Genomic DNA, 144,179 nt, shown 5'->3' on the forward strand with positions numbered 1-144,179 from the left:
TCTCAGGAGCAGAATTTGCATTGAAGCTCTCAATATATTTTGGATGTGTTTGATGAAAGATCTGTTGGTCCATGACAGAGCTATAGCAATGCCTCTTCTAACTTCAGTTTGGGGCAGTCATTCCCTATGAAAGATGTCAGCAAGGCATAATTCTGCATTGCAGAATGGTGTCTTTTCTAGGGACACCTAGATCATACCTGATTTCTAATGTTTTCCACTTCCAAGAATGCCAGAATTCCCTAAAAGACTTAGTTAAAGGGGGTTTATTTTTTCTGGTTCTACAGAGATCTTAAGATCCCCATAGTCCTTACAAAGAATAGGGGAAGAGCTGTGCATATTTGTGGCAATACCCCCAAAATCAGTGAAGTTGACCTGTGTGTTAGACCATGTGTTCCTTTTGTTTTATAGTATCTCAAATTAAAACCCCTTGGCTAAACTTACTGTCTTTCTTGATTCTAGAAATACAAGACTTAACTGACTCAGGGAAAAAATATCAGGAAGAATACTATTTTACAACAGAATCTTTAATGCTTCTATAATAAGCATATTTATTGCAGTTTGTGGTTTTCATTTCCTTACAAGAACCCCAGCAGCACAGATCTTCTCAATCAAATGCATTATTGGCCCTGCTCCACCTTCCTATTAACTGTAAAACAAAAGCTGGCACTAAAAAATAAACCTAATTTTTATGACTCTAAGTAGAAAGAGAAGAGAAAATAAAAGTAGCTCAAATACTTCAGGTGCTGAGAAAAAAGGCTGCAAAGTTGAATTTTAATCTTGAGTGAGTGATCTGGAGCACAGCTAGTGCATGTTCCTAAATACTACGGTGCTTGCTGTGCAAAGGCTTTCTGCTCTCAGCTTAATGCATGTGACAGCTTTACTGATGGGCCCTCCTAGGTCTTTAATGCTGTGCTTTGGATTTAATGCTCCAAACAGTTTGAAGGAAAATGCCTTTCCCTAAGAGCGTTAATTATAAGGCTCTAAGAAGTTAATTGATTACAATCTCCCATTATTCATTATCTAAAGCATTGCACCTGTAGCTCCAACTGAAGTATTTATCACTCTATCCAACAGATAGTTGTCTGTGCCATACTCCAGGCAAGATCTGCCTGTACCAAAAGGTACTAATGTAATGCACTCTAAACCTAGCAGAAGCAGACAGCTAGCTTCTCATTGAGCTGAGGACAAACAGAGCCTGAAGGACAGCAAAGTCCAGGTTGTGCAGAGGGATGAGGAGATAATTTCAAGGGTGCAGACCTGGAAAGGCTATGGCAAGCCAGGCACACTCACTTCCCTACCAATGGGTTAAAGCTCTGTGGAAACAACCAGGGTGTAAGGAAAAGAGGAAAACAAGTTTACGCAACATATTATTCTAGGTGGACACAGCATGCATGCTACATGCTGAAAAACAGCCTTATGTTTTTGCATATTGAAGAGATACATCTAAGAAACCCCTCTGAGATGCTGGGTGTATCAGGTTGGCCATGACAGGGGCATGAAATTTAGTCAACGTGTTTTTTTCCATGACTGACTGCAGACAATGCACTGCCCCTTTATAAAGTGTACACGTATCTTAAAAGATAACCTCTCCTCTTTGCTCTTCTGACACTGCTACAGGCACTGGAGGTGCCAGATTAGTAACCACAAGGAAACAGGAGATAAATGAATTTTCCTGAGCCACTTATAGAACATATGCTTAGACTTTATTTAGGGCTTTGAAGTCCTAAAATGAACATCCAAATCAAAGACAGCGAGTACAGGCAGAGGAGCAGAAGGTTACTGACTCAGACAATTCGTACTTGACAAGCAGGAGGCTGAATGATGCAGCAGCTGCTGTTTAAAATGGGTTTTATCAGAACTTTACCAGATCAGATTCACCCTGGGCAGGCAGTAAGGGTGTACAGGAGAGAGACGCATGCTTTTGGGATAAGATATTTGAGTTAACATGGCATTTTCCACTTTTGGGGAGAGCTGATACAAACAGGAAGCAGAAGCGATAACACCTCTTCCATCCTGATGAGTCTTAGTGAAGCCCACTGAAGTCAACAGAAAACAGAGGGGAGCAAGGCATCTCCATGGCCTTTGCTATCCCACAAACTTCAGCTTTCCTCAGCTCTGGCACTACAGCTAGCAAAACATGGGCAATAGCAACACAGTCTGAACCACTGGGAATTTCTGTGGTTTTCTGGCTCTTATTATTTTTGTTACCCTGTGGCTGTTTTCATGTATCCTTAAAGACAACATGGAGGTTTGCCCAATTACTAGTAGCCAAAATTTCATTGACTCAAAAAGGGGCAAGTTCCAACCTGAGACAGAAAAACAACCAAAATATGAGGGGAGAAGATATAAATGTGGCAGATAAAAGTCCTAATTTTAAGCTGCAGCTTTTACCATGTCCACTACTCCTCCTTCCTGCCAGTGCTTGTTGATCAATGCAACTAAATCTTTCAAGCTTATAGAAATCCCTTCCTACAGTAAATAGAGTGGTAACTATGCAAGTTAAGAGTGAACAATTTAAAAGATACTTCAGATGATATTTGTAATAGGAATGTTCATAGGAAAAATTAACACCATTTTAAAGGAAAAAGATTAGTAATTTGTGGTAGCCTGAGGGCAGGAAGAACTGACACAATGTTATTGCACACTTTATGCCCATGCAATATTAATGCAATTGCCATGCCAACTGTGACATCCTCTGAAATTATATACCTTTACAATTGCAGAATGTCTTCTGGAATAAAAACAAGTCTGCAGCTTGCAGGGAGGCTGCTGTAATTTAAAAACTACCTCCTCTTTTTATGAGCATTCCAACACTTCTCCAACAACTCTTTCTTCTAAAAGCTGTTATGATAAATTAGTTTCTAATTTGTTTCAGACCTGAGCTTAGCCATGTCTGTCTTTTTTTACTACATACTGAAAAACAAATGTGTACTTTAAATTTACAGGATTATTGTTTAAATGCAATAAATCATATGAGAAAAAGCACAAATTTGCACAAAGCAGCTAACCAAAGACTTACGGAAACTGAAAGGTTCAACATGTCAAAACCAGCCATGGCTACATTCACCAGCCCCCTTGCTCAATCAGGAGCTATGGCAGGATGAATCATTTACATTTCTATAGTGTTAATACAGTGTTTTCTGAATCATATTAAGAATAATATGGGAAAGTGTATAATCCGGGGGCCTGAATAGCAGGATAAAGTAATTGCTCAGTAAAGTAATACAAAGGCACCAGACACTGTGTCATGGTAATGTTATCCCTTTTATAATGTATTCAGAAAAATAAAAATGACATAAGCAGGTTTTAGTAACGATGTCTCACTTCTAGCAAAATGCCTCATGTGGATTACATACACTGCAGTCCTTTTTATAGTCTCATTACAATTCCTTTCAAATTGAAACCAGGCTGTGATTCAAATTCCACTCTTCTACTCATTTCAATACAAAGTGAAAGCACCCAGTACCTCAGGGTTATTAGGAAGAAAACAAGTCTTAAGAAACAAGAAATAGTGAAAACAAAGTGCTAAGTAAGTGTCCTGCCCCCAGCAGAAACTGGAGTGGAGGTTCAAGGTAGCAGCTACTTAACTTTCATTGTCCTGTTACCAAGGGAGGATGCACTGGATGGTGTCAGAGGGATTTCAGACTCACTTTCTCACTGGTTGGAAGTTCTCATCCAACAAAAATACCTAAAAAGCATTTAAGAGTTTCAATGTCCCTGTTTATCTTCATGAAAAGGTGCAGATACAGATGGAATTAAAACAAAGAGGGGACTCTCTGATCCACTAAAATCAAGTTCAAAAGTCCAACTCCTACCACGGGGTGAGAGACTGGTTTTAGACTTTGCTCTAGTATTTAGCTATCATTACCATGTCCTGGTTGGACACACTCATGGATCTTCAACTTTATTCCCACCTGTTTAGCCTTATAAACTACTCCAGCATAAACACAGAGTACTCAGAACTTACACTGAAACATGCTGATGTCAGTCATACAATATCCAACCTAATACATTGGCAGAATAATCCTGCCCTGGTTTCTCTTCCTTACGGTCCAAGCAGGCAGTGAGCAGGAGCTTGGCTACTGCAGTCAGGGGATTCTCTGCCTCCAGAGCCATTTCCAGACCAAGGAGTAGAAAGATGCTCTGGTGCCAGAAAGAAGAAGGGTGTCTGGTCCTGACCAAGGCATTCAGCAATTAGAAAGCTAGGACACTGATCCCAGCCATGGACACAGCTCGAATATAAACTACCCAGCATCCTCACTGTTCTACCCAACTGAAATACTGGCTCCATCACATGGCTGTCTTGCGAACAAAGTTAAAACCATGTGCAATGGGCTCTGTGCAACTATGTGACCCAAGTTAGGGGAGTACAGAAAACACTGTTTCAGTTAATTCCTACTGTCATCAGGTTTATAGCAGATGTGAAACTGGCTCAGTGACACAAATTCTTGAACATAACTTTGGTCTTCTCCTCACAGTGGCTGAGTAATGCAATATGGGGTGAGAGATGCTGAGGAGAGAGTCTTAGTGAGAGATGCTTGCTGTATTGCCCAAATCTCTGTATGCTTTGCCACACCAAGAATAACACCATGGTATGGGTGATAAAATATGGTCTGAGTATAAGGATAGACAACAGTCTTACACTTCATGATATAAAATTATAAAGCTAGCGTAGCTAACCAAGAAATGTAGAACAGACCAAACCAAATGCTTCTCACTACAACTCTCCCCACCAAAGATGAGAAAAAAATCCAACCATCCAACTAAATTAAACTTGAAAATCCCTAGAACATATTTTATCCTACATTTGGTTAAACTATGATATATGTGTATATGTTAAAAGGACCTGGAGAGGTTTTTAACAGCTTTCTTTGGAAAACACTAGTCAGTCAAACATCAGACTTGCGCAAAGCACAGTTCCAGTGACACTATGGTTTTATTTATGACACTAATTTCTGTGGTTATGCTGGCAGGAATCATTGAACCACCCACTTTAGTAAGTATTAGACCATTTTGTTTCATAGCTATTTCTTGGATATGCATTTATGTACTTTTCACTAAAATGAAACCACTTCTGAAACAGAGAAGCAGCACAAGGTACTTCTAGGTCAAACTTCAGCAAAACCTGATCAAACTGGTGGGAACATTTAAGGCAAACACTGATAAATCTTTACCTTGGTATGGAGCAAATCAGGTTACAGCTCATCTGAAGGACTGAGAGATCTCAGCAGGAGACTCCCTAACTCACAGCTCCCCGGCAGAGCTCAAATCCCCTTCCTGGAAGCCTGACAAACCCCAGGCTTCAATCACCACAACATGCCTCTCCGACTTGCCATTTACTTTGGAACTTTTATTATTATTATTTTTATTATTTAGATTATCATAACACCAAGAAACACCATGAAGAACACTGCCTTGAAAACATACAACAAGATGCACCATAACCTTGAATAAATTCTATAGCCTCAGCACAAAGCAAGAATCAAGAGATTACACACATGCTGGTGTAAAAGAGCAGTGAAACAAAATTGGTCAGCATGACTAGGAAGGATCCCAGCACACCAGTGGGCTAACTGTTATAAATTAAGCCAATGGAATTGCGTTGATTTACTGAGAAAACATCCTGTCGAGTTTGTATTATACTTAACTGCTGCTTCATATTTAATTATAAGAATGTTAAAGCAACACAAAAGCCTACAGCAACAAAGTCGGCGCCTGCTGTGCACCAGCTGTCTGCAGTGACAGCGCATGATGGATAGCCCCAGCCTTTGGGGGGTCTATGGACTAAAGCAGTCCCTCAGCAACCAAAACCACTGGTTTCTTCACGCATTACAATCTTTGTTGCAAGAGTACTTTCCCACTGTGCCCATTTCCATCACTGGAAAATAATTATTGTTGTCGGAGCTGATCCTGTTTTCATTTACTTCAGTGGGAGGGAAAAAAAAGAAATCCATGAGACAGAAATTACAGGGCTGGAATTTTAATCCTAATGCATCTTTTTGGAAGAATGAAGCACAAACTCCCCTGAGCTTCCAAGTGATGCCCATCGGATGGGTAGAGCTCAGTACCACAGCCCAGAGGTTTGCTCCAGGATGTTGCCATGGCTCAAACAGCAGCATGCACCAGTGCCAGGACATGCACAGCCAAGCTCCCTGGGGCCCAGGCAGCACTGCGACATGCACATCGTGTCCTTGCAACACAGATAGTGAGGAAGCAGACACAAACAGCAGGCAGAAATCCATCCTTTTGAGGGAAAGCAAAGTGCGATGACAACCTGATGTACAAGCAAGGGCCCATGGTTGGCTGGGGAGGGAAGGTGGATGCTTTCTTCAAGGAATGAGATTCACCTCTGGATTTGTGTTGTGGAAGCATAGAAAAAGAATCTAGAATGCTATTTTTGTCTCCTAAACAAATTCAGTGAGTCTATTTCAGGAAATTACTGTCATTAAACACATCTGAAAGCAGCTGTAAGTAGGGGAAAAAAAAACGATAGTCATACAGAGACTCACACTGCCAGGACTGCAGCAGGAGTAATTAATATTTTAGAGAAGATTGGAAGAAACTTATAATAATGTTAAATTATGAAACAACCAAGTCAAAAGAGATTTTTATTTCTGTTTTCCACTACTGAAGATGAATTCCTGGTAAGTCCCAAAGGGTGTTCCCTCCCCTCTTCAGTCCCCACCTCCTCCCAGAAAGGAAAAGGGAAAAAAGGCTTCAAGTTTTCTGTGCAGAAAGAATCTGAGATCAAAGGAGCTAATAGAAGGGTCCAACATAGAATATCACTCATAACTTATCTATTTTATTTCCAGCCCCCTTTTCAGGTGTTTATTGCTTTTCCCATCTGTTTCAGGAGATGCTTTCTATGATTTTTGACAATCAAATGTACTAAAATCATGCTAAAAATATTCCAGTTGCAAAATATGATGCTTCATAGAATACCAGAAAGCCAGAAATAATTCACAGGGAAGCTTTCAAAATGCTTCAAGAACGATATAAAATTGCATTCTGAATTATAAAAACCCTATGAGAGAAAGGGCTCCCTAAAGACTTTTAAAGGTAACTGAAACTTTTTGTACATTAACATTTAGAAATTTGGAGGAAAAGGAGGAAAACGTCAAAGACATTTTAAAATACGCTTTCCCAATACACAGAGGTCCCTGAGTGGATGTTCACAGATCCAGCTCATATCTTTTATTTATAAATTGTCAGATGAAAGTGAGAAATTTCAGGTAGGTTTCTAAGGAACCTGTAGCACCTGCTACTGGAGCAAACACTTTAATAACAGGGTGCTAATGTGTCACCACTTGCTTGCAGAGCCAGGTAAGATGACTGTGCTATTCCAATGCCATTTGAAAGTAAAGCATATTAATTGAAAACACCCTGACAGTTGACTTTACATTTACTCTTGACTGGGAGCACACAGATAGTTAATCGCACAGCTCAGCTGACAGCGGTAACGTGTTAGTTAAGCTGCTCCACTGACTACATGTGGATGTGTGAAAGGGCAGCTTCTATTCTGACTCATTGTTATTTTGCACCCAGTAGTTCTGCTTCTGACTAATTCACTAAATCATAATCTCTCTATATGCTTTAACGTGTTAATTCCTCTGTGCTTTTAGAGTGGGCTGCATTTTTCACCTGAGACAAAGACTGGAATGCAGAAGTAGATTTTCAGCTATCAGCAGTCATGCATATTTTGCAGCATCATTTGACAAAGCCATGCAGAGGTCTAGTGTTCCTCCTCCTGAAGCAGGGCAGTAAGGTGACATTACAAATGATCTTGTAAAACACACTTCAGTGTGTAATGTTTAAACTGCTCCAGAGACAGCTCTGGTAGATACAGCAAATCCAAGAAAATCATATGTCAAGAAAGATTTCTAACAGGCAAGAAACTAAAAGCCATTAAGCCCTCTATAGATTGCATCATTTTCAGCCATTTATTCATATCTTAGTGACAATACCCTCTCCACTGCCTTTTCTTTACTACGTGTTACTTTAAATGACAACACATGGACTCAACATGATAACTGCAAGACTCAACGTGATAACAGATTTTTAGCCAAATTCTCAGTTTACAGGACCCAATAGATGTACAATTATTTAATGTAATCAAACCAAATTATCTGGCTGAGCAACTTGGCTGTCCATGCTTTTGAAAGACCCAGAATGATGAGCATAAAGTTTAAATTTGTAACTTCAATCCCTTGATACAATATACACCATCAATTCTGCACAGTTGTATATACCTCCCAAGGAAGCAAGCTGTCAGCATCGTGACCCCATTTAAATAGTGTTTCTGAGATCAGATTGGTTTAAGCCAAATTAAAATATAACGACTCCCTACAGTTCACTACCTGCTACTTGTGCTTTAGCACTGTGGTATAACTTCATTTAAGCCTTCCTAAACTCCAAATTTCCCCCTCCAAACTTTCTATGTGCAGCCTGTAACAGGTATTACAATGCCAAGCAGATGTGCAACACCCGGAAACTTCTCAGTACTTGCTTCTGGTAACTACTACTGTCCATGCTGTTATTCAGCTAAAGTAGCCACGCTAAGCTTCTGTAATTCATAACAAATCATAACAATAACAGGATTATCTGTGGATAACCATCTGTGAGAACTGCTGACAGAGTGGCAGGAGAAAAGACTGTCCATTATATTAAATCCAGCTTGGAGGAGCCCAAAAGGAAGGGGAAGTGCAGACCCATGGCCCTGGGGTGCTTTCAAAGCAGCCTACTATGCTCCAGGCAACATCCTCCCTCAGCTTTCTAAACCTCTGATTTGGCCAGGTAGGGCTACCCAGCAGGGCTAAGGGCAGTCTGTTGTCCACTAATAGCAGGCATGTTTGTTGAAGACTCAACATAGTAAAAAGCCTAAAAAGTCAGAGAAGGCTGGATTCCACTCCATGGTCCACCAGACTCTCCTTTCCACAACACAAAGGATGAGGGCAAAAACTGTTTCCATCTCCCACATTACAGAGATAGCTTAGTTTATCACAAGAGCCCGTGTTGTCCCAAGAACATGAGTAGGAACAGCATGGTTAGATTTGCAGGACAACCTTTGTTGCTTGTAACTCGCTCACCTTCAGTGCCATTTCTCTAACCTCCAGTAAAGCAAGCGGCTCCATATTCCACACTGTTACTTCTAAGAAGTTTTAAAACAGATGTTCTACAGATTCATGGAGTACTCAGAGCAGAAAGCAAGTCTGCCATGAAGAAAAAAGAGGTCAGTTTCCTTTGTTGCATTCATTGGTGCAGTTGTGCCATTTTGCTTCTGCCACACATTTGTTGTTGTGAAATAGAATATTGACTGGAGAAAGTAGAAGGGGGGCAGTCACAAAAGCCTGAAACATCAAAACTGGTAAGTATGCCCATTTTAGGGAAATGTCTGATCTAGAATGCACCAAATAGCATTTGATTTTTGTGTTCCCCCCCAACCCACAGATATAAGCAGCTGCAAATCTAGATTTGAAAAAAACAAATGATCAGTTGCACAAAGAAAAGATGTTATCTCTAGAAGCTGGGTTATGTCTCTTATTGCTGATTGCCAGGCATGGTAAATATTTGCCTAGAGTATTTACTTTTACTTTGTTAAAGTAAAGGTCCAGATTCATAAACATACCCTACCTGCTTTATACTATCCCAAAGATGAAAAGCAGCCATAAACTCTGCTGAAAAATCCTGATTACACTTGCTTTGTATGGGCAGAATGAAATAAGCCAGCAAGAATATACCATCAGTGTGGACATAAAATCTGTCTCCACTGCTAACAGACAATTTACCTTCCTAAAATGTTACGCTTTAAATGGAAAACGTGTCGCTTTCTTTGCTACTGACGTAGTTTTCACCTTTCCTATAACATTGAGATATGTCTTTAAAATTGCATGTTCTGATATTAGTTCATGTTTTTCAAAGGTCACTTGTATTTCCAAATCTGTTGATGATAAAGCTTAGACACCAGGGAAATGATTCTTGTAATGGCTTTGTCTGTTCAGTGTCTATTTCTATTTCCTGAAGGAAATCAAATCATAAGAAATATTAAAGTCCCTGGTCACATATGTGAAAGTTTCATAAGTGACTTCTGTATTTATTTTCCTAAAAGGGATTCATGACCTCTGAATTACTCTGCTTATAAAGTGTTACATCCAAAGCATACAAAAGTCAATTCAAGTCTTCTGAATAACATTTAGTAGGCTTAACACCAAGCTTTAAAGTTGAAGAACAAATGTATCCCTGTATGCCTGGGTTTTTAGATTGAAAGCCATTGAACTTGGCCATTAAGAATAATTTAATGATATGAACATTATTTGTTGTACTTTTAATTCCAGATACATGTCAAAGTCTTGGGAGGCCATTTCCTCATTTTATCCTCACTCCCCTTACCGTTACACACTGCAGCCTAAAGAGGCTGTCAAGTACATACACAGCAAACCCAGTTAATGCACACAAAACCTGTATGTTATTCAGCTCTTTTCTTTATAGCTTGCAGCACTTTGCTTGAGCTGTGAATGGAACTGTCTGTGCATGAACTCAGCCAGATCGAAACGCATCAGCAGATACAAGAGCCGTCTACTGGTTGTCTTTCCCCCTCTGCTAGACCATCTCTATTTTCTCAGGAAATAAAAGATGAAAAGTTCTCAAAACTCTGTGATTTCATATACTCATCTTCAAAACCATGTAACACCTCACAGATCTCAGTCATAATTAGCAACACAATTTTGAGGTTGTTTAGCAAGAATCCCTCTCTACTGAAAGTCCTGCAACATATTACAAGGGTTTGGAGGTTTTTATTACTCCTGAGATGAAAAAAAAAAAAAAAGAGATTTATTCCTCTCCCAACAGATTAAATGGCTTCACATTGCTTTCAACACAGTGTTGTCTTTAGCTTGAGTCAGAGCACTCCACAAGAAAGCTTTCATCTGCTGAAACCATTATCATTGTTTTCTACAAAACAGGAGAGTACTCAGATGAACAGACCCTGCACTTCCTTTATTGCGATAATAGAGTAATTCTTTTTGTTGTTTGTTTTAGCCATTTTTAAGCAACAAATAAGAATTCTGGCAGCCCAAATTAAGTGCTGTCATTCACATTATCAAGTGATTTCATTAACTGGAGAAATGAAAGGAATAAGGATCTGCAAGAACACAATTTTATTAACTGTAGTGGCATAAGTAACAAAATATTAAATACATGAGTATTATCACTGGCTTTTTCACTTTAGGAAAAAGCATATATGAATATATATGTTTTTTTCCCCAAGACAACAATAGGTGCCCCAGAAGTAAGCTCAAATAACCCTACTCTGAACTGCACATTGGCTCAGCCAGACAGCTAACCAGAGATCATTTCATTCAAGCATAGGGTTCTGGAACAAAGACAATTACTACTTTTGTTCTCAAGAACTAACCCTTCTTTTAGAAAGGTGACATCATTACCAAGCATTAGTCAACTGAAAGAAGACTAAGCTGATTCCCTGCTACTGTGCTTACCCCCGTTAAAGATGCATTTTACAGCCTGTGCTCACAGGAAGACAATGCTTATTTTTAGCAACATCCTTGAACGTTTCTACCAGTGAACAGATCTATAAGCAAACAGTACAATTGCTAAATCTCATTGATCCAAGCGGGTTTTGTTACTGAAGAACAAAGTTAAACAGACTGCAGTGATGGGTTTATATAAAGAAATCAAGCACCAAAGACTGGAAAGAACACCAAAATCATCTTATGTTTGCTTTTATTAACATTTTAATTAAAAGAAAAATAAGTAAGAGAACAAGTGGAGGTCACAGCTTATGTTTCCAAGCAGAATAATTCACATCTACAGTTCTGAAAACATTACAAAATTCAGACCATGCAATCGAGTCCTGTGATAGAGATACAAACCTGCTCCAGATGATTTGACTTCAGAAGCCTCCAGCAGCAAACCTGCCTTTTTTACCTTCTCTTCCCATGCCAACAGCACCTGTTCTGTCATATTATACACTATAAAATTCCTGACAGGAATCCTGTGCTACTTCACAGGATTTTAATTCACCCCAGACAGTTCTAAAACAATATTTCTTGAATCAAGACAAGGACAGAAATTGCAGATCCTCAGGTTTGCCGTTTTGGCATTGCAGAGTACCAGAATCCACATCTCCATGGTAGCTTTCATTGGATCTTAAGTACTCCATATTCTATGACTGCATGGACTTAACACCCTTGAGGGCACTAAGGCCACAGAAGGCCTTAAATATGTCTTCATCACCCATCCTTCTGCTTCAGTCATAAACAATGTACCCACAGATCATTTATGGAAAGGTAAAATGCAGATGAAGCACTGCTGCAGTGCTTTGCTTTGGCTGTGCTTGCTTGGGACATGAGGAAGTGCCAAAACTAGGTGACCCTGGGGACACGTGGGATGGTTTGAAAGCAAGTAGCTGTTAGCACCTAGGAGATAGACATCACAAAATATATATCATCTGGTACAGAAGAAGTACCAATTACTATCCATTCCAATCTTCCTGCCCTCCACACTCCACCTTCTCCCATAGAAGACTACTCCAAGCTCCTAAGGCTTCGTATCTTTTTTCAGGACAGCCTGTCCATAGTACAGATCTCAAATGTTGAGCTCCTTAGTAGAGGGAACATCAGCAGATTTTCCTGCAGTGGCCACCCCAGGTATTTTACCACCAGAAAGAGCAGCAAATCACATAGCCTCAGTCCCAGATCTGGCTGAGAAGCAGCAAGACTAAGGGCAATGCCTAGCAGAAGATGTCTCCCCAAAGGATGATGTAGCTATTACAGTTAATGATGGAGCACTACTTGCAACAGCACAAAGGAATCAATCCAATCCTTCCAGAGCAGGCAATAAACTAAAACCAGGGATGGACCATTAGCATCAAATCCTTCCTCCAGCAGACTCAGACCACCTCAACTACTGTTTCCCACAGTTGCAGGAAAGCTCATTCCAGGTTCTCATCTCTGAGTCACTACCAAAACAGAGAGATCATCCAGAGTGAACACAGAGTGCTGCCATCCACACCCTCCCCACACTGAAGGATGTTTAGAAGTACTTAGTAAGTCAACTCAGTAAAAGCTCTTCTCCAAGAAATCTTTCTTTGGTATGATCATCAAACTGAAGATTCTTACTAAAAACTCTGGTGTTGAGGTTCCACTAAGATAGGTGCAGATATGGGCAACAGTGTGTGTCTTTAGACTAAAGCATTTCCTCACCACAAACACATCTGAGAATTTAGCCACACCAGGCTGGCACATGAGATTCAGTGTGGGTCATCCAGCAGCAGGCTGAATACCAAAATATTGCATATAAAAGAAGGAACAACAGAAAACCAGGTTGTCTCATTGGCTGCATTTGAAAGATGGTCATGGGTAGCAAGAATAGAGCAGCTCCTTGGCTGTGTTTTCTAATCAAAGTCTCCCACCCCAGAAGACCCCATGGCAGGACACTTGTCTGGCCTCAGCGGAGCAGCAGGGGCCCTGGCAGAGGCTGACTAGGCTGCCATCAAAGCTGCTGGCAATCTCTTCACAGTGTCCTCCCCACACACACAGGCTGGCTGGATCCTTACCAAAACTGTAAAAATAAACCTTAAAAGATTATTTGCTTCAATGTTTTGTTGGGAATCTTTTTTGCTCCTACTCCTCTCCCAAACAGTGAGCTTATTGCCAAGAAGGCAGCCCACATAGAAGGGTTGATACAGGCTGCTAGACAGGAGAGATATTATGGAAGAACACTTTATCTCCACAGATAAAAGGCTGGCAGCAGTAAGGAGGAAGGCCCAGAAGCTTGTAAAGATTTGGTGGAGGCTAAAGAGGAGCCTTCATGCAGACACACACACAGAGTTTTTCACAAAGATTTTCCTAGTACTGTAGAACAGGGATGACCTTTACGAGGATTAAATGGTCTGAATAAAAAGCAACATACTGCTTATGCCTTGTACTATACAAGGGTCCTTCTAAGTGCCATTGTATGGTATAGGGTATTTTGTGCATATAGCATGCTTCTGCTGTGGAGAAAAGAGCACTGCTTTAGGCAGGGAAACAGAAACAATACAGGTGAGCACAATGCCTAGTTGTGCTAGAAGGGAAGTAGGCAGGTTTGGAGAAAGGCAGCCTGGAACAAGGCTGAGCCTGTTAACCCCTGTCCTGTGAACAATTCACTGCAGCTCACAGCTCTCTGTTCCCTGCACTAAGCACTTTGCCCTGTTGGCAGAACGGCTGTCCCAGTGGCATCCTCCTCCTTAGTGAGACGACAGAAAACATTCTGTGTGTCAACACTGAGGAGTTAGGACCCTCTCAGGGCAAGTGCATGAGCCTCTTGGTCTCCTGGTACAGCTGAATGGTGACAAAGAGTGCGGACTAATATACTGGTACCGTGGAGGATGAGGTTTTCTTGGAGGATAAGAAATGCATCCTCAGTGGAAGAGGGCTGAGGTATAAAAGCCAATTTGCTGCAGAGACTCACAGAAACCACTTGTCTTCCATGATGGTTCACAGGGCCTGTAAAATGACAGTAAATGAGAGTTATTAGTTAACACAGCCATAAGCTGCACACAGGGATGTGTGCTCCTTTTCAGCTGAGAGATCCCTGATAACACTACCAGTATGATTAACCTTGGGTACACAACCGTTATGGGCCAAACTACATGGAAAGTGATACACAGTGGCTGAGCATCCATGCATAGACTCTTACATAGAGTGAATAGTATAAGGTGTGTCCACATTAGATTTAACTTTCATCAGGAATGGGCTTCCAAAGCAAATTTCCTAGTCATCCTTACTGGCTCCCACTGTGGCCAAGTTCTGCAATATCTGAACCGAGAGTGCACTTACCAAGTTCCAGCTGCTAAGGGCACTTGGCGTTGCAGCAGTAACTCAGAGTTTGGGCACTGCATCCTTAGTGATAGGCATTGTACTTGAACAGATCTGCCCCACTTGGCCTCCACTGCTTGCTGACAGGTATAGACAAGGTGAGCATGAGACAAGCGATCCATAAGCATAGGCAACACTAGACACACATCGAAGAAGCAGCAAGTTTGTGCTGCAGGTGAACCATAGCACAGCCCAGGCAATCCACTGTAGAGCACAGCAAGACAGAACAGTATGGTCACAAGACAGACTGCAACACTTGGAAGAAAGACTTACATGTACCCCTGATAATGCCTATTAAAGTTAGCAAAAACACGACTTTCTTCAGCTTCTTTCTATACTCAAGGTGTATTTTCAGTGTTCTGTTTTTCTCTAATGGATACAAAAAGCACACCAGGCTGGAACAGGCCTGGCAATTTCAGTTTCAGCTACAAACTGGTTTTAGTATCAGTTTTTATGAATCCTTGAAAAGAGGCTCAGTTTTACTTTAACAGGACTGCTGACAGATCACATTGTAAACAGTGATAGTACATAACATTTACAACCTTACAACTGGATTTAGCAGCTGGCAAAATGTGAAGAGAAGCTACGGAATATGTTTCCGAGAAGTTAATCCCACTCTGAAGTCAGCTCTTTTTTATGGCAGAGAAAACACGATAAAACAGACTAAGGTAAGGTTCAGCTAAACATGCTTTCTGAAAGGACATAAATATACATTTTCCAAGAAAAAGGTTGTACACGTAATTAAAAATTACAGTGGTTTACTGTGTCTCTGTGGAAAACTGTGGAAAAGACTACTTTTTAACCTATGGCTTTAAAGAGAAGCTCAGTGCTTTTCCAGGCCAGATGGATAATTACATAGTAAATAAATTGTCTGTTTTACATCACTGCAGCCCAGAGAACCAGATCTCAGAAATGGCTGAGGGATAATGGCACAGTTTGAGAGACATCCTGAAGAGTAAAGCTGAATATGATTATCTCATATTCACTTGCTCTGCACAGACTTCACATTCAACTTAAGAGCAAGAAATTTAGTGTAATGAATTAGGTATGCCAGGAAATGGGTTTTGAGAGATTCTACTGAAGTCACTTTTGGCCTTTGTTTTCAGTAAGAGTAATACCCCATGTAATTTCCATCAGTGAAAAAGAACTTCCAGTTTATTCTTACAGAAAATATCTTAAACACAAGACAGCACATTACAATGTGCAGAGTGTTTTACAGGTACAAGAACCATCCTAGCCTGTACTGAATTCAGAATAAAAGTATATTTAAAGTGGGAGTATTTAGATTCATTAAAACACAGTAGTAATACAGTAAGTCTTGCTGCTAAGTATTGTATGATGCTACTGTTTCTGAAAACATTTGGGTCCAATTCATTGATCAAACAGAGGCCATCTTAAATGCCCACTGGACACCACTAAACCACTGTGCATCAGACCACTGATGTGAAAGTGAAAGTACTGCCATGTTAGGAGGTGATCGTTCACCTCACTTGCTAGCCTGCATGGGGCTTTGTGGCCATCTCAGGTAAGCCTGCATTGCTAGCTGATCATCCTCTAACCTTAGCGGGAGCAGAATTCAGTTGTATGAGACAGACAATGCTGAACACAAAACTCCCATCTGTGTTGGCAGCAATGAGCAGCACTGCCTGGTACATTTTACTGTTGCACTCTAGAACCAGTGGGTTTTGTTAGAGTCTTGAGAGAAACTCCCTACCTCTGATGGTGTTTTCTCATGGATGAAGTGTGGCAACGTGTTCTGATGGTTGCAGATTTTTTTTCTAAAGAGGATTCGTATCCCTCTCAAGACCAGGCTAATCTCTCAATCTTATTTACTGCAGTACAATCCTATCCAACTGGTAAATCATGATGTCATCTGCACATGCTGCAGACTCCTTCAGCTGCAATTCACTTTGTGGAACAACTTCTTATGTATCTTATCTCAGTTAACTGTGGGGAACTGAACCCTACTCATGTCTTATTTCCATGAAAGTTATTCCAGCTAGTTCACTTCAAATAGTCATCTATGGAAACAAATCCAAAAGGATTTTGCATTCTTGGTTACAGTGGGCAATTTGTCTAAGAAATGAGGCAACTTTCAGTTCAGAAGGAGTTTGCTCACTGTAAATGGGAAATATTTAGGAAGTCTGGTTTAGAGTCCTCCAAATCCTCTTGTACCATCACTGCTTCATCTCTAATTCAGCATGGTTTCATACTTAGCACTCCACTGCCTTGGATCAGACAGACCAGCTGTGACTACCACCATTAAAACAGCAGCATCAGGAGCCCTCTTTTTTTCATGAGCAGGGTAACAGTGACTGAGACCTGCACTTTAAGAAGTACCAACCCCAATAAAGACACATGATATAGCTGATAGTTGTAAACAAAGCACTTAAAGCTACAACACAGCAAGTGCTCAGAAACACATGTCAAAACTTCCTTTGATCATACACAAAGAGCAGAGTTCAGAGGCCGTATGGAAAACAGCCAGAGGCTGCATGTATGTCCATATGGAGACCGTTACAGAAGAGAGATCCACCCATAAAGATTAGGTATTGCTTTAAATGGGCTTATTCTTTATCTTTCCATGTTGTGCAGATCTGAGTCTCTTTCCATCTGCTTCCTCTCCAGAACATTAAAAATAGCATTCACAACAGAGACGTTAAAAGTCTTATTTTTGAGCTCTAACAAATCCCGCAGCCACCAGCAACCCCAGCTGCTTCCTCTTCCCCAGGATCACTGCCTTTCCTGCTACCTCCCTCTGCTAATAAAATTCCTCTTAAATCAACACATTACTTGGAAAGTGCATTTATTGCAGCCATAGATAAATAACTAGAGGGAAAAAAAACCCTGTAAGTAAGTAGAAAGGCACAGGGGCTCACAGCTTCATTAAACTACTCAACTTTTACCAAAGTCTGTTTCATGAGCTAATGGCCCAAGTTAGCCTACATGCAGATTTCAGGCAGCATACACTAAAAAATAATTTGAAAAACACACTCAAACCTTCAAGTGGAGTCTCAGAACAGAAAAAGAAAACATGCACAACATTTCTAAACTGTCAGAGACATTTAATCATTGTGGTCCACAATGATCATTGTACCAGCAAGACCGTAGTACCTGTGTTGTTTCATTCTCAGTATCTTCAGCACAGCTGTAGTGCTACAGAAAACAGAACAAGAAAGCAACAATAGAGAATAATAATTAAAACCCCAAACCCTCTAAATTCAATCAATGAAATATTTAAGCCCACAACAGGGCAATGAAAACAGAACTGTAGAAGGATGGTTGAGGCATTTTCCATATACTGCAAAAGACAGCTCTTGAAGAGGCAGTTATGATGGGACATTTTGCAACGAAGAGAGTATGAAATTTTTTCAAAGCATTCCAAACTCCCACAAAACTAACCACCTGCCTCTTGAGCTGAAGAGCCTCCAACGAGTAGCAGCCAGCTGAGATCTAAAGCCAAGACCATTGAGCAAAACTATTCACATACCCCACAAAAGTATTAAGTTCTGTCATTTGGCTCTTACTCCTCCATTATCTACAGTCTTAGACATTAGAAGCCAATTCATCTTTCTGACTCAAAATACATTTTGATTACACTGCTTCATGATTATCATGCTCCATGGCATGCCCTCTGTGTTGTTTGACACCAATAAAAACAACAGATTTTAAAGATATAGGAAGGTAAGTGATGGTAGCTTCTCACCATACTTCTTTTGCGATCTCTAACAGAATCAAGCACAGAGGCAGAATGCAGCACCATTGGGCGCCTACTTCGAATACAAGTGAAGTGCTGTGCTGATACAACGGCTAACAAAGTACCTTATTTTGGTATAATGGAATGCTATAAACTTCAATTTGCTGTGTTTAAAGCACAGAAGCTTGTAGAGATACTTTAACTCCATTATACCATTTGCCTTCCAGAATACATCTTATAAGAAAGATATGCATTAAAAGTGCAGCTTGTACCTCTTGGGCCATTGCCTACCTAGAAACATGAAATTCCTCTGAGGAGAATTAAGGCAAAGACAACAACTGACTTCTTAGGAATCTCTTTCTGAATCAAAAACTAACGGGTCTAGAGCAGAATTCTGGTTGGCAATGAGGCTTAGAAATGCTTTAGTAGCAGTCTTTGGTCAAAATCAGATCAGAAAAGGGACCAATACCTCACAAGAAAGCTGCATGCATTCACTCAGAAATGTAAAGTGTTCTGCTGTCCAGTTAAACCCCGACAGTCCTGTTTCATTGAAGGCATTTCCTCAGTATGCTACCCGAATTCTTCCAGAATGAATACAATATTATATGCCTGTCTTTCCATTGTCTAATAACATCACGACTTAATGGAAGTCATCAATTACTTATTCTAGTTTGACCACAGGCAGCATGCAGACAGAAAGAGGGCTTGGTATTTCAGCCTATGATAATATATTTTTCTGCCTTTCAATCTGCATTTTTATTTTAAAACTGTATAGTTTACTAATCTGCAAATCTCCCAAGTAACAGTTAAGCTTTGAGAATGGAAAATTTTGAAGCTTGTTGAGATTATTCAAACTGATATTTTTTAGTAAAACACTCATTTTGTATTCCTTCCCCATTCATCCTACCAAAAGGAAAACAATACAAAAAAAAGCTTTCCACTTTTAAACCCTTTTCACTTATAAATAGCTTTGCAAATCAAGATTCACAAGGAGAAATGGAAATTGATGGTGAAAAGAACTGCAAGAATGAATGGACAGACTAAGAAATCCCACGCATTGTACATAAAAGTCTCACCAGGCCGCATCCATCCAGCTCAAACAGCTAAAAGCTGGCTAGATCAGGCTTAAGTGAGCTGCAAGCTTTTCCTGTTTGCTGGCAGCTCAGAAAATAATTGACAAGTTAATTTCAAATTGAATTGGACATTGTAACTATTGTAAATAAGATGGTATCTGGAAAAGAGATCTGAAAAGATGAATTTGTTACCATTCAAAGGTAAAGAGGAGGGACACAGCTATAGTCTCACAGAACACAATAGGGGTACTCCCTCAGGATACAGGCAAATGAGTTCAGCACCTGCTTTGGTTCAGAGCAAGGACCTAAGTGAAGGTTTAACTGAGATTATAGCATGGTTTGGGTTGGAAGGAATCTTAAAGATCATCTAGTTCCCCCTGGCCATGTGCAGGGACACCTTCTGCTAGACCAGGTTGCTTCAAGCCCCCTCCAACCTGGCCTTGAACACTGCCAGGGATGGGGCAGCCACAACTTCTCTAGGCAACATGTGCCAGTGTCTCACCATCTTCACAGTGAAGATTTTTTTCCTAATAGCTAATCGAAATCTCCATCAGTTTAAAGCCATTCCCCCTTGTCTGTCACTACATGTCCTTGTCAAAAAGTCGCTCTCCAGATTTCTTGTAGATCTTCTACTGGACTTCATACAAAATACAAACATGCAAAAGAATGAATTATTAGGATCGGAAACTGTGATAGAAAGATTCTAGCCCTTGCAGAAATGAGCATTATGTAAAATGAAGTCAGTGTAACAAGCCGAGGTAGAAATAACCATTTCAGTGTTTACTAACTGATTCGTCAGGGCACTTCCCTCAGATTTGCGCAGGCCACATCTATTTAAAAAAGCAGATCAAGTTTGAACCTTTATGTCCCAGGTGCCAGCTAAATAGCCTTTCAACTGGACTATGGAAAACATGGGTGGTCACCAACCCCTCAGTTCTGTCCATAGTATGACAATGAGAAGTGTTACCTCCAAAACCTGGCTTACATCTGCTTCATAAACGAGTTCCTGAAATACTGGCATACCGTGATTATGTGTGTGTTATCAAGAGAATACAAGCCTGGGCTACCTAACATGCAATTTTATTTCCTCATTGGCCCCGTGATCCTTACTTCTAAATGTACAAGTTTCATTGTGTTTTAAATGAACTGAACTACACTACACTTGTCAAAGGCTAAGAAAACATACCCATTACCACATGCGAGCTGCTAGGTGATCACTTCACAAACTGTTTTAACTTGAAATGCTGAACATTAAAGTGAGGAAAATTACCCCATTTCTAAGAGAACTGCTCACTGCTTTCTGAAATCCTTTTGAAAGTGATGAAACAGCTAACTCCTTTTAAAGCTGTCAATGAAAGTCAGTTTATCTAAAGAGCCCTTCTACAGCAGTCACCACAGGTTGGCCTCAAAGGACCTTGACACTTGTACTCCGGTAGTTTAGGGCTCTGTATCATTGATACAATTTTAATATTTCTTTTCTCTCTGTCAAGGATGTCAACTGTTAATGTACCACATTAAAACACTAGAGCTATCAGGAAGTGCTATCAGTTCTTTGCTGCAATTCCACAGAATATAGAAATGCTTCATTCTGCCTCTCTTACAGCACTGTATACAGTCCCTGCAGTGCTGTCTCAGGAAGGCTCACAAAGAGCAGTCTGCTCTATTAATCTTCCTTTCACAGATCTACCGGGGAGAAAAAAAATTAAGTGAAATGAAATAGCTTGTCCATATTTCTGCTCTTTTAATATTTAAAGCACTATAAAACTTATTTAACAGCCTCAGGATTTAAATTTTAGATCATCTTTGAGACACTACAATACTAAAAATTCTAGTTTTGAAGAGAAAGCTCATTCAAGACAAGGAAACTATTACTCTGCAGCTGCATCAGCATTTTAGTCTTTCAGGCACAGCAACTAGAGGAATACAGATCTTCAAAGGCTGAGAATCTGGATAGGACAAGAGGTTTCGAGGTTTCAAGGTTAAGTGCACAATATACCAACAGAAGCATCCAAATACATAATCTCTCCTTGTAAAACTGTATTAAACCCTCAGAGCATTCAAACACAAAGTTAACAGACATCAGAAAAGCAGCCACCTCTCTCCCTCTCCATCTCTCTGGGGAGTCCCACTCTCTCTGGAAGCTGGAGGCGTTTTGCATGTTTCTTTTTGCTGAATAGCTCACAACCCTTTGCCTTAAGCATTTGTAAGTTCAGGCTGCCTGGGCCTACAATACACTGACACCTAACAGCCTCACCTGGGAAAGAAAGGGGTAAAGGGCTAAGCAACTGCACGTACCTCACTGTATCTCCTCACAGTCAGAGTTCCAAAACACAGAAACATACAAGAATCTGCCAAAACACAACTCTATGTCATGTGACTCTCCTAAAGCTGCTTCTTCAAATGTTGGACACAGCTGTGAAGTTCAGAGTATTTTCTTTAAAGCCTTCCCAGAACATCAGTCTCGTATGCCTGAGTGACTACAAATGTCTTGAAAACGTTCTTTTTGCCTCAGTAGGTGATACAGTTTATGACTTCTTTCCATCCCTTACATAGAAGGACAAAGACCAAGAACTGTATAAGGAATTAATTTACAAGCAGAAAACCAAGGCAAACTAACAACTTGTAAGCCAAGCCAACGTAACTTGGCTATGAAAGATACTGGCAGAATCTATAAGCAACTTCAGAATTTGATCACATGCACTCATCTCCATGTGCAGCACCTAATAAATTACCTTTTTTACAGTAACATTTCCGGAAGTATGAAGGATTAAACCAGTGTTTTTTGTTAACAATTAAAAATAGCAAAAAGATCATCAACAAAAACTAGATGTGATGAACTATCCTTGCTGACTTACAGGTATCTTAAAGTGTAATACACAGGAAAAAAAACAAAACAAAACACATCCTGGACATGTGTTCAAGTAACACTGCTACAATAAGCCACTGACTGTAATTTGGATATGCTTTTTCTGTTTCTTGGTGTCCAGCTTTACAGTCTAAATTATGGAACTGATGACTTCTGATTTTTATTTAATAAATACACCAATAATTCTTATTAAGAAAATGTAAGTTTTAGCAATTGACACCAAGTGAAGGTTAATATTGTTCTCATTGAAAAATTGTCTTTGTTCTAGTAACAAAAGTTAGACAAAGTATTTTAAGTTTCTAATTTACATAATCAAAACAGGAATAGCTGCATCTTTGTTTTAAACTAAGAAAAAAAAGTCATGACCAACAGGACAAATGCATCTCCAAATACTGGACAAGCATTTTCAATCAAAACTATACAACTGTCAAGATGCCTTAGTTTCACAGGGTTTTTAGAAGAGATTGCACGGGGGGGTTATCACACTATTTACTGGAAGAGAAGAAGAGTTAAGAATTTGTGACTATACCTCAGCATATTTTTGTCACACTAAGACATTTTGGTTCCTGAGGTAAATTATTACACCGTTGAGTTTTTGCGCAAACTGATAAATTATTAATTTGGTTTAGTTGAGATAACCACTACTTTAACAAGTGCCCAAATCCTCCTGGAAATATTCTGATATCTATTTGAAATGCGTTTCCCTCTCAGCCATTTGTACTGTACGGTGCCAAAGTATTTTGTAGAAACGAGGACACTTATTTGCAAGAGGTATTTGAGATGTTCTCTGTGTCATACTGTAAGGACTTCTGATAGGACTGAATCACTTGAACTATAAGCTACGTAACTGAAAAGCTTTACCTGCTCAAGTTCCTGGTTTCCTAGATTTTTCTTCATGCTTGTCAATATAAACACATGAAGTTTTAAGTACACTTATTTATTATCAGCCTGCATATTCTTACATTACCATAATAACATTATATAGACACATCTGTATGCTCTTTATTTGCAAAACTAATTAAAGATCAGCATATTCCACAGGATTCAAACCACCCATTCCTTGGATGCCTATACAACAATATAACCTGAGAGCGAGAAAGCTCAATGACAACACCACTTCCCAAACTTCTCTATCAGTGGACAGACAGAAAAGGAGGGAGAATAAAGAAGGGTAGCTGGTAACAGCTAATTCTGTGAACCTGCCAATGCATTTGGTCTTACACTCTTGTTCCATTGCAATTAAAAACAAAGTCAAACAGCACATTCAGCTCAGTACATTCTTGCATATATACATCTTTCTTTTGTAACAGCTGCTGTGAAATTCCTTTCAGAAGTGAGGCACTGCACTACAGAAACACAGTTCTACTACAGGCCTCTATTTCCACACTGCAGGCTCAACTCTTTCACTTCCTAAAATCCAGAAGGGAATGAGACCAAGAATGGTATAGCATTATACTATCCCATTTGGAGCTCAGCCCATTGACTGCACTTTAAAAAATAATCCAAATTATGCCTTAGTCCAAGCAAATTATTACCAAAATAGAACTGCTCAATAACCCCAATCTCTGCATCTATAAAGAAACATATCTGCTGTCTGCTCAAGTCAAAAAACACAAGCTTATTTATTTGCCTGGACTAGCAAGCTAAAGTATTTCACAATTTTGTTCCGTGTTAAGAGGTAAATACTTCAGAAAACACCATGTATGAAATTTAAAATATTCTCCAGTTGAAGGTGTTAGGAACAATGCTCAAGGGAAAATATTTAGGAATTAATCAAAAATTTATGCTCATTTTCACTGTTTCCTGCATAGTTTTTGAATTTACTCTGGACTTATCTTCTCTTTTTTTCTACCTAGTTACCTCCACAGGATGGATGAAAAAAGATTTCCATCAGCATATTTAATGAAAAACATTTCTTTCAAGCAAGGCACAAAATTTAGATTTATTTGATTAATCCCAATTCTAGTTTTACATTTAGTACAAAAACCAACTTGAACGTAGGTGTAAATACAATTTCCACAAAGTAGTTCAATGAGATTTAAAATCAGTTATGTATCCAGAATCGTAAAGCACAACTAAAAGCAGCTCAGGATATACAGATTGTTTACCATAACTGGTGAAAGAGCTCATAATGCATGAATATATTTAACAAACTCCAGTAATAAGTTATCTCCTTTCTAATCTTTCATTTGAAACATATTTAGCAATTCTGTACCTAACAAAGAAAGCATTAAAGAATGAGAAGTGCAGATAAGTTTTACTCAAGCTGAGGCCTAAATGAAACACACAATCAAAAATTAAATAACAGAACAATGACTTAAATAGTTCGGCTGAACATTAAGAACATAAATGTTAAATATAGAAAAATAGCAAGAAGTTAAAAGACTTAATTTACTTCTCAAAGAGCCTATGGTGTACTGTAGCTGCCTGAAATATTTTAACAATTATAGAAAACCATATTTCCAAGTTTGGTACATTTGTACTTTCTAGATGACATACATTTAAGACAACCATCCATGAACTTATTTACAAACAGGAGCTTATTCATTTTAAAACTTGTATAAAAAAAATCAGTTTTGGCACTACCCATAAGGCAATGGATGATATGTACCTAAGATAGCAGAACACATAATGAAAGCAAAATCAGAAGAAAATCATACATTTTAGCTTATTAAAGAAACTGTGAGACTTTAATTAAAATTAAAGAAATTAAACAGCACTTGCAAGTCAATAAAACACCCTATTCAAAATACTGATGATTCTTTCTATACGGAACAGGATATAGCTTTAATCTGTGATGCCACTGTGCCATGTCTTGTAGGAGAATCTGATGTTTCTATGGTTATTAAATTATCAAACTAGCTTATTACCAGAAAATAGCAAAATGTTTAAGGAGAACATGATGTGACTTTTAAGCTAAGCATAAAAAAAGCATTACTCTGAAGTCCAGCCTTTGTTAACTATGTAAAAAAGTAATTTTGCCATTCATGTCACTGAGTAAAGACCACAGTTTCAAACTTTATTGATATGAATGGTTTTAACAACTTTCTTTTTGCATTTCCAACAGCTTCAATGACAGTGGAACCTTAAAATTCAATTTCAGTGTTGCCATATTTGTACTGCAAAGACTGAAAATGTCCAGATTTCATAAACTATGGATTTCATTTAAATTTAAAAAATAATCCTTGCATTTATCTTAAATTTATAAAAAGATTTTTTTCCCCCTGAAACTTAAGGCAAACATAAGTTTTATTGGTTATGTTTCTTTAAGTCTGAGCAGGTGTATGAGGCTGTTTAAATATCAAAAAAGCTAACGCCATATACAGTATTACCAACAAAAGTAAAGAATAAGGCAGCATGCACCCTTAAGATGAAAAGAAAATTTAATTTTACAAGATGTTTAAATAATCCAAAGGCAAAAAGGTCTGTCTCCCCTAAGAGTATCTTCATAAAACATGGAAAGTTTAGAGGACATCAAGTTACTAAAATATTCCATTCAATGTTTATACAAATACATTACTACAATTATAAGTATACATACAATCAACTGACATCTCAGTGTTAACTAATTACTTAAATTTACAAGACAAACATAAATAAAGCTGTTAAAACAGGCAAGTACAGTACTGATCTATCATTCAGCACAATGCATTTTTCATTTCTTTTGCCTTGAAAAGAATCAGATTAGAATTGTGCGAAGTCGTTCTCCAAACCTAGAAATAAAATGAAAGAGATTTAAGTATATCTATGCAGGTATTACAACAGCATGGGCATATTCTAAATGCTTAAGTCCTGTTTCCAGAAATGTAATTTACCATTTAGCAATCTTCTGTCTGCTCTCAGAAGAGGCCACAGTCTTTAAGGTTATTTTTAATAATGACATCGGTTACAGCATCGAAAACAAATTGCACATTTTTTGTGTCTGTGGCACATGTGAAGTGAGTGTAGATTTCCTTCGTGTCTTTTCTCTTGTTAAGATCTTCAAACTGACACTGAATGTAAGCAGCTGCTTCTTCGTAAGTGTTTGACCCTAGAAGGATAAAAATTGCTCAGTAAGCAAACTGAGAAAGAACAAGATGCACAGTGTACCTTTGAAGGAAATGGTTCTTTGGAAATAGTTAACCTAAACCTGAAAGGGAATAGTTCCACAGCCATTGCTTTAAGATACCACAAATAAATTATGAAGGAAACCTTTCCGAAACATTCTTAAGAATAAAAACTAAGGAGACAATTCCAGCTGCAGAAACAGTCTTTCCATTTACTTCAGCAGAAGACAGAACAAATCATTAATGACCCATCACTGCTCCCTAGATTAGGATATTTTGTTTCCTTCATTCAAGTTACTTGCTATTTGATTTTTATGTTTTTAAAAGCTTTGGGGTTTTTTGCAAAAATGCATACGCATTCCCCCTAATTTTTACCTCCAATCTGCTATTTTCAGTCTGAAGTTACAAGGAAATGATACATAAAAAACCTAAGACTTGTTGCATGAAATAATCCTCTTTTGCTATGTATTTCCTGAACAAGCTACCTCCTTCTAACATACATGTACACTCCCTGTTCAAATACACTCTCATGTATCCTAAGGGATTCCTGCTAGCAAAAAAAAAATTACATCCAAGTACATAAATAGGAGGACATCAGAAAAAAGAATGGACTAAATAAATTAAGCTGAAGAGTTGCAGCAGTTTCATGTAAATGCTTTCAGTGGACCAGCATTATTTCACTCAGTTGAAAATATGCCTCTGACTTAGCACCATTTTATTTGTGATCATAAAAACAACCTCCCCCTTCTTAATTAAAGTATTTTTGATACCTAAAGTTTAGAGTTATCAAGCTCCCCCTGATTTGTGCATCAAAACAGAGGCATTTTAGCCAAAATTACTTGACTCCTGCACCCCCCCTCTAATACCTGCATATTCAGGGTAGCAAATAGTGAGAGGACTCCTTTTGATTTTTTCTTCAAAAAGATCTTTCTTGTTCAGGAAGAGAATAATAGAAGTGTCTGTGAACCACTTATTGTTGCAGATACTGTCAAACAATTTCATGCTTTCGTGCATCCGATTCTGTAATTGGAAAAAACACCTCACTGTATTTCAGACTTCAGTAGTAAGATCAGGATACACATTACTGAATAGATACAAATGAGCCAAGTAAGTTACAGAACTACGTTTCTAGCCTACAGAATCACATTTTACCACAGGGAAACACCAAGAAGCCAAGATCACTACAAAGAACACTTCCACAGGCAGGGTTTAGTCAATCTTCTTTCTTTCTTCTCTTTTCCAGGTTTAAGCTGTTCAATATCTTAGGAATTTTTGGTGTGTTTTGACATTTTCCAGTATAGATATTCTACAAGAGTTGCTGAGTTACCTGAATTGTCCTACACCGATTAGATGTTCTGGATACTGAAATTTAAATTCTGCACCTAGCAGAGATTCCAGCATAAGAAAAAAAAAAGAAAAAAAAATGGTTCTACAGGACTAGAGAATCAAGTGAGCATGTTTTTTTATCTCTTAGCATAATTTTTTAACTGCACAAAAACAGACCAACGCGTAAGTTCTTTGGCCAAGATCCAGTTATTAAGTAGAAAGGTCCTAGCTATGACTTTCTTTGACTACATTTGACTTGAAGGGTTTTTTCCTTCCTCTTTCCTCCCGAAAATATATTCTGTAAGAAGTTTCAGAACTTGAGGATGAGCACAGAAATCTGTCAATGATTCACACACTACGATTAAGCATCAGTTTAGACCACTCTATGCATACTGATATGGAGAAGTCACACCTTGAAAGAGGGTAAAGGAACAGAGGGAGTTAAAAGGGAGAAGGTAAAGAAAAATTTCTGCAACTAAGGAAATAAATCAGAGAAACACATTTAGAAAGAAACAAAACCTTCAGGTTTTGAAGACTGAGCAAAGGAAAACAAAACACAAAGTAAAGTACAAACATAGAAGTTGAGCAATTTCTTATTAGATACTTCCAGCATCCATAAAGAGACTAAAACATATACTACTGATAACCTATCCTCCTGAATTTATGCATCCTTTAAAACAAGAAAGAGTGTGACTGGAAAGAATACTGTCTCAGTATTCCTTCTGAGAATATGAAGAAAGACTTTGAAACCTGAAAGCATGAATTTTATCACCATTTCTCTGAGACCTTTCACACAAACCCCATACATCTTACACAGCAGTAAAACTCTAGAAGATTTCTAGCTTTCCTTTCAAAACTTATTTAGTTTGAAAGAACCGAGGTTTATCCAAGAACATTCTTCAACATTACAGTACTTGCCATTTCCTCATCTTCAGCCAAGACCAAGTCATAATCACTTAATGCCACACAAAAAATAATTGCTGTAACACCCTCAAAACAATGAATCCATTTCTTCCGCTCTGATCTCTGGCCTCCAACATCAAACATTCTGCAAAACAGAAGTGCAAAGCAGAGAATGGACTTTAGAATTTCTAACTTTCTGAATGTTAACCAATAAAATCTGAAATTATCAGCTGTACACGTGATCACAATTTCTAAAAAGGCATTAAAACGCTTACGTTTATTACCATTTAATGTCTCAGTATGAAAAAAAAAAATCTATATAAAGCCTTAAAAAGCATTCCTGTACAACATTTTATAAAATATGAGAAAGGGTGAGATGAAAGCTAAACAAAACTACTTATTTACGATATTGTATTTAATAATTGATGGTAATCTATAAAAAGTAAAAACGCAGTTAGCTTTACTAAACATAAACTAGATGAAAGTGTTATTCAGCCTTTAGCCTGAATGAGTTAAAAACTTTAAAATATTGAGTTAAAAGGTACTGACCAACAGTGTAAGATTCATTACAAGCAGCATGGTGTCTAACAGTTGGAAATAGTGCAATACTAAGGAAGCTCGATACAAGTAACACTGTTATTCTAGTATTCTGAATGTAAATATATGAAATCTAATTTTCATTTTTTCAATCGTCTATTTTATATAGGACTTTTTTGAGAGACACATATTTTCAAAGTTCTCTTAAAAGACAAAACAAGCATCACATAATAAGAATAATTATTTTCCCTCTAAAATGCAGTTAAGGGGGTGGGGAAACTGAGGTCTGTGTGTGAAACTTGTTTCTTTTAAATTCTTAGCTTAGCAGGAAAGAAAACCTTTCTGAATGGTTTATCTGTAATTGAGCAAACTGAAAGCCTTATGCAAGGTCTTTTCATTAGCACCATGTATTTTCAAAAGCAAGTGTTGCCACAAGCGCTGAATTATGCTTCTTTAAACCTATTTAAGCAACAAACATCGTTCCAGTACCCATACAAAATGGGATACAGGCCAAAAGCACACCAGATATTTATGGTTGCTTTCAATTCTTTTCTTAAGATCATACAAGTTGTTTGTTCCAATCCTCATCCTAGCGAAAGACTTTGACATATATTTTTTTGAATCAGGGTGTTTACAAAAATATTATATATATCTGAAAAGCATCACAGATCACACACTTGTTAAATCTGACCTGTATTTTTGTTATCCCCCTTTCCTGTTTACCCTGGACTGTAAGACTATGTGGGGGCAGGCAGACAAAAAAAAAAAACTCCCAATGTTAAGTTAGTGTTCAACATGACTAGGTAAATTGCACTTGAAGAGGTTCAATTGCAGTTGTTATTTTTAGAAATCTTCAAGTGCTCTGAGGTGCAACACTTATTTCAAAACAAACACAGTAAAGACCCTTTGCCTTCCTATAAAAAATTATCAGAAACATCATAACCTCAAACGAGGTCTTCTACTTGTGTATGCTATTGTGTAAGTGACAATACTCATTGTCCAATTAATGTTCTACAATGGAATAATGCCACCTTAAAAACACTTTGAAGATGACTCCTGTTAGAATTCAGAAATGAAAAAAGGATTCCTCAGAAGTGTCCCTTACCTTCAGAGACATCTTTGAAGGGAAATCTCTGTCTGGATATCAGCCTATATACACGCAAGTCAGCCACCTACTCCTAATTAGTTCTCAAATATTAGTGATGGCTGTATCCATAGGAAGGCATTTTGTACTCGTATATCTTAATAATACCTTAAATCTTAGTTGTTACTTCCAGCAATTCTAACCCTAATGTCTTATAATTTTGTATTAAGACCTGAATTCATTAGGTTATCAGAAGAACATTTCTACAAAATAAGGTGTTCTTTGAAGGCAAAAGAAGTAAATAATCAGACTCAACTTCTGAAATAGTCTGTATAAAACATAATGAAGATGACTTGCAATTTGCATTTGAGATTGAATCAATAATCAAAGCTGGGCTAAGTGCTTCATAGAGAAGGTAGAAATGAGGCTCAACGTCAAAGAATCTAAACGCACACAGCAAAACAGGAAAGAAAAGATAATGAAAAACAACTCAAGTACACAATATTGCACAGCTAGTTGCTTATGTGTCCTCATATGGGTATAATCAAGCCTTTTATGCCTTTAGTTCATCTTAAAAGTTCTTTTCAATGTTATGCAAGAATATACGTCAAGCCCTTCCAATAACTCTACGTTATCACTATCTCCTAAAGCACCTAAAATTTAAGCACCTACTGTTCAGGTGTTTTACATGAGAGCCAAATACTTCCAAAGACCTGTCTTTAGTTTACACATTTTATAGAAGTGTAATCATGTGGTCCTTGTAATAGACTTTATAGGACTCTAATGATATGATCTTTTTAAGAGCCAAAAAAAAAAAATCAGTACGGGCTGGAAGTAGCCACCTGCATACAATCACTGAGTGTAAAAGAATTTAAACTCATCTACAATAGGGTTTGAACAAGAAACATTAGTTAAGTTAGTGAGAAAATTGATAGCTCCTCAGAATACTGAAGACCTCCCTTGAGGGTTGGCTAAGAAGTACTCTCAGGTTTGCAAGAGGTTCATTCCCATTTAACAGCTATTATTTTAAGGATTAATATGAATTTTGTATACTTAAACCCTAAAACAAGGAAGCAAAATATATTTCTACAGTCCAGATGGCCCTGAAGCATCCACGTTACAGTACTCGCTATGCATTTACATAAAAAAAAAATACTTTCCATTAAGATACCAAACAAATATACTGAATAGACATGACAACAGTCTCTGCACAATTTAAACGCAGATGCAATGTGAGTTTTACTGAATTTTCTTCCATTCTTCCTGATCAGGAAGAGGTAGGGTATTATTGCATTTAAACTATCCTATGCTTTTATCATGAATGTCTTTGGGCATAAAATGTTCAGATTTTTAACATTATTTTGTCGATCCCACAAAACAGGAGACATAAGTCATACTGAATTACTAAATAAGGTACTAAAGTACAACACATTTTAATTAAGTTCTCCAGGAAAATGTGTTTGCTCTTTCATACAACACCAGCAAATATTCATAAGCCTCCAACTCTCCAACTGAATTTAAAGGGACCAATCTGATAAATGAACAACTATTTAACATGGCAGAAAATTGAGCATTTTGAGATTTATTTACATATAAAATATCTTTACAAAAAGCTTCCAATACACCCAAAGCATTCATTATTTAATATCTGCACAGTTATTTCTGAGTAATTACAAGAGTTCCAATAATTCTGCACATCCCTTCAGAAAATTCAGCCAAGCATGTAGAATTTTTTCATAGGGAAAAAAAGGATGGGGGGTGTCCAAGTTGTAATTTAATAAATTTGTCTAACAACATCATTGTACTTTACAGAAAACCATAACAGACAGATGAACATGCAGCATGATTTACATACTTAAAATGAAGATCTTTGAATGTAAAGTGAGTTTCCACTATTCCTGTAGTTTTCACTCTAGTCCTGAGAACATCCTGTTGGGTTGGAATGTAGCTGGTTTGTGCTATCCTGTCCAAGTCATTCAAGTAACTGAAGGTAAAAATAAATACTGCTTTCAGTCATTCATAAAATAGCAACATAATTACAAAGAAGATCTAGGTCCATTCATTATATTGTGCTTGACTTACTTTATAAAATATCTTTGTCTGAGATAAGGCAAAAAACACAACACATACTTGCCCTGAATTTTCCAAGGTTTTTTGAAATTAGCTTTAGAGACAAAAAAGATATTTCATTCCAGAAGAAAACATATCCAACTGACTCCACTACGAAGAATTCTTCTTTTGAAATCCTAAAATGGTTCCTTTTGAAATACTAACACGGTTCCACTTGCACCAATGTTATTTGCACTCACTGGAAGAACACCTTCATTTTTGCAACATACTGATCTACAAGTTATTTTGAGTAACCAAAGCTCAAAATTACCCTGGACTTGGTAACAGGTATGAAAATAGTAACTCTGTATTTTAGCCAGAATTAATGTGTTTAAGAAAATGCTTAATACTTTAACTTTCTATGAATAATTTATAATTGCACACTTTTTATTTCATTTTAATTTCATTACCAAAATTCCTGCAAAGCAGCCCAACATTTCTAAAAGCCATACAAATCTTATTGTGCTTTTTCCATAGTAAATCAGGGAAGGCATTATGATGTTCTCAGACTGTAACCAGAAGTTTGCAATTTTAAGAATACAATTGTATGGCTGGAAGAACAGTCTTATGAAATTGGAGGCAGAGTTATCTAAGACAACAAAACAGAACCAAGGAGGTTACTAAGACAAAAGTGATACATATTAAAGAAAGTTTGTGCAAGTGGTATCTCTTAAGAGATCTGTCATCATGAGCTCAGCTTGTTGACATCTACCCTCTGTACCCTTAGAAGCACTTCAGCAAACAAGTAACAATCATGCTGAAAGTATCAGTATTATTTCAATACAATTTGATAACATTCCTATTCATCCAGCGTGTTTATTATGTTATAGTCTTCTCAGTTACCTACATGTTGGTTGTTTACATTATTCTAAAGAACCTTATTTTAAGGAAAGTGAAAATCAATTTCAAACACTACAAATTAATTTAGAATGATAAGGCTTTGAAAAATTGCCCTATGAGACCAGTATCACTGCTACACTGTTATTTACCCTGTTACCACTCTTCCTCTGGACTCTTTTCCTTCACTGACTTACCATTACTTGCTGCCATCACATCCTATTTCTCACACCCCTGATTCCTTAATATTTTACTTTTTCAGTGAAGTACCCTAGCATAGAAGACATCCTGATTGTTGCTTCTGCTCAACATGCTTCTAACAGACTGTTAATTAGTAAACAAAATGCAGCAATGTTGAACCACAGAAGAAACTACTATGAACATGACAGTAGTATCCTCACTAATACAGAATCACATCATGCAATCTAGTTTCCTGGACATGTTCAGATACCAAACAAGTATTTGAGTCATGTTTTTGTAATAAAAATGCTCTGAAAGTTATTTCTGTCTTCCTCAAGATGAAACTGATCAGGTCATGACTCATCGATAATTATACCGCATCTCTTCCTTTCCAATCTTGAAGCTTACTTGGAACATTTTGACCTAAGCAGACAGTATACTTCTGCAGATACTTCTAAGCTTTCTATTTATATGGGAGCAGAACTCCTCAAAAGATGACACTTCCTTTAGCTACTACTTACAAGATGAGGAGAATTCTGTCTGTCACATAGTACTTACTAAGCAGCAGAGTCATTAAGCTGGTATTCTCTAGATCTGTTGAAGCAAGCTTGAACTCCACTATCTTTCCACAGTCTTTTGATGACTCCAGCAAGCTCTGAAGTCATAAATCCTTCTTCTGCTGCTCCAGCTAACACAAAGAGTTGACGAGCATCATCCTTTAGGATGTAAACAGAAAGTGGAGACACAAACACTGAGAAATATAACAAGTATTATCACTTAAGAAATACATTCAGCACATTAATTATTCTCTTAACCTGGTAAATGTGAATGTAACCAAACAAAAAAAAACTTGAAGGAAAACAATTGGGTTTAGTGCTCTACATAGGGTATTAATTCCCACATTTTTCAACAGAAAGACTAATAAATTTAATTTCTCATTAGCTGATAAAGCTTCTGATCTGTTTATAACTGGAATTATGCTTTTATAAACAGAAGTAGTAACATTTTGTGCTTAAGTCTAAAGGAACCTTATTTGCTTACCAAATATCACAAACTGAACAGAACGGTTACAATGCACACTAGAACATTCAGTAATGCAGATGTATATTGATTGACTGAAGAAAACACATTATTCACTTAAGTTTCAAAAACCGACTTTGTCTAAAAGTAACAAATGACCATTTTTTTTAACAAATCTTGCATCAGGAAATAGAAAATTATTTTTTAAAACCTTTCTAGATAAATCAGTTACAAATATCCATTACTGTAATTGTTCTACAAAGATGCAGTTTTCTCAGTAATGCAATATCAAAGAAACGTTAAGATTCTTGAAAGAGCAAATGCTGGATTTGAAGACTACATATAAGGGCTGCCTTTGAGAGTGAGGCTAATGGAGTACAGGATGTCAATTAATCAGTTTCCTTTAACAGAATTTGACCGGTTGGCTACCTTCATCCAATTCTGAGTGAGGAAGGAAACTTTAAAATGTTAGCTCTGTAAGGCACTGGAAAAAAGAAGATAGCACATGGTAGGGGAAAGTGAGCCATACACATTAGCACTCTATTGTGGGTAGCTACCTGACCTTGGTTATTAGTTCAACATGACCTAATGTCAAGGTATGTCAGGCAGAAAAATCAGCGTATCTGTGGCTACTACTCCCACAGCACATACTGTTTGTCCAATGATTACGAGAACACATGACACTGGAAAGCGGGAAGGAGAAAAGAGACTTGGGCACATCAGCCAGGAACTGAAAGTATTTCAGTAAAGAGGAGGATTTTAGAAAGCAACATGTCAGGTTATTCTCATAAACAGTAAGTGAAAAATACAGAGGCAAATTTGTAGAAAAATCCAGTTCTGTCACCTTTGCTGTTCAACCAATAGGCTGGTGGGGAAAACCAAACCAAATATTTCAGGCTAAGCACAGGAAGTAGTGATTGTTCTAAAGATACCATCTGCTGTAAACTTAAATAATCAAAGATCAGGAGAGCGAAATTGTTTACAAATGGATTCGGTAACACTGATATTCACAGCCTGAAAACAAAGAGCTTACATACAGTCAGTCAACTCAAGGCAAACTTGAAGAGATTTTTACATACATAGTTATACATATGATATACATATACATATATCAGATATCTGATATATATCATTCTATGATATAGCTGAAAGTCTTTTGAAAGCTAGAGTAGTTACAAATCTAAACCCAAGCATTTGTCAAACAAATTAACAGAATACTAATTACTGTACATGCACAGAACAAATTGTGGACAACTGAAAATTCAATGGGTTGCACTAATAATTATATAAAAAAAGCCCAGAGCAGTAAAGATCAAAGGGCTGGATAGTCAGATCTCACAGAATGTCACGTGAGCAATATGCCTGCACAAAAGAAACCTGAATGACAATTCTGCTTCTGAGTACTGTTTGTGGATGCAAATACCAAGGACCTAAAACTCACAGAAGGCAGCAGATCTTGAAGAAGAGCCAATATATTAAGATACATGATGGAAACAGCTTAGAAACTAACAGTCAATTTTGTCATGAATGATTACACCATTTTATACCTAACATGGTCTGACTTTTCAAACACTCCAAATTTATTCTGTTTCAAACAGCTCTCAAATGGGACAAGGTGAGGGAGGTGAAGGGTGGTGGTGGAACAAGAAAACCAATTTCAGCCCAAATATTAACATACAAAGTGGTCTCTATTACCCCTTTCTAAGTATGAACAGTACTACAAGACACAAGTTCATATGCACTGATCCAAGTCCTATTTTCATTATTAATGAATGCTAGATACTTTCTTTTAATTATACTGGAATGGGGTAGCTTTCTCCCTGCATATCATCATTTTTATACCAGATTTCATAAATAAGATTACATAAAGTAATTTAACCATCTCTAGCTCATTACAGCAAATTTCACATTCAGAAAATAGTCTTTATTCCTTTAAAGTACATTCACTAATTGTCTCTCAAAACAGAGTTTCTACTTCAGTACTGAAACATCCTGTAGGACAAAAGAAAATGTACCAATCTTGAGATGGACCATTACTGAAGCTGCTGGTGTAATCTGTGCTCTCTCGATTCAAGAGCTTTAAAAAAGAAAACGTTAAACTCACTGCTTTCCCTTCAGTCTTATGACAGAATTAAGAGTGTATGATTTTCCAAACAAACTCAGCCCATTTAGAATAAAACCCTCAGAAATGTACAGAAAGAAGTCTGAATGTAATGGTTTTCATCAGGAATTGCAATTCTGAGTTTGTTTTTCTGGTTCGTTTCTTTTTCCTCAAAATAAAAAGGATAAAATTGTAACAAAATAACATTTAAACAGCTACATTGTAATAATCGAGTATACATACTTTTTTTTTTTTTAAGCAAGACTGATGTGTAACTCATGCTCTGAATTCCTTTTTCCATTTCTGACACTGCAATTGATGGTCCACAGCAGTGTTGCTCTGAAAAAAGAATTTGGACCACCAAGCCCTGCCTAAGTGCAAACGGATGGACAGCTATTTTAAGATTAGCCCTGACAAGTTTGCCTCATCATTTACATAGCTCTCTGAAGTTGAGAAACTCAAGATGACTTCAAATTGATATCATGCATAAAATAGCCCTCAAAATCTTCTTGTCATTTTATCTGCTAACACCGTTTTCTCTTTCTATGTATTTAGTAACGTAAGTCTACCATCTGCCTCTTTCCAACATTAACTGCCAGACTCCCGAGAGGACTTCATTGCGCAAATACTGAAGTAACATGCAATAAGATACTGTTGCTGCCCTAGAAAACTTTAGTCTTAAGGAACGACACCAGCAAACACGAGAATAATGTACAGACGGATAGCCAATGAAAACAAAGCTTCTATTAGTTGTGTTTACAACTGAAGAGGTGTCACGTAGAATTAGATTAAATTTAGACTTCATATACAATTTTATGACCCACTTTACGTAAACTTATGAATGTTTGTCTTCTTTTAACAACCATACATAATGCATTTCACAAAGTCACTGAAGACATACACTAGTATTATAGTGCTAGGCTAGTTCCCACTTCAGAAAGTGAGCATTCCATATTCCAACATTAATTTCTATGCAGAGAAAATGAAAATACACATCCTGAACTCAGTTTCAGTGCAATGCAGACTAATAGCTTTGATGATGAATTTCAGCACTGTGGCACAGAGTGTATTCCTGCAACCAGAGGATATGCAAAACCACTTAAGCTCAGCATTTTAAAGAGATTCAGATCATCTAACCTCCCCACCAGACATGGACGTAATCAGGGTCACCACAAGTAAAATTATAGGGTTAGGACTGGAGAAAGAGTAAGCCTTAAAAGAATCAATTATACAGACTGCCTTTAATAGCTGGAATGGCAAACAGACTCAGAGGCTTGTGCATGGAACATTAGATGAAATAAGATGGAGAAGGAGCAGAAAAGCTTAGAAAAGGTCTATTCCTTGGGGGAAAGCATCAATCCTTAACATGATATAAAAAACTGGGATACCAGCAGCAGAGTTATGCCCATGTAAAATACAGTCCTCTACACTGGAGATTAGTATGAAACAGGATTAAGCTCAGAGGCTGAAAATGTTTCAGGCATTGCTGTGCCTATCACCTAATAGAGAAATGCAGACAGCAGGTAGATACCTACCTATTTACGCTGTTTTAAAGCAACATGAAGATGTCTAACTGAAATACTTACAGAACATAATAGGCCACAAGTCCATACAAGTAAAGCGACCTAAGCGCATAGTTTAATGTTTTTCAAAACCTCCCTAAGACTCAGTTCTCCAAATTTAGGTAGAATTTGGAGAATTGTATCTAAACAAACAGCTGTTGTGAATGAGCCCAGTGTTGACTGCTGTGTAGGTCACCTTGACATGTAAAGACCAATGACATTTAGTTTTCAATTAAACTTTTTAGCCTATAAAGATTTTTTGATATCTTGAGATTTTTTTGGGGAAACACTAACAGACAAAAATTGAAAATGAATGGATATTTCAGCTGTGTATCTGTGTGCGTACTTCAATACTTACAGCCCTGCCTGGATCACCAAAGTCTATCTTCAACCTCCCCATTGCTCTAATGATAGCAATAATGGACTGAATGGTGTTACTGTAGACAACAGCTTTGTACTGTTTACATTCTTCTTCTGAATAACCAGCTTCATGGATAATCCTATGAAGGGAGAAAAAAACATAAATTCTCTATTCAAATAAACAAAATATTTCTCTAGGATAGTATTTCACCATACTTACTTCATTTGTTTGACAATTGTGCTTTTTCCTGATTCACCAGCTCCTGAAAAATAAATGTGTGAAAATTGACTAGACTTTTAGTGATCTTTGAAAATACATTTAGTCTCTATACTTAAAATACATAACCAATATAAAAAACTTCAATAATTAAAAGTACATTTGCTAAAAATGAATTTTTAATATCAAAATGTGTCGAGTCAAAATTAAGACACTCTAAGAACAAATCATTCAGTTCTAAAAAGTTTTTGCTTGCCTTTTTACAGACGTGAACATATTCTTTACACAGTCTGCCAGGTGTTTCTAATGCAAACAGGTATCAACTGTTCAACTTCAAAAGAGTTTAAAGCTCAATTCCTCAAAGAACCTTTTAAATCAACACCTCACCAAAAAACCTCCTTTATAAGTACTTCAAATTGCATTAATGGTCTTCAGTATTGCAAATGAGCAGCTTCAAACTCTCCACGGTTCTAGTCCTTGTGACAATCTTTTGGTCCTTGCAAGAATAAACCAGCTCCTTTTTGTTGGAACAGATTGCAAGGGGTTTGCCAAATGTGCTAATACCATCTTCAATGTTTCAGAAAAGTGATAAAAAAGGCAAACTACGTTAAAATATGAAGCTTACAAAAAAAAATTAGCATGTATAAGAGCACATATGACAAAACTGGCATTTTTGCTGCCTCAACCACCTTAGTTTACTTTACCTAGACTTACCTCTGCTTCTTTCTCTGAAAGAACCTTTCAACTCTTAAGAGGTTTGATCTAATCCCTTTAAACAGCACACTCCCAGTTTGTGTGTGACTTCTGCTGTATCCTCCCTCCTACATTTCCTCTTTCTCAACATGGTTTTGCAGAAGTGAGAAGTCTATGGTGTTTCCAATGTAAAAGTATCACCAATTGCAATAAAATCAAATAAAAATCTCTTATTCAGAGGCCACTGTGACCACAGGAACCCACTGATAAAGGCTGTATTTATTCATCTTCAAAAACGGGGCAAAAAGGGGAATCTGAAGCATTACGAGAGAGTCAGCCTCACCCCAATCCTCAGACTAAGTATTCAGCAAAAACTCTTGGAAGCAATTTCCAGGTACATGATTGAGAACTGCCAGGATGGCTTTATGAAGTGCAAATTGCACCTAACTTGGTAGCTTTTTGTGAGGAAACAGCTGGTTTGGGGGATGGAGGACACCAGTGGATGTGATTTACTTTGACTCTAATAAGGCTTTCAATGCCACCTCCCACAGCATTCTAGCACCAAATTTGATAAATATCAACTTCAGGGTGTCTGAAAATCTGCCAGATTTAAAGGCTTGTGGTCAACAGTTTAAAACTTACCTGGAAGCAACTCAAATGAGGCAACCTTCAGGAGACTACACTGGGATATTAGAGCTTAAGACAGAATCGTTAGGGTTGGAAAGGACCTTAAGATCATCTAGTTCCAACCCCCCTGCCATGGGCAGGGACACCTCACACTAAACCAGTCCCTCCAACCTGGCCTTGAACACCGCCAGGAATGGAGCATTCACAGCCTCCCTGGGCAACCCATTCCAGTGCCTCACCACCCATACATAAAGAACTTCCCCTTATATCCAGATACTAAGGAAGGCTACAGTCTCTAATGAAAAGTCCCTCCCCAGCACTCTTAGAGGCCCCTTCAGATACTGGAAAGCTGCTATGAGGTCTCCATGCAGCCTTCTCTTCTCCAGGATGAACAGCCCCAACTTTCTCAGCCTATCTTTATACAAGAGGTGCTCCAGTCCCCTGATCATCCTCGTGGCCTCCTCTGGACTTGTTCCAACAGTTCCATGTCCTTTTTATGTTGAGGACACCAGAACTGCACACAATACTCCAGGTGAGGTCTCACGAGAGCAGAGTAGAAGGGCAGGATCACCTCCTTCGACCTGCTGGTCACGCTCCTTTTGATGCAGCCCAGGATACGGTTGGCTTTCTGGGCTGCGAGTGCACACTGAAGCCAGCTCATGTTAAGTTTCTCATCAACCAACACCCCCAAGTGCTTCTCCACAGGGCAGCTCTGAAACTCTTCTCTGCCCAACCTGTAGCTGTGCCTGGGATTGCTCCCACCCAGGTGTCAGACCTTGCACTTGGCATGGTTAAACTTCATGAGGTTCACATCAGCCCACCTCACAAGTGTGTTGAGGTCCCTCTGGATGGCATTCCTTCCCTCCAGCGTATCAACCAAACCACACAGCTTGGTGTCATTGGCAAACTTGCTGAGGGCGCACTCAATCCCACTGTCCATGTCACCAACAAAGATGTTGAACAAGACCGTTCCCAACACCGATCCCTGAGGGACACCACTCGTTACTGGTCTCCAGCTGGACATTGAGCCATTGACCACAACTCAGTGGTCCATATATCAAATTGATGTCTCTCCAATTTAGAGACGAGGATGTCATGCAGGACAGTGTTGAATGCTCTGCCCAATCTTCATCAATGTTCTGAAAGCCAGGATAGCATGCACCCACATCAGGTCTGAAGGTGACATCAGCCTGAGAGGCCAGGAAGTGCTCTCCAACATTGGTCTCCAATGTTGGAGAATAAAGGTGCTATCGAGAGGGTCCTCAAGAACCTAGAGGCCTGAACTGACAGAAATCTGATGACAGTGAACAGAAACAAATGTGAGGTCCTGCAAGTGGCACAGAATAACCCATGCAACAATACACACTTGGGGCTAAGTTAGGAAACAACCTTGCAGAAAACAGCTGTGGGGATCAACAACCTGAACAGTGAGTAGTTAGCCCTTGTGGCAATGAAGGTCAACCACATACAGGGCTGGTGCACTAGGACGAAGTTAACTTTCCTCACAGCAACCCATATGGTTCAGTACTTTGGATCTGTGGCTAAACCAGTGTTAGCAAGATACTAGTGCTGTTGCTACTGCTGAAAAGTGCATGCACATTATCAAGGCTTTATCTCTTTTCCACCCTGTCCCCACCCCTAGTGAGAAGGCTGCAGGTTGACAAGAGGATAAGACAACTGACCCAAGCTGACCGAACTGAAATTCCATACCATATCATGCCATGGTCCGCAGTAAAAGTTCATGGAAAGGAGGAAAGGGGACATTTCTGGTTTTGGTATTTGGTATAACTTTTGGAAGGGTGATTATGAAGAGTCTAAAGCACTAGAGCACCCAAGTCTTATGGGGAGTGGCTGAGGGAACTGGAGAAAAGGAGGCTGAGGGAAGACCTTATCACTCTCTACAGCTACCTGAAAGGAGGCTGTACTGAGGTGGGTGTCTTCTCCCAAGTAACAAGTGACAGGACAAGAGGAAATGGCCTCAAGTTGTGCCATGGAAGGTTTAGGTTGAACATTAGGAAAAATTTCTTCACTGCAAGCACTTGAACATGCTTCTCAGGGAAGCAATTAAGTCACCATCCCTGGATGTATTTAAAGGCATGTAAATGTCATGCTCCCAGACATGGTTTAGCAGTGGACTTGGCAGTCCTGGGCTAACAATTGGACTTTATGATCTTAAAGGTCTTTTCTAACTTAAATGATTCTGTGATGCATTGCATACACGCCGAGGCCCTGCTTTTCAGGAGGTGGCCAAACATGTGCCTCCCATCAAGAAGGAAAGAATTAATTCTTCTCTTTGCTTGCCTGTGTGAGCTTTTGCTTTTCCTATTATAGAATCACAGAATCATAGAATAGTTAGGGTTGGAAAGGACCTTAAGATCAGCTAGTTCCAACCCCCTGCCATGGGCAGGGACACCTCACACTAGACCATGTCACCCAAGGCTCTGTCCAACCTGGCCTTGAACACTGCCAGGGATGGAGCATTCACAACCTCCCTGGGCAACCTATTCCAGTGCCTCACCACCCTAACAGGAAAGAAGTTCCTCCTTATATCCAATCTAACCTTCCCCCATTTAAGTTTGAACCCATTACCCCTTGTCCTATCACTACAGTCCCTAATGAAGAGTCCCTCCCCAGCATTCCTATAGGCCCACTTCAGATACTGGAAGGCTGCTACGAGGTCTCCACACAGCCTTCTCTTCTCCAGGCTGAGCAGTCATTATCTTGATTCACAGGTCTTTTTGCTTCCTTCTGTTTCCTCCTTATCCTTAGGGACAGGAGAGTAACCAAGTAGCTCTGTGGGTTGTTGGGTTGTTTAGTCTGAATAAACCCTGGCCAACTGCAATGCTGCAGTCAGCAAGTCAAAAGAAGCTGCTATTCCCCAGCAGTTAGCATTCATGATGCTGTATCCGAGTTCCAGGTACTGTTTCCCCCTCCTCAAGCATCCAGTAAATAAGGAATTGATAAAACTATACAAAAAACAGTGGAAGATGTCTTAGTTGATTAGGGAGCTGGTGCACAAGGCATACATAGAAAAACTGCACAGAACTGGGCTATGTAATCCTGGAAAGACTACTGGTGCGTGGGGTGGGGCTGTGCGCTGGTGAGGTGGGGTATGTGTCCAATTGCTGTCCTCCCCATAAAACCCACTTAAGACAGCTGAAGACAGAAGCAAAATCTCAGAGGTACACAACAAAAAGAAGCAAGGCAATCAAGAAGCTGCAGCACAAGCAGTTTCCCAAAGATATAAGAGGGGACCTATCTGCATGGAAGAGGCTAAGCACTAGAACCAACTGCACATAGAGGAAGCAGAAATACAGCCTTGGAGATCTTCAAGATTTAATTGCACAAGGCTCTGAGCAACCTTATCTATTCTGATGTTAGCCTGGCTTTGAGCCAAGGGTCGAGCTAGATGCCCTCTAAAGGTTCCTTCCAACTTAAAATATTATTTCATACCAGTATAGCAGATTATTTCTATAATTTGTCTATTGTAAAGCAATGTCTTTGGGATAGTCTTCAAACCAAACACGTATCTTCATGACAGGCTCAAGCAAATTCAAAACCAGCTGCCAATAGTTGTCTCACCTCCTCCCCAATACTGCTACTGTGATGTGACGACACTTCTAATGATGACTACTTTCCTTACTCCAACACACAGCAGAATGAGTGTCAGCAGCAACAGGAGCTAGCATGCTGCAGAGTTAACTAGCTAAGAAATAAAGTAGGCCTGTCAACAAAGATTGCTTTATGCCATCCTTAGCTAATGTCCAAGTAAAAGACCTTTTATCAACCTGCAAGTTTCTTCAAAAAGTAGCAATAGTTCTCAGACTCTGAGCTGCCATCAGAGCTCAGTATCAATATATTATTATAAATAGAAAACAAAGACATCAGTACAAAAGTCATTTGTTATTGTGACACCAGAAGCATCTGTAAACCCAGCTAAGACATCATCTGTAAAAACATAATTATGGACTTAAGCATAAACAGGTGGCAAAAGTTCAAAGATTAGCTTTATTAATGAAATTACTGTAATTTGCTTTGGGTTAATATTTTTATTCAAACAATTTGCAGAAAGTATATACCCCTGCATTTGACAGAAATCTTTAAGAAATATTACAGCATTTGATTTATATAACCTCGTGAAGTACTCTTTCTGCTAAAAATTTGCCATATTTGGCTAACCAAGCATGTCAGCATCAGGGCTAGTCACAGTATCAAAATTTAATTATTTGTAATAATCTTTCTGCTGTTTTTTGGAGTCAGGTGTGTTTCTCTATGTCATTAGGATTCACATGTAACAAATACCTAGAACTCTCACAAAAGCCATTTCAGTAATATAACCACAAACACATAATAAGAAAGAAAAAAACCTAAGTAATTTATTACGGAGTACCTAACATCAACAGTGAGTTCCTGGAAGGTGCACTCCCCTATTTTATTTAATGGAAAATAGAAACAGCATGCTCAGGTTGGTTTTTTTCTTCAACTGCATGATAAAAAGCCTGCAGCTTGCCCAACAGTCTTTGCTTTAGTAAGAAAATTACACCTTACTGTCCCATTCTAAAAGGAGATTCACCCTTTTTGCACTCCTAAATGCAGAACGCAGCCAGGTTATCTGATGGATGCACTTGTAAAACTTCCTCCTTTATCTCAGCATGAATAAGTTGTCCATGGAGCAAAATGAGAACTAATTCTGTTTTAGAAAGTTTTAAACAGGAACACCAGTATCAAGATTTCATGTGACAGCTGCATATAAAATGCCAGAGCTATCTGTACTGTCACAACCAAACCCCACCCAAATTTAGACAGACTTGATTATATATTCCTCAATCATCTAGTAAAGGATGCTATTTATTGCCTACTACTCAAGTGTGATACTTTATTTCAGCTTCACTACTGCCAGTCATTTGAACAGTCTTATTGGCTCAGTTACTATTTATGTCTAGCATAAATATTAATAAAAAGACTACAGTTCTGCTCAGACTAGAAAAATAGCAGTGTGTCAGATCTGAATTTTAAAGAATGGTGGTTATTTTTTGTTTGCTTAGTTTTAAATGACAGGCTAAGCTAACTGTCTGGGGATCACTGACAAAAGAAAGTTTTAATAAGTGATGGGTGTTTTCATTTCTTGCACATTTTGTGCCCTTTTCACACTCCTCAAAGGAAAAAAAAAAAAAAAAAGAAGCAACGCATCCTATGAAAATCCAATTTAAAACTTTTATTCACACAGTTCAGTAGTAACGTAACTTCGGCTAAGTCTCACACTCTTACTACATCTCCTTGCCAGAAAGCAGGTAGATTCTTATGCTTCATTAGGCAGACTGGTGAAGTGTGGAAGCAAAGCATGTGCAACTTGAGACAATTTAACACAGCAAGCAGCAGAACCGTGTTTTACCCCAAATTCTACTATAATCTGAAGGTCTTCTGCCTCAAAGTTTAGTAATCAAGATCTGCCCTCACCTGTCAATAGTTCCACAGCTAGTACTGGTGCTTTTATACCTAGCATATAAACCCAGGCCTATGACTAACCCTGCTGCACCATCCATGGCACAGTTGATCTGAAGCTCAGCTAAATAGTAGGACTACATCTGTATTATAACTTTTATTTCAAAGCCAACTTTCACCTTTGGAAATAGAAAAATCTAAGCATCTTCATGTTCAAATAACCAAAAGACCATTTAACAGATCAATTTCACATATAGTACTCTGAAGGAACTGAGTTGAGCTAGCAAAGCTCCAATAAATTTTAAGAAACAAGTAAAGCAGTATTTGATTTTCAAAGCTGCTATTTAGCCAGTTACACAAGATCTTACTAAAAAGTACTAAAAAGATAGACTCAGTTGGACTCCATCTTAAGGGTCTGTTCCAACCTAAACGATTCTATGATCCTATGACTCACTACTGTGAAATTGTAACAAACATCATTTTGGACAGATTCTATATCCTTCTACTTTCCAAATAGAGAGGTCTGTGTTTACAAAGAATAAGTATTTTGCAATTTAATTAAACAGGTCAGCAAAAATGTTACTTTAAACTCCTCATAGCATCTCATGATTTTTATCCCACACACTGCCTACATAGCAAGCATTCCAGAACTACAAATTTCTAGAACAAATGTTTTCCGCACCCAAGCACAGAAGCTGGTGTTTGTAAACGCTGAGATCCTAATAGCAATATTTCTAACTTGTGAAGGATTTACTACCTACTTGCTGAAGAAGCTAATCAAATACCAACATAAAATGCAATGCACACTTCCAAGTTCACAGGATTCCCCCTTTAGATGAAACCAACTGTCAAGTACTGCAATTCCCAATAGCACAAATACACTCCATGAAACACAACAAAAAAATTGTAGACTAAATTTCTGGGAAGAAAAAAAAAACAACCACCACAAACAAAACCAACAAAAACAAACCCCTCGAACAGGCTCTGACTTTAAATGACCAACTCAGACAAAGGACAGAACCCACTAAGAATAGTCTTGTATGCTGTCAGCAGAGAGTTCAAGTGTGGACAAGAGTAACTATTATAAAACTTTCAATGGATGCTTGTCAGCTTTTCAGACTGTTAAACAGGAGACTTACACCAAATTAACATACAAAGACACAGGCAAAACTTAAAACACAGATTTGTAAATTGTTGGCTTCATCTACTGTAAAGGCCTTTCCTCACAACAGTCCTATCCAGTCTTCTGTCAGATGTTAGTATTTCCCAGTTGAAGGCAAGGGATGAATGGTGCCTGTTCCTTCAGCTGCTGCTGGTCACAGCACAAGCTAAATATCCCATGATTTTTACTGTTTCTGCCATGGGGCCAGCAATCTTTTACAAAAGCACATGGCAAGCATACAGTTTGGAAGTATAATCTCTTAAATTTAACACCTCATGACACATTAGCAGACATGAGACAAATCAGAATTCAAGCTGCTAATCGTTGTTACTATACTGTAGGTCCCTTCCAATCTCTAGCATACCGTGATACTCAAAATACATCAATACTAGTACAAGAAACCCACATTGAAAACTTGTTGCTACACATCCACTAGACAGGCTGGCCACGAAACAAAACACTCCCTGACACCAGCACCTACACTGCGCTACCCTGCAAATTAGTTTTTGTTTTGTGTTCCCACTCTCCCTTTTTGAAGCCACCCAGAAGTTACAGTACTTGTCAACCATCATCCTGTATTCTTCTAATTCTAGGGCAGCTGCTGCCACTGACAAAGTTCATGTTCCTTTTCCCCCTCCCAACCGTTTTCATACAGTCAACCAAAGGTTGACAGTACTCAATTCTTAGAAGGTGGCATTAGTCTTGGACATTAGTCCATAACTACTGGAATTTGAATAGACCAGGAAACTTTGAATGAGTTAAAAAGAAAGCTGTCTGAACACTATGGTGGAAGAAAATACCTCATGCAGTAACAAAGTGTGAATCCCAATTACATCACTGGTTGAAACCATAGGAGTGACAGATTCTAAAATTATGACAATGACACAGATAAAAGATCTGGGCTAATTCTCAAGATTTCAGTTGCTGCACACTGACTTAGTTCTCCAGGAGAAGCACCGTTTAAACTTGTAAGCTGCTGTCCCTTTTGAAAGTTCCCTATCAAATCAAGAATTAATTACAAAAAGTTATTTATTTCCTAGGTCTTCAGTATCGCTCTTAGTACATGTTTGAAATCAATAGCACACAACAAAATAATTATATATAAATCATTAAATAAAATTGTTAACATTAAACATTACCTCACAGGAGCAATTGCTTATTAACTAATGTTAGTGTCCTGTGTATTTGTTCAGGTCTACACATGCAACAAACTGCTTTGAGTTTTTTAGATATCCAAGTCATTACTATATTAAACACATAAGCAAGGGATAACAACTGTATTAATTAGTTTAGTACTGAAACAAAGTGTCAGTTTATATTCAGTATAAGCTCTGAATTCAATGAATTCTAAAAACAAAGTTTATGGTGAAACAAGCAGAGCACATGCTCTACTTTGCAGAACTTAAGGTAACTTAGGTTTAAGGTAACTTTTATTCACTTCTTTTTAAGTATGAATTAAGTTTCCAGCTATTTTAAATATCCTATTAGTGCCTAGTATCTTTTTATGACAAAAGTTATAAACTTTTTTTTTGAAATCTTTTTGCTTAGAATTTGATGCATGTGATAAGCAGACACCTAATTTTGCCATGTGCAATTTTATGTGCAAAACACTTCACTGCCTGCAGCTTTTGAATACAAATTACAACTCATCAAAACTGTTCTTCTCTATATATTCTGCAATTGTTTGAAATTACTGTTTGTACAACTACTGCTATGTAGTAGGACCTTTTTATCATTACGTGCACCACTTACACCATAACCATGCTATGGACTCAGTATCTCACTATGAAGAAAGAGCAAAAGTACAATCCCCCAGAAACTGTGAAACATTCAGAATGAAATTTGGTACCTTGGAATTCAATCTACTTTAAAAACACTTATCTGTTGAAAAAGAAGACCTCTCAAAAAAACAGTATCATTCCCTTACAATGGGACAGTGCCATTGTACTTTAAAACCTGAAGCATTTCCTTAAATTAAGATGCAGACATAGTTTCATTTATGCAAAGTGCCAAACCCAGCAAGACCATGACAAGCTGAGACTTGAAACTTTGGATATAAATTTATTTCTTATGCCATAAATTAAGTAAGGGAATGGATGTGTATTTAGAAATGAAAACCACATAGTAGTCATGCTGGCTGCCTGGTAACTATATGCTATACCACCAGTAGCTAAAATATTTGTGGCTCTAGATTTACCAAACATGTCAATGCTGACAGCAGCTTGTAAGATTATCAGTTGATTACTTAAATGCCTCAAAGACCAGCCTCCACACTACCATACTCTAAAAGATATGTGAATCTCCTCAAAATTCCAAGTCCAGAAACTTGTCAGTGTCATTAATAGCAACTAACTGATGTTTTCTTCAAAATTAAAATAAGATTTAAATTTGCTACTTAAAAAAAAGAGTGGTTATCTTCTTTCATACATGAGTTTGAGTGGATATTTTATGTGACCACGCTACACAACATAAATGCCAAGGGCTCCAACAGTAAGAAGCATCTCCTTTGCTCTTGCAAAGTTTACCAAGACAAGTTACTGTCAATTTCTGCCAACAGGGTAGAGCATGCCTCATCCAGATCTCTAAATACACATCCAGTAAACCTCAAGAAATTTACAGTGCCCTGACATTTTTCTTGACAGTGTTGTTAGCCTTCATGAGCTTTTACTGTTCACTGAGCTATAAATATGATGTGCAAAGATGGCAGGTTCAGTGACTGAGAAGCCAGAAAGAACTTCTATTACTAAGCAGACAATCACAAAGATACTTCACTAAAAACTCAAACAATGCTCAAGAGGCATACTTCATGCAGGTGGGGAGATGCAACAAAAGAACGGAGAATTCACAGCATATTTTCATCTCAGGCTCCACTTGTAATTCAGAACAACAGTACTGTTGTATCATCTACAATTATGACAGATCTGACTGCCCCTGCTACCTCATATTACTATGTAACTGTCCAAAAAGTTGGTAAAATCAGACAGCAAAGTGCACACATCCTGTCAAAGCAGGAAAAAGATCTCGTGTAGATCCCAAATAATTTTATTCAAAGCTCTACTTGCCATGTAACACCAAGGCATTATTCACAAATAAGACGAATGGGTACTGTCAACGTTTAAATGAAGGCAAATGCAGTTATACTAAAGGTGAGCCCATTACTGCAAAAGTAAGGCAATAAGCTTTGGTTCACAAATTCTCAGTCTTCATCCACAACTAACTCAGTGCATTTCATCTTGTAGCTTGAGGACTAAAATCCTCAAAAATAAGGAGAATAAGCATACTGGTTTTGACTTAAATTCACTACAGAAGTCTCCACCTCCACCAAAAAATGGTAAGGACTTACAAAGTGACATAGACTAATACGTGAAATAAAAACCTAGCTAACAAAACTGATCCTTTCAAAAAACATTTTCAGAACTCTTAACTCATGAATCTGCTTTCCTGGTTCAGATACATATATACTCAATCATATCATTTTGTTAGATACATTTTCCACACAAGGCTACCCACAAGTAGAGTATTATTTATAGTTAACAGCACTAAAACAGAAATCTGCCTTTTCTTTGTTGCTGTTGTTTAAACAGACTTTATATTTAATTGTTCTCAAACCGAGAAAGCTTTGACATATATAAAAACTTCAACATGTCCAACCAGGCAGTTTCACTAAAAAAAAGCCCAAAAGCAAGTAACAAGAGAGAAACCTACATAAACACCTGTCTGCTTGGCCTCAGACAAGTTTGTTGTCAAACCCCAATTCAATCTAACCCTAAAAGGTCCTATGTTCCAAGACGGCAGGCAGAGAAAATAACCTAAGTAGTCTCTCATCTAGGAATTAAACAACAGCTTTTGCTAGCAAACACTGAGGCAGTAAAGCGTATTGGAAGGAATCCCTGCCAATGTCTTTAAGAGCTTTAGAAAGCACATAATGGTTTTGCACAGAGTTTACCAGATTTATAAAGGATCAGTAACTGAATCTGCACACAGCTGAAATCCACTTTCGAAGCATTTCAAGAAATATTTAATCCATCAAGAATACATGCAACACTAATGAGACTTAGCAGCTTATTTTCAGTTCACATTTCTACAGTACATCATTGGTAGATTCAGAAAACAGAAAGTATTCAAAATAGCACTTCATTAAATAAAATCTATACTCTTGTTTACTCCCAATTTTGTTATTGCAAGACATTTCTCTCCAGTCATAGCAATTTCTAAAAATTGCATTCCAATACTACATTCATACTGTGTTCTGTTTGCAGTATTAGTACAACTTTACTGTTTCAACTGGAGCCTAATATCTCCATTCTTCTCTGTCTGGACACCAGGCTGGCAGTTATGCTTCTTGTCCACTATCACCTCTCATTCACAAAAGGACTAGGTAAAAAAGGATTCTTCCTAGTCTTACAACCTGTAAATTACACTAGCATAAGGAAACACAGGTCTGAGACTCCCTGGGTCTTGGAACAAAACCAAATTCCTACCTCCATTTGCTGATGTCCTAATCAACACACTCCTTGAGAAAGATTGGCACTATCTTCTATTCAAGCAATCATATTTTTAAATAAATGGGTTTTGAACAGAGTTTGACATGTCTACCAACTGGACCTTGCAGGTAAACACAATTTCACATTACTCTTAATCTAATTCAGCAGTAAACTGTGACACTGAAATGCAGAAACAAAGACTCATAATCTGCAGCCATTGTCCCCTGCAGCCACTGCTATTCATTTCCAGTATTCCATTTGCATAAGGCAAATGTATTTCTGCTCCTCCTCATGCTTTCATTCAGGTCCTTAACAAACCTTTATGACATACCAGTTAAAATTACTACTCTAGCAGCAAATGACTCCAAACAGGACAGCCAATTTAACTATTCAACCAGCAGAAAACTGAATTAGGCATTTAGAAGTGCCAGAGAGAGGGCAAAACCATTCAGCCAACAACACAAAGCTTCTATAATGGCTTAGCTGCTTATTAGACATGTACTGCTTATTTCCAGCATTCCGATGTGGATTTAGAAAGGAGGCAAGACCCTTTTGAGTTTTACTGGAAACTATTAAAAAAAGCCCAGAGACTCAGAACCCCCACAATTGTGATGGGTAACAATTTGTATTATAAGCCAAACAACTACAACAGCTTCATCCATGCAAAAAAACCCAACACATACTGCATGCAGGAAATTATTTTCCCAACTTCGCAAAGAAAGATGGGATACAGGTAGCCATTTGATTCCCACAGTACTTTAATTCCAAGAAATAGAACATATTACATTCTAGATGATCATAGAATTACAAACGTACTTCACAGCTTCAACAGAAATTTTCATTACAGTACATCGATTTCTTCGTTAAAAGCAATCTGCTTAGAGCAATGATTGTAAAAGACTTCCTGTCCACTCTGGTTGCCTAGATACTGTTATATTTCACTAAAGATTTAATCAGGTACCTTTGCTAAGTATATTACACACGTCAAACGCAGTACTCCATTTCTAAAAAGCATGTATGGAAAAGTAATGAGGTAAGAATTTATATACTGAAGCACCAGTTATATATGGTGTTGATTCCTTTAAATAAGTAGCTTTATGGAAAGCATTTTTAATTTCAATATTTACATAGTTACACGTAATTCTACCGCTTATATGCATCTCTAAATACAAAGACATAGCTCCCATACATAGAGCTATGTTCAGCATTGCTACTTAAGTTCATACTGAAACATACAGGAAATGTCTTATTCAGAGCTTCAATTATGAAAGCCAGAAAAGGAAAGCAATTTATTTTAGCAAATTGATTCTTAAATGTTCTATGCCAGCTACCCCCATCAGCTGAGATCCTGAAAGAATTCTATCAAAAGAAAATTTTAACAGTTACGCAAAAATATGTTTTTTTCAAGAAAGGGGCTAGCCATCATTTAAACCAAAGTGAAACAGAAAGTCAAAAGCTGACCTGAACAGGTAACATACTCCCAAATCAAAGAATAATGAATATGGGTATGTGTGAAATTAGGTGATTTTTAGGCCATTTTGCTGGGATACCATAAAGAGATAAATGATACTTTACCTCCTGTTTCATACACAATCTCTAGACAATTCCAGAGATTTTGAAGCTGGCTCCACAGCTTTACAAATTCCAATGGCAAAGCCAGGATGATGGGAAGCACCTTCCAAATCCCCAACTCTAACACTTCTTATAGCTATAATGTCAAAGGGTTATGAGCAGTCACAATCATGGATAATTAGACTATAACATCATAATCATTCCTTCATTTTCCACTCTGAATTTTTGTTAAAAAACTAATTTTGCCTTGTCTGTTCCTACTTAATGGGCAAGAAGAACAAAATTTTAGTGTAAGAAGAAATGAGTTAAACTCTTTTCTTACATTCCAAATTGTCTCAGCAACAAGAGATTATTTTTGTCTTAATCATCTAACATTTCAATATCTTAATTATTCTCCCACTCAGAAACATCACTAAGTTGAGCCATTTCAAAACCTGCATTTTCCTGAAAATTTTCCACTCAAAACTTCTAGCTCTCAAAAGTTCAAAGTTCTGATTCTTTCAATTGCTCTGTATATTACCAACTTAAAAACTTTTTGGATACAGGATCTCTCAGGTGAAGCCAACTAACTTTTCCACTTACAGAATAACAAAAATTTACACAAAGCCGGAGATAACAGCAGGACACTGCACAGACAAAGGCAATAAATAGAATAGCTGACCTCAGGTAAAGCTGGACAATGACTAAGATTCAACCTTAAAATAGCAAGCTTTTCATCAATACAAGTTGTCCTATATATACACATCTGGGGGGAAGAAAAAATAATCTTTTACCAGCTAATCATCAAATCATTTTAGATCTTTATTTCAGCATTTCCACGGCAGAAAAACTTCACACAGAACACCTTAAATACCTCTTTTCTACTTCCAGTTTTCTATTTTGACATTTGCCAGGATAGCATATTACAGGAAACACTGTAGATGCACACCAAGCTCAGTAGCAAAACTGACTTCAGAATTTCATGCCCTCTGAAGTTGGACTCATGGCTTGGTTTCAAAACATTTAGCGAGGCTGTAGCATGTGCTGACTATTCCCAGAGGACCAAAACAACTAAAATGTAAAATGTGGCAGCAAAAGAACAATTCACTTTGGTGATGTGGTATGATACCAGCAGAGTCGTAACTCTTTCTAGCACAAAGCCCAAGTTCAAGTTGTGCCAAAAGAGACAGACAAGGAACTGCTTCTGATATGAGCTAAAAGTAATTTCTCAAAAGTAGGTTAGCTTAAATACGCAGTCATTGCGGAATCTATAGGACTGAAGTAAACTGACTTATCAGAACAATGATGACAACAAACTGTACCACCAGAAAAAAAGTAGGAAGAAACTAATTGAGTCAGTGTATTATAGAACTTACATGTAGTCGTGAGCACCACTGATACTGGGAGCGAATGGCTTACCAAAAGTATCTTACCAGAACATTTTTGGTCTCTTATATGGGGGCCAATGGAAATACTACATGGTTTTTAAACGACAACTTGAAGGAAAATATTTTTTTTAGAACTTAAAATGTTTTCTAACTCTTAAAATGTATTTTAAAAAACCTTAATGCCTGATGCAAAAGGTAATTTTTATACATCTGTAACTACACCTTTTAATCAAGAGACAAAAAAAGCAACCACCACTACTGGTATCACAACATAGTACAAAACATACAGTTTTTCCTTAACCCTTTCTAAAACAACGATCACTTCAGTGAATTTTTCCCTAAGGACGTTAAAGAATTAAAAACATTATACAATCATAAATGATGTTTTTATGAAAAATTCTTCCAAAATTAAGATTTAATCAACAGATGACCTGAAATCACTAAAGATAATTTATATTGTAGTGAAAAAAATCTATGCACACATTACAAACCACTATTATGATGTTGTAAATTATACCAACATTGAAATGGAAGAAGACAAGCATAAAAGAACCTAAACTGCAATTATACAAACAGCCATAGCTGAATCGCTGTGTTTTCTGTACATCCATAAGTTTCCTTTCACAAAAGCAAGGGGGATTATTACCCTATGGGAATCTAACGATTTTGACTTTGAAATTATTGTTATACTTAGTACAAAGACTTGAGGATTTCATTGCCTTAACTACAAAGTCAGACATAAAAGTCCACATAAATAACATCCTGATTGCCAGAGACCAATTGTACCATATTAAAATGCAAGAGAGCTCCTAGTGCAGAATTCCTGCTAAATCTAAGCAACAGGCAGAAAGTTGAGGGGAAGCAGACAAACAAGGAAAAAAAAACAAAAACTGAAACAAAACAAAACCAACAGACAAAACTATTAGACACTTCTTTTAGGTACCACAAAACAGCTTTTAAAGAAGAGGTGAACTTGGTAAACATCAATAGATAGTTGCCTGTGAAGGTGAGACAGGAAATTCTGCCAGAAATGTTTTAGACTAGGCAGGTCTAAAGATGAGGTCAACAGCTCTGAAAATGTGCAATGTTTGTTTGTGAAAATAAGGCTTTTTTTTGAGAGCTTTGATAAGTTTAGACTTCGAAAGTCTTTTTTTTTTGTCTGCAAGTATGAAGAGAATACTCTGGAGGAAAGGCAAGACGAGTAATGGTACAAACAGCATATCTGATGTGTGGTCAGGTCTGGAGCAAGACGGGTACTGCCAAGGACTGCAAGGATCACACTGTTGAAAAGATGAATATCCAGTGGGAGTCAGTTGATTGAGCAGACAAAGATGCAGGTCTGTAACAAAAGAAAAGCAGCCAGAAAAAGACTCCTGCAACGTGAAGATTTAGAGGAACAGCAGAATAGAATTGTTTTAGTTACAGACTTAAGGAATAGAAAGAACTTCAATGAAAAAGACAAAGAGCAGTACTATGTCTTAAGTTAAAAAACAGGTATCTTTAAGATCAACAAGACGTTTCAGTATGAATCACAAGGATCTATTCAGGAAGTGAAAAATGGCTCTGTTGCTCCTAAGTACAAAGGTATCCATTGAACTTCAATCTACAAACATGATTATTCAGAAAGAAGACAGATAACTAACAGCTGACAAATATACAGCCTGTGACCTGCTGGATCCCAGGATCCACTTTAGAACATTTAAGACACATCTATTGCCTTTTTGATTCAAGATACAGGAAATTCAGTGTTCAGGTTCTTGGTATTAGGTGAAGAATGTGATAATCCACAAGACAAAGTGCTAATCCTATAAACTCATGCTGCCAGTTTGAATGTATTCAGAAAGCCTGATGAGCTAACCTCATACCAGAGGGCTTTCTACTAAATGAGGTACTGCCTGTTTTCCTGCAAGTGGCATAAATTCCATCTTATGTGCTTTAGCTAATTTAATAGAAACGTACTTGTAAATCCACACCTGATCTGGGTCACATGTATATTAATGCAGCACACAGATCAGTCACACAGAACCACCATCTCCCAACATGAGTAGAATTACATTCCTTCTGCAAGCATCACTGGAATTCTTATTTGTTCTACACTAAAATTAAGATGAGGAACCACGGAAGAGAAAAACAACTTAGGTCTACTCTTTCTCTACTTGGAAGCCAGCCAAAATAACATTGCTTTTCTAAAAATCACACTAAGTATACGAGTATACCTATAAGAAACTGCAATGGCAAAACCACTATAAAACAAAATAATACTTCAACCAGGAAACAGAAGTTTAAGAACTGTCGACAAAAACGTTAAAGTGCTAAGGAAAAGTACTTTTGTATGTTACATTTTTAATGCTGTATGTGTTTTTTGAGTTCCCAGGACATTTAAGTATTTCTTTGTCACACAGTGATATAATTTTGAATGACAGAAGCCTATCTATTTAATGATTTAAAAAAAACAAAATTTCTATGTATAAACAAACATTTTGAATTTGCCTTACAAACTACATGCTCAAATTCAGTCTACTTCTAATAATGAGGACGGTGCTCAGAAATTTTCCAGTAAAGGTTCTCCTGCTACTGGGATAGCACATTGAAGTGCGTAGGATTACAAGTTTAAAATACTGCTGTACATGGATCTCGTTCAGAATCCAGTATTTTTATTCTATGGCCTGCAAATTTGTGCAAAATGATACACCAATTCACAAATATGTTGAAAGTTAGATATTCCAGGCCAATACTACTTTGCTCAGCTTAAATAGGTCTGCTTCTTTCTAGGAGGAGAACAACAAAATATATACCTAACATGGATCAGTGATATTGCTCACAAAGTCGTAGTGTATGTACAGTAATGTCACATCTATCTCTTAATTAAATCAGTGCAATTTCCTGTTTTAGAAAAACCTTCAGGAAAACATATAATGCAAGAAATTACATTTTAAGGCTAGAAATAGGCTGATTTTATAAAAACATATTCCCTTAATTGAGCATTCTAGCTCAAGCTTCAGCAGGATTCTCTAATTACTACATAAAGATATAATTTTTATGGATGCTGGAATAAATCCATCCTATTGGGTTAATAGGTACACAGCGATATGCTCTTTATCTACATAGTAAGGTATTTTAGATGTCTCTCACACACTGTATTTTCCTGGCAGCAGCCCACAGTTTGCACTTTCCCTTTCATTTCAGTATCTTTTTGACAGAACAAGCCCATACATAGATGTAGGAGTACAACCCAAGTAAATGATAAACTATGACATATGGGCTGAACAAGCAATTGGGAAAGTGAACAGTGAGAAGACAGTGACTCTAGTGGAAGTAACTTTAAATAGTTTTGCCATCAGATAAGGCATTCACATAACATTTAAGACATCTGACACAGTTACAAGGAAAAGTAACTGAAAAACTTTCACTCCAAGACATGCGAAATACACAAATACATCCATAGGTGTACATACAAAACCTCGAAGATCAGTAAACATGTAGGTAATTTTTGTTTAAATGGTGATTCAAACACTCATCCTAAAGAAGTTAGCCTGCTAGTTTTCAAACCTCCTTTTACTGGGGGAAAGGGAAATACTAAACCAACTGAACTACTGCTTAGATCACTATGAGAAAACACATATATTTGAGCATTTGTTCCATATACTAAGATTTTATGAAATTCCAGCAGAAAAACATACGTTTCTCAAAAGCTGTTCTGCATTATAAACAATTTATAAAACTTAAAAATAGAAGCTCATAACACAGGGCTTTAGATGTAACAGCATTAAAGAGCTGAAAATGGTGACAAAATTAATTCTAAAATTTAAAGCATCTTTCTACAGATGGCAACTTTATCCATATCCCCAGAACATGATTAAGAGATACGAAGATGACTACCAAACCACATGTACTAGAACTTCCACAGCGAAAAACAGACTGAAAAATCATTTTAAATGCCTTGTCAAAAGACATATAAAGCATTACTCTGACACCTTTGAAAAAGTCAATAACATCTTCTGCAGTACTATTATCGAACCCACACAGGATAATCTTTCCATGCAGCAATCTGAGGATTCCAGAGGCATAAAGGACTAGGCACAGCATCAACCAGAAGCCTATCACTTTCTGGAAAACAAACCAATTAAAAAAAGCTCTAATCGTTCCCCTCACAAGCAAATTTTACAATCCATAAACACATTTTAAAACATTCCTTTTTCCCATAGTAGTTTGTTTCATCTCTTCATCTACACATGAAAAAGCTTCACTTTCCTGTTCCTTTTTGGAGCTATTTTAGAATTTCACAACAGAAAGAAGTTATTTAAGAGGTCTATTACAACGTCTGCAGTGAACAAAGCACACCAGATGAGTAATCTAGCATAATTAACGTCGAGGTTTGACTGAAACTGTAGCTCTGGAAGGGCTGCACGAGGAAAGCTGCAACTCAAAAGCTCCTTAACTCAGGATTAAGAGGACCCAGTCTGGTTTAGCTATATGGGATATACTGCAAAACTCCCTACATCATCAATACAATACAAATCTTTCAGCATTCAGCTGTCTGGAAGTTGTACAGTATTTTTAGTTCTGCACAAACGTATTTATAATTAAACCTCTTTTCTCTTGTATAGGCATTTTTAAAATCATCTAATTTTACTTATCTTTAAAACCAAGCATATCCCTTAAAATATATAAGAGAGTCAGCTTCAAGTACTTTTTAGCAAAACTCGGCAATACATGACAGTATATTATGTAGGTCACGTAATTTGTGGGTCACAGATCTGGAACCCCATCTAGGTTATACTCCCCAAACAACTTCCACAAAAATAAAACACCACCAGAAGTTAAACGGTGCTTTGCCGTGTGCTCCTTTGATTCTTTCCGCACTTTATTCTTGCGGCAACAGTTTAGACGTTCAGGTCTACAAGAAACATTAACAGCGAACATCCTCCTAGTTATCTCCTTCCTCTGAGCCGAGGCACGCAGAACCCACGTCACAAGTTTCAGATGTTATCCCCTTCAGATGGAAGCCAGGGCCCGCTTTCAGCAAGGGCCCCGGGGCAAACGACACCGCCCCGTTTCTCCAGCGGGCCCTGTCTCTAACCCGGGAAGAAGCCGAGGCGCCCATCTTCGTCTACGGCCGCTGTGTCCCCCTCCTTACGCCGGGAACGAACCTCTGAGGGGCCACGAGCACAAAGCCCACTGAGGCGTTACCAGGGGCGACCATCCCACCGCCCGCCCAGCCGCCCTGCAGCCCCCCGCTGTGCCGCCTCAACGGCGCCCCAGTTCGGCTGGCACCTGCCCGGCGTCACCTCAGGCAGGGCGGCGCAGGGAGGAGGGAACACCTCACCTCAGGGCTATGGGGTTACTTCATGGGACCATCAGCTCCCGCCAGCCCTTACCTAAGAGGAGCAGCTTGACCTCCCTGGCCGCCTTCTCGCCATCCTCTCGCAGGTTCCTGTCGATCATCTTGCTCCTCTCCACCGCCGCCTTGTCCTCGGCGCTCAACGTGCAGCCCATGTTGGCGAGAAGGCTGGCTTTATTTAGCTGGGAAAAGAGAAGCGACGAAGCAGTGGGGCTTCGCGCGCGGAGCCGCCGGAGAGGCGCTGAAGGGAGGAGGTGGGGAGTGAGTGCCTCCGAGCTCTTTCTGCTTCCCTCCCTCCCTCACCTGAAACGCAACGGCGGTGGAAACACCAGACACCGAGTTTACCGCACTCACAAGCGAGCGCAGGGGAGCGGGAGGCTTAGCCTGAAACCCGCCCCGGGATAAGCGGAGCAGGAGCAACAGCGGAACCGATGCACAGACCGGGGCCGCCGCGGACCGAGAGGAGGCTGCAGCTCCCGCGGCACCGCCCCCGCCCCGACGGAGGCGATCGGCGGCGCGCACCTCCCACACGGCGGCGCGGAGCGGGGTTGAGGCGGGGCGGGCGGGGGCGAGAGCGCGCACAGCGGGAAGGCGGGGTGGCGCGGGCCGCGCGTGCGCACGGCATCGGCGGGCCGTTGTAGGGGGGGGGGAAAGGGGGGGGACACGGGGTGACAGCAACGGGAACAAAACGGGAATGGTGTTTAAAACGGGCCCCCGGTGGGGAAGACGGCTTTCCTCCCATCAGGCGGTGCCACCGAAAGCCCCGCTCACCTGCCGGCGGCGGGGGAAACCATTGAGGGCTCGAATTTAAACGTCTGTGGGTGGGCGGTTCCATTGGCCGGTGGGGCGGGGGAGCGCCGGGCAGGGCTGTACCACCGCCCGCAGGGGCGGTTCCAGGGGGTGAGGCCGCCTGAGGCGTGGCGGGGAGCGGGAGGTGGCTGAGAAAGCGTTCTGCTCGGCCGTAGTCCCTGCTGTGTGGTCTCGGCGTGGGGCCCTTCTACCCTGCGAGAGGGGCTGAGAGTCCGGCCCCCACCGGCGTTGGGTGCCTTGTAAGGGAATCGTCCCCTTAGGAGCGGGATGGGGCTAGGGCAGCGCAGGGTTTGCTGCTGTTGATGCTCGCCGGTCAACTGCGTGTTCCCCATGGAAAGAGAGCCAAGGGAAACGATCCCAACCCCGGCCCAGAACTATTCCATTAACTTCCTTTTCATGTACCTCTTTACTTGCACAGAGCTCGAGTGTAGTCCTGCACATCCACATCAGATCCAGGGCTTGTTTTGTTGCTTCACTGTAGTGTTCTTTAGTATCAAGCCCCTAAGAACATGGAGCGCTCGCAGCTCTTTCCCCAGCATGCATATACTGAGGTGTCTGGAGTAGAAAAGAAAGGGCTTGTTGCCTTGTACCTGAGATCATCCAGTCCAACCTCCTGCCCAAGGCCAGGTCAGCTGAGCTACTGCATGACCCCTGGCTCGACTTGTGAGCACAGCCAGCTTGAAACAAAGTACATTTCACAGAATATCATAGATAAAACAGCCTGTACATGAGATAAAGTGAGATAAAATGCCATGAATCTCAGCAAAGTCTCAGTCAAAGCATCTCAAAGACACAACAGTCTACACAAGGCAGACCTGTTAAACTGAGGTTAATCTTCCCCAGTGAGTCCTTTGGATGTTTTGATTCTGTAGGGTATCAAGGGTTTCTGCCCCCAGAATGTGCTCAAAAAAAAAGCAGAATTTTACAGTACAGGAGATGATTTAGCATTAGAGTACAAAGACTTTAGGTCAGACTCAGATATTGCTACAGTTGGTAAATAAAAAGTTTTCTTGTATAATACTTGATGGAAAAGTGTATCAAATTCATTTTTTTATTGGATGTGTTAGATTTTCTTCTTCACAGGGATCTTTGCTAATGGTGAAGAAATGGTGTAAAATGAAGTAGATAACACTCAATTAAGCTGACTTCAACAGTTTTTTAACATTTTCTGGTTGGTAATCATGTACTCTAGCAAAGTATGGTATAAAATTCTTTCTTAAAGAAACCCTGAACAACATTAGCTTTTAGAACTTAATCAGACCTCTGAGGCATCTTTAGTGTGAGGGTGGTGAGGCACTGGTACAGAGAAGCTGTGGCTGCCCCATCCCTGGCAGTGTTCAAGGCCAGGTTGGATGGGGCTTGCGGTAACCTGGTCTAGTGGAAGGTATCCCTGCCTCCCATGGCAGGGGTTGGAACTGGATGAGCTTTAAGCTCCGTTGCATTCCAAACCATTCTGTGATTCTATGATTTTATTTGGCCATCTTCATTGTGCTGCTGCTTTGGAGAATGGCTGGGCATCTGAGGCTTACTTCTCTGCCACCAGCCATTTTCTGTTCTCTTGTGCAGACTGGTACCATAGGATAAGAGTTTTTAAAAAACAGTTTAGCTCACATATGGGAACTTAGTCTTGTTTTAGGGCTCCTGGCATCTTCTGTGACAATGTGAGAGGTAGTAATTTTGACTGCTGCTGAATGGAGTTAAGCAAGAGGAAAATAAATAAGCTTAGGGATAGTTTTCTGGCTTGGAAATAAAGGATAAAAATCACATTTGAATATTGGCAAGTGAAAGGGTGCCGATTAAGGGATAAGAAAGCAGTAAGCAGAGATTGTAGTCGACAGAAATATGATAATGAGAGACGTAGATGTTATGAAGACACTAGGATACCCCAACTTTGCATGGATTTTGTTTCACTTAATCACGCGCCTGGCACACACGTTTTCATACCTCTGACTAGGAGTGTCTGCTACGGTTCTATCTCTGCCCTCTTACCCTTTTAACACTGTCACTATGCCTGAAGTGTAAAGGGTGAAGTAGGCTGGAGCTCCTTTTATCTGTCTACTGTCTGCTTTTTGACACATTTAGCTAGTCTGAAATACAGATTTCATTCTGGTTTTAGTCCTTTTTTTTTTTTTTTCCTTAATTAGGGACTTTTCTGCTACCTTTTTGTTATTACAAACACATGGATAAGGTGTATCTGTTTGTACATGGATGACATTACCAAAACCAGGGTTACTCCTGAAGATCTGCTTGCATATATTTTTTCTGACATGCACATTCCTTGTGTTGAAATTTGCAGCCAATTTCTGTTGATATCTTAATTTTAAAGGTGTAGAAGAAATAGTTACTTCAGGTTACATGGGCTTTTCCAATATTCTTTCCTTATTCTGTCTTCTTTGAAATAATAAAAGGTATTTTCAACCATATTCAGTGATGTGAGTTGTTTCGTTCTACTTCTAGAATAACGGCCCAGGAGATAAATTATTGTATTCTAGAGTCACTTCATAACAATAGAAGCTCTCAGGAACATGGAATAACCCATACTCTTTTTACAGTGCCTGATATGGCTGAAGAATGATTGCACTAACTAGTGTAGCCAGGAAGCTTTTAATACTCAGAAGAAACATTGTCTGTGCTGTGCTTTACAGGTACTCTCTTATATGATGTTTAGTTGTAGAGCAGTGGAGACCTGAATCTCTATCCGGAGTTAGTAAAGATCTTTACATGATGCCTTAATGTATTTTCTTACAAATTAAAATATTCTACTACATAGTAAAAGAAGCTGTAGTTAAATATAATCTGCATTTGGGCAGTACACCATCTATTAGTTTTATTCCAAAATGTCAGAAATGTGTTTGCTCTAACCCATTGATTAGACTTGCTTCACAGCAGTGTGGTTATATGAAATTGCATATTTCATCCCTATAGTTAGAACTGTACAGATTTTCCCTTATCCAACAAGTTGGGAGATTGCTCAGAAGCTGTGCGAGTTTTTTGCCTCTTCAGTCCTGAGAGAGGATTGTTTTAAGAGATTTTGTTTGCTTGTTTTAACAACAAATAGCTGTTGTTTGGTATGACCTCCTTTTGGCTCCCCATCACCTGCTCTTGGGCTCAATTTTCTCTTAGGTCATGTTTAGTTATTACTGCATGTGCTTAATAGATAGAATTCTCATGTTTGATGTGGAACATATAGTGGTTTGTGGGCATAATAACCACCCTCCAGCCTTCTATTTTGCTGGTTTTCAGATATTAATTTAAATTATCTGATTCAGCCACTTTTTTGCCCTCATTTTTAACGAGACACAGTATGCAAAATCATGTATGAGAAATTGAGTGTAATTGTTATGAAAGAAAGGAAAGTGGGCAAGAATTTTAATTTCTGTGTATCTTTGGAAAAGTAAATAGACCAAGGTAAAGTACTTTCTGAATAAAGCACATAACTATATACATAATTATAGCTCAATGCCTAAACTAAGGTAAAATTTTATCTAATTCATTTATTGTGCTAAGAAAACAAAATGCTCCCAGGATTCAATGCAAGGTACCTTCTTCCATACCACTGCTTCACTTTTTAAATTATTTATATATTGCTGTTCTGCCTTTAGCCAGCTTCTTGACTTTTTTACAGTTCTAACAACCCCCATTTCTTTTCCAGATAGACTAGGGGCTTCCCATCTGTGTTGTGGTCCCACGGGCACCATATGTAGATTATTACCAACCGCAGGAATCTCTGTTACATTATCTGAAATTTAAACAAATGAAAAAAACAGTAAGTAGACATCAAAGCAAATAGAAATTCACCACACCAGCACCTATAGTGCTTGTTAACATGGATTTAAGTAACTATTGTCAGTGCTTTGGGGGATTCTGAGGTGTATATTGTGCGAGGATGGGGCTGTTGGGAGGGAGACACATGCCGTATAAGCCAGTGAGTGCTATGCATGACCTAGTGCCCAGTGCTGCCCTGAAATACACAGTGAGGATTCTGTTAATGTTAATGAAGGCAGTGCTAATTACGCTAATATGGGAGGAGAATCAGCTTTGTGTACCCTTACAGTGTAATTCAGAGGTCCTTGAAAGTGGACTGCATGTATTTTGCTAGGAGAAGGCTCAGCAAGGGGGCAGAGGGGAATTTGACATTTAATTCATATTGTATTAACCTTTCCAAAAGATCAGGTTTCCAACAAGTTGTGCGAGTCTGTTGATGATTTCAGTGTTCAAAACACTGTAGATAAGTCATCTCCTAAAATATGATAGAGCAAATGTTCTTGAAGGCAGATTTCTTTTTGTGAGGTCTGCATGTTTTTGAAAATTATCTTGTTAAATTTAATTCTCAATAGTTACAGCAAAGAAAATACATAATCTACTGTCTGTTCTAACCCTGAGCTGCAAATGAATTAGAATACCTATAGCAGAAATGAATTATACATAAAATAAACCACGAAAAAACAGGCAAATGTAATATTATGAAATACGCACCTCTTTGGTATGTTGTCTGTGCAGTTATATTGTTCTTTGTTCCTTTGTAGGTATGGAGAAGTTGAAATTATTTCACAGTAAGTACAAAACAGCACTGTAAACCACTAAGTGTGTTTGTAGGTGTTATTGCATATGAGTAATAATTAGATATACGTAAATATATATATTCATGTGCAGCTGTTAAATCAGCAAAACTTACAAATTGAGGTATCATTCTACTTGTGTAAAGCTTTATTAAATCTTTATGTAGTGACTGTTTCAATTTCAAATTACAGGAAGTAAACATCAGTGTATATGCAAAAATGCCCATCAGTATAATGTTTAATCTTATGATGCTTGGTCATCATAAGTTGGTGTCTTTTTAAAAATGCATTTAAGATAGACATCTTTATTCAAGATCTGTAGAAGTACAGTGATTTAAACAGCTACCAATGATGTTATATTGAGACATTCATGAAAATTACTGCGGGAATGTACCATTTCCTCTCACATGAACACAAAGTAACTGTAATGAAATACTACAACTTTTGGATGTCTCACACATACTCTGAAAGGCACCTTTTATGAATAGGTACCTCAAATAGTCTGTTTTCTTTTACTGCATTTAAAAATCACATATGAACATTACTTACTGTGATAGATTCTATAATGTATTAATGCAAGTGGTTTTTCATTCCTAGTTATAAATATACTACAAATACAGTAACCATTTTGCTGACAAAGCTTATCAACAAAGAATAGGACTGATTGCTTATGGAGAGTTGGAGATTTTTTCAGTAATTGCAAATTTAAAATAAATTGCTGTCAAAGTCTATTGGTTGTATGGAACAGATTATGACCATGTTATCCAATAAACAGTTTTTTTTTCTTACAAATGAAAAGTACATGATATTTACATGTAAATGAAAAATATTTTTTTAATACATGATCCTTTTATTCTTGCAAACAGTTTATGGTCATGGCAGTAGTCTTTCCCTTTTAGAATGTTGAATAACTGTGAGTACTCATCAATAAATACCAAGTAAAATAACTTTGAAATACATATCAAAGTGGGGTTTTCCTTCTCTTCACCAGGCATGATGGCAAAAAGTCTTAATACCAGACCTTGGGACTCTTATTACTATGACTCTGTAGGATTTTCTTGATTACAAAAGACAGAGAAGAAACAAAGTCTTGAAGCTGCCTGTGTAAAGCTGCCTAAATCCTGTCAGTGATTGCTATGGAGCAGCAACATGAAGCAGGTTTGAAGGAAGGCCTTTGCCATGATTTTATGTTTACATCTATGCTGAATCTTCAGAGTGTTCCTGTTCATTCTCAGCTACACAAGGTCCAGATTCAGTCCAGAGTTACACTAAACATCTGTGTTTGCTTTTACTCTTAGCTTGTCCTTAGCTTCAAATTCTGCTACTTCTGAGGAAGGGCTTGTGTGCCCTGAAGATTGTGGGTTTTTTTCTTATCTACACCAGCTGACCTAAATAAACCAACAAACCTTAGATTTAAGCAGCTTATTAGAAGCCACATAGTTCATGGTTCAAATTCTGGATAGACCAAAGTCACTGGAAATGCTACAATTGCTATTACTTTGCCCTTACTGTACCTCAGTACAGCCGGAATTTCTCTTTTGGAACTGCTGAAGTGCTTCAAGTTATACATGTGTTTAAGTGCATTCCTGATCTACAGCCAGGGTGCTCAGCATCTGTCAAAATTCTTACGAAGTTAGACAGATCATGGTGACACACTGTGGTGCAAAAACTTTGATTTTATTGGGTAAGTTAGAAAAGTCATTATAACCTTTTTGTCTAAAGCCTGATACTAAATTACTTGGGAGGAAGGTAAAAATACTCGTAGTTTAAGCCTTGAAATAGTAACATCTAAGTTAATTTCTGTTTCCAAATTTTGTGTGTCTATTGACTAATTTTCTCACTACTTTCCCCTTAAATTGACTAGAAAAAGCAGAACACTTCCTGGCATCACAGAGATGTGGATAAATATGCAGGATATTCGCTGAATGTAGTGGCAACATGGGTTGTATTTTGTTGGTTTATATGAAATGAATAATTACTCAGAGAAAAACAGATATAGTTTTACTTCAGGAAACAGCAGTTTATAATCCTTCACCTTCCAAATAGGAACAAGTGAACCCAGCACATATCTGGTTCTACTCCAATGCGCTTTTGTTTGCCTTGGCATTTGCTTCACTTTTACGTAAATTAGTCCAAGTTGCTTGGGTGGTGTTAATCATTCTGTTGTTTGTCTACATGTTCAATATCCTTAAAGCTTGTAGTAGTAATGGGCTGATGTTTTTTTTTTCAAGTAGACTGGTTCACTTTCCTCAGTATCGGTGCAAACTACAGAAAATCAATGGTGGCAAGTTATTAATTTTCAGTTTTCATTGTGAATTGAATAACATTATGGTGTTTAGATGAATAATACACTATGTCTAATGGTGCCTGGTATTACAAATTATACTTTTAATATAATCTTCCCTTTGAAAGCTAAGAAATTTTGCCCTGAAGTATGCCCTTGATCTGTTTAAGTCTCACACATAAAAAAAGAAATCACATGTACCTGAGGAGGATTCTGACATTATTTTTCTCTGAATAAAGTTTGTAGAATCAATTGTGTAACAGAATAAAATATTTTTTTTTCTAAAAAATGCAGTGTTAAAATAGGCATAAAATCTATTTGTAAAACAACACAAAAATATTTTTAGTACTATTTTGTCTTTAAAATGTTCTAGTTAGCAATAGAAATAATATGTATTAGATAAATACTGTCAACATTATTAATGCCAAATCCTAGATCCATTGTAAGGAAAGAAGAATGCTGTCATCACTATCTGCAAGACTCAGTTGTAACTTTGGATTACACAGTGTTGAAGAAGGGGGTAAAAGATCTAGAAATAAAAGCCTTGCTGAACAGTATAATTTGTTCTTCTCTCCAATATGCAAAAATAATTCTTCCTTGCTGTCACAAGATCACCTGCTTGAATAATCTGGCAAAGTACTCTACGCAGTTTATTCCGTCATGTTGAGTTTTGGCTAGTATACCTAGGCTTTATTCCCAAGAAAGTAGATGCTGTTTTCAGCTTTTCTCATGAGAGGCATTTGGAAGATGCAGGCATTTCCCTAACTGAGGCAGAACTATAAAACTGAGTTGTGAACCTTTGCTGCCAAAATTTGAGGAACCGAGATTAAGGAAACTATGTATGGATAAAACTGTCTAAGGGAACAAAAACAGGAAATGTGTTTAGATGAGAAAAAGCTATCAGGAATTTAAACAGGAAAGGCTGAGTACAGTCTGTTACTGCAGAATGCTAATGCTCTGTAAGGAAGGACCATTGCCTTAATGATTAGACCTTTAACAGAAACTCACTCTAAGGTCAGGGCCTCCAGGTCAGCAGTACTAAGTGGTCCACAAGGTACTTCGCTAGTTAAAAAAGCTGAAAATGCAGTTACATACAGGGGAGGCAGAGATCCAGCTATGCCCTAAATTAGCAGGACCAAGTTGCAAACAAGAATTATCATCAGAAAAAGATGTAGGACACTCCAGAGAAAGCAAAGTACTCCAGCTAGGGTCAGAGATACCAGAGGCAAGCTGTGATGCCCAGCCAAGCACCTTGCTCTAGCTGGAGCAGAGCAATGCAGTACAGTTGCAGTTGTCAGGAGATGATCACAGCTAGAGGTACAAGCGGGTATGGTGCACACACACAGAATGTGTCATTATCTGCAAGACAGAAAGCCTTGAAGAAAAAGGGAAATATAACCCCCATTTTCAAGAAGGGGAAAATGGATGACCTGGGGAATTACAGACCAGTCAGTCTCACCTCTGTGCCTGGCAAAATCTTGGAGCAGATTCTCCTGGAAGGCATGCTAAGGCACATGAAAAACAAGGTGCTTGGTGGCAGCCAGCACGGCTTCACTAAGGGGAAGTCCTGACTGACCAATCTGGTGGCCTTCTATGATGGGGCTACAGAACTGATGGACAGGGGTAGAGCAGTGGATGTCATCTACCTGGACTTGTGTAAAATGTTCAACATTGTGACACGACATCCTTATCTCTAAACTGGAGTGACATCGATTTGATGGATGGACCACTCGGTGGATAAAGAACTGGCTGGATGGCCGCACACAAAGAGTTGTGGTCAATGGCTCAATGTCCGGATGGAGACCAGTAATGAGTGGTGTCCCTCAGGGATCGGAGTTGGGACTGGTCTTGTTCCACATCTTTGTGGGTGACGTGGACAGCGAGATTGAGTGCGCCTTCAGCAAGTTTGCCGATGACACCAAACTGTGTGGTTCAGTTGATACCCTGGAGGGAAGGAATGCCATCCAGAGGGACCTTGACACGCTTGTAAGGTGGGCTGATGCCAACCTCATGAGGTTTAACCATGCCAAGTGCAAGGTCTGACACCTGGGTGGGAGCAATCCCAGGCACAGCTACAGGTTGGGCAAAGACGAGATTCAGAGCAGCCCTGTGAAGAAGGACTTGGGGGTGTTGGTTGATGAGAAAATGAACATGAGCTGGCTTCAGTGTGTGCTCGCAGCCCAGAAAGCCAACCGTATCCTGGGCTGCATCAAAAGGAGCGTGACCAGCAGGTCGAAGGAGGTGATCCTGCCCTTCTACTCTGCTCTCGTGAGACCTCACCTGGAGTATTGTGTGCAGTTCTGGTGTCCTCAACATAAAAAGGACATGGAACTGTTGGAACAAGTCCAGAAGAGGACCACGAGGATGTTCAGGGGACTGGAGCACCTCCCATATAAAGATAGTCTGAGCAAGTTGGGGCTGTGCATCCTGGAGAAGAGAAGGCTGCGTGGAGACCTCATAGCAGCCTTCCAGTATCTGAAGGGGGCCTATAGGGGTGCTGGGGATGGACTCTTCATTAGGGACTGTAGTGACAGGACAAGGGGTAACGGGTTAAAACTTAAACAGGGGAAGTTTAGATTGGATATAAGGAGGAAGTTCTTTCCTGTTGGGGTGGTGAGGCACTGGAATAGGTTGCCCAGGGAGGTAGTGAATGCTCCATCCCTGGCAGTGTTCATGACCAGGTTGGACGAGGCCTTGTGTGACATGGTTTAGTGTGAGGTGTCCCTGCCCATGGCAGGGGGTTGGAACTAGATGATCTTAAGGTCCTTTCCAACCCTAACTATTCTATGATTCTATGATAGCGTGGTTTATGGTGTGGCTAAAGAGCTGCACTCCCCGTGGGCATGGCAATGAAGGTGGAATGTGGTCAGGTACCTGCTCACCATTCTGATTACTACTAGGAAGCTCAGAGGCTTCAGGGTGCACTGAAACTTGCCAGTAGAATTATCAGCTAGTTTGCAGATGGGTAAGAATTACTGTGCCAATGAAGAGCTGTATTTCACGGATTTCCACTTCCTGAGGGTCACAGCAGTTATCCAGGGAGGCAACTAGGCTGGGCTGCAGCCTGAGGCTCTGGTTTCAGGGCAGACCTGCAAGCAGTGGGCAGTTAGCCTCTTAGGCTGAACTGTTAGACAGAAACCTAATTGATAGTGAGCAAAACAAGACTGCTTTTTTACAAAAATGAAACAACAACCAAAAATACCCAACCAAAACACAAGCAAGAAAGCCCTCCAAAACCTTACAGCATTCTCCCAAGTTCTAAACTGACCCATCTGGTAGGTTTCTTTCATCTTAAGTAAGACCTCTCTCACACTGATCTATGCTTCCTTTATGCGTTATAGCAAAGTAGGAGTAAGTCGCATGACAGCCCTTGGTTTTGCTAGGCAAAGTTGTTGTAAGTCTGGGCTATATTGTGCTTTTTAATTTCCGGAGATATTCAGATGTATATTTAATTCATGTATAAACAGGAGGTTTCTACAGTGAGTTTCTTCCTACAAAAACAGATCTGGTGTTACTGCATTATCTATTAAACAGTAACAGTAAGATGATATTTAAAAAATATTTTTTAAAAAGTTTTGTGATAATAACACTGTAATACTGCTGCCAAGATATACCCTGTTGTAGCCTGGTCATGCTGCATCAGAATAACAGAAAACAGATACACAATTAACTTCCTTATGAATTTAAAGGTAAGAATAAAATAAATTAAAATCAATATTTTACTGAATTTTATTTTCCAACAATGAATATTTTTCCTTTTTTGATGTAAACCTGTAAGATTTTTAATTAAGTATTCCATGAGGCTCAGATTGAAAATGTGGCAATATGCTTTATCCATGATTCAGACCTTAGGGGGATTTAAGAGAAGTGAGCTGGCAGATTTTAAAAATATATATAAAATTCTGTATCTTTATATAGATATGTATATGTCATTTGTGACATTCATGTAAATATTATGTCCAGATTTTCCACCAATGGATGTGATTTGTGGAAGGGTTCTGCAGAAAATAGGGCTCACTTCTGTTCTGTTCAACACTGTGCTTGATCACATTGAATTAATTATCCTATCATATCTGATAAATCTTGCGCATGACTCACAGGCCAGCAAAACATTAAGTAATGGTGAGGCTAGATAGTTATACAGAGTAACCTAGAATCATTGTAATGCTGGGCCCTTAGGGGGGGAAAGAAAAAAAAGATGTTTATATAGCTAAACAAAGAATAAGTGTATGAAAAGGCAATTTTATCTCTTCTTGAAGTTTTAATGAGACCAATATTGAAATACTACTTACAGAGCTAGTGTAGATGCACCAATAAAGAGAAGTTGAAAATCCACAGTCAATGTATAACTCATCATAAAAATGCCCAGGGAGATTTCTCTAATAAAAAGGAGCAGGAACATGAGCGGCAACAGAAGAACCTGTCTGCACTGCATCTTGCAGCAGCTTGGACAGTCTCTTCAGAAGGTGCTGCACATCCGTCTTTTACCAAGATGAAGGCATGGATTCAGAGCAGTCACCTTATGCCAGGCAAAGCACTGAGGAGACAGCTGACTGTGTCCAATGACAAGTACATAATTAAAAGGTCAGTGATAGATGGAGAATCAAACTTGACAATCCTTTTTTACATTTCATTAATGTCAGTATACCAATGATAAAATAATTTAGGAATGAATTATAGCAAATCTCTTCTAATTAGAGATTACAGATTGCCTCAATGTGATCTTGCGGAAGATCAACAACCAAAGCTGATTCTCTAAACGGTGTGATTGTCCCTTAGTTAAACTAAAGCTGTGTGACTTGACATGGGTAACTTTGACACAGAATTACATAATTTGAATAAAAGTACTTGGCATCTTTCATGTTCCTTTGAACTCCTTTTTAGTTCCTTGCTAGCCTAATGGCTGCTAGACTTTACAGTTAACAGTTCAAAGCCTGATTTATGTTGCCAATTAAAAAATACCTAAAAGCCATTGAAAACAAGAACTGTGGGCACAAAAGTATGCAGTCCAGGTCTGTCCACCAGGTTTACCAAGCCTTTTACTGGATCTGGGTGCTGAATTTTGACTCACAAAGGTTTCAGATCTTGGTGACTGACAGAAAAGAGAAGATCAGAAAATCACTGGTATAGTTTTATTATTGTGCAGAGTAGTCTGACTCTTCAGTCTCTCGTCTGATATCTAAACAAGATAGTATGTGTAATTGATAAATATGACAGCGAGAGCTGGGAAGAGAACAAATAGTGCTTTCCAGTTACAGCATCATGGGTTAACATGTGATGTGAATGTGTAACTTGACCGTGGAGATTACAGAAACAAAGGACACTGTGACCAGCACTAATAGTGAGCTGATTTTACATTGGGAATGCCCGCACTGTGCAGTGGTCAGGGGCTGGCAATTTTGGAGCTAGGAGGAACATTTTGTGCTTCAAGGAGGACTATAAGGCTATGCTTCAAGGAGGACTAGGTGTACTGCAGTGCATCACCTAAAATGCAGAACCAGCTCCCCAGCTCAGTTTGAAAGTGTCTGTATGACCTGGACACCCTCAGTCCTGTCTACAGTACAAGAAGTAATGAACATTTGTAGCTTGCTATGCCCCATTTAAGGCTGTAATAGAAGAGCAAACAACCTAGATTTCAGGGATGAGGAACAATAAAGGTATGATGGCAGTATTCTCAGGAACAGGTGTTGCACTATTGACTTGGCCACACCAGCCTAACCTGTCTGAATCTAAATGGTATTTTTCAGACCAAACTTTTTCATTTTGACTTCCTCTTAATATATGTATATATATTGTTTATTCACAAGCATGTAATAGCTTTTAGTGGGTTGAAGCAGGCAGTGGGGTATCTCTCTATTCATACATTTCCGTTTTTTAATAGGATCTATTCAGAGCAAGACAAAACCCTGACTGAATGCTGGGAGAAATTTTGTATCACGGAGTCATTTAAATGTGAACTAGGACATTCTCTGGACAATTACATAAAAATGGCAAATGACCCTCTGTACAATAGTTGCTTTCAACATGATCCAAGGCCAAGACAAGCTTTTGACAGTTACATAATGCAGATGGATCATGATCAGCCAACACAGAAATGTTCGGCATTGTGCAAAATGTGAATCACATTTAACAAATTTGAAACCAAAAGGAGAAAAAAAAAAAACCACAAAAAAACAGACAAAAAAGCCTCAATTTTCAATATGCTGATCAATTTCTAATTGATAATATTTAAATTTATAAATATTTATTTGTAGTCCGAAAACTAAATGCTAATGGAAAGACTGGAAAAGGCTGAAATAAGGAATCTGGGAGGTCTTCAAGCTTTGACACACCTATTTGCAAAACCATCTGTGATATATTGTAAATGGTTTATAAATCTACAGATTAGTGATCGTATATGCTATATCCATATGAAATGCGTGTGTTTTTATTTAGAAATAATTTACTATGCCTCTAAAATAGCTATGCCTCTAAAATATCTATACCTCTAAAATAGTTATAGACTAATTTAGTTACACAACTGAATTCCAGAATTCACAAATCCAAATAATATAGCTTACTACTACTAGTGTCCTGCCACCTCTGCTTTTCTGCAAAAAAATACACTTGCATCAGTAAACACCGCATTGCAGTAGTGTGAATTTTCTCTTCTCCCAGTGGTAATAAGGTCTTAAACTAAATGGAATTCATAGAATCATAGAATCATGGCATGGTTTGGGTTGAAGGGACCCTAAAGCTCATCCAGTTCCAGCCCCCTGCCGTGGGCAGGGACACCTTCCACTAGACCATGTTGCTTCAAGCCCCATTCAGGCTGGCCTTGAACACTGCCACGGATGGGGCAGCCACAACTTCTCTGGGCAAACCTGTTCGAGGGCCTCACCACCCTCATAGTAAAGGATTTCTTGCTAATGTCTAATCTAAATCTACCCTCTTTCAATTTAAAGCCATTCCCCCTTGTCCTGTCACTACATGCTCTCATAAAAAGACCCTCTCCAAGGGAATTGTGGCATTCCAGTGTACTTAATTTATACTGTGAAAGTCAAAGGCTCTATAGATCTATGTATCTTTCTATTTAGAAAAAAAATTGCACCTGAAAGCTTTATATATATATATTGTATATAATACATATAAATATATGTATTATATATATAAATATATATATATATATAAAGCCTAATATCAGTTGGCTGCAGGGAGCTAAAGCACAAGCTTCTTTGCTATCTCCCCAATAATTTTTTCACTGTAGCTTGAGGAGAAATCTACTGATATTAAGCAATAAATCATGGTCTCCCCTTACATTCTCTCTTTTACTTCCTGGATGAGACCAAGAATATTAATTACAACAAAGGAATTATCATTTCAAATTAATTATCTTTTTGTGTTATCCCTTCTTTGAGAGTAGCTGGCCCCTAATGCTCCCCAGTATGTATTCCAAAATGCTGTAATGGACAATCACATAAAAATACATCAACGAAGAAACTTTTTTGTAAGTGAGTCTAATAATGGGTTGTTTACAGAAATTGGTGTTGCAGATATCGGTATCTTGATTTTGTGTTGCTAAAGACAATATTTTATTACTGACTCTTGATATTTTTTCCCTCCTAAAGCCTTCTTCTATCCACTGAAATGCTTTATAGTAGTGAAGTGAATTATAAGTTGTGTTGAAAATAATATTTTGATATCTACCCTTAGGTTCCTGCTTTTAATATGTATAAACTGATTTACAGTGGTGAATTTTATCAAGAAGCAGGATTTTTATGCTAAATCATAAGAAAGAGGCCTCTATTACATGTCATGTGGTCTTTTCTGCTTCAAGGCTAGCTAGTTCTGGTTACTACTTCTTTTTGCCATAATGCATGCTGTCAATCTATGGAACAAGTATTCAAATGACTGAATCTGAATCTGTGTTTTGACAGAGCTTTTTTTCTAAAGGCTAACTAGGTAGGGAATTATCCCAAAATAGTTGCATCTCCCAACACAGTAAATATGCAGGGATTAAGCTTTAACTCTTTCATGCAGCCTTCCTTACTATTAAAGAACATAAATAAGTAGACCTACATCTTTTGTGGAACGTTAGTACTTGAACCAATACATCATCTCTGTATATCAGTGAGAATTGTGGAATGACAGGTCCATGATAGTAGGAAATGTGTTCATTATGAAAGTAGTATTGAATCAGTTCATTGCCAAAACTATATAAAGAAGTGACAAAGCACTCAAGCACTGGCTGGCAACACATAGTCAAAAGCCTGACAGATTAATCTTTAATCTTATTTAGTATACTTATTGATTAATAAAGACCTTTCCAACTATAGGATGCCAAAATCTCATAAAAGTGGGTGGAACTTGTGTGAGAATAAACTGAAAGATATCTAGAGAAAAATAAGGTTTCCTCCAAACTCTAGTACTTTCCAACATAAAGTATGTAGATATCTTATTTAGACCCTTATCTTGATCCCACTGAATTTATAACAAATATTTAAAGATTGCAGTGAACTTCAAATAATGCCCTTGCTGCACAGGGTATCTGATAGTGGGCGTTATTCACCTCAAGGGAAAGCAGAAGAGCAAGTTTACAAATATTTAAACCTTTTCATTTAGTTTGGATGAATGAACCTCCTTTGAGAAATACAGTGTTTAGCCTTGAGAAATATAGTATTTAATAACACGATACCCTTTGCTGTGTTTTTCAAAAGGATGCCAGTGAGGGGCTCTTCATCAGGGACTGTAGGGGTAGGACAAGGGGTAATGGGTTTAAACTTAAACAGGATAAGTTCAGGTTAGATATCAGGAGGAAGTTCTTTACTGTAAGGGTGGTGAGGCACTGGAATGGGTTGCCCAGGGAAGTTGTGTATGCTCCATCCCTGGCAGTGTTCAAGGCCAGGTTGGACAGAGCCTTTGGTGACATGGTTTAGTGTGAGGGGTCCCTGCCCATGGCAGTGGGGTTGGAACTGGATGATCTTAAGGTCCTTTTCAACCCAAACCATAATGTGATTCTATGATTCTAGATATCACAATGCTGGCTGAAATTCACTTTGAGTCATAAACCTCCACCTGAATTTCCTGGGTGTTTTTTTTTTTCTAGGAAAACATTATACTTCACTGACCTTTTGGGGGACATAGCTTACTTTTTTCCATATTAAAAGGAAAAAAAAAAAAAAGATAGTTACATTTATTAGTTTAAGGGTAGTTACATTTATATAACCACTTTTTCTATCAATTTTATGTCTGCCTACCCAGAATCATCCACACTTAATTAATTCTGTAGATAATAATGCAAAATAAAAAAGACCTCATAGCAGCCTTCCAGTATCTGAAGGGGGCCTACAGGGATGCTGGAGAGGGACTCTTCATCAGGGACTGTAGTGATAGGACAACGGAAAATGGGTTAAAGCTTAAACAGGGGAAGTTTAGATTGGATATAAGGAGGAAATTCTTTACTGTGAGGGTGGTGAGACACTGGAATGGGTTGCCCAGGGAAGCTGTGAATGCTCCATCCCTGGCAGTGTTCAAGGCCAGGTTGGACAGAGACTTGGGTGACATGGTCTAGTGTGAGGGGTCCCTGCCCATGGCAGGGGGGTTGGAACTAGGTTATCTTAAGGTCCTTTCCAACCCTAACTATGATTCTGTGATTCTATGTATATACTAACTTTTGTTGGCTCTGAAAAGTGAAATTTCTTGATATTAACAATACTGGTCTGTTGTAAAAGGAGCCAAAATGATAGAAAAGACATGGCAATGGCTTGTGGGAGAAAGTATCCTAATCACCTGTAATCTTGGGATTTTAACCAAGTGATTTCCCCCTACATAATGGGAAGCATGATTTGTAAAGGCCTCTTAAGATCTGCAGTGTAAATGTAAAATTGTATGAGGAAAGCATCCAGTAATAAGTTCATATTGTTAATGATTATAAAATGTGAGCAAAGCCTATGTTAAAGTAGGTAAAGTTAAATGAAAATTTGCAAATGGTTGATGAAACATGAATATAGAAAAAATAATGCACACAGTGATGCTATCCAAGAGTGTCAGAATTGCCATATCTCCTGCTGTTTGCACTCCTGAAAGCATTCAAATGACACCTTGCATGTAAAGCCACAATTACCAAGCCTCTTCTTTTGCTTCTGTGCTGAAGAGAGGGATTGCTATGGAGACAATATATAGCTAATAGCTGGAGGGTAGGTGGAATAAATTCAATAAATAAACAGGTACAGCTGAAAAGAAGGAATGAGGGATGACAACCAAGTCTGACAAAACACTTCTGATTTTATATTGAAACTTTGAAACTTATGTAGAAATCAAATACTGTCAGTAAAAGCTGATAAAGCCATGGAATTGATAAAGAAATACATCACGAAATTATGTACTAGTCAAAATGAGAAGCTAACAGACAATCATAGGACCTGTTACTAAACCCTGCTGCTGTTTCTCTGGCTTTGAACTGGGCATTTATATTATGGCACTGTGTGAGCACCAGATTACTAAGAAATCCCTCTAGGTTTCCAGTCTGGGCATTGTGTGAGCACTTACCCTCTCCATTTAGCCAGTTCATTTCTTCCTGTGCTCTTAACATCAGTACAAAGCTGGGCTGGTATGACAAGCCAGCTCTGAGGAATAGAATCAAACAATCTTACAAATCACCTGCTGATTTTAAAAAGCAATTATATGTCTGAGAAAAGTCATTAAATAATTCATAGTATGGTAAGTGACATAGAGTTACATTAATGGAAACACTTAACACTGTTACCATGGTTAGTGTGAAAACCGTGCCCAAAAGGACTCAGTGCTGTTGACTGCTGTTATTGATTCCAGAAAAACTCATTAGTTCTGCTTCTCAGCAAGTTATGAAATACTGGAGAAATGCCTGTCATTGTTCTCCTGTCAATTAGAACCAAATATAAGAAAAGTATAATCTGTTTTTCATTACTGTGCCTCTGTTCCATGTGTAGCTCTGGCCCATGGTATATTATTTACTGTTGATCAACAGAAGTATTTTAATGGTGGGAAAGGAAAACTGACTGCAGTTGTTACCTTCCTGTAGTCTTTCTGTGTACCAGGTGTGGCTTCACATCTTTCATTGCAGAGCCAAATCATAAATACTTTAGTGACTTTTCCCTTTGTAATCAGATGGTTTTTAATCATTAACTTGTGTGGGTTTATGCTGCCTTTGCTCAGATTCACAACCTGGTTCTGATTCTGTCACTGACCATGTGTCACATCAGGGAAAAAAAAGAGGAGGGTCTTTTTGGTAGGGACGGGGAGGAAGAGGAGGATGGAAAGGCTGAAGGCTTGTTGAGATTTTTTTACTAGAGCCTCAAATTCAACACATCTCTTCTGTTTCAGTTATTCATCCAAATGGTAACTAACTGGCATGATAGCTGTTAATTTTTGGTGTTATTTGCAACAAAATGTCCTTTATATTAGCATATAGCCTGAGTTCTCCAAGTTCATTTAAGTTCCTCATTATTCTTCTGTAAAGCGATACAAATCTTTCAATAATTTGCAAATACAGCTGGCAGAGCTATCATTAGAAAATTGGGTTCAGCTCATTCTTCTCCCTGTTGTCACCTAGTATCCTCCTAATCAAATGTGCCTGGCAGTGAACTGCAGCAGTTGGAAATTGACATACATTAACTTTTTCTCCTCCTATTGTAGATACAATAACCCGTTACAAAGAAAATAGTGACTGCTGAGGGCAGGAGTATGTTGACATGACTAGATCCAACAAATACTATTTGCCAGAGAAACTCATGAGCTATTCACTTTAATTGCTGTCATAATTGGTGGAAGAGAACAAGTGGGTGTGCTGGGTTGTGAAGAAAGGAATATGAGAGATCATAACTGAGAAACCTGGACTATTACTGCTAATACATCTTCATTTTAATGCATATAGTATCAAGAGGACCAACATTGCTCAAAGTTTCTTTTATGACATGTTGTCGCATAGCAGATGTGAACATGCATTGTACAATGTATGTAGAGAAATATATGAACTCCTCACATTCTCATAGGATAATAAAAGCTTGATGTGCAGAGTTCGGTGAACCCTGATGTGCAGTAGTTTTCTGGCTGTTCTCTGATTCTTCTGACTACCACCATTCTCTGACTGCCACCCGTTGATCTCAGCCTACACTTCCTGCTCTCAGACCTCTACTCCTGGGTTGCCACCAGATGTTGCAGCAGCACATGCCCTGTTACTTGACCTGTTCTTGGTATAGTAGGTGTCCAGAGAATGCAGCACGGGGCTGGCCACAGGTTAACAGTACTTGAAGGTAGATCAGCTTCCAAACTGTGCTCCCATCCATCTAGATATTAGATATCTAATCTAAGCAATTTATCTAGTCGGTGTTACCTCCATATAAGCAATGGGAAAGCAAAACTTCTGAAAGATAATTTGTCTCCTATTGTATTCAACCATTAAGGGATTAGATGAGTCACTGATTTATGGGCCCCTCTACACTTATCACAAAAGCCACCTATATGACTAGCCTAGATTACACCACTTTTCAGATGATTAGCGTATGGAGACAGGAATCCCACCAAATGTGAGTGACAGGGAAACTGGTTGAAAAAGTAAAGTACTTCATTGAGGGGAGCTGAACTATGAGACTGCATGGAAGCTAACAGGTAAAACAATAGAAGTAGTAAACCTATAGATCTGCTTATCATTGTAGTAAAGTATTGTAAATGAGTTTGTAGTGTAAAGAAGCTTTGTTACAAAATGCCATTCTATACCCCAGAAGTGCAGACATTACCTCGTGTGTTGAAATTCTTGTGTTTTCACTGACACCCCCATCCTCAAAATTAACTAATGTCACAGTATTTTGTAGTTTTATTTTTGGGCACTGATAGTGTTCTAAAGTATTTTAATGCTGTTGAGTTATGGATACCAATGTCTAGGCACAGTAACTCTTGTGAGCAAATTATCAACTGTACAAATAAACAGAATTCCACTGGTCCAAGTACATCAGTACTGATTTATGCCAACTGTGGTTATAAAGCTATGTATTTTGATGGGAAGCTTTGAGAAAAATAATTCCATAATATAAAAAGTGTAAAGAGAAATCTGAAAGCACAAATAATTCTCTCCATTTAACTGTCCAAGATGAAACACAATTGCATCTTTTCTTCATTTGTGCATTCTTATTTATAGTACACAGTAAACTATCAAATGGAAACAAATGGCATATTGTGTAGCTTCTAACAGTGGCTGACACTAGTTCAAATAGATGATCTTGACAGCGTGCCCAAAGAAATGTTTCAGCTTTACAATCTAGAAAATGTTGTGTCTCTTCTGTGAACTAAGTGCTTACATCAAACACATCTAGATACAGTTTTTAAATTAAGAACATAATCTTATTTCATTGTGGCTGCATCATTCAAGCTTGTGGCCCCACAGGGAGGAAAAGGAGCTCTTGAAAGGGATAGAAAATCTCACTGCTCATATGAAATAGCATGAAAACTATTCATACAGCTGCATACTCAATCATATACGTACTCAATGCAATATGCACTCAATCCCATGTTTTCAGCTCTAAGAATGGTATCAGCTGCCAGGGCTCAGAGCAGAAGTGATTTAATCCTGAGACTCCCCAGATAAGGCTCTGTGAACTCATCAGGCCTGCACCATAATTGTGGCAATGTACAGACTGCAGCTGCAAGGTGGCCAGGGATCAGACTTAGGGGTTTTGTATGGATGCATGTGAGCACATAGGCCTGTGATTTTAGGGAATATCAACTCCACAAGCAAACTGTAGAAATAAATTCAAGCTGCCTGATGTCTTAAATTCAAGCTGTGGATGTCTTAAAGCTTCTGTCAGATTTATGTGTTTGTATGAAAGGTGAGAGACGCAGCTAATCTGGAACACTACCAACAGTACAATGGAAAGTTCAAGACTGCTAGACTTTCCTTTCTCATGCATTATACTTACAGGTCATCGACTTTCTCTATAAACATTTGGTATGTTCTATATGTTTGGAAGTTCTATAAAAAAACTCATTTGCTCAGAGCAGTCCTAATTAGTACAGAAGTGTGTGAATAGATCAAATGCTTCTGCTGGTTTTCCTCCCAGCTATCGGAGTTAACATTTATTCTTTTGATAATGGTCCCCTTCAGTTACAGGCATGAGGAATCCAAGCATTGCGTTGTATAGCCTGCAGCCCAAAAACCTTCACAAAAGCTATGCGGACAAGGTGTGGCCTGTAGGGTGTGTTGCGTTTACAGTAAACTGACATGATGAGAAAAGGTTCTGTGTGTGACCTTGCTGTTATGGAAAAACTGACAGCTGCCATAGCTTGTGTTTTGTCAGAAATGCTGTGCCTGTGATATGTCTAAGCGTAAATCTGACTTAAGTGAACAAATACTAACTCCTGTTGGAATGCTCACTCCAGAATAACTGTGAAATGGTGTAATATCACAAAGTCTGACATTTCAATTTGTGAAAGCATTCAACTGTTTAATAAAGCACTAAGGAACAATGTTTTGTCTTCACATGCAGCATTACATTAGCTATATGCATTTAGTTAAAAACGCATATATCCATTAAAATGATTTGTTGCGATAATTCAGAGTAAGAATCGCTTTCAGACAGCATGGAAGGTCTGTACTAGCTGATGTGCTGTTAGAAGTTGTCCACTATTGTGCTGAAATGTGACACATTATGGCATACACAAATGCTATGCAGCCTAAGGGGAAGCTTTTAGGTGGCTGGGACTAGTTATTCCTGGGTCTCAGCTCAGCTGCTTACTGGATTTTTGACTTCAGGATTCATTCTTACTCTCTCTGACCAGCTCTGCACTAATTGGTTTTGCTGAAGCTGCTTATGGTTAATCTGAGCCTGGCAGCTGCAGTTTTAGCAGGAGTTGGAATCTTGCCACTTCTGATGCTCCAGTAGCCACTGGCAGTTAAACCATCCCTGGGTTCTGCAGACCTGCTCTGACAGAGAGCTAAACCTCAGACAGCTCCTACAGAAATCACCTAGCGATAAGCATGATGCATTATATCAGACAGTGATGTGCTGAAAGTGTATAACAGCCACTGTTTCCTGTTATGACTTCAGTGCAATATTCATGTTCTGGCGCCAAGAGGTCAGCTGATAAGTAAGAGTAAACCCCACATCTTCAGTCTCCAGCCTTTATAAAGATACAGCCTGACTGGCATTAGAAGAAATAGAAAAAATGTCAGGATAAGTCATAAGGAAGGTCAATATTTTGTTTAATTCACATTTTTATATTCTAAGCATTTAAAAAAATAATTTTTTATTCAGTATGCTCATTCAAGGGAGAATAGACTCTCCTTTAGCATGTCCTAGTTAAGAGGGCTTCGTACTAGACTACAAATGTGACTTTTAATCCTAGTTATGTGCAATAATATCAACTGATTTAGCTCTGCATCCGTCAGTGCAGTCTATTGCACCCTCATTCTCTTGATTTTCTGTAATGTGTGTACTCCATAAATAACATCAGTTCCTCTGTTCCTGGGACACAGCCTCATGGGGGCTAGTTAAGTTTTATCAATGTTTGGGTTGTTCTACAGTTTGTTTCAGAAATATGCTGGCAAGTGTGACAGATAGACTGCAAAAAAATTACCTACCATGCCACAATCATGTAGACTCTCTTGGTCTTCTTGCAAATAATTTTGGATTTATACTGAATTTGAACTATGGACTCCATAACATTGCTTGTATTTCTGTGGAAATGATGTGCATTTATCAAATCAAAAACTGAATGTCACTCCTCTGTATTCTGTCCTCTTATTTTTCCTCACAAGAAGACCAAATATGGGTCTTGCTTCTCTTCTGTATAAATGTGTATTTAAGATTTGGAACCAAATTCAGAAGTATAAGAAAAAGAAACAAACAAGCACCAAACCAGAAATAAATTGTTGAGTGTTACCTTTGGATTCATTAATGTTTTGTTCAAAAGGGTCTGTGAATAAGGCTTTACCTCAGATTAAAATGGGGACAGTGTATCATACCTGCTGGTCAATAACAAAACATACAGCCTTAGTCCAGTATATGGACTAACAGCAACTGTATTCTATAGTAAATAGAAGTTAATTTCCCCCTGAAGGCTATACTTATGGGATCAAATATTAATTAGAAAGCTCATTACAAGAGATTCATACTATAAACCAAAGGCACATATGTCAGCCAACAATATAATTATGATACCTTGGTGCGCATTTGCAAATTATAACCTTTAAATAATGAATTTGAACCAGCCAGTTCACCATGATTTCATATCCCTGATTTTCAGCATTTACACTTGTCTATCCATTAACAACGTGATTTCACAACTTCATGAATTGCCTGTGGGATGTGACCCTGGGTGTATGGGCACAGTGCAATAGGAAGCCACTGGGAAGGCTGCTACTGTAGAGTTAAGGGTGTTTCTTGTGAGATGCTCATTGGGACCACAGCATACTTAAAGCATACTCTTAATTTTACTTTCTTGTTTGAGCACACAGTGTTCATTTGACAGGGTACAGCAAAAAGGAAATCATTTAGGCAGGGTGTCAGCTTATTGGGGAATGAGAAAAGGCTCAGAGGCAAAGAAAGCTGTGCTTGGGCTCTTTTCTGACAGTTTTAGTCAGTCTATAGGGCTATTAAATCCTGGCATTTCTTTAGAAAGTGAGGTGCTCTGCAGCTAAGGCAGGTTTATAAGGGCAAATTCAGATAAAGACCAATACAGGCTGAAGAGAAGAAAACAGGTAAATGCGGATAGGGCACACTGTAAAGGACTAGGTGGGGAACGTATTAGTGTTGTCTGGACAACAGGCTGCAGAGAGGTTATTCCATTGTCACAGCAACTAAAAGCCAAGAGGGAAGAGTAATAAGCAGTGGTAAGTGCTGTGGGCTTAACAGTATTCAAAGATGTCCCACAATGCCTTTTTTTCATTTGAGTTTCAGATTAGGTATTAACTGCAGTTCTTTTATCCCTTTCCTGCAGTATACAGCGTGCACTGTTTGCATGTTGCAGGCCTGTTTCTGTGGAGTGCTGTATGCTTCAGCAGCTCAAAGCATCCCACCCCTGTTTGTAGAGGAAATCTGTGTTATCTATCTGGTAGTACCAACATCTTTTTATATTTTGCTTCAAAGCATCTTTAAAATATCTCGTGGGCTCTGCCTATGTATGTAATCTGACTCTTCTGTCCATCTCACCTGATTCATACTTGCATTATGTTACTGAGGTCAGAATGGTTCCTGTTTTATACTGTGCAAGACAAAACAAAATATAAAGTTTTTTAGTGTGCAAGCCTATGGCTGTGAGTGATTTGGTGTCTCATCAAACTTGTCATGTCAGATGGAAATAAAACTGGAAACTGGGCATGCAAATGAGCACGTATTGACTACTGACTTCTGCTGAAGACGGTCTATGCAGCAGGAGAAATCCTATCGGTAATAGTGTGAAGCAAGGCTACAGTCCGACGGTGTTTTTTCAGCAGATGGAAACACGCTTTAACATTGCAGTGCACTATTTCTTTCAAATCATCTCTGTTTTGGCAAGTGGGGCTTCTAAAAACAGCGTCTGTGAACGCGGAGCCCCGTGTTACTTCATTGAAAACACCATTTTGCCACCTAGTGGTGGGCTCTGTTTATGGTCTGTATGCGTTTCCTTCCCAAGCTGGTGTCTGTACTGTCCTGTGAGCTGTATGTTGTCCAGGCAGTTTTTTCTAGGAGGCATACAGTAATTTTCCAGTGTAAATAGAGTTTGTCGGGGTGAAACAGCCAACTCTATTTATTTCAAGTATTGCCTGGTTTGGAAAGTTTCTTAACATTCAGGATTTGTGTTATTTTGCTAACGATCAAAATAATTTGTCTTTTAGCCCTGTTGAAGGTTTTAATTACAAGGCATCTTCCAAAGTTTCACTGGTCTGATTTTCAGAGTAGATAGAGGACTTCCAGCTGTAACACAGCCAAGAAGAGTCTCTCCTACCACCCACAGCTTTTTAGACTCCTTGGACTGTAGGAACAAGGCTGTAGGTGCATTGGTACATTGTTGTGTTGCACATAATTTTGATGGAGCTGCTTTACAGCCCCCATACAGTGATAAACCCTTCTGGAACAGCAGCAGTATTAAGCAGGCCTTGCAAACTCATGTGCTAACTGCAGGATTTTGTGCATGGAGACAATCCCATCTGGGTTATATTTAGTTATAACAAAGCTGTCTTTTGTTTAACATCTCAGAAGCAGCTGTGTTTTGTCCATAAGCCAGAGAATGAAACCAAGAAAAAAAAAAAGGTGTATTGTTTTAGCCTGTGTAATTCTATTTTGATGTTTTCTCCTTGAGGGGGGTTGCATGGAAGGAATCCATTTCCTGAATAGTTTGCCAAACATTTCATTTAAACCTCTGAAATATATGCCAGAACTCCAGTGATCTTTTCTCTTATTATAATGGCTCATGTCATACTGGAGAGGTCTTGCTAAGTATTGCTGGCAAAATTATACCTTCCTAAGAGCACTGGTGCTGGCTATGAAAAAAGGCCCATATAGAGAGGAAAACCACTCAGGACACTTGTCTATAAGGCAATTATAGACACTTCTTCTCAAAAAAATGTCCTGTTTCCAAGTTTTCCCAGTCACTGGCAACTGATGAGAAGTCAGAGAGTACTGTACAAAGACCACAGCACAATACTGAGGTTGTGACAGCCTCAACCAGAGCAGGGTTGCACTAAATCAGCTGTGGAGGAGCTAAGGGCACCCTTAGCAAAGGCAGACTCAGAAGTGATGGGGGTGGTCTGTTAAGTGAGGATGGAACTACACACAAGTATTCTATCCTCATTTTTGTTTGACTGGTTATTCGTTCACAGCATGACACTGTTGTGTGTGTTCCTTTACAGGCAGACTGCCTAGGTTTCCAAATGAAAGCAAGTGACTGATTGTCACCTCCTATAAAAATCCGTCTATAGTGGCAAAGCATCCTCCTAAAGGCTAAGATAAAATTCACAGGGCAAGAAAACATAGTCCAGAATTGGATGTGAATTGACAGTCTACACCAAATTTTATCAACTTCCTGAATACATTTTGAAGTAAAACAACAAAAATATCCTCAGAGAACTATTTTAACTCATGATGACAAATATGAATCCTAAAGAGGATTTATTGTTCAACCTTTCTTATCTCTCCTTTCTCTCCAAAATTAAAGAATTGCATTTATAAATACAGTCAAAGTTCGACTTGACTTTATTAACAGCAGAACTCATACAAAAATACTTGTTTGTTTCATTGACTTTTTAACTTCGGTGAGATTAATGTGGATCTGTAGAAATTCCCAATAAGGAGGTTACTTCTTCAAATATCTTCAATATTCTTATAAATTTCTTCAAATGAATTCTTTCATCACACCTGTAAACTGTCAGACAATGGTTTCTTCCTCATATGTATGTCAAATCATACACTAGTAGAGCAGTGAGTTTTACTGTGCATTTGAATCAGATTGTCATGGTACAGAAACCTGAAACCATGACCCTTATTTCCATCAGCTTCACCTCTTCAGTAAACAGATGGTATTTGGTTTGGCTGAGTGAACCGAGATGTTTCTGAGCTGACTTTAATGATCCATCTGTCCACCAAGTTGTTTTTCAACAAACTGTAGGATCATAGGATAATTCAGGTGGGAAGAGACCTCAGGAAGCCTCTCATTTAACCTCGTCTTTACCCATTTTATTGATTCTTTATTGTCTCTTTTTCCTAACCACCCTTTGCCCTTTGCTTTCCACCCTGTTCACAGCTACCTCCCTTAACCATAGGCTGTTATTTCCGTCCCCCACAATTTCAAGTTTAAAGCTCACCTCACCAGGTTGGCCAGCCCATTGTCAAACAGTCTCTTGCCCTATGTTGTCGTATGGATCCCATCTCTCCCTAGCAGTCCTCAATCCTCAGAAAGGATCCTTTGTTTTTAAAAGCCAAACCCCTGTGGATGTTGCTAGTTACACTACTAGGTATTGATTTGAAGAACCGTCTGCTCCTTCACACACAAGACCAAGGAAACACTACCTGGGCCCCTATGCCCTTTAGCATCATGCTTGGAGCCATGTTGTCACTCCTGACTACCTGTTAACCATACAAGCAGTCTATTTCATTGCTGAAATTAGATGCTTATATTTGGAATATAACTTCAGTAGAAGTTTCTTGTAAATATACAATTATTATAATTTCAAGACTTCAGATAATTTTGCATTATCCAAATTTGATCAAGCCTGCGGATGAAGCACTCCATACACAGATAGGAAAAGCCTCATGCTTGCAGGCCCTTGTTCTCATGGGTGACTTCAACCACCCTGACATCTGTTGGAAGGTTGGTATGGCCTGGCACAAGCAATCCAGGAGGTTCCTCGATTGTGTAGAAGACAACTTCCTTCTGCAAGTTATAGAGGAGCCGACAAGGAGAGGTGCATGCTTGACCTCATGCTCACCAACAGGGAAGGGCTCATTGGAAATGTGATGCTCCAGGGCAGCCTTGGATGCAGCGATCATGAGATGCTCGAATTCGAGATCCTCAGGACAGAGAAGAGCGTGCAGGAAGCTCACTGCCCTGGACTTCAAAAGAGAAGACTTTGGCTTCTTCAGGAACCTGCTTCGGAAGGTTCCATGGGACACAGCCCTAGAGGGCAGGGGGCCCAAGACTGTTGATTGATATTCAAGGATCAACTGCTGCAAGCCCAGGAGTGTTGCATCCCAACTAGAAGGAAGTGCAGCAGGAGGGCCAGGAGACCTCCTTGGATGGATAAGGAGCTCCTGAGGAAAATTCAATTGAAAAAAGAGGCTTATAAAAAGTGGAAGCAAGGACAGGCATCCTGGGAAGAGTACAGGGATGTTGTCTGAGAAGCTAGGGACCAGGTTAGGAAAGCTAAGGCTCAGTTAGAATTAAACTTAGCTAGAGGTATTAAAGATAACAGGAAGGGATTCTACAGGTACATAGCAAATAAAAAACAGACTAGGGAGAATGAGGACCCTCTCCGGAAGCTGTTGCAAGAACTTGCTACACAGGATTTGGAGAAGGCTGAGGTTCTAAATGACTTCTTTGGCTCGGTCTTCACTGGCAAAGGCTCTGACCACACCACCCAAGTCTGGGAAGGCAGATGCAGGGACTGTGAGAATGAAGACCTTGGGTCCACTGTAGGAGAGGATCTGGTTCGAGACCATCTTAAAAATCTGAACGTTCACAAGTCCGTGGGTCCTGATGAGATCCATCCACAGGTCCTGAAGGAGCTGGTGAATGAAGTTGTGAAGCCACTGGCCATCATATCTGAGAAATCACGGCAGTCAGGTGAAGTTCCCGACGACTGGGAAAAGGGAAATACAACCCCCATTTTCAAGAAGGGGAAAATGGATGACCCAGGGAATTACAGACCAGTCAGTCTCACCTCTGTGCCTGGCAAAATCTTGGAGCGGATTCTCCTGGAAGGCATGCTAAGGCACATGAAAATCAACAAGGTGCTTGGTGACAGCCAGCATGGCTTCACTAAGGGGAAATCCTGCCTGACCAATTTGGTGGCCTTCTATGATGGGGCTACAGAACTGATGCACAGGGGTAGAGCAGTTGATGTCATCTACCTGGACTTGTGCAGAGCATTCGACACTGTCCCACACGACATCCTTGTCTCTAAATTGGAGAGACATCAATTTGATGGATGGACCACTCGGTGGATAAAGAACTGGCTGGATGGCCGCACACAAAGAGTTGTGGTCAATGGCTCAATATCCAGGTGGAGACCAGTAATGAGTGGTGTCCCTCAGGGATCGGAGTTGGGACCGGTCTTGTTCAACATCTTTGTGGGTGACGTGGACAGCGAGATCGAGTGCACCCTCAGCAAGTTTGCCGATGACACCAAGCTGTGTAGTTCAGTTGATACGCTGGAGGGAAAGAATGCCATCCAGAGGGACCTTGACATGCTCGTGAGGTGGGCTGATGGCAACCTCATGAGGTTTAACCATGCCAAGTGCAAGGTCCTACACCTGGGTTGGAGCAATCCCAGGCACAGCTACAGGTTGGGCAGAGAAGAGATTCAGAGCAGCCCTGCGGAGAAGGACTTGGGGGTGTTGGTTGATGAGAAAATGAACATGAGCCAGCAGTGTGTGCTTGCAGCCCAGAAAGCCAACCGTATCCTGGGCTGCATCAAAAGGAGCTTGATCAGCAGGTCGAAGGAGGTGATCCTGCCCCTCTACTCTGCTCTCGTGAGACCTCACCTGGAGTATTGTGTGCAGTTCTGGTGTCCTCAACATAAAAAGGACATGGAACTGTTGGAACAAGTCCAGAGGAGGGCCACGGGGATGATCAGGGGACTGGAGCAGCTCCCATATGAAGACAGGCTGAGGAAGTTGGGGCTGTTCATCCTGGAGAAGAGAAGGCTGCGTGGAGACCTCATAGCAGCCTTCCAGTATCTGAAGGGGGCCTATAGGGATGCTGGAGAGGGACTCTTCATTTGAGACTGTAGTGACAGGACAAGGGGTAACGGGTTAAAACTTAAACAGGGGAATTTTAGGTTGAATATAAGAAGGAAATTCGTTCCTGTTAGGGTGGTGAGGCACTGGAATGGGTTGCCCAGGGAGGTTGTGAATGCTCCAACCCTGGCAGTGTTCAAGGCCAGGTTGGACGAGGCCTTGGGTGATATGATTTAGCATGCGGTGTCCCTGCCCATGGCAGGGGGGTTGGAACTAGATGATCTTAAGGTCCTTTCCAACCCTAACAATTCTATGATTCTATGATTCTAAACACTGAAGCTTGGAAAAACAGTTACTTAGAAATAGATAGAATCATAGAAATCCTTTGATCTTAGTTCATCATATTCATCTTGCATCAATAGTGTGTCTTAATAATTCTTTTTTACTTGTGAATCTTATAGACAGAGATAGTATTTATTTCAGCTATCCCTAGACTGGAAAAGTCTGTGTATCTCTGTATACCTATAGTCTTTTCTAGTGGTTTGTTTGTAGAGCGCTGTCTCAATTTTGAACTCACAAAGTAGAGAAAAAGGACTTTTCATAAGAAATTACCTTCTCATAAGAAATGACCTTTCTATTGCTGAAATATCTGTTCCTTCAAGTATCTAGGAAAAATTATCTGCCCTGGTTAACTCTGCTCAAAAGAGAAATTAAGTATTTCTCTTGCAGCTCACATCTTTAATTCATCTTGAACCTCAGGTTGCATGCAATGCAAAGTAGTTCTCAAAGAAATCCTGAACTCCTCCTCACTTAACATTTCATATTTTCTGTCTTAAAATATGGTTTCCAGTGGGAATAATTTGCTACAAATTAATTCTATGATTTCACAACACCTCTGCAGTGCCATTTAATAGTGTCTTGACTTCCCGTTAACTACGGTAGTGAGTGGGATTTTTTACAACAGTATTTCTTCTCAGTATTTCAACTCTTTTCTGTAATTACCTCTGTTGTTAAAATGGCCACATTGTTAAGTCTAGTGAAAACTTCACAAACATTCATTGTCTACACAAATGGAATGAAATCTCAGCTACAAAATGCCAATTGATTATACAGCCTTGAATGAAAAATTATACTTCTTCTTTTGCCTTATTATTATAATTTTCTTCTATGTTCTGTTCTGAAATATGCAGAACAGCTTTTTTTTTTTTCTTTCTCATGTTGTTCAGTATTTATACAGAATATTTGATATTAATTCCAAGTTATGAAATGAACATTTATCTTTGTAGGTTGTCAGTTTAGGAAACAATATGGCAAAAAGTTAGCAAACCAACAAGGGTGTCTTATCAGAGAACAAAATGCACATGCTTCTGTAAAATACTGATTTCATATTATTATATTGGGGATATGACAGATATAAGGTGCAAACAAAAAAAGGGTGTTGCATCTATAGCCTCATTACTTCATGCAAAAACATATGTTGATCCAGTTAGCAATAACAGGTGAATAAAGTCCCTAATTTTTCCATAGTAAACCTCTGCCTATGTAAACCTATACACATATTTCACAATTAATTAATAATTATATTCATCATTAGGAAACTGCCTGAGTTGTGTAAAAGTATAGAATGGTGCTGTCTACCAAGAAAGAGGTGAAAAGTTTATCAATGTCTCTGTTATACGACATCTCTAAATAATCCAAGACGCACATCTTGCCTGCCCGCTTTGCAAGCGCACAAAAAGAACACAGTGATGGGGAACAAAATTCAGTGCTGGCCACTTTCTCTCATGCATAGATCATCTGTTGATCTGAAATGAAACAAAATTAGTGCTCCGTGATCTTCAGCAGAGCAGTAACCAACTGGGCCTATCTCAAACCTGTCTGGATGGAGGAGATGAGAAGTTCTTGTGTGGGGAGAGAAAGGATCAGTGAGAAAAACAACCTGCCTGGTTGTAAAGAAGCCTATACATACAAGATGGAAAAAATCACCTTCTCTTCAGGGCAGAAAGGACTGTGCTTGCTTCAGGAGCAATTTTCTCCTCATTACCTGCTAGCAGGACCCCAGTGGCAATTCAACATTTAGCAATGTGAGTAAAATTTAACTTTAAAGAGCTACCATACCCCCAAAGCTCAGCAATAATAATGTCCTCTTATTTTAGGCGAGGGACTGCAGAGCTAGTTGGTGGTAAATTATAGCTTCCCTCATAGATCCATTGTACCCGTGTATCACATCCTGCTCCTCACCACCCTCCATCCTCCAAGAGCTACCCTGGTGTCTGCACCCTCCAGCTGGGCAGCTCACTCGGACAGAGATCATGCTTAGACTTCCCATATCTCAGCTCGCTCAGCTTTATGGCATGGTGATGTCTAATTCATATGGGTGTCTGCACTTGCAATAAAATAGGAAGGTAAAAGAGATGCTTAGGCCTGCTTATTAGTTTCTATCACTGACCACCCTTTATGTCTTCCAAATGTCATCACTCTGTACTTCAGTCCTTCCTAAGCTCTGATTATCCTTCTTTTTTCTTATTTTAGCCCTCAGCCATCAAGCACAATTCTGGTGAGAACAGTAGTTTTAAAGAATTGGTTTTAATTTAAAAAGCAGTTTTACAGCAGGATTGATTTAATGGCCATCTTTCTAACAGCCAGGAACCTTGGAGGAAGTTGCCTTTGTCCTCTGTGCTTTAAAATGAATGATTTTTCATGAGTAGAATTGCCTATGAATTCTTAATATGCAAGCTCTATGAAAAGCCAACTTAAAATGCTGAGCAGCAGAGAATAGTAAGAAAGACTGGATTATGCTGCATTAGCAAAAGCATTCAGAAGACCAAGAGTTGATTTGGGCACTGTAGGTCTCAGTCTGTGACAAAGCTGGACATATTAGACATTATATGTCCTGTTCATTCATCTTCTGCACCATGCTTTTGCAAACATCACTTTCGCAGTTCCTGATTCTCTCTACAATTACTAGAGGCAGCATAGGATCGCTATAAATAGACAAGAAAATATTTGGGATCTAGGAGTTCTTTTTGAATGAGAAAGCACAACTCCCAAGATTTAGCTATAATCGTGTCAGTCTTTGTTAGTGTACACTAAACCCAACCTCCCAGAAGAGAGAAATCCCAAATCTCATCCGCCACTATTCAAGTAGGCACCTGTATCAGGTACATGTCTTTAAGCCCTCACACCGTCTCCTGCTTGCCTATATCAGAGAGAAATGAGCCGACCCCTGCAGCTATGCTCGTTACAAGGCCTCTGAGCTCTGTCTGACCTAGATGATGGCCATATAGGTGATGAAGTAAGCCAGGATCACTACTCATATGTTATATATTTAAAAACTTTCCACAACTCCGTGCTTTTAAGCTCACCCTGCTCCTAATAAACTAACAGAGAATTTAATCGAAATGCTAGCTTAGAAGAAATGTGTATTTACTAACATTTGTCTAAACTCTTGTGTATAAATGCAGAACTATTAGCTTATGTGGCATTACTTTCTTTACTCATTCAATCCCCATAGCTTTGAAATCCCACAGCCAAACAAGAATAAGAAGGTTTTGTAGGTATGTTGAGTCATGGAGGAAAAAAAGTCACCAGATCAGAAGCTGGGAATTTCTGAAACACTTTGCAATCTTTTAGCATCTTTTGGGTTTGGGGTTTTTATTTTTGGGGTTTTGTGTGTTTTTTTTTCTTTTAAATGAGGTTGCTGGGGAAAAAAAAAAGGGGAGGAAAAAAAACCCAAACCAATAACAAACCAACAACAAACCAACAAAAACCCAGAAGAAATCCCAGGCCCCTCTGGTTATAGGAATGAGTTGCAGCATGGGTCAAGAAAAGCTTCACAAAAAAGGGAAGTCTGAAAGTTCAACTGAATTCCTCCTTAATTGCAGAGTGCAAATCTTACTATAAATAGTGAACTATTTATAAGTAAACATGTAATATGTATATAACAATGATGTTAAACTCATGTGCATATCTTGGAAAACCACTCATCTCAAGAGAGTTTCATGGATGTCCCACACTGAAGGACCTTGATCACTCAAAATACTCCTTTCCCTGTAGTACAATACATGAGTAAAATTAAGTTTTCTTTTTCTTTTTGCCAAATTGAGCCCACACAATAAGCAGTGGTTTTATAGATTACACGGGTATTTAGAAGTTAAAAGTGTTAAGGAGGCATTATTTTCATTGATGAAAAGCTCTTAAAGAAGAACTCTGTTTAAAATAAGGGCACAAATCAGCATAAATAAGTTTTTCATGCCAAAAATGGGTGCTGTGGAAGAGTTGTCTCAACAGAGAATCACGCTAAGACTGGAAACATCCAGTAAGCTTTTAACACTCTTTGTATTTATGAGAATTACTTTGAGTCTGAGCCATAAAGTATCAGACTTACCCTCTTTTGTGTGTTTAGTTCAGCAATAGTCATATTTGGAAGCAGAATATTTTTCTTTCCTGTTGTGCTTTAGTGACAGCTGTAAATGTTTACTTGGAGAGGCATATAAACATGGGTATGCTTGAACATGGGACTGCAGAATAAAAGGAAGACAGAAACTGGGGACCCCTCATTCAAAGCAAGGGAGGAAAGGGGCCAATGAATCACTCTTGCCTGGCACTCTGTAGCTATCTGTCCAGCTCTGGGGCTAGACATCATATATTTCTGTTTCACATTGTCTGAATCCTTAAAGGAAAAGGACTTCCAAAGTGCCCTCAAAAAATGGCAGAAGTGTCTCTTTTTGCCTTCTGTCCTCAGCTGCACACAGCCCTCACCAGCTATTGCTGATAAACTGTCTCAGAACTTGTCAAACAGATGCCAGAATAGAGCATTGCTCTGTGTTATTTGCAAGAGGAGTCTACTTCCAAATAAAATACAAGGCAGCTGCACCAGAACATGAAAGCAGCTTCCCCAGAGTAGTTTGAGTATTTGAATTGAGAGTTGCCGAGATTTATTTGGACCCCAACTTTGCCCTTGCCCCCTCATTTGTTTCTTTCTGCTATCTGCCATTATCTCAGATCTGGGTTGCTGTCAAGAAAATGGGCAGATTGACCAGGCAATTCAGCTCTACACACCACTGTGGCACTAAAAAGCCTGAAAATGTCCTCAGGCTTCATGGCATCCTGGCACTGCCCTGTAGCCCTCAACACCATATTGCATCTCTGGATAATTTTGATGCTTGTGGACCCATATTGCTACCCTGCCGAATGAAGGCTCTCTCCTTGCTGTTTGTTCCAGATACAGCAGTGTTGACATAATTACTGTGTATACACTGCATTGGAATGCACAGATGAGATTTGGGGATTCCAAGTATCTTAGAATATTTGTTCAGCAGTGCAAACATTGACAGCCTGTATGAAGTTCTGCCTCGGGATCAGGTGCAGAATGTCACAGCTGACTCAGAAGCATGGAATTGCAATGGCATATTGTAGACCAGGCAAAATCCTACTCATCAGCTTGTTTGCGTATGTAGAGACTACTGATCTTAAATCCTTTTAACTACAATTGAGATAACAAGGTTGATGTTTATAGGAGTATTTTCTGTGAAATAAACCCAACAACAAAACCAAAACCAATCCAAAACAAAACCACTCCAGATTAAATTTAGGACTCCATAAACCCCAAATGAAATCCTAAAGCCCAGAACTGTTAAATTTAAGACAGATAAGTTTGTGAGATCTTTAAGGTATGTGTGATCCTTGCCTCCAAAACCCTGAAAAATGTTGTGTTACTTGAAGGGTTAGAGGTGCGTTTGGGATTAGCTGTTGAGAACTTTGTAAAATAAAGATACGAATGTAGGCTGACACTGAATAAATCCACTGTGCATGCACTGAAACTGATTTGCCAAAGATTGGATGTTGTTGTTTACTTTCACTGTTCTGTATGCGCTACTGAGCACTTCAGTGTGATAAGCAAACCCCTCCAGATAGCTCTCCAAGCCATCAGCCTAACATATGCCAAGTATGACTGGAGTTTCTCAACCAGGAACCCCATAGTGGAAGACAAGCATCGTAAATGGACATGAATAAAACAGCATGCTTGCTCTAAAAATCTTGAAATAGGGAATCATTGAAAATTTCAGTTAAATCCCCTGTAGTCACCAGAAACTTCCACTTTTCTGGAATATTGGTTGAGCATTCAGGTCTGATTTATTATCCTGAAACTGGTCACTCCTTCCTACCTCTGTGCTTTCCCTTCTGTAATGCTGTCACAGACTGGCTGCAGTGATCTGGTTTACAGAAGGCATTCAGGTTAAAATTAGCCTCTCTTTTTGACAGACCCTGGCAGTCTCTCATATGGCTCAAAAACATAAGCTGGGAGAGGGGAAAGGAAGTGGCGGGACAGAGAAAATTGCCAGTAGTTCAGGAAAGGCTGCCAAGGGCAAGAGACAAGCAGTTCCAGAAAGTGTTAACAAAAGGTATCGAATAATGCTGCTCATCTTTGAAGGTGCCTATCCCCCTCCACTGACTAAAGAATAATAATCAGGAACTAATTTAGAATATACAGCTAATTTATAGACATCTGAAGTATACATTTCTACAGGACTCTAATGTTAATAGTGGTGCTTTGATTTCTCTGTACTGTGTGCTCACAAAATTAATTTATGATCATTTGTGTTATGGTTACGAACACATCCTGTTTCTTCTGCCATTTTTGTCGCATTCAGTAGTCAATGTCTAATCCTCTGTTGATTTGTAAAACAAGGATTCAGATTTAAGAAATTCTTACATCCATTTAATTTGCTTTACACCTATTTTTCTGTGTTATTACTGCATTTTGTTCTTGGAAATCTTGATAATTTAATTTGCAAATGGCTCCTGCAAGGATAAAAAAGAGGAAAAGTAGCTTAGAAACATATCTTTGTACTGCTTTTAAGCTGTGGTATTTCATTTATGGCATTTCCAGCCTACAAACTTGATAAACTGCATCATTCCTTTGGTAATATGCAGTTCCATTACACGAACGGTACATTGCATAAATGATACCCAGTGAGCTCAAGCTTGGCTTGTACTTTTCCATGTTCAAATTCTGAAGAGAGAATCACTGAATCAGGCTTGTCAACTAAACAGCATCTCTCTTGTGTCTCTAGCTGCACTCAGCTTTTTGTATTACCTGGCTTTAGGGCTCCAGTACTATCTGGATGGACATCCCACCCATAAGGGGATGTCTCTGCTCAGCATCTGGGGTCTGAACCATGAATGATCACTTATCTTAGCCTTGAGGTCCTCAGCATGTTTCCTTTAGGCAAACCTCATCTTTAAGCAGAGCTGGCCTTGTACCTCTCTGACAAATGCTAAGAAATGGACACTCCTGGCTGTGTTCCATCTCAGCCCAGAGCAGTTACTTGAAATAAGCCAAACAAATTTCTTCCTCTGCCTTCTGTCTGGAGGGCATAAATTTCTTTCTGTTGGCTATAAAGGGAAATAAGAGTTACCGCCTGGTGACCCTCCCTTAATTAGCTCCCTACAGACACAGCTTCCTTTCAGAACCATGTATAAAAAGATGTCTAAATTCATTTAACCTAGCTCTTAGCATAAGGATTGTTTTCCGTGGGTTACAACATCAAGGATTAATCTTGCATAAACCGTGTAACAAAATGAATTTTGAGAACTGACAAAACTACTCATCAAGCACCAGGAGTTTTTAGATCCTGAGAGCTTCTTTAAGAAACACTGCAGAGATTAACTCCACAACACCTTCAGCTGATGTCTGCAGCCATGAGCATCAGATAATATTGCTCCTCATTACAGTAGCAAGATGAATAGGTTGGAATACAAACTCAGGGTCTTTTCTGCTGTTCCTGCTGGCAAGCATCCCCTTTGATAAAGCAGAGAATAACAAATCAGCATACCAGTTGCTAGACAGCTGGAAATAAACATTGTTCCTTAGACTTCTGGCTGAATTAGGAAATAAAATGTTTCTTTAGCCATTTTTGGGTCCTGAAAGCAACTTAAAATATCCTTTTACAAGTCAGCCTGCTAAGTGTTCTCAAAACTTGTCATCAGAAGCCATTGCAAAATATGAAAATATGGAAATACTGGAAAATATTTTGTTGAGTTATGGTCTTACAAAATTTGACTGAGTTGATTTTACAGGTTTACATGTTGTTTTAGCAAGTTTTGGAAAATGTACAATAGAGTTGTTTTAGACCTTTTGGGTTAGTTTGTCTCAAGATTGTTTGTTTCTAATGAAACTTGTTAAATCTATATTAACTTTTTAGGGTTTTTTTATGTTTGATGAAAATATTTCAGCCTTCAAAATTCTGCAATCACTTTTCACAGAAGAATCGTCAAAAATAATTAAAATGCAGAACCTACTTCCACGCTGCAGACACTGACTGTTGTGGGGTGGCATCAGAAACACTGACAGGGCACTGATTGTGCCCTGCTGCTATTCTCTATTAAAAAGGAGCAACAAATAGAAAAAGTTCCTGTATTTTAAGCTATGTGTGGCTATGGGCTACTGTGTATTAAGACTTCCTGTTGTTGCCAGTAGATAGCAGTGTATGTCTTCTGAGCTTAAAATATTTCTTTCTCAGTTAGTCTATAGAACTTGCTTTTATGTATTTGTATTTATTTAAATTCCTGCTGAAGTGTGCTGCAGGATTTATGGAAAGAAATTTGTGGAATAGTGTATGTTAAATACAATATAATAAAGTAATATTAGCTGCTCCTTACTAATTTTTGTTGAAAACTCTGAGCTGCAAAATAGAAAGGATGAAAAAGGTGCAGACCTTGTGATGTTCCACTTAATGCAGACTCACAGAAAATCGATGGGTTAAAATGGAGTTCCTCTGATTTATATCAGTATATTGGGAGGAAAATTTGTCCCACAGTCTATGAATTCCTAAGCCTTCTAAGAAAGTAGAAGGGAGAAAAATGTACCTATCATAGGTCGAAGGGTTGTCTATAATCACCTGCTGTATTTGTTGCTACATTCCTTTGGAAAAGGTACTGCTTTGGTCAGCAGTGTGATAGCCAAAGAATGTGAGAGTACTGTGCTTAAAAATGAGTCACTGTCAGTCCCTTACAACATGTTGAATAACCTGATGTAATTGACTTCAGCAGTTCACTCTCTCTATTCTTAGAAGTGTTTTGAAGCAAACCTTTCCCTGTCTAATGCATATGGAAGTTAAAAATGCAGTCAGCTAAAAGGTGAATGAGGCCTGCTTTCCCACTGCCCATCTCTGTCAAAATGAAACTGAAGTGCTCGCTAATGCAAAAGTAAGAGGCTCTGCCTTGCAGAGCTTTACTCAAACAAGTTATCGCTCTAATGTTAAGTGGGCTGTGATTCAAAGATTGCACGTTTCTGATGAACGCCATTAAAAAAAAACCTGCAGAAAAAATTAATGCCAACATCATTACAGGGAGATGCTGAAATTAGCACCAGTGACTTGGCTGCAGCCAGGGAGACTGGAAGGAAGGAGGATAAAGGAGAAGAAAATAAAATAAACAGATGCCCGGAATTTGACAGAATCATAGCCAACTCGAAGCAGCAAATAAAACTGCCTTCTCCATTACTTTAGAGAAATTTATTATTGGTTTTTTATTTATGGAGTTTATTATTAGGTGCCTCCCTTGACTGGTGTATTCAGGAGTTCAAAGGACTTGAAAAAGTTTAATATTTGAATATGAGGGTAAATATAAATATTTGAAGATTTTTCGTTTCAAGTTCATTGGGTTTTTGGTTTTGGTGGGCCAAGGTGATGTTCTTCAGGGAACCATGAACCTGAAGCCAAGGCATGATTGGCCCTCAAGATTGACTGGATCTGATGTAAGGGTATCAAAAAACATACAATTAAAAGCTTTTAAATGTTAAAGAGAGACTGAGCAAAATGACCAGTGCTGCCACTGGATTTGTCCTTCCTCGGATAAATGTCATCCTGCAAAGGCAGAAGTGTAGACTTTTCCTTCTGTTGCCTTGAGCTTTCTGAGGATTTTTCTGTGGGAAGCCACTTATTCTCTTCCACGGGTTTTCTCCAGCTCTTCTTTGCTATTGACTATATAAATTCTGTATTCCCCTACCCTGCAATCATTCATGGGAGGCTGGAGGAGGTACCTAGGGGCAAAATCTGCAGCGATCACAATGGATGGAAACCTTCCCCCTTGAGCAGGAAAACAGGGAAACCAACAGTAGCAGTTGAAATTCACATTCTGAAAGTTATGTTGGCTCTAAGGCACTGTGCAATACACAATGGGAGCTTACGCTTTGTGTCCAAGTCCCCTTCTCAGATTAAGAGGAGTCCACTTCAGTCAAAGTTCCATTTTTGTCTGATGATGACCTACTGCTGTTGGAATGAGGCTAATATAAGTCAAATGAGAAGCAGGAGCACAGCTTCCACTGCTGACTGCAGTGCTTCTATCCACATCTTAATCATATGCTCTCTGAAAGGTTTCTCTTAATTTCCCTTGTGGCCAGCTCTTTGAAGTTTTAATATGTGACCTGTTGCCATCTACTTGAATAGGTCTTTTTTCCTATTTTTTCTTTTTCTATGCTCTTTGGAACATTGTATTTCTCAGCTCTGTCCCTTTTAATCATTTGTTTTATTAATGAAAAGTATTCTCATAAACCTGTTCTATGTTATGCAATGAACCCATATAGTTTATCTAGGTCAGGTAATCTACTTAAATAGCATTGAAATAAATGAATAGCTAAATGTGAACTTCAGTCAGGTCCCTCTATGAACTATACTGTCTTGTAACTAGAGCTAGTCAAAATGAGTGAAAATTATGTCAATAAAATTGCTTTCAATTTTCAAGGTTTTCTATTTTTCAGAGGTTTTTTCTTCTGGGTTTTTTGTTTGCTTGTTTGGGGGTTTTAATAGGAAAATAGCACAGGTCTGCATCTATTTTCAGAGGCAAAGAATTAAGACTGAGGTGGATTGAGAACTGGCTGAATGGCAGAGCTCAGTGGGTTGTGATCAGTGGCACAGAGTCTAAGTGTAGGTCTGTAACTAGTGGTGCTCCCCAGCAGTCAGTCCTGGGTCCATTCTTGTTCAACTCATTTGTCATTGACTTGGATGAAGGGACAGGGTGCTTCCTCAGCAAGTCTGCTCATCATACAGAACTGGGAGGAGTGGCTGGTACCCCAGAGTGCTGTGCTGACATTCAGAAGGATCTAGACAGGATAGAAGGTTAAGAGATGGGCAGAGAGGAAACTAATGAAGTTCAAAGGCAAGTGCAAGGTCCTGCCCCTGGAAAGCAACAACCCCATGAACCAGGACAGGCTGGGTACTGACCTGCGGAGAATGATCTGGGGTCCTGGTGGACAGCAAGTTGTCCCTGAGCCAGCAATGTGCCCTTGTGGCCAAGAAGGCCAATGGTATCCTGGGGTGCATTAGGAAGAACATTGCCAGCAGGTTGAGGGAGGTTTTTATAGAGACGCCCAACCAAATAGGCAGCAAAGTGGCCTTTGGCTATGAAAATGGTAAAACGAAATCTGGGAAGGATCTATACACACTGGAAAGCCGTGCAGCTTCCAACTGCCCTGATAAACAGTCTGAAACTGCATGGTAATTATACTCAATTAAACAAATAAGTCAAATAATAACTATAGGCATACAGCTAGTACTGAGGAAAAGACTTTCAAAGAAAGCTGAAAATTTATAATTCCAAGGCAAATCACAAGAAATCAAATCATATATAAATTCAAACCACTCCATATTATCTGAAATATATTAATGAGGTTTGTAAGACTTGAGGAACATTGCATAGCTTATGGATTGCTGTTTCCATCCATCTCCTTGATGAAATTTCCATTGCTCTGATTGTGACAGAACTACCAAGAACTGATGTCTTTGTGCGCTTCTGTCTGAGCCTTGCTAAAGTCTGCTGGGTCTGTGGGCACTGTGGTAGCAACTTGTTTTGGAGAAGGAATGAGGAGTGTTCACCTCCTGCCTTTAATTCTGCCTTTTGCAGTGCTTGGATTCACGTGTTGTAAAGAATTGTCGTGACTACATGGCCAGATAGATGCTCACAGGTCTTACCAAGGTCACTGGACCAGTCCTTGCTAACACATTTAATATGCTGATAGTGGTGGAATTTTCCTTCCTGGAATTCTTGGGAGAGCAGCACAAGTCTGGTTTGAGTCACAGCTTTAAGGCGGTTTCTAGCCTTGTAGCAAAAAGCTTCCATAAAAGTCAGATCCTGAAATACTTAGAAACAGATGGGGACATCAGGCTGTGCTTTGTGAACCCAGGAGGGAAATGGGGCAGGAAGACTGGTAAGGAACTGGAAGTTACGCTTCATATTTCCTCATGCTCTTTTCTTTCTGAATTGGTAGTGTTATGATAATAAAATTAATTTGCATCATCTGTACTTTCTCAAGTTATTTAATAGATTACTCAATAAAAGAATGAATCTGGACATGGTAAGAGGTACTTAATGGTCCAATAATTAACTGATATCCAAGCAAGTATAAGCTGGAACACAGAATATTGAAGTAGAAACTCACACATAAATAGTTTGCATTTGTAGGCTTAGAAGACACTTGATTTCTTCTAAGTAATTTACAAATTTTAGGTTTGGAAACATTACCTTTTGGAAGTGGTTTGGGGTTTTCTTCTTTCTCGTATTCTTCTCTCCTCTATTGACCATCTTCACTGCCCCCTGAGAGAGGGAGATAGATGTGGGGGAGAAAGAAAGGACACATAGGTGAGGAGTACCTGCCCATGGCAGGGGGGTTGGAACTGGATGATCTTAAGGTCCTTTCCAACCCAAACCATTCTATAAGTCTATGATTCAAAGAATAATTATCAGTCATTTTCACATTTCATCAAAACAACAAATTCTTTTTTTTTAGGTTATTATTTTTTCACAGTTTTCTAGTACAAAGAGCCCAGACTAAGCACTTATTGAGTCTGGTTGGAATCTTCTTTTGTTAAAAGATAGCTTTTTGTCCTTTTTTTGTTACATGTCAACTTTATAAATATAGTGTTTATGGCTTTAGCACAGTGTTATTAAATAGCCGTGTCTTACCGGCTTTTCTGAATTTCTGTGTGAAAAGCACACGAGGCTGGAATATTGACTCTAATAACATTATTTATCACTGATCTTGAGAAACTGTTCTGATAAAAATTTTAGTCACTTCAATGAGGACTAAGATAACGAGTTTATTAAAATGAATTAGAAAATAAATCAAACCGTAGCGTTGTCTCAAAAAATACCCCAAATTTTATTTTTATGCCACATTGTTAATAGTTTCAGCTTCTATCTTTAATAAGCAAGTTACCATTGACTGGCTGACAAGGCAAGGGATTGTAACAGTGTTTTATGCTTTCCACTAAAACTGTTGGAGAAAGTCTGATGACACTTTTTCATAAAGGGACTGCTTGGTCAAAACAGAATTTGTAAGTTCTTATGTTCCAGTTTCAATATAACAGGTTCTCTTCTGCAAAATACAAAAGGCTAGAAGAAGAAGAGTCAGCAAGAGGAAAAAAGTCTAGAACTAGCCAGAGAGGTGGTGCACACAAAAGCAAGTGAAGGTGCAAGAGGAATCCAGCTCTAGATTTGGACATGTGGCACTGAGCAGATACTTGCAGCTGCCCACATGTGAGCAGGGCAGTAGCAATCTGGTCTATCCAGTGGAATATGGAAAGCAATTCAGCTTGTCCTGAAGCTGACATCAAGGACTCTGTTCAGTTGCTCAAATGTATATGTCTAATACCACAGGGGACAGCCTTGAGTATGAGAATACTCAGGATGTATGTGTCCTGCGGATAGGATACCTTATGGGGTCTGCATGTGGGCTACCTGATCAAGTCCTCACAGCCATCTGTGTTAGCAGTTGTTAGTCTTTTGAGAAGGGAAGATACTATGCTAGCTGTATAAAGAAGCATGGTAAGGCTCAGAATAAGGAAATTCTAAGGGCTCTACAGGTGATTATTGGTAGAGTCCAAATAAGTAGTTCTGCCAACACACAGTACTAATTTATTTGGTGATTTCAGCAACCCCATGTAAAACAGTACATCAAAGCACAGGAGGAGTAATCAGTCTATTCTGACTTGGTGAATAATAGTCCCAAGGATGCTTCTTGCTTGAAATTACTGATTTGTGACAGTCCCTCTCTCACACACATACACAAGATTTGCTGTATATATGCCAGATTTGAGAATGTAGTAACCAATTTTTGAAAGTCCAAGTTATCTGCATCCCAAGTAACTTTATCCCAGCTATTTGAAGGATAACTTGTGAAGATTTGTACTTCAAGCTCTGCTGAAATTCTTTCACCGTTTACTTTAGGAAGACATGGAAATAAAAAAGAGGGAGAAGGTGCCATAAAAATATTAACAGTGTATGCTATAGTATATTAGTAAATGCTTGAGCACACTGCCAGGGTATACAGAAACAGTAAAACTTGGATACCCTACAGAGAACATGAACATAGCTGTTGTCCATGCTTGATTTCATAAAACGAGATAAGTGCTTTTGCCACACTGTAAAATATGTTCTGGTGCTCCTTCAGCACTATCATTCATAACCATAGATTGTCTCCCAAATGATAAAAAACAACAAACAACAATCCAAATCCACTATAGAAAAGAGGTTGCAAATGGCTTTGTTTCATTACACTGATGGCAGAATAAAGAAGAGATTGTCTTCATATAATTGAGAATCTGCAAATAAAAAGCCACAGGTCAACAGTGTTTTAGGATTACATCTAGAGGATGCTACTGAGGTCATTGATTTTGCTTTTAGCTAGTAACACATTTGTTTCAACTACAGAAGCTGTTCCTCAAAAGAGCTCTGAGAACAAACATTCTTATTCATTGCTTTCTTTTTAAAAATAACACCAGAAAGCCTTGAAGAACAAGCTACTTATCAACACTTCCAGGGCTGTGTTCTCCTTTTTTTCTTTTTTCATGGCCTGTCTAGCTGGAGACTCAAAATCAATTAACTAAAAGGTCTTCATCACCTCTGGAATTCCACTCATTCACATCGGTAACTACAGAAGGTCTCCATGAAGCAGTGGTTTCTCAAAGAGTTAATTGAAATTCAGGACCAACTTCATACTGATTCAGCAGACATAACTCTAAGCTTCAAAGGAATTGTGATTTACCACTTGCTTCTTTGTCTATTTAAATTAATCATGTTGCTCAACGACAAGGGAAATGAAATGTTGGAGGCCTCAGAGTCATTCCAGCATTAATGTTAAGATACATTAGTCCTGTGAGGTATAAATTACGAATTTATATACTTTATTTCTTTAATAAAATATTTATTTCACAAAATATTTATTTCATTTCTCTTTTCCTGCAAACATAGGATTTGCCCCCCAAATCTCTGTACTGTACACCACATCTGGGTTTATTAAACTTAAGTACACTAACATAAGAAAACACCCCCAGGGCCTGGCTCAAGTTTTATGGAAGTAATACAAAGCTTATCAGATCTGTGGTTTTTTACTCTCTAGATGGAGTAGGCTGCCCAGCAATCCCAGCATGATTCATGAATTCAGATAGAAACACACTACTGCTTCAGACATCCTGATGTTTGGCAGCAGTTTATGTCAACGCACACAGAATGAATCTGTGGAACATCTACACTCTGCACTTGTATTTTGATCAACAGACATGCAAAGACACAAGGCCAAAAAGAGGAATTTCAAGGATGTCACTGCGTTTATTCCTATGCATTCTCCAGCTGAATGATGGGAAAGTGGAACTAGCAGAGACCTTATCCAGCTTCCATGGGTGACACCATTGCTGGACAGAGAGGGTGTACTTCAGCAGAGGCTATCTGCTGCTGCAAAACTTAGCTCCCCCTAACTCTTAATGATTCCTGATTACCAGTAATGCCTCATGCTATGGATTACTTCACTTCTTTTGCCCCATATCTCATTTCTCTTAGTAGCTGTTAGCCCAGGTCTGGCCATCAGTAAGTCCCTCTGTGTCTGCATGAATCTGTTTATTTCTGTGAGCTACTTATAAAATAACTGCTGCTGCTTTGGAGGCTGACATGGCACTGCTTCCTTCTCTGACACTGCTCCAGAGGATCTGCCACTGGGAAAGATCCTCATGTTACTTATCCTGCACCATCATATACAAGAAAAATCTCTGTATCTGCCTGGCACTGTCTGATCAACAGGAGATTGTTGTCACTCAGCAAGGAACATCTCAGCCACGCATAGACATCCATCACGTCTATGTCACGATGCCTTTTCAGGACATGCCATGAGTCACTTGCTCCTTCTTTGTCATAGCTTTGAATGTTGATGGGCAACTGTGCCCTCTCTGGTACATGGGGCCATGCCTGCAATGGGAGGGGAGGAGCTGGAGAGGACAGTCCTGGCCAGCACCATCATTGCGCTGGAAGTCTGCAGCTGCATGCCAGGAAGGCTCAGCCAGGCGGTGTCAGAAAGAAAAGCAATGTGGTAGGTTTGGGTGTGCCATCTGAGCTGGCACAGCCCTTCAGTCACCCCAGAGCTGACCTTCCTGCTGCTGATGGCATGTGGTGGAAAAGGAGAAGTACATGTGGCTCTAAAAGGCCTCAGGGGACTCAAACAAACCCAGCCTTTCTCACCTCTGACTCCAGAGAAAGACACGAGACATACATAAATTCCTAACTGTACCCTGCCCTGTGGAAGGACAGGAGCATCATGTCACCCTTGACCCAGAGATGCATGCAGCAGCTTTCCCTAATGCTGGAGTTTGAATTCCTTCCCACAATAGTTACCCTGTCAGTGAAGAAATCTGTCAGTGTTGGTTCTGTTTCTTTCCTTATGTGAAGCTGAGCTGTGTGTCCTCTTCAGGCCTCCTGCCCAGAGCACTGACCAGCACTGTGGCACTTGCTCCATTCTCCCAAGATGTTTTCCCTTACAATAGGTATGGGTATGTGGGGATTATAGAATCATGGAATGGTTTGTGTGGGAAGGGACCCTAAAGCTCATCCAGTTCCAATGCCCCTGTCACAGGCAGGGACACCTTCCACTAGACCAGGTTGCTCCAAGCCCCTTCCAACCTGGCCTTGACCACTGCCAAGGATGAGGCAGCCGCATCTGCTCTGAACAACATTTTACAGTGTCTCACCACCCTCACAGTGAAGAACTACTTCCTAATATCTAATTTAAATCTGCCTTCTTCCAGTTTAAAGCCATTCCCCCTTGTCCTATCACTACATGGCCTTGTATGCCACAGGGTGGTGGGAGGATCTACCTCATCTTGCAGAAGCGATAGGTAGAAGTTGCTCACACTATGTAGTCTCTCTATGTCTTGCTGGAGTCTTTTACAAAATGATTCTCTGTCCTCCAGTAAAAAGCAAGCCCTGAAAGACTCCCAGGAAAAGCAGAGATGGCATGTCCTCCATTCCTAGGAATTAAACTCTTTCCTATAGAAACCCTCATGAAGGGTAGCTGCTCAGCATTCTCACTTCTTAGATGTGCCATCTTCTCATTACAGCTTTCAGGATGAACAGAAATATGTAATTAGATATTTAACCTGGAACGAGTGCAATGTCAGCTGCACCCTTAACGTTCTTTGAAGTGAGAAGGGTCAGTTCGTAGCACCATTTCCCTTGTCATCAGGTTTGTCTTTGTGTTTTCTATAAATACAAGTTTAATTATTAGCTCATTATTATTAATCACTGTCATTGCACTGAAAAAAGGCTGTGATAAAATGGATCCTTTACTAACATCACTGAACTCTCAGAGTTTTCACAGCAGTACCTCCATGATTAAGGCTAGGATCTTCAAAGTAGCTTGAACCTGCTATTGAATTGAAATGAGATACAAGCACCTAACGCCCTTAGGATCCTTTGAAGATCCCAGATGGAAGTTATTTTTCAGTGCTTTTTGATTTTCATATCTACTACAGAGCCATCATGGCTAAGATGAACTATCCTTGCCTGTTTTCTCCGAGATGCACTGATAGCAGACCTGCTATCAGTTTTTATCACCTGGATTGGTGACAATTGTGTGCTTCTGGAAACCTGCTGAGAGCCATGAAGGTGTACAGATGTAGTTGCAGGTATGATGAGAAGAGTCAGGGCTGAGAGTTGTCCTTGAGCTGCTGAGGAACCCTTTCACATTGTGCAATTTATGAATACGACTTAAATCCTGTTAGCCCTCAAGACACTGTTTACAGCAAAATTGACTCTGAAAGTGTCACCAGACTGTGATCCCTCCCTCAGTTTTACCAGGGTGCATCACTTTACTGAGGTGTAAAATGCAGCACAGGAGAATTCAGACCCCTTCTTGAGAGCTGGTGAGGAAAGTCAGGGTATTGGGAGGAAACACTCAACAAACATTTGTTGCAGTTATCTGAAGCATGCAGTACCAGTTGCAGAGTACTGAAGAAGCGTGTCGTAACCTGGTCCTGAGAAATACAGATCTCTGTTCAAAAGCCCTGCTGGCCACAGCCTCCTTTGTGGTTAATGCTACAGATGAGTTGTCTCACTCCAGGCGTTGAGACCCATCTCTCCTTCCCTTGAGTATCTGCACTGTTTCAGTCTCAGTTCCAGGTCTCCTGTTCATAGATGATTTTAGAGATTTCTTGTCAGAATGAAAATTGTGGCACACACACATTGTTTGCTTAACTGAGCAGACTATGGGTGTATTTATCAATGGGCAGGTACCTGACTGCTTGGGTGTATAGACCCCTACCCTCTGCACCCATATCCCTTTTCTAGGTAATCTATAGTAGTTTTCTGCTGTTTTTTTATTGTTCACTGGTTTAAGTACATGACTGCTTTTGTTGCAGTTTAAATGCCACCTATCACAAGCACTTAGGACTGAAGTGTGTGTATGAATACAATTTTATGTGCAGCAAGTCACTAAACTTAAATAATTTCAAGAGGTTTAAAAGAACTCAGAAGGCATAATTCCTTCCCTGTTTTTCCCTTTTCTCCCATAGGGAAAAAGTGCTGAGGAATGGAAAAGAGAGATGGCAAAACACCCATCAGGGCCCCAAAAACTCCAGTGCTGGAGCACAGAGAGCCTGACACGGCACTGCAGCCTACCAGAGGGTCAGTCATAGCCTGGCTCTGGGTCCCTGCCCAGAGCCTGACCCTGCCAACACCAGCTTGGCCTCACTCTGTCCTTTCCCAGCTGATCACTGCACTATGAATGGAGCAGTGGGGACATCAGGGTGATGGTGCCCGCCATGGCAGCTCTCTGCCTGCATCGTCTGTGGGAGGACACCTCCCAGTCCGGCCTTTGAGCACCAGTCATATCCCAGGTCCTGACACATGGACCAGGCCGCAGCAGCCACTATTGCAGATCCCAGTCATAGATACGGGCTTATTTGGGACTGAATTGTAACATGCTTCCTGCTTTCTAGTTAGTTTTATTCCAATTTGTTTTAAAAGGAAAGTACATTTTCTCCTTGCATGCAAGATATAGTGCTTCTCTGTTTACCCGAATTCCAGCATCGTTAACTTTACTCCACAAGATTTTATTTTTTGCCTATCATTGCTTGGAGGGAGAGGAAAAGAAAACTGGCTTCAAATAGTAATAACCCATTTTGTGAGCAGAGCTATTCACCTGTCTAGGGCAGAGCTAAGCCTGGCAGTGCTGGGCATCTGAAGCTGATGAAGCCATTGTGATGGAAAGGAGTTAAAAGAGCAGCCAGTTCTAAGGACCTCAGTATTTTTCCAGTAGTTAGACCTTCTCAGAGAGCTTAACCTGTGTGTTGGACTTCATAAATTATTCCAGAAGGTCACAGACACTTTCTTGACTCATTAAATATTATCTTTTCAATGCTTTATTTTTTTTTCTGAGTATTTTTGATTCCACAGACTTAGATTAGACTATGACTCTTGTCTTACAGATAAAAATATGTATGTAATAAAGGGCCACAGCACAGACCCTTGGAGCTTCCTTGGAGGCTTGGCTTCCTGAGACAGGACATAGTGAGAAATTGTCAGCGTGACTTTAAATCAAGATTTTTCACAGCATCAATAACCTTTGCTCAAAACCTAAGGAGGTGGAGGAGTCACAAAGGTGTATCTAGCTTCAGTGTTGTGAATTAGTTTATGTTACTTGTACTGTGGCTGCATTAGTAAAGATAAACATCAGTGGGATCCATTGCTTCCTGCATAGGTGTGTGGTGGAGGAGCTGATGGTTTTGACTGTATTAACCTATCAGATAAAATAGTTATTATATGGCACACCTGCCTTTGCAATAACTCTATTATATGTGCTCCTGTAAAGGTGAGACAGCCAAATTATCCTGTTTAGCAGCATATGTAGCAGCCCGAGGCAATCGAGAGGGGAGCTCTGCCATGAAATGTATACTTGCTGGAGCCATATTTGTCCGTGGTTGCTGTCATTTCGGGCATCCCGTTTTATACTTCTCAGAAAGAAGTACCTACCCTTATTCCCAGTGCCCAGTATCAGTGCTAGCACCTCATCCATCCTCCTTGCCATGACATCAGGCATCTGTGCTGTGTTTCCACTTGGGAGCAAGGCTGGTCTGAATTGGGTTTTCCAACTATTCCTATGAGTACCATCTTTTACTACTGCAACACCACTTGCTGTAACAGGAGAATAGAGAGAGTATTTCAGTTTCATCTTCAATACTGCTACTGCTGTGAGTCTGGGCAGTCTGGGCTGTCTGCCTGGCTGTGTGTGATGGTAGTGCTGATGGGCGCTCTCTGGAGGGTCTATGACTGGGAAGTCCTCTACTGGAGTATCTGTCAAAGGTCCAGGTCAGGACAGAGTAAAGCATTTCCTTAATCATCCAGAAGTGTTTCTAACTGACCCTCTATAAAGTGGAAGGTGTCTTGATTTCCAGAACCAGTGTTCTGCTGGTGCCTATTGAATATGTGAAGCTTGGTGCCAGAGGCAAATTTCTTCAGTTAATAGAATTTTTCCCAATTCTGGACATTGGGTCTGAAGGGTAGCCTAGTGGGAGAACACCTGCCAGCTACAGAAGAGATAAGTCATATGTAATGATACATTTGTAGGAATCACAGTAATCACATAATTGAAACCCTCAGGCTGAGGAGGTGATCAAACCTAGCTCTGTTTCTGCTGATTTAGTTCCTTAATTAATGGAAACCCACCGTTAGATCAGATTTTTAATGCCAGGCCATTATAATTGCTTTCTTTTGTCCCAGTAGACATTCCCTGATATGGCAGAGCAGACTCTTCACAGGATTAGGTGGAGCTTAGCTGCCTCCTGAACTTGTCTGTGGCTCATGGAAGAGCTTAAGAGAATCACAAAATCATAGAATACCAGGTTGGAAGAGACCTAAGGACCATCCAAGTAAGGTCCAATCTTGCTTGGAGAAGCAGGACCTCGACTAGATGGCCCAGTACACTGTCTAGCTGAATCTTAAAAGTGCCCTGTGTTGGGGAATCCATCACTTCCCTGGGGAGATTATTCCAGTGACTGATTGTTCTCATTGTGAAAACTTTTTCTTTTGTGTCCAGCTGGAATCTTCCCAAGCAACTTGTACTCATCACCCCTTGTCTTTTTCATGTAACTCCTTGTAAAAAAGATTCTCCATCTTCTTTGCAGCCACCCTTTTAATACTGGAACGTGGTGTGGTAAGGTCTCCCCTGAGCTTCTTTTCTCTGGGCTGAACAAACCCAATTCTCTCATCCTTTCTTCACATGTCAGGCTTCCCAGTTCTTCGATCATCTCTGTTGCCCTTCTCTGGACCCTCTCCAGCCTATCCACATCTCTTGTGGAGCAGGTTCCTGCTGGGCAGGAGAGAGTACAACCACCCAACCATGTGCCCAGGCCAAGCTGTCCCTGGTGATGCTGAGGGAGCGAGCAGGACAGCCTCAGGACCCTGCTAGCTGCTCAAGTGGGGCTGCAGTATCTCATGACACCTTTCTGAAGCTGTCTGAATTACTCCTTGAAATGACAGCTTGACCGTGATACCTACATGAGCCTTCTGGCACACAGACATATCCAGTCATACCCAATGCAGATGTCACCCTGCTCCAATCACATAGCTCCCCAAGAAAGGGAAACTAATGTGTAGGCTGGAGGGAGCACTGCTTTACACTGCAGCAGCGATCTGCCTAACAACTTTGACACAGCCTATATCTATACATCCCTTGATCTGTTAAAGATGGTTTGTCAGATCAGAATGTGTTTATTTTCCTTTCAGAAGAAGCTTAGCTCACTTAAAGCAGCATATAGAGCTTTTTCCTCACTTTTTTGTGATGCCTTTTGTTCCTCCAGGGGATGAAACAGCATAATAGTTTCTGGCTGTTACAGTTACACAGAAGGCAGGGAAGAAAACAGAGTAAGAGTGAGATGTCAGCTGGGTGACCCTGTCACCTCAATACCTGTCTATGTGATGAAGCTACGGCACAGAGAAGTAGTTTTCTTTTGATGCAGGGAATAGATGAGGTCTGAGGAAAGGGTCCTCTGGCCCTTTGCTGGCCTCTTCTGGGAGTCTCAAACTATGAAGAAAAATCTGTCCTTTTCTCTCTACCTGTCAGCACACTTGCTGTCTGCAGTAGGGTCTTTCTGGCATCCCTGTGCTGAATTTCTTTTCAGGAATGATTTTAGAGGCAGGAGCTCTTTGTGTGTCTCTTGTAGCACATCCAAGGCTCCATCCTACACTCCTGCTCAGTGGTAACCCCTCACATACTGCTCGTCTCTTGCCCTCTGCTGAATTGTTGCATCTTGAAGATGCTAAACACACAGGACTCTCAAGGACTTAAATAAAAGCATTTTTCCAGCTCCAGTCGAGTTACTGAAAGCAGTTTTCTAGGTGTAACTGTCTGCAGGTGTGTCACATTTGAATATACCCTTTTGTAGTGTTAACAGATATACTTTGGAGATAGCTGCTCAAAACAAATTAATGAGGCATTCCAAGACAGAATTCTTACCAGCTAATTAAATTACCTGCCCAGCTTACTAGCATTAATCACTCTTATCCCAATATACCTGTGTAAACAGCCAGATTTTCATGTAAATTAAGTGATGTTAGAGATGGCTGATGAGTGCCTTTGAATCTCTGGTGATTCTAACACTTACTACAGGAAAAAAAAAAAAAAAGACTAGAAATCATTCTTGAGTAATGCTTCCACAGATTTACAATACTTTACCAATTTCTGTAACCATACATCACACAAAGGGACTAGCCTTCTCCTCCATAAAAAAAAGGCCATATTGTAAAGTCTTCTTTCTGTCGCTTAATAGTCAAGCACAGGAGCAACTGCACCTGTCGCAGGTGTATGTTTTGGTGACTTTAACAGACTGAAGTTATAGTAGAAGTCTTTTGGTGGAGATCCATATTTCCCCAATAGATTATAACAATGATTGAAATAGAAAAAAATACTTTTTATAGATATGTTTTAGACCTATGCAGCAGAGGGCCTAAACATCACTTTTCCTCTAAATAAATGGTTCTGATGTTTTTTGATTACAGACCACCACTGTGGTTTAACCCCAGCTGGCAGTGAAGTACCATGCAGCAGCTTGCTCACCCCCCTCCCTGCTAGTGGGATGGGGAAGAGAATCTGAAAAAGGTAAATCTCAGGGTTGAGATAAGAATAGTTTAATAATCAAAGTAAACTAATAATAACAGCAACAACAATAATAATCAATAATAATAATTGTAGTAGTACTGAAAGAAAAAAAAGAGAGGAATAAAACCCAAGAACTCCAAGTGATGCATAGTGCAATTGCTCACCATCCGCAGACTGATATCCAGCCTGTCCCTGAGCAGTGACAAGCCCTCTGCCCAACTGCCCCTAGTTTCACTAGATGCAAAAAGACTAGGGAAATGAGAGTTATCAAAGTCTTCACAAGGCTTATATTTTAAGTAATTTATGTTCACAAATAATTCAGAGGGGAGGAATGTATCATAGTTTCTGGTTTTACATTTCCGTTAGACCTAAAGATCTACATCTAAAAGTTTTCTTTCTGCAGCTGTAATGATACAGAGAGATTCAGCACTGGATACAGATGATAAAATTGCATTTATTCTAGCAAATGTAGGAAACTCACATCTTGAAGACTCAGGAGTAAGGTGGATCTGGTTTTGATCATGTGTAGTATTGACAGGTTAAAGAACCAGAATTCAGACACGCATCACTCCTGGGATTTGATTGCATAGTCCTCCTACTGCTAAAGTCTGTTCTACTGCCTCGTATAGTAGATCAGCATTAGTGTTATTATAGGTAGAGAGGAAATTCAGCCAAGGATGAACGAATGATTAAATTATTGATTCCCTCTTCATCTGAAATATGGCATCGATCTCACATATTTTTTCAACTGCAAGGTTTCCTGCATTTCCATTTTCCAGAAACCTCCTGCATAAGCAGGATCAAAGATTGTGCTTTCACATAAACTGTTTCCTTTCTGCAATATGATTTCTAACACATTCCTGTTCCAGAACATTCAGAGTCATACTTTACTTTTGCTGGTGGTATGTTCCTTTTAAAGACTCGCAAGCAAAGTGCCTCTCCTAAGCTTATGAAATCTGATCCTATTTCTGAATATACTTCTGTGGTTTTCAGAGGTCAGTCTTCAGCACCCTAAGTTCATGATGAAGTTGCTTAAAAGTACACAAAATTCAAAGAGATTACACAATCTGTGGATGCAAATCAGAGAGACTAAAATAAACATCAAGGACAGAAAACATCAGGATAGTAAACTCACTTCAGTCTCAGGAGGTGCATGAGAAAGGAGAGAATTTAAGTGGCCTAAACTTGTGGAGATACAAGAGCTGGTAAGGGCTCAGAGGGAGTGCCCATCAGCTTGCCTGTGGTGAGCACAGCAATGAAACCCTTTGGCTTTCTTTCTGCTGCTCTAGTCAGGGTTAAGAGCCATTCAGCAATATGTTTTTGCGCTTCCTTCAAGAGAAAACAGTGTTCTGTCTTCAAAAGACTAAGTGGAATAACCCTCACAAAACTAAAACCCATCCATACGTCCAGAGTGCCAGCAGGAGGAAAAAGGCTGCACGGCCTGACAATGTCCCAACTGTCATAGGGCAACCCAGCATCACACAGCATAGAATTTGGCGCGCGGGTGGCTGGGATTATCAAGGCTTTGCTACAGGGAATCCCTTGGCCATGTAAAATGACATATCAGATGTAACAGGCTAATGGACAGCACCTAATCCAATTCATCTCTGTTCCGGTTCACACAAAGATTCAAGGATGTTGCATTTCATTAAAGAAGCTATTTCTGTTAACTACACATATTAAACTAGGTGTTCCTCTGTTCCAGTGCAGTGTGGTGTACACAGATTTGGTCCTTTCACACCATGGTTGTGGAGCGGGGGGAAAGGGAAGAAGAAGTGGGAACTTGCAGCTCCCACTCCTGCACAGACGATGGGGTTGTGCTGGCCTTGCACTAACACAGCCCTTTTGCTCTGGAGACACAAATGGAAAGAAAGGGCTTCTGCAGCAAACAGACCAGTTTTTCTTGAACCAATCATCTACACTGGAGATCATGGTCTGCTAATGGCCATCAGAATAAGAAGAGATTTTTTTCTTCAATTTCCTTTGAATTTCTGTTGGACAAATAACATTTTTTAAGCAATGACAATAGATGACTATTATAGGATTTGCAGATCTGATATTTGAGTGAATGATGGCTTATGCTCAGCTTCATGTAACTTTTGGGATTCACAAACACCTCTACTGACAGACTTGGAGATGCTTTAGTGTAAAAAATAACAAATAGGGTATACTTCTACCAGAAGTCTGGAAATTTTTTCTTGTGCAACTTTGCAAAGTATTTTTATACTCTTTGCCTTGCCCTACATGTCACAGAGATACTATATGTTTTGTACTGGATGACAACTCGTAGTTATAATTGCATATAAAAGTACTATTCTGAATGCTTAGCTAGCTGCCTCTCTATGATTTCTCTTTCAGTACAATAATCTGAAGTATAATTATGGAGGAAGGTCTGATAGCTCATATAATTTTAGTTCTACAAAAGCAGCAGGTTTCTACACACAGTGGAGTATTCCAAAGCCAACGAGAGCTAATCCACGTATTGCAGGGAGTCGTGCATGATAGTAGTTGTTGGCTTAGTAAGCTTTTATTGAGTCTGTCAGACCCCCATAAATTTTCAGCATAAATTGAGATTACTGATTTCAGCCTATCATCTTAAAAAAAGAAGTTTGTAACTGATTGGTGGATTTCCTCTTCTATCTCCTCCACTGTAAATTGCTGACAAAACTTCCAATGTTCTTCTGAAGCAATAAACCACTCAATTTATGTATCATAATTTAAAGCAATAAGCCTGCTTACAAACATTAAGGCTGGTAACATTTTGCAGAAAGCAGGCTTTCTGGAAGAAAATGGATGCAGAGAGCAATCTGTTGGGTGTGCTGTCTGCATGCAGTTTGATTCCCTTCCCAGGAACACTGAAGTGGCCCTGGCAATGTGCCTGCCTGGCTTTCTCCTGAATGCAGCATGATTAGGCAATGCTGCTGTCAGAAATATTTGGTCTGATTACTTTTTTTCAGCTGGAGGACACAATGTGGAGTACCAGACCCCATCTGCACTGATTTTCCAAGAGGGTTGGCTTTGTTTTATAGCTTAAATCCTTCTTCTTCCCTTTTCTATTTGTTCCTAGAGTATTTACAGAGCAAAATCGTGCTGCACTCAGGCCTTTATTTTTTCCTCTAAGATTAATAAGGAATTGCCTTTAAGCCTGCTTTTGCAAGACAGATTCTGATCTCCTTAGCAGTGTTTTGCTTCCTTTTTCCCGATATTAATGATTTTTTTTTTGCCTCAAGTTAATCTGACCCAAACATTACACAACTTTCCAAATAAGGTTTTCTTGGTGTCTTGGACATTGCCATCAGTGCATTCCTGTCTCCACTGAAATTACCTTGCCTGGTCCAGCTGGATCAAGCAATTTTCCTTTTATGTGGCCTCAGGCGTTTTCCTTTCATATGGCTTTTCTCTCATGTGAAAAACAGTCCCTTAATAGCGCTGCCCTGAGATATCAGTTCTGTTTGTGTGTTATTTAATTTCCCTTTATGTGATTTCTGTTTGATTAATTATTATGCCTTGCAAGCACTTTACTGACATAGAATGAGACCTTAAGTTTCACACACTATGAACCACAAAAAAAACCCCTCAGCCAGACACAAAAAACCTCCATGATTCCCTTACTAGTGAAAGCAAGATTATTTTTAGCCAATTTTTACAAGGGTTGGGTGAACTGCAATTAAATTGCTTTAATATTCCAAGGAATTGTGGTGGGGCATAATGTGTTTTACTGTCTACTCAGGCTACTTAGACATCTTAATTAAATGTGATTTGAAAAGCCACGCTCTATGAAGGCAATGAAAGCAAATAAGTGCTTGTAAGGGGTCAAGTTAGGCATTCTGGTGCCTTGATTAGCCTAAACTCAAATCTTCCCATGATGCCCACCATGGAAGAGTGCTTGCTCCAAACTGGCTCAAAGTTCATCTTTTGTAAAAACCCTGAGGTACGCAAAGGCTTATATGGCAGATGTGGATGCAAATATAATGCAAAATCATGTACATATAAAAGATTTTCACATATTCCTACACCTTGCTTCTATGAATCCTCTAGTTTCTGTGAGATTTTTCTAACTGCTGGTGATCTATACACTGGGCCTAGTAGCCCTTCAGTGCCAGCTGAAATTGTCTTAAATATTAATATACAAGGACAAACCATGGATCATTTTTTAATAAAGCTTTTCTGTGTGTATTCCTGAAAGACTTGTGGGATGTGATAGTGGTGGTGGAAGACAGACAGAACAGTTAAGATGAAATATTTGATAAATCTCTGAAGATTTAATTTTCACTTTGCTTTGAAAGTGATCAGGTGGGAAATGGCAATATCTAATGACCAACTATTTCTCTCAGTAATAATCTGTTGACTGTGCATTTCAGAAGATCTATTCACTTTACCCTTTTTAGAGTGCTTTTGCCAAACAATCTATTGTCTTCAGCTTACTTCCTAGCAATAAAAGTTAACTGAATTTTTTTTCACCTTACTCTCAATAAGGTCAATCCCTCTGTTCACCTGACGCAAGTTATAAGTCCTACTACAACCCTTTTGATCATAACACCAGAATTATAGACAAGCTGTCAAAACATGGGTTATCACTGGTGCCTTTGTGAGCTTCAGTATTGACAATATGCCCTAACAACAAAGAAGCAGCATCATGATAAATTCAATCCCCAAACCAACAGGTTGCAGGTCCCAATCAGCGAAAGACTGCCAGACTGAGTAGAATAGCAGAAATAGCCATCTTACACAATGCAGGAAAGTAATAATGTTTGTCGCAATTATGTTTCAGAATGGAACTTTAGAAGAATATAACCCATCAAGGTTTCTGAAATATGGCACTGACCAGTTTTAGTTTCCATTGCAGACCTTTGGAAATAAATGGTTTTAATAATTCTTACTCCTTTTCTCCTGCTCTGCGGAAAAAACAACATTAATCTCATTTTTTTAACACATGCACTAGATATTGAAAAAAAGTTGTCACAAATCAACACAATGCTCTTGTATTGTTCTGTTGACCAATATCTGCTAACATTCGTCAATAAGAAGAAAACTTTAACTAGCAGTTTAATGAAAAGATGGGGTCTAGATCAATGAAGAATGTAAGCATCCAGGAAAGTAGAGTCCTTGGATACTGGATGCATTCAAGGATCGAAGGCTCAGGACTGTGTCCAGCCTTAATTCTAGTTTCCAGACTCTGGGAGTTGGTAATGTTCGAATAATGTTTCTTGACTATCTTCTTGCCAAGGTTACAGGGAGAAAGAGATGATCTATGCCATGTTCCCTTATCCTTGCAAAAAGGCTATTGAAAGACATCATGCTGTGCCTATTTACTCTGACCTTTATCGTAAATATACATGAGGAAGAAGTCTGTCCATTCCTGTATTGGAAGAACGCAGTTGAAAATGTCAGTAGCTGGATGCTGTGAAAGACTTAAGAATGCAGTTAAGCCGACATCCAAGGCCCAAATTTAGGCAACGCCAGCTGCCCCATAAATAAATTGCCATGGGTGGCTATATATTGAGCGCTTGACAGTGATTTCAGGCCATCTGGAGCTATAACCTTTATTAATTGCTCACCTCATCTTTAATCTCAACTTTTAAAAGCAAAAGTCCCTTTTTCTATAATATTACTGTGGTGTGAACTTATACTGTCAAAAGTGATTTATGTGCTCTGCTAAATCAGATCACACCTACTCTTTTAGGTCCAGTGCATTGCATTTCCTATCAAAATACCAAAGCACTTTACAGACAACTAACCTGAGCAAAGCAGGCCATTCACTGCCTTGTTATGGCTTTGTTAAGAATATCAATAGGTGCAGTGTATTTTGAACATTATTCCATGGGAGATGCTAAATTTACCCTTAGATGGTTTCAGAAGCATCTCAGCCACATGGTTTCAAGTACTAGATTACAATAAACTCATCTTGCTGGTTCATAGAATTGCTGAGAGATTTCCTAGGGAATCAAGCATCATTTGACTATGGATTTCCAACTGTGTGCCTGGTTGGCTACTCTTTGGTTGTCTCCCCACTGCCAACACAAAACCAGCAAGAACAACTTGCATGGTGTGGGGGTGATCATTTGGTAAAGATTAAAGGTAGTGGAGTGTCTCTAAGGAAGGGAGAATTTGGACTGCAAATGGACTTCCCACTGGGAAGCACAGGAGAGAATGAAGGAGCATCTGCGTCAGGAAAGAGACTCTCCTCTGCTTTTCTTGTGGTACTCCATGCAGCAAAGAGAAGTTTGAGCCACAGGTCCAGAAAGGATTTGTGAGGGTAAAGGTAAAGGCTTTCAGGGACATGTTCACAATGACCATTGGTACAAAAGGTGTGATCAGAGATAAAGCAGCACAGCACAGTGCGTCACAGTTCCTGCACATCCAGGGAGAGCAGGGAGGAGATTGTTGCCTTTTCCTCTGCCTTTATTTTAATTCCTGGTTATTTGGAACTGGTTATCATTTAAATAAGATTTGAAGAGGAACAGTCCAAAGCAATACCTCAAACCCATTTAGGGTTTGAGCTATTGCACATTTCCTAAAATGGGGCATATGCATCTTTCAGCCTCCCAGGGCAAACAGCTGGATAAAGACTATGATCTAAATTCACATTCAGTCTCTGTGTATGCTCAAGACTACAAAAGTCTTAATAAAACCGCAGGAAGGACCCATAGAGCTGTTCTGCTTCCATATGGCTGAGCTGTGAGTGGCTCAACTTACAAATGCAGTTTGTGAACCTCAGAGGCTGAAATAGCTTTTACCAAAATAATGATTTTTTGAGTGGATTTCATCTGTTATTTTCCCTTCAATCAAAAGCAAATATAGCATTAAAGGGGGTTGCTTCTGAGAAATTATGGTTTCTTTAAAATATATTAAACTGTTTCTTATTCAGTATTATAGCTTTGACAGGAAGAAAGGATAGGGAAGCTCAAAGCAGTCTTGTGGCTTGATTGTGTATATTACTAAAGTGCAGTTCAAACTGACATTAATGAGCATTTCCAAGCTTTTGAATATGAAAATAACCAGACGCTAAGTAAAAGGAGTTAAATGACCAATATTTGGAAATTAAAAGCCTCTCTATATCCACAGGGTGATTTTGTCCAAGTCTCTTCTCAGCTCCTTCCTAATCAGTTTGAACTCTAAACTCGTGGGCTGAGCATTTTGGCAGACAGGCAGATTCTTCATTCTGTGTGCTGAGGCTGTCATTAGCAGTGATTTTGGTCTGACCATCTCTTGCAGTGAGTGTTGGACCAACGTTAGAAGGGAGCAACTGCATAATGATACAAGCAGCACCAGTGCCCTGGAGATGAAAAGCCTGGTGGTTCTTCCCCAGCCCCACCAATTTCCTCAAGCTTCTGATGGTAGATACTTTTTTTAAATGAAAATTACATTTTGGCAGCTGTGTTTTGCTGCCTCATTAGATCGGATGCCCTGTGTAAAATAGGAGCCTGAGTTGCCTAAGTGGGATCTGTTAGTTTACACAGTAACTGCTGGAACCTGGAGGCAATAATATGAATTCAACAGGTAAGAACAACTTACTCAGCATTCCTCAACGGCTGGAGAGGAGGAACAGGCAGCTGACCCCAAATGCTCTGAAAATACTCCTCCTAGCAGTAATGCACTAAAGTAAACACTGAGGGGAAAATGCTGTGAAACGGTTTTGTCAGGAGCCAGTGTAATAACAGAGCAGCTCAAATTAGGGCTAATTAAATTGTTTTAGCTACTAGAGGGATGAGGTTTTCCAGCTGTGCACAAGCCGCAATAACAAACTTTCCTTAGGGTGCAGATTCTTTACTGATTCTTTAGCTTTACACAGCTCAGATGTTATTCTTGCTCATGACAGTCTCATCAGATATTTGGCTTCAGAAATGCTTGCCTGGCTTCAATAGCCATTGAAGAAAGCAAGCAGCGTGAATTAGATAAACAATCCAGTGTCCTTGACAGCAGTGGGGTTTTGGAGCATGAGGAGGAGGTGTTCTTGGTAGCAGTTTTTCCATGAGCTGCTTTATCTTCTTTGGGCTTTCTTCAGTTGTATGAAGCCTGCATTGGAGATCCAAACTTTTTTCCCTTCCTTGTGTAATTAATTCTTACTCATTTATGCAATCCTCTGAACTTCAGTATTTTCTGGAGTGGCTAAATGAAGTGTTGGGGTCCTTTTTAGTGCCTGGCTGGTGGGCTTAATATTGGATGAAAATGTTGCTACAGTGTCACTGCTGTTTGGAAATCATTCCTTAGAAGTAAAAAGAAAAATAAATATTATTTATTAAGGGCTCATTATATCTTCTAACAAGGGCAAGAAATTTTTATAGAGCAATAAACTGGACAAAAGCTTAGAATTTTTGACTGTGGAAGAGTTATTTATATATGTACATACACAAAAATGTAGGGTTTGTTTTCTGATTTTAGTCATTAAGTAATTACACCTGATGAGTAGCAGGGGCAGCTGTACTTTCTAAATGATACAGAGGGGGACAAGGCCTCATTCATCAGAGTAAATAAGATCTTCAATATCCATGCTTTAGTTGATAAGTTATCCAAGGCAGGCAGCTGCAGCTCTACTGACTTGCCACCCCAGTCAGAGAAAACTGTGAGATATGAGTGACAGTGATGCTAGAACGGATATGTGCTTGTGATCGAGAAACAACCTGGTGCTTTATACCTACATTTCACAAAGAAATGCTAGATGCTTGCCCAGAGAGATTTACAGCCCAAAGGCCAGCATATAGACACACTTAGACGACTGCAGAACTAATGGGGAACTCCTCAGACACCCACCTGTGATCAAAGCATGAGTATTTCAGAGTTTAGCTATGAAGAGGATGGGGAGCCTTCTGGGTGATGAGAGATTAAATCCCTGGAAAGCAGCATAAATGCTTTTAGCTGTGACGGTGAGAAAAATGTGCCACAGCTAAGGGAGAGAAAAAAAGGGACACAAAGTTCAAGGTGAGTAGGCAGCAGACTGATCAGAGCCGTGTGTGGGAAGATGAGATGCTGCTGGGATGTGATGAAAGGAAATCATTGCTTTGAATCAGCACATCCCCAGGCAAGGTCGATTGCTTTAATTCTGGGACCCCAGTTTTTCGTTGTCACCAGTTAAGTCATCCTTTCCCCAGTAGGTGGAGGTGTTTTAATAGGGCCCAGCTCCTCCGCTGAGGAAGCTGGAAGGGCGCAATGGGTACCTGCCTTCTGCAGGAGCACTTCTGTCCCTGTAGAGAAAGGAGCCACTTGTCAGACTTCCACAAGGTCGCAGGAAATGTAAAACGGAAACAGACCCAGACACGTTCCTTAGACTTGTATCAAAAGCTTTTAGAGAGCAGAAACTGTGTTAAAAATAGATCTCTTCCCTCTGCCTTCTTTTTCTGTAAACACATTAGCATGGTAGTTGAAAGGCAATACAGCCCAAACTGCATACAACCAATCTCTTTAGTTGCTTTTGTTTCATCAGCTGAGTCCACCGAGGAAAAACAAGTGACAACTACTCTGCATTCTTAAACTGCTGGTGAATAAAGCAGGCACAGTGAATTACTTGAATGAACAAAAGGGTAAGTTTCGCTTGTACTTCTGCACGCAGCAGGTATTCCAGGTCATCGGAATCATTGTTTCTCTGTTCACCTTTGACAGTAAAGCAGAATTTGTCTGTAAATAATTTCTTCCTTGTTTAAAGCTGAGTGCCTCATTTTTTGCCAGGCCCTAGGAAGCTAACCTGAACAAAGAGAACATAGTTAACAACACACCTAGAAGGACCAGGTGTAAGACTTCATGGGCAATTGGAAAAGAAAATAACCTCTGCATTAACATGAATATTTTCACTGGAAGAAATATAAATGTTAGAAGGTTCTATTGGAAGAAATTCTTTACTGAGAGAGTGGTGAGGCGCTGGAATAGGCTGCCCAGGGAAGTTGTGAATGCTCCATCGCTGTCAGTGTTCAAGGCCAGGTTGGACAGAGCCTTGGGTGACATGGTCTAGTGTGAGGTGTCCATGCCCATGGCAGGGGGGTTGGAACTAGATGATCTTAAGGTCCTTTCCAACCCTAACTATTCTATGATTCTATAAGGTTCTGAGATTCAAGATTGCATTTGCATTAAAATAGAATGATTTCTTGTTAAATGTAAACACCATTTAATTCAGAGTCCAATACTTTGGTCCATCTGCAGACTCTGCGTTATAAACATGGGATTCTGTTCTGCAATATCCAGCTTGTCCACACAAATATACGTGTCAAGTGTGTTAAAAGATACAGGTGAAAACACATCCACAGATTTAGAAACCTGGGAAGAGCTTAATTCCAGTTTATATGGGAGTTTTCTTATGTTAATTGGACATTTATATCCTTATTAATGTGTTACCAGAAACTGCATTTTCAGGGAAAATACACAATTAAAGATATCCCCATCTGCATAAATAAATAAGGTTAAAATAAAAACTGCTGTGAAAATGTAGAATTTACTTTAATTGCTAAGAGATACTAATGCCTTCCTAAAAACTGCAAACACAGCAAAACTGATGAGAAAAATATTCTGCAGTACTTAACACTTAAGAAGCTAATATAGAGTTGTTAAGATATTAAACACTGAAAGTGGTTCAGGTTCCTTTGATGAGGAGCTTCAAAAGTCAAACCATCTGCACTGCACTGCAGAAATCTCCTTGTCATTTCTGTCATCCCACAAGCTACTCACTATCCAACAGCAATATCTGCAGGACGCGGGGAAGAGTTTTGGCTGCAAATCCCTGTTGCCCATGTCTGGATCATGATCTGGGTCTTGGAAGTGGCCTGGTTAAGGGCCGGAAGATGCCATCAGATCCTCCACTGCTTACTGCTGTTGTCTTCTGTGCAGTTGTTGCTTTCCAGCTGAGAGGCTGACAGGCCTTGCAGGATGCTATTGCACCGATTAGGGTGGTTAAGCAGACGTGCTCTCAAATGAGTCTTAATGCCTGGAGTGAAAGTTGTAAGAAAATGTAGACAAAACCAGAGACATAGGAGGGTATTATAAATACTGCCAATGAAAGCCAGATTCTCTGTCTCCTTGAAGACTCATGGTAAGACTGGGGGCCTTTGCCCCATATTTTTATCTCCCAGATTTTGCTTCAGTTCCTACAGTAAAGCAGGACAAGTGTACAGGCTCTAAGAAGGAGCAGAAAACCATGCACCTCAGTTCTGCTCTGCTGGGAGAATTTTCCTAGAGCCAACCTGAATTGCTTTTTGCCTCTTGAGCAGGAAAAAGAGTGCGAAAGGGTTGAGATTTTTACCCGTTAAATTTAAAGCACTTCTAAAACTGTGAAGATCCCCTCCTCAAAAAAGGATCATTGAAGTGTCTTGGTCATCCATGAGGAGTGCACAGCATCATACAGGGCTTCCTGTGCAAGCTTTCTGCTACAGGAGAAATGAGCAATGTGCTGAGAAAATTAATCTCATCCCCAAATGTTGCAGCTACAAATTAGATGGGTTTTTTCCCTTTCTCTTTTCCCAGAAAACCCACTTATGCGTCACACAGATGGAAAATTCTTCTAAGATGAATATGCAAACATCTCCCCCTTTCCCACAGTCAGACCTAGTGAGATAATTTGGGGTTAGAAAGAGAAAGGCCTTATAATATGCTTGAGGCATATCATGCAGGGCATCCATAACTTATTAGCAGTTTGCTCCCCACTGATGTACAAAATCTTTGCATTCATACATGATATTTCCTAGCTGTCTATTAGGTTGGCATTTAAGCACTGACTTTTCAGTGTTCATGCCTTATGTAACAGACAGCTTATAACAGTCACACAGACAAGCAGGGAATGACTTTACAATGTCGGTGGTACTTTTCACTGTGCAGGAACTATTTCTATGAGTAGATAAAAGACAGCAGAAGTATAACCTACAGTGAAATCAGCCCTGCTTTGGATAGCATCTCAGTAATACTTTGGCACAAGGGAAAGAAATACGCTGTAGCTCTCACAGAAGCAACATCATAACCAGCAAAACTCCAGCAGTTCTGCCTCTGCTCTACTCTGAGATTCTGAGAAATGCACATTTCACCTGTAAAACATATGGGTTAACCTTCTGGTCCCTGACAAACGAGCAAAGCCTCATATGAAATATGGTGTCTGTATGGATCATCACATTTCAAAATAAAGGTTTGAGTGGGAAAGTTCACACAAGACCAACAGCAGTTTCCAGAGAAAACAGTGAAGTACTGAAAGAGCTTTTAAAGGAAAAGAAGATGGAGAAATGAAAGCATAATATACTTCAAATACACACAGGAATGCTGCATAATGAGAGGAAATGACTGAATCTTCCAGCTATAGAGTAAAATGCATGGATAGAAAAATCATTTGGAAGCAAATAAACAAAACCAACACTTCTGATTTAGGAAGTCCCTGGCCATATTAAGGTGAAGGGACATTCTGGGGAACCACCTCTGTGCTTGACCTGTTCTTTTAAATATCCCTAAGTATTTCTTCTTGGCCCCACAGGAGTAGGATTTTGAAAGTTTCATCTAACCCTGAATATTGCCTATTTTCATTTGTTCCCATTAAAACAACACTTCATAGTCACAAACATACTTAAAAACCTCATTGCTTCATCTGCTATTGAGGCAGTCAAGAAAACAGTCTACTGTAATGAGTAGTTTATGATCTCAGGATGTATTTTCCCTTTAGTCCAAGGACTGTGAGGAGAGATGTACATGTTTATTTTCCCTTTTGTGGCCTGCCTGGCCTTCTCCTACATGTATCACATCTGCACACCAGATCTCGGGGCTGTTTGCTGATACACAAGCCCAAGCTTTCCAGGTACAGGCCTGTATTCTGGAATGGAGTTTTTCTCTTTTCAATAGCCTGGACATTACATTTTGACTGCAATGTACAGTTTGACGTATTCTTAGATACTCATCTCATGTCAGTCTTTCCTGCACACTTGAGAAGGAGTTGGGGCTTTTTCCTATGGACCAAAAAGCCTGAGGGAAAAATGCTATGTAAATGTTTGCTTTATGTGTTTCACATGCTTCTTTCCAGACCTTTCCTTGGAGGGGATATGTGTTTTCACATCTTTTATATTACTGGAATGGTTACAATTTTGTATTCTTATTCCACTGTTTTTCCTTTAGCGCTACAGTTCTTGCCTGGATAAGTCCCTTTCTTGCAGCTTACATCTAAGATAATAGTGCTGCTCTCTCAGAGAATGGGCTGAAAGCACTGGGGCAGCTTGCAGTGGCTTTTTAAAAATGCCCTCCTGTGATTTATAGTCATGTTCTCCTTGAATGGCTTCCTGCTCCTGAAGGAGCTGGTTGAACTTTTCATGCACAAACACCACTGTAAGACATTTCTTTCAATTTTTTCTATCCATGTTAGCATCACTGAGGCAAAAACTGGAGGATGTCGCTTTCATAGGAAGTTGCCTCATCTCTTGCCCCTGTGTCATCATTTTTCTTTACCTTTTCATTCACATAGTAAGTTTCAGAATAGGTCACTACTTCTCTGACATATGGGATGAATGCATCACATTGAAGAAACCATGGTTGTTTCAGTCTTTGGTCCATGAGTGCCTCAATGTTTGCAATTTATGGAAAATATTTCAAGGTTTTGAGATTTTTTTATAGTGTTTCTGAATTTGTTTATTATCTCCACTTAGATTGTGTAATGATTTTACTTTTCCAGGGCCCATATCCCAATATTTCTTCAAATAATCAACATTTCCTATTTATCCAGTTCTAGATATACTGACCATACTCTTTCTAGCTATTTGAAGGATCTGTGGTCCCATTATGGCTCTGCTGTCTCCCATTTCGGCTCTGGGTTGCTGTCAGCTGTTCTGCTGACTCATTCAAGTTCTGCCTTGATGACTGCATATTCCCTCTTCCAGCAGCCAAAAGCTGATGTAACTACCTCCCCATTCATAATAGTTGTCAGTCTCCTTTTCCAGACAAAGCATTTGGAGACATTTTTACCTTTCTTAAACTGGAAATAGTGCTCACATTTTATTTTTCATTGCATTTGTCTGCTACCTTTGTATTTCTACTTTTGCTTTTATAACAATTTAATGCATCTTTTTTACAATTTCCATATTTATATAATTATTTGATGGTCTGCTTCTGTGCCTGACTCATGTTCTACATTTGGTTCTGAGCTTATTTACTAGTTCTGCATATAGCTATTGGTTAATTTATTATGGGCTGTCAGAGCATTTCCATTTGAGCTCCTTCGTACTTCGTGGACATGATTAATCCATCACAGCATCATTTTAAGTTCACATTTTAAGATTTGATCACTAATCAGGCATTGCACAGGCTGGCAATATACTTATTTTGTACTTTTCATATGGAGTTGTAAGTACAGTCTTAAAATAAATATCATTTGTATGGACTGGAAATACTTTTGGACCACTGCTAGGATTTTACATAGAATCATAGAACCATAGAATGATTTGGGCTGGAAAGGACCTTAAGATCATCTAGTTCCAACACCCCTGCTATGGTCTGTTATCAAGATGGCCAAGGTCTGCCATCAAGATGGCCAAGGTCTGCAAAAGTGTAAGACAGCTTTCCTCATCACTATTAATAGCGTAGATGTTCTTGCTTTGTCCCATTTTTTTCCTCATTCAAATTTCATAATATCCATTTTGTGGTATGAAAATTTCCATTTGCAAAAGACTTCCCTTTCATAGCTAGACTCTGGGATATGGGGTTTTAATAGAGCACTATCATTATGTTTTGACTAATACTGCTGGTTTTCTTTTAAACATTTGCTCGTGGATAAATGGTTGAGGGGACAGTCAGTTTGTATTGTTAGTACTTAAACCTACCTGCAGGTGCTGGCTTTAGATACTAATTTTATTGCTGAATTGTTAAAAATGAGGACAGCTCAGGTTCTACTCATCTTTCATATATAGCATTCTTTTAAATTCAGGATTTATGGGAGGCAAATATTTTCAATACCCAACATTATCTATTTATTACATTAATGTTATATTATGTAATGATTTTCATAAGGGAGGTATTTTTTATAACTTGGTTTAGATTCAGTGTTAATTGGTGAAAGGTGACAGACCTGATTTTTCCAAGACTACATCTCTCCTCTATGTTCAATGGCCATACTTTCTTGCCTATTTATTTCACCCTCTTCTATTACTTCCCCCCAAAATATTTCTAATTCAGTTCTAGACTGGCCATCATCTCTTTCATCTCTGACCTAACTCCTCTCTTCCCCTCTTCTGGAGAGTTGGAGATGCTAAAACTGATCAGAAATAATAACTGGAGAGTGCAGGAAAAGAGACAAAGAGGCATCCCTCTGATTTTAGTAGCTGGGGGTATGGAGAAGGAAATCAATATTAATTGAAGATTATAGCTTGTTAGATAAACTAAAAAAAAATATATTAATTTTAATAATTGATTTTCAATAGCAATGACTTCCACCAGCCCTAAATTTTCCAATTACATGTTCCATTACTGTTGTTTAACGTGACCTTTCCAGCCTCGCAATGTCACTCCGCACTTTCACCAGTATTTATAGGAGCACAACTCATTAGCTTGAAGTTTACAAAACTGTTCTTCTCTTTTGCAGATCATTCTTATCTATTCTTCATACAAGTCTAGCAGTCATCTTTATTTCTTATTCACATCAGTGTCTTCTGAAATACATAACTACTTATGGTGAGCTGTAGTCCACTAACTCCATTGACTCAAGGCAGAGAGTATTTATAACGGAAAAGAAAAGAATTGAGTTGGTTTAAAGTCTTTTTCTATTACTCAAATTTCTCACGTACATGACAATTCTGACAAGTTAATTTTTGTTTATTTTAATTGGAGTTCTACATTTTACAGGCACCTATGATTAATCTGTCACCCTGGACAAATAAATTATACAAATTTAAAATTTAGAGCACTTACTTAAATGTAATTTCATGAAACTTCTCTAAGATTCTTAACAGCAAAAAAGCACAGCATATACTTTTACAGCTATTTCTAATACACATCCCTATTAATAGGGAGCACTACAAAAATAAATTGAGGGCATGCTGAGCTATAAGACAACATTTAGATGACAGAGAATTGATTTTCTATAAACCCGAGGAATTTTATAAAAAAAAATAAACAAAATCTTCAGGGAACGATTTGCAAATGAAATATGTGAAATTAGATGTCTCTGCTTCAAGTCATATCGATCTGATTTTCATAAACGCATTTGCTTGTCAATACTGTGACTATTGCTCAGTCTTCTTGAAAACATCAAATGGGGTAAGACAATTATAGCAACAACATCATTAGGGCTGTACATACTGGATAGTTAGAGCTGAGAAATTCTGCTTTTTCTGTTGGAGTTTACCTTACACATCCATGTAAAATGGATACAATCTATTCTGTCTGAGGGGTGCCAATTGAGGGGTGATTTGGGAACCTTGTGCTGCTGGACTGTGGAGGATGATGCTTACTGTGTGTCTCCAGGCATGGAAGAATAGAGCAACCACCTTCTGTCACCGCATCACACTGTCTTGCCAGGAGGGCAAGGCTGACTTACGGCATAAGCTGTACCAGAAGTAACCCAAGAGGAGTGCTGGGTGGCAACAATGCTCCCTGCTCCCTCTTTCTTTTTTACTGGGAGTAAACCATAACAAGTAATACATAGTTTTGACATAGCCACTGTAACCAATATTGAACTGTACTACAGGATATAATGCATTTTTTTCAAAGTTTGGTATGAACTGAGGACAATCTATCCATTTTGTTGTAAGAGATTGTTGAGGTGCAGTTATCAGCGAAAAAATTCTCAGTCCAGTTTTTCAAGCCAGAGCCATTAAACAATTAAAATTCATCTCAACTTATATTGCAGTATTGCAGTCAGGTTGTATCTATTATTTTAAGTAGTATCACCACTTTGAAGAATATGAAGCAGGAGACAGGTTGGTGTGGAACAGATATGGATGTTTATTTCTTTAGTATCGAGGTAATTTGCAGCACTCTAGCTATTGCTAACAGAGAATATGTAAGTCATAAAGTGCAGTTAAGTGATAAATTTATTTATAAAGTACCTTATCCGCTTCTCCACTCTCTTATCATTCCCCCCCCCCCCCCGCCACCCCCCCAGGAGTTATTCTAATTTTAATCCCCCAAGCAGATAGGTGAGTGGTATGGAAGATAGATGAAAATGAATCCTTTTCTCCTGCAAATGTAGCATTTTCTGCCCAAACTTATTCCAATCTAAGGCACAGCATAAATGTGGATCATTCCTATCTGACATTTCAAATAAAGAATCCACAACCATGAAGATGCTGTTTTGTTGTCTGGCAATTCTACAAATAGCACTTATATCCCTTCAGAACATGTCAGTTTCTCACTTTGAGTCTCAGAAAACCTTGGTAAAATGTATGTTACAGCTCAAGATACCTTAAAGCTTCTTTAGGTCATTGTTAGTTGGCTTTCACTGCTTTATGAAGCTAGTTTCTGGTGAGGGAGCCATATGGCTTTGTAAGACAAGAGTTAGAAAATAACTGTTACAAGCAGCTCTCTCAAAAACTCTGAAATGTTATTAGAATACTTAGTCTAAAATTCTGGTGCACCTTATGCATACACAACACGTTACTGTAATATCTTCACCAACAGGTTTGTGTTGCACGCCAACTAAGTTATGATAGACTGCTTTTGCTCTGTGAAGAGGAAACCAAAAATGGAAAGGAAGAATCAGAAGTTCTAGACAGAAAAGTTTCTGGCTTACAATGTTTAAAACAGTGCTATTGTATACATTCAGAGAGCTTAACTTTCATACCTGATACTTTCAGCTGCTGAATTGTTGAATCCCAAATGACATTTGTGTTTACAGGATTTGTAAAGAGATTGGAAATGTTTAAAAAGTAGACATAAGAGAATAACTCTTGCAACACTAGGCTATTGTTTTGCAAATTGGTTCAAAACATATTTAGAAGATGGCACACTCATACATGCCAGTCTCTGAACAGGTTAGTCAATACCTCTTCCATCTGCATCAGGGCTGCAAGCAGATTCAAGATCTAAGCAGAGCAGAGGGAGTCATTTTGTAGTTAATCTTTGTTTTGCATTAGCAAACCATAAATGCTGTTAGTCGCTTTTTTGCTGCTTGATCCAGACTGTCAGGGACTTGGACTGAAAAAATGAACAATGTACAGATTTGTCCTAGATACTGGATAGCAATTCTACATTGGCTTCTGGGCAAAAAATAATCACAAAATCCTACAAAAGGAGCCCTCTATCTCATAAATCGCACCAGGCTGAAGGAGAAATTTTGTTTCTTTGAAAAAGATTTTTCCATCTTCCTTTTTTTCTCATTGAAACACATATCTTAAATTTATAGCTAATGAAAGAACTGGCTGTGGTTTAGGCTGTATGTAAGGCAAAGGTTTATAGCAGATCTCAGAGCGGCTTTCCTTTCCACAGTTTTAGCAGTAAACCACTGCTTACTCATGACCATTTTCTTGAAGTACATGCATGCTGTTTGGTTAAGAATAACATCAAGCAGATCAAAATCTTAAAAAAACCAATAAATCCCACCTCAGTGCCTTGCTGATGAGTGAAGTGATGCCAGAGTTCAGTCTTTTAAGGTGATAACTTTGATGATAATGTGAGAACAGTAGTTCTCCAGTGAGAACAAAGTTAACTGAAGAGAGAATAGGAGCTCGGGCAGCTGCTTGAGCAGCTTTGTAGCTGTCTGCAGAACAATTAGAAGTATGGCCACCAGATTTGTAATCATACTTGTGTGTAATACATTTGTCACTGAAATACACCTGTGTTACTATGCTGTCTCCTACAAAATTGGGAACACTTTGGTGGTTTAAATCAGTTTCTCACAGGATGATAAATCAATTTTATGATATCTCTCACTGTAAATAATTTAATGCCACTGTATACTCAATCTGAACATAAATTGATACTTAAGGCCTGCAGGCAGTCCTTTCTTCTAGGAATCTTGACATGAGCCTGGCTATCCAATGCCAAGAAATGGCTTTCTATACCAAGAACTGGCTGCAGAGGATGCTAATAAAGAAACTTTCCTGTGGCTAGGATTGCGTGTTTTCTTATATACACCAATCCTGAGTCCATAAATCTCATTTTAAAGCTGTTGTTGGCACCAGCTGTGCTAGCAGCTAAACAGGGTCATGGTCCAGGCTGGAGAAATGCCCTCAGGACCAGAAAGTTGGCCTTGCTCTTCTAGTATTATTGGCACAAAGATGGATTTTCTAACCATGTACTTTCAGATCCCAGTCATAGTACTTCTGGGACAGCACAGTGGATCCTGAGTAGTTGATCTGGCCAGACAGAGGAGGGACACTTAGAAAGAGGTGGAAAGATGAAAGGGTGTCTAAGGTAAGATGGGAAAAAGACAGAGGAAAAGGGAACTTGGAGGCTAATAGGAAGAAGAGAGGAGACAGAATTAAAAACAGGAGCAGTAGCATTAGTAGTACATCTCTGCTTTCCATCCTCTCTAACCTAAAGGCAGTCCTATAGCCACCCATCCTCTTTTACCTTCCCCCTTGTACCAGAGAGAGACTGTTCAATTTATATTGTGACTGCAATTGCAGTAATTTTTGCATTGTTATCCTCGCACTATTTTATTACAGGGTGCAAATTCAAGCCAGAGTTAGCAGCCCCACTGAGACAAGTCCTCAGTCCAGTGCCCTCGGTGGCCCTTCCTGCAGTGCATGGTGCTGTGATGCCCAACTTCCGCTGGAAAAGTTGGGTCGTTCTGCTGCAGGAGAATACAACACAGCTGAATTTCAGTAGTCAGTTGGAGCGGTTTGTACTTCTCAGCTTCTTCTGTCCTCATGCATGTGGAAACATGTTTCTGAAGACATAAGCACATTTGAAGGTTTTTGCTTTCAAGAGATTTTCACTACAGTGATGTACAACGCAAAGAAGGACAAACAGATGAATTTCCATGGCTAAGCAATGTGTATGTTCCTTGTAGGCCAGCTTCAGCCGTCTCAGGAGCAATATGTTTGCTTTTCAGGCAAACATAGTATTTAGGTATGAAAAAATAAATGTATCACATCCATATAACTAGGACAGGAGACACCTTTGTCACTTTTCTGATTCTACTGTCACCAAGAAGAAAAAGATAACTCTATCATTAATCAGATCATAAGTTTAGTTGCAAACAAAATGCGCATTAAACTTTGTTATCATTCTGCAGCTGGATAGCCTTTGTATTTCTGTAACCCACACATTTTCAAGGCTTCTAATAATTCCTTCAGAGTCAAATTTCTTAGTAAGAAATACTCTGAGACATAAATCTATGGCTTTGCTTTGGGCAAAGTTTCCAACTATGGGTTGCCAGAAACTTCTTGAAGAAAAATCTATCTTTATATTCCACACCAGGTGCAGAGTAGTGGAAAATCAAATCACTAACAACAGTTTTATTAATTCTAATGTGATAAAGTCAGATTTATTATTCTGATTTGAAAACCTTACAGTGATTCCCTCTGAATTCCCTCTGAATCTTCTTCTTCATAAGACTTACTAGCAAATGTGCCAAGCTCTTTCATTAGCACAAATTAGAGCAAATGCAAGAATTTGTACTTCAATATATTTTCATGGATGCACAAAATTGCGTGGCCAATAATCCTTGGTATTTTACTTCTGTGATCTGTGATTCTGGACCTCATACACCATGTTGGGGCACAAGCTCAGTTCCAGAACAGATTTCCAAGAGGAAATACTTCTTATCTCCATAAACCATGACTCAGTGTGGGACCTTTCCAGCTCTTACAGTAGTTTTCAGAATGCTGGGATTTCTACAGCCTCAGGTAGTTTATTTTTACTCTGTTCTCCTAAGTTTTGGAGCAGAGTGTTGTTCTTTACCCTGTGTTGCTGCTGGTTGCGTACTGTGGGTACAAACTGTTAACCAGATGCTGCGTTCTACTAGAGAGCGTCTCTTTTATTGCAATATGACTGAAACACAAATCCTTACCATTAACAAACAAATCTGAATAACAAGGAAACAACAAATGAGAACACGCAATTAGCTAAAGAAGTGCAAGCAGGGATCACAAACCCACTGCACAGTAGTAGCTAAAGCTGCCCACTCAGCACATGAAAGGTTCAGGTTCAGGGCAGGGAAGTTCCCATGTGAAAAACGCTGGCTCACCAGCAGAACCCAGCTTTGTCAGATGTATTTCTGTCATAGCCGCTGCTGTGCCCTGTGTCACAAGGTCAACTCACCACCTGCTAACCTGTTAGCCAGGCAGAACAATTTGGATGGGCAATGAGTGATATTCACATGCATCCTGCTGTCTTTGGACTGCTGGAAGTGTCCCCCAAAGCTATAGGCACAAATTCAAATGCAGTCTGGTACGACGGCAAGCACCCTTTAATTATTTTTGTTGCCTGCATCTCAAGGCGGGGTTACAGTATGTAGGCACTGGTAATGAACCAGTTAACCAAATCTCTGGTGCAAACCGGACCTGATGGTTGCACAGAAAAGCAGTGTCTGAAAGAAGAAAAAGCAAACCTGAAAATAAAAAACAGGACACCCAATAATATAGGGTGTAAAGTGTCAGGGAAACATCCCTTCATCCCAAAATACTGACTGAAATTGAAAGAACCAAGAGCTACTTTGACATGGGCTTCAGCCTACCTTATTACCTGACCCTTAATTACAGGACTGTAAGCTTCAGGGGGTACTACACATCCTCAGTGACCTCAGTGATATTCAGATGTCCAGGGAGAGAATAAATTCAGAGGCTGTGGTATAAGGAGCATGCACAACTGGCTCTGGCATCGTTGCTGTGAGTCCACAGGCAGGATGACTGTGGGGACAGGCTTGGTAAGCCCAGCAGTGAAGAAATGGAGCCAGAAGGGCAAGGAGAGTGAAAAAGGCAAAAATGAAGCAAGTGGGGTGGAAGAGTAGATACCTGCTGGTGCAGAGGGTTTATTTATCAAGTGAGCTAGATAGCTCCATTTTCTGGAATATCCAGTCTTCCCTTTTGTAGGACTGTAACTGGCTACACTATTGGGGAGAGGGAAAATGAAGCTGTTTGCTGTCAATGATGTTTATTCAATGTTCTGTTAATTCAAAAAGTATCTAGTGCATGGGGCAAGTTCCACACCCTGCATTATTCTAAATCTGGGAGCAATACCCTGTCTACACCATTGCAGCTGTTGTACACTCTCTTCTGTATCTGGTGTCATGTTCTTTGCTGAAATAAATTACTTAAAAAAAAAAACAGAACCTTTTTTGCTTCAAAAATCACAAGCAGGTATAAATAAAGGCAAGTAAAAAGTAAAATCTTGAAAAGCAAATATTTTGTGCAAATCTACTTTTGCAAGTAAATCCTCTTTTCATTGCAATTCCTTAGCATTTTGCTCAGATGAGACTCCTGTACAGCAACTCTACAAAGATAAATGAAGCTTTCTACTATCTGTAAGCGATTTATTGTCTCCACACTAATGCTACATTTTATAACAAATGGAATTAAGATTAAAATAAGGTTACGTATAATTGCCAGCAGTGCTCAGTGTAAGTACCAGTTTGTCCCACCTCTGTATGTCAAACCCAGTGTTTCAAAATGTAATTAATACCTGTCTCATTATTAACTGCCAACATTAATATCAAAGGAAACAAGCACAGAGTTAGATGAAAAGATATTCTGCAATGGTTTCATTAACATTTGTTTTCCCTGTCTATAGATCAAAGCGTAAAGGACTTACAAATTACTTTGTCGAAATATGGAACAAGCATCTCGATATTTGACCTTATGACTATGGCATTCATAATTACAGGCCATTAGGGATGTAATTGAGGCTTATCTTTCAGAAAGCAATGTTAGTGCTTACTGGGAGATCATGTCTTCAGCAATCTGTTCTCTATTTCTATTGTGAGATTGCAAGCCACACTGAATGCTGATAAGGTAGCCTTTTCACCATATTATGGTAGAAATCATGTGTCACCATCAAGTCATCCCCAAAAGTGCTGAAACTTGCAGAAGTCATTACATTGACATCTTTGTGGGTTTGGCTCCTGTTCCGGGTGTCTGCATCTCGAGTGGAAGAAGGTAATATGCTGTGCTTAATAGTAAGCTCTTTCTGCTCAGACTGTTTCTGTAACGACAAGTGTACTGAGACTCCTGACCCAGAACATATTTGGGAACTATCAAACAAATATGTTTTCAGGAACCCCAAACAATAAAAAGTGTGCTCCATCACCATGAGTTTCAGTTTTCTTTTCTTCTGATAGTGAATCTTCTTCCATGTTAATTCAAGGATCCTGATGTTTTAAGTTTCTGAAATTACACATTCAAACTAATCTTCTGTTACATGCTGCATATTTGTTCCCTACATGTCTGCAGGAGATCTGTGTATGGAGTGAATGATAAATGAGAGAAAAAGGAGATACGCATCGTGGATTAGGGAAGATCATTTTCATTTTGGGTGGTTTCTAATAGAGCCTGCACTAATTGTAGGCCTTGTAGATAAGTTTATGAAAACCTGAATTCAAGAGCAATGTGTATGACTCTGTTGATAAATGACAGAGAAGAATGCAGTAAGACTGGCCTCCCACATGAGAAAATTCAATAGGGCCCTTTTGGTGCCAGCTGGAAGCATCAGTAATTTAAAAAAATGGAAACACAGAGAAATGGGGACTAACATCACGAAAAGGACTTAGATTTTTCAAGATATAAAGCCTACAGATCTCACAGACAGAAAAGATGCAACAACAGGTGGGACTGATTTGTCCTAACACAAGCAGTAGGGGATCAAATTCAGTTCATTTTCATATGAAGTCAAGTGGTTGTATCAGTTGCCTAAACATTAGGATACGCTCCTGTCTGAGGTGCCTGAGGTTATTCCACATGGTTACTTGCTGCCCCTCCAGAGAAACACACGTCTTCTGTAAACCACATATCCTACTGTCATTCGTACATGGATATTTTGGACAACCTAGGACATCTCGGAACAGGTGCCCATTTTTTAGGCACCTGAATTTCACTTTAGATGTACACAGCTGATCTTAAGCACTCAAGTTCCCACTGCAGTCAATGAAGAGTCGGTCAATGCAACCAACGAGGCTTAGAAAACTACTTTGGTGTCTGATCAGGAGATGTCAAGTTTTGGGGTGAATTGAACCTCTCTTGTGGCTTGAAGCAGCATTGACTTCATTTCCAAGGGCTAGCGTTGGATCTGACATAGCTAGTGCACATATAAAGAACTGCATCACCTTAACTGAGAAGTCTTGATCTGGACTAAAGTCTAATCTATATTCAAAGTGTTCAACAGAAAAGGGTCAGTTCAGCTACATTTGTTGGCTGAATTGCCCTGCAGAAGGGCGTATCTTGGAGCCCGCAGAGGCTTATTCAGGCTCAGGCAGTAAATTTTAGATACCTAAGATCAGATAACATGAATCTCTTTAATGTTGTGATTTGGAAATACAAGTAGCTCCAAGAAGATAACACTGAAAAAATCCTTGGAAAAATACTCCAGGAGAACTGAACTGTTTTACCTTCTGCTGTAAAGCTGCTGAGAATGTAACATGGATAGAGATTATCTGGGGAGAAATCCCCAGCTGTAGTTGATAGATCTCTGAGAGCCTTGTTAGCTGCAGGTAGAATCAGATTTACAGTCTATTTACCTCTGCAGGACCGTATTCATTTAGGGTGTGGTAATAAATATATTGCACTCATCTACCAGGGCTTACCACCAACTTCTGGTTGTCTGCAGCCTGTTTTCCCAAGGTTATTTTTGTCTTAGTGATTTTAAACCATTTCTGCTTGTGAGTGATTGTCAGACAAAGTGATTTACAGCAGCCTTTATTGAGATCATAGTACATTGCCATAGATCCTTTGTCAAGGCTTCTTGACCTTTTTTTTATTTACAGTGTCTAGGGCTGAAGGATTACTTATGTGAACAGTTTGGTCATCTGAGATAAGGGCCCTGACAATTTTGTTCACACACTGCTAACTTTATTGAATTGTCCTCTCTGCCACAGAGTACAGCCTGTGCTCTGAGAAGGACAGAGATATTTGGTGAAGAAGAACAGTTATTCTGTTTTCTCTGGACTAAAACCTGAGAGCTTCCAGATTCCTAAATAAGCACCGTCATCCTAAAATTTACCATCCAGCCCTTGGGCACTTTTCCAGCTAAAATGGGCAGACCTTCACTGGTCTTAAGTCAGCATGGTTCTACTGCAGAAACCTCAGACACGACAGTTTATGGCCAGAGATGACTTGATTTAGCTTTTTCTGACTGTAATTCTACCCTTCTCTAAGCTCTACCACCACAGGGCACTCCCTAAAGCAAAAACCAGGGCTTTTGCTGCCAAAAAGACCAATAGGAATGACTTTGAAGCAATGGGGAGGACATACCTGTATAAGGACCTTCATGAGAAATATATTCAGAGCTCCTTAAAAGGCATCTGCAATTGCCCCTGCCTTTGAGACACAGTGTGGTTTAAACTTTAAAAAGCAGCAATGCTTTCATTTCCTCTTTTCATTTTGACTGAGCGTGTACTATGCACATCTCTCTTGCTTTTAGTTTAGTGACTAAGCTGAAAAGGAGGGGGTTTATGTCCTGCTGCACAGTGCAGTCACAAAAATGCACAGAGCCACACAACGCAATGAAGCACACAGCACACTCAAAGCCAGCACAAAACTGCTCTGGCCATAACAAATGGGGTCACAGCTCCTTCCCTTTGAAGCGAGGGAAAAGAATTTATGACGGGCCTCCAAATGATGCAACTTACTTCTCCCCTTCTTCTCTGAAGTGAGCCCTGCTCATTGCAGTGGCTGGTGTTAAGCTGTGTAAAGACCCTTTACGCTGCTGGCCATCCGTCGCAAACAGCCAGCTCCTAAATGGCCCCCAAAGGGAGGCATAGCCAACTCACAGACATTCAAAATCTTGCTTATATTGATTCAGTAATAAGATACTAGGTATCAGTGTTAGATAACACTTCACTAGCATCAATAGACACCTAAATATACAAATTCCTTCTGGGCAAATTTAATTCATGGCAATATCACACATTTTTTATTATTGAGCTATTTATACGTTTATTTATTGAATTGAATGTCTACCCTTTTACCCATAGTCCCTGTTATTTCCCTTTTAAAAGTACAAGTAAATGCAAGAAGAATATAATATTCATCTGTAAAAGGGTATAGATTTATGTAATTCTTTTGGGCAGGAGCCAAAGCCTACCCTAGCAGAATAATAATCTATCAGAGTAATGTTGGTTGGAAGTATGTGAGAGAAGAAAGACTGAACAAGGATGCTGACCTGTGCTAATAAGACTTTAGCTGTTAGCCTGTGAGCACAGAAGCACATGTAAGTATATAGTATAATCATCTTAGCGGTGTCTGTCATGCTGTACTTCAGAAGGGCAGGGTATAAAGGATCTGTTTTGCTGGTTTGCAAAAATCAAAAGGAAAAGTCAATTCATTATAGTCAGCAGAATTCCTTACAAAGCTTCGCAAGGAGAAAGCAGATGCTGAGTAGCACAAAATTAATCTTGCAACATACTAGCTACAAAATACAGTAACACAAATCAATATTGTAGCCCTACACTATCAACTTCTGAGCATAGAAATAGTCAGCTGTATTGTGCAGGACATATGCTCTGCTTTCTGTTTTTTCACCACAGATTTTTAAGTTAGGTCTTGAGTCAGTGCCTATTGGAACCAGTGACATGAAACATGGCTTTGGATCAAGCACTCAGCTGTAGATTTATACTGACCAATAACTGAGTAATACTGCAGTTGAGTCAGTGCTGCAGCAGAGTGTTGCTGGTTATGTTATCATCTGCAGGAGCCAAATTGCTCTGTGTTAGAAGAAAGCCAATCTCTTTTGAACTGCAGAATTTTAACATAGTGAAATCTGACCCTCTAAGTGTAAAACTGCACATGGCAATTACTCAGTTCTGCAGGAAATGAACTCACTGTGTATTTAATGCTTCTGTTCAGCAGCAATTAGATTACTTTTACAGTTGAATGTGTAGCTTCTAATGCAGCAAAACCACTGCCTGTAACAGCCGTCGCTTACGACTTCAGCTGCAGAAATGCAGTCTCTTTCTGGTGACACAGTCATTAACTCTTTTGCAGTTGACTGCAAAGGCAGTTTACACTCTGCCATAGCTCAGCTCACTGGGCCAAAGCTCAGTGAACAGGAATTTGTTGAATGAACATTCTGTCCCCGAGCCCTGCTTCTCATTTTGGTTCAGAGATGTCCTTTCTCAGTCCCGTATTTATCAGGTGAGGGCATGAAACAGGAGTTCAGCACTGAAAATGAAACAGTCCAGGCAGCAGCATCTCTTCCTTGAGCTGGAATATTTGAAGGCTGAAACTTGCAATATGAAAACATGGTAGATAAATGCAACTGCAAAATGTATCTATGGACTAGTAGGATTCATCCAACTAAGTCCCTTTGGCCCTGGTCACAAAGACTGATACCCTCTAAAACATCCCCCATTCTGCTCTTTGAAGTTCCCATGATCCTCTTTACCCTGTCTGAATCAGCTCTTCACATCTTGTGGGATGACCCATCAAAGCAGCTGTATGAAATTGAAATAGAATTAAACAAAGTTTAATTTTGCGACTGCTGAAAGTGGTCATTGGCAGTGAATGAGCCTGGCCACAGATTTTCACTATAATAAAAGTGCTATTCATAGCTCATCAGGTCAAATCAAATAATCTCTTGCAATATTCCTTTTTTATTCTTTCATTCTATTTCATTCTAGTGAACAATGTCTGATTAAAGATTTTCCAAAGAATATGTTTCCCCTGATATCCATGAATCCTGGAATCTGAAGTATCCCTTCTGTCATCTGCTTTCATTTAGACCCCACACTGGAGAGGGGCAATGTGAATAACTGTCACCACCCCTTGGGGGACGCTGTAGTGTACTGCAGATGCAACCTTTACAACTGACGAGGTAGGACAGCCCCAGTGAAGCAATCTACTTGGTCTGTGTCAGCCATTTATTCCCGCCAGTGCCCCAATTTGTGCTTTTCCATATTATATTTGCTGTGTCATGCCTTTCCCATATGAAGCCTTTTCTAATAAAACAGCAAAGCTAAACTTTAAATGGAAAAATATATAAAGCTTATACAATAATTCTCCTTAATCAACATCTGCTGATGAGTTTTATATTTTATGACACTTTCTCAGTTTATGTTTACTTGCCATATCTATAAAAATTGCAATAAATCCCATAAATGTTCAGTGCATAGATAAGAGTTGCTATGAATTCCAAGATGCAGCTTCTGATTATATAGCCCATAGAATGATGAGGAACACATAAATAACTCACTGGAAAATGGAAGCCATACTTTGGTACATATTTTTTGGGTTTTGTATCAGTGATATGCAAAGGTAATTATGTTTATTGGTGCTTTATCAAGCGCTCTGGCAGGAAGATGCAGGGACGCTGGAAGAGACATGCTTCATTTCCTTGCCAGTACCTGACTTCCAAGACTTTTCAGACACAGAGAGAACTTAACTTAGAAAATATTCTCTTTGCTTTCCCTGTGACTCATTATAGTACTAGATCTCTGAAAATAATTGATTTTATAGTTCAGTGGCTCAACCTGGGGAGAAAAGAAACAGTTTTATGTTGACACCATTTTTCCTAAGGCTTCATGGAATTTTGAGGTTGTAAACCTGTAAATTTTTATCCTTAAAGAAAATTTGCATCCATTTTGAAAAGAAAGCAAAGGTTTGAAAGAAACCAGGAAAAAAAGAAAATCAAACCTGCAAACTTCAATATTTACTCAGCTTTGTTTTAAATTAGTCTTGGACTTCTTGAGTCTATGTCAATTCAGCCAAGTGTATCTGTGCGCTACAGTGATTCAGTATGTGGGACATCAGCATCACAGCCAGAGGATGCCAGGAAATACCCTTGTTTTTGTGGTCTTTCCCATTTCTGCTGTCCCTGCCATCTGTCCATCACTATGACCACCACTCTGTGCTTCCAGAGGAGCATTAGTAGCAGTGACCAAAATCACAAGTAGAGCTCAGATACACTTGTCTCATTTGTGTTTCAAAACTCAGGACAAGCTCTGAGCTTGAGTGGCAACCGGGAAGATAACATGGAATAATAATGGTGGTTTAATGTGTAATTCTTACTGTGTTTTGCAATAGCATCTCCTTGTAGACACACCATTAGAGGCACACAGTGCACATCTGTAGTTTTGTTTGGCTTTCAGAATGCAATATTTGATTAACTTTGTCTTGATTTTTCATCATTTCTTCCACTTGATACTTTATGAGATGCATGGATTTAATGTAAATTTGACATGTGGAAAGACCACTATGGAAAAAAATTGCTAGAAAAGAGCTGCCACTATTTGACTGGTATCTGTCAAATTCAGATGGTACAGGCTTTTTAATTGGAAGATAGCTCTTGCTATTATTCGTGACTATTCGTGCAGAATTTCCTCTCTAAATTACTTAGTTAACCAAGTAAAGAAAGTAAAAAGATTTAGATTTTAAGAATTTAAATGATGAGCTGTTAATTGACTACCACAGCCAAGCTCACATATTTAATTAATATATCAATCTGCCACCTAGTCATCGTTACTCAAATTAACATTGGGAGTTTTGGTTCTATGCTGAATATGAAGATATTTGGCTTGCAAGTCTGCTTAAATGCGTAAGTGCAAACACATTTCTGAACTTTTGTCAAAGATTCAGACAACTGACACCACACTATGAGGATCACTGGCCTTATTATTTTAAGAATTGACATAGGCTGTGCAAGTACAGAAAAATATCTAACTGGCACATTCAGATAGTCTCATATTAATGAAATATATATACCAATGATGGACAACAGCCGACGACATTAAAATATATAAGGCCTATTGCCAAAAGAAATTACTATGCAGAAATTCAGTGAACGTATCATATTATCCTGAACTAAGTTTCTGTTATGGAGGATCAGGTTTGAGACCACCTTAGAAAGCTGAATGTGCACAAGTCCATGGGTCCTGATGAAATCCATCCACAGGTCCTGAAGGAGCTGGTGAATGAAGTTGCTAAGCCACTGGCCATCATATTTGAGAAATCATGGCAGTCAGGTGAAGTTCCCGATGACTGGAAAAAGGGAAATATAACCCCCATTTTCAAGAAGGGGAAAATGGATGACCTGGGGAATTACAGACCAGTCAGTCTCACCTCTGTGCCTGGCAAAATCTTGGAGCAGATTCTCCTGGAAGGCATGCTGAGGCATATGAAAATCAACAAGGTGCTTGGTGACAGCCAGCATGGCTTCACTAAGGGGAAGTCCTGCCTCACCAATTTGGTGGCCTTCTATGATGGGGCTACAGAACTGATGCACAGGGGTAGAGCAGTGGATGCCATCTACCTGGACTTGTGAAAAGTGTTCGACACTGTCCCACACGACATCCTTGTCTCTAAATTGGAGAGACATCAATTTGATGGATGGAGCACTTGGTGGATAAAGAACTGGCTGGATGGATGCACACAAAGAGTTGTGGTCAATGGCTCAATGTCTGGCTGGAGACCAGTAACGAGTGGTGTCCCTCAGGGATCGGTGTTGGGACCGGTCTTGATCAACATCTTTGTCACTGACATGGACCGTGGGATTGAGTGCGCCCTCAGCGAGTTTGCCAATGACACCAAGCTGTGTGGTTTGGTTGATACGCTGGAGGGAAGGAATGCCATCCAGAGGGATCTTGACACACTTGAGAGGTGTGTCTTTTCCAATCTTAATCATTCTATGATTCTGTGATTCTATGATAATACAACAATTAGTCTTGATTTGCCTTTAATGCTTGAAATGGCATGTCAATAAAGCAGAAACCTGTGGGATGCTTTTGCAAATACTGTAGAAACAAATATGCTAATTAACATTTAATCACAGGAGTCTGTCAGAAAACCTTCTTGTAGACCTAAGCTGAATATGCTCCCACCATCTAAAATGACCTACACTTAATCAAGCTAGTCCTCATTTCATAATTTTTGCATTAGCATTGAACTGCTGCAGCCACTGAGCAGCGCTCTGAGGTACCTAACTTTGCAAATGCAGATTAGAGTTGTTCCTGAGTTTATGCTTTACTGCCCCATCCTCTGCAAATGCATGCCCTGCTTCAGCAGCTTCCCTCCTTCACCAAGTCTCTCTGGACAGCAAGGACTTGACTTAATGCCACCTGTCATTTATTTTTCCAGTGCTGACAGCAGTGTGCCTTGGATGACACATAGAGAAAGCTGACCTGTGAGAGCTTCATTGCCCCTGGTACATCCCTGAAGTGTGAAATGGGGAGGATGGAGAGGTGGAGCCAAGTGGGGCCCAAGGACCCTTTTAAGGGTGTTTCAGC

The 144,179-nt window shown here is 39.3% G+C and overlaps 1 protein-coding gene and 1 long non-coding RNA gene across 6 annotated transcripts; one reads left to right on the forward strand and one right to left on the reverse strand.

The window, feature by feature from the left end:
- Window positions 1–25,507: 25,507 nt before the first annotated feature.
- On the reverse strand, window positions 25,508–60,018 carry LOC134170540 (guanine nucleotide-binding protein G(i) subunit alpha-1). 3 transcript variants are annotated; one of them, XM_062631984.1, is made up of 10 exons: window positions 59,825–60,018; window positions 59,517–59,720; window positions 38,795–38,837; window positions 38,573–38,714; window positions 34,090–34,247; window positions 32,261–32,389; window positions 28,800–28,929; window positions 27,422–27,575; window positions 26,325–26,539; window positions 25,508–26,222 (listed from the first exon to the last, which is right to left on the reverse strand). In XM_062631984.1, exons 2-9 carry the CDS (start codon window positions 59,632–59,634, stop codon window positions 26,349–26,351), a joined length of 1,065 nt encoding a protein of 354 aa, XP_062487968.1. In that variant the 5' UTR covers window positions 59,635–59,720; window positions 59,825–60,018; the 3' UTR covers window positions 25,508–26,222; window positions 26,325–26,348. The 3 variants fall into 3 exon arrangements, with proteins under 3 accessions (XP_062487968.1, XP_062487967.1, XP_062487966.1); XM_062631983.1 differs by having other exon boundaries at window positions 59,783–60,018; XM_062631982.1 differs by having other exon boundaries at window positions 59,517–60,018.
- Window positions 60,019–60,559: 541 nt separating this feature from the next.
- LOC134170541 (uncharacterized) lies at window positions 60,560–71,973 on the forward strand. 3 transcript variants are annotated; one of them, XR_009967299.1, is made up of 5 exons: window positions 60,560–60,977; window positions 63,942–64,125; window positions 64,816–64,842; window positions 65,840–67,652; window positions 71,427–71,973. It is a non-coding gene; the product is annotated as an uncharacterized LOC134170541 (long non-coding RNA). The 3 variants fall into 3 exon arrangements; XR_009967300.1 differs by lacking the exon at window positions 60,560–60,977 and having other exon boundaries at window positions 62,391–64,125; window positions 71,427–71,716; window positions 71,833–71,973; XR_009967298.1 differs by lacking the exon at window positions 60,560–60,977 and having other exon boundaries at window positions 62,391–64,125.
- Window positions 71,974–144,179: the final 72,206 nt, after the last annotated feature.

This window comes from Pezoporus occidentalis, unplaced genomic scaffold (assembly GCF_034315485.1).
Source record: "Pezoporus occidentalis ecotype Australia unplaced genomic scaffold, CSIRO_AGI_Poc_V1 ctg38, whole genome shotgun sequence".
NCBI classification, from domain to species: Eukaryota; Metazoa; Chordata; class Aves; order Psittaciformes; family Psittacidae; genus Pezoporus; species Pezoporus occidentalis.

What these genes read in the sequence shown, in the direction of transcription:
- LOC134170540 (XM_062631984.1), bottom strand. Translation starts at nt 59,634, where the DNA reads ATGGGCTGCACGTTGAGCGCCGAGGACAAGGCGGCGGTGGAGAGGAGC. An exon ending in GGTCAAGCTGCTCCTCTTAG is followed by an intron (nt 38,838 to 59,516) that starts GTAAGGGCTGGC and finishes TTTATTTTTCAG; the next exon opens with GAGCTGGTGAATCAGGAAAA. An exon ending in TTGCTACCCTGAATATGCAG is followed by an intron (nt 26,540 to 27,421) that starts GTATTAGAGGGG and finishes TTATCCTTCTAG; the next exon opens with GGTCAAACACTTACGAAGAA.